The sequence below is a fragment of the Lagopus leucura genome, unplaced genomic scaffold (assembly GCF_019238085.1).
Source record: "Lagopus leucura isolate 7727_CA_CO unplaced genomic scaffold, USGS_WTPT01 Super-Scaffold_100012, whole genome shotgun sequence".
Taxonomy (NCBI): domain Eukaryota; kingdom Metazoa; phylum Chordata; class Aves; order Galliformes; family Phasianidae; genus Lagopus; species Lagopus leucura.
Genome location: NW_024962267.1, coordinates 20,161,851 through 20,263,057, shown reverse-complemented (window position 1 = coordinate 20,263,057; position 101,207 = coordinate 20,161,851). Strand labels below are relative to the sequence as shown.

At 42.9% G+C, this 101,207-nt stretch overlaps 2 protein-coding genes across 5 annotated transcripts; both read right to left on the bottom strand.

Moving 5' to 3' along the window:
- Positions 1–20,163: 20,163 nt before the first annotated feature.
- Positions 20,164–57,794, bottom strand: TRAF3IP1 (TRAF3 interacting protein 1). 2 transcript variants are annotated; one of them, XM_042874964.1, is made up of 15 exons: positions 57,632–57,794; positions 57,257–57,325; positions 53,737–53,898; positions 52,790–52,930; positions 52,179–52,649; positions 51,493–51,570; positions 44,110–44,185; positions 38,932–39,030; positions 36,339–36,429; positions 35,240–35,326; positions 34,610–34,733; positions 34,426–34,462; positions 33,742–33,818; positions 22,584–22,807; positions 20,164–20,401 (listed from the first exon to the last, which is right to left on the bottom strand). In XM_042874964.1, exons 1-15 carry the CDS (start codon positions 57,752–57,754, stop codon positions 20,236–20,238), a joined length of 2,025 nt encoding a protein of 674 aa, XP_042730898.1. In that variant the 5' UTR covers positions 57,755–57,794; the 3' UTR covers positions 20,164–20,235. The 2 variants fall into 2 exon arrangements, with proteins under 2 accessions (XP_042730898.1, XP_042730897.1); XM_042874963.1 differs by lacking the exon at positions 51,493–51,570 and having other exon boundaries at positions 57,632–57,793.
- An 8,348-nt stretch (positions 57,795–66,142) lies between these two features.
- Positions 66,143–99,331, bottom strand: USP40 (ubiquitin specific peptidase 40). 3 transcript variants are annotated; one of them, XM_042875059.1, is made up of 32 exons: positions 99,106–99,331; positions 95,615–95,831; positions 95,079–95,146; positions 93,735–93,848; positions 93,026–93,190; positions 92,457–92,603; positions 90,351–90,494; positions 89,293–89,421; positions 88,609–88,710; positions 88,149–88,256; positions 86,830–87,151; positions 86,029–86,110; positions 85,259–85,430; positions 84,343–84,427; positions 83,545–83,615; positions 82,129–82,445; positions 81,131–81,257; positions 80,380–80,437; positions 79,553–79,606; positions 78,331–78,419; positions 77,565–77,651; positions 77,053–77,089; positions 75,732–75,796; positions 75,173–75,247; positions 74,188–74,314; positions 73,014–73,108; positions 71,702–71,820; positions 71,271–71,336; positions 70,805–71,015; positions 70,035–70,130; positions 68,783–68,877; positions 66,143–68,407 (listed from the first exon to the last, which is right to left on the bottom strand). In XM_042875059.1, the coding sequence occupies exons 2-32, from the start codon at positions 95,811–95,813 to the stop codon at positions 68,299–68,301; spliced, it is 3,735 nt and encodes a 1,244-aa protein (XP_042730993.1). In that variant the 5' UTR covers positions 95,814–95,831; positions 99,106–99,331; the 3' UTR covers positions 66,143–68,298. The 3 variants fall into 3 exon arrangements, with proteins under 3 accessions (XP_042730993.1, XP_042730992.1, XP_042730994.1); XM_042875058.1 differs by lacking the exon at positions 90,351–90,494 and having other exon boundaries at positions 99,106–99,178; XM_042875060.1 differs by lacking the exons at positions 81,131–81,257; positions 83,545–83,615; positions 84,343–84,427; ... (11 more) ...; positions 95,615–95,831; positions 99,106–99,331 and having other exon boundaries at positions 82,129–82,214.
- Positions 99,332–101,207: the final 1,876 nt, after the last annotated feature.

Sequence of the window (101,207 nt, the reverse complement as noted above, 5' to 3'; positions counted from 1 at the left end):
AAGTCAAGTTGCCCTGGTGATAAATGCATCTGTGGGGAAGGGAGGGGGGAAATCCCCTCTTTCCCTCTTTTTGCAGAGCTCAACAGTTTTCTGTGGTGTTTATGTAGTTTCTGTAGTGGACATGAAGATGTATATTAATAAGTGGCTGCAACAGAAACCAGCAATGAGAAATGAGAGGAGATCTTAATTATAGCATCCAGGATTGCCATTAGGATTGGAGCTGTAATCACAAAGAAGTCATCAGGTGGGTTACTTGGTGCCTGCTAAGCTCCTGGAATGAATTTATAGAAGTGCAGAAAGCTAATAGTGCTGTGCATCTGTCTTAACATACATTAATATGACTGTCTTCATGGAGAAGACCAATGCATAAGCTGTATTTTTATGCATTTTGACCTTCCATCAGGTGCTTGGGGCAGGCATGCTGGTGGGTATCATTACTCTGATCAGGCCATCAGCAGCAGCAACTGCAGGCCACATCTGAGCAGGAGATGGCAGGTGGAAACACCAACATCACCATTTGCTGGGAGAAATTGCCATCTAGAGCCTTCCTCTGACGGTAGATGTGGGAATACCCAAAGGAGAAACAGGCACCTCCTTCACCTCAGTCAAGAAACAAAACACCTCCTTGCAGGCAGATTAGAAAATAACATAAAATCTGTTGAGGACAAGTTTCCATTGACAGCAAAGAGCTGCTGAGAAATGAGTCACGCAGGAACAACTCAGTTAAACTTCCCACACTCTCACTAGGGACTCTGAAAACAAAAGTACTCTGATTTTGATAGGAAAATCAAACTAGAAATCTTTTTTTCTTCTTTTTTCTTTTTTTTTCTCCTCTTCTTTGTCCTTTGGAAAACTTCTTTCATGACTGTGTAGCAGAAGTACCTGAAAGAAAAGCAAGAGCAGGAAGAAAGCCACTCTAAGAGATGGGGGAACAGAAAATTTCATTTCTAATGCCCAGCACATGTGCAAAACACTTCTCTGCAGCTTTCCCCACGTCACTGGGAGCTGAACCTTCCCCTTGCTTTGGCTCAAATGTGACCAGACTTAATCCCCATACAGAGGAAAAAAGAGCCCATGCTGCAATTTTGCTGGGAATGGGAATATTTGTCCTTCACTTTGCTGAAAGCATTGAAAATGTAGGTAAGCTCCTAGGCAAAAAAAGTCAAAAGTTTGTTCAAAGTTACAGTTAGTCCATTGGTTTCACCCACTCTTTTGGTAGACTGGAATTTGCTGTGCTGCTTCCATCCTCAGCTGAATAGAGAAACTGCCCTAATTGAAATATTTGGTAGTTTTGCAGAACTAAAAAGAGGAGAGCCTAACATGAAAGAAATTTATTGATAGCCATCAAACATTTCATCATGAGCAAACTAGGAAGCGAGTCTAACTGAAAGCAGCAAGACCAGCTCTTTTCAAAGCAAGGCTGTAGTTGAACAAGTTGAGGACAGTGTAAGTAGGAGGAAAGCAGGATACGCCACTAATACAATGCAGGTTTCCCACTCCTGCCCCTCACTACATGACCTCAGGCAAGTCACTGATGCTCCCCGAGCAACCATCTCCCTCTGAATATGAAAATGGAGATTTCCAAACTCGCTCGTGGCTTTGATCGAAGGTTTCTCAGGCAAAGAAAATGGTTTGTTCTGTGAGTGACCGCCAGCAGAGCCGAAGAGAATAGGAATCACCCTGAACTACTGGCATTTGAATGCACCTGGCTTTTCTGCATCGGTTCGTCTAAATGGCAATTGGCCAAGCTTTTATTATTTACTGCATGGAAAGATGCAGAACGTCTCAAAGCAGGGACTGTCTCCTGACACAAAGAGAGATCGTACTTCATATCTGTTGGCTGAAACTCTGACTTGCAGCCTGAAGTGTTTGAACTTGTCTGGAGACAGCTGACAGCTTTACTGAGGAGCCTTATGGCACTGGTGTTGGTGGCTCAGGAAATGTCCAAGCACGGGTATTTTATGGGTGCTGCAGGGCGTTCAGTGACATCAGCACAGCCAAACTCAGCCCTCCAAATGTGAGGCTTCGGGAGAGGTGGACAGGATATAAGCAGGAGGTGTTTTCTGGCCTTCCCTATTGATGAGTGATGGCTCCTGTGGCCTATCCTTCCAACATTCTCCAGCCTACTGCGGAGGAGGGCCTACCTCTGCTCAAGAGATGGACATCCAAAGAAGAGGGATGGCTTTGTGATATAGACCTTCTCTATAAGGTTGTCTTGACAGCTAGAACTGAAGTGTGCTAGTGGGATGGAGCCTATAAAACAGCCTGGGCTGAGCTGAGGAGAAGCCACAGCAGGAAAACAGCAAAACATCCTTTTCTCTGAGCAGCTCATGCCATCGTCGAGGAACTCTGAGACATTTCAGGCAGTTGCAAAATCACAGAATCATAGAATGGCCTGGGTTGAAAAGGACCTCAAAGATCATCTAGTTCCAAGCCCCCTGCTATGTGCAGGGCTGCCAACCAGTAGGCATGACCTAGGGCTGAAGGTTCAGCAGCCAGTGACTTAGAATGCAGACCCTGTCTAAAATGAGGTTTGCTGCCAGCACTGGAGAACAAACTTGTGGGACGCTGATAACATGTAGGATGTGAGGAAACATCATCAAGGAGGGTCTTAGATTGGATATCGGGAAGAAATTCTTCATGGAAAAAGTAGTCAGGCATTGGAAAAGGCTGCCCAGGGAGTCCCCATCCCTGGAGTCATTTAAGAGATGTATGGACATGATGCTTAGGAGCGTGGCTTATTGGTGGGCTGGGTAGCGTTCGGTGATGGCTGGACTTGGTGATCTTAAGGCTCTTTTGCAACCTGAATAATTCTGTCAGTGATAAATGGCTCCCCATGTCCACTGTGGCAGCGTCTACACCTCTAACCTCACCACAGCATCCAGGAACAGGCCAGGGTGTTGGGTTGTGAAGGTAGAAAAGTTCTGGCAAAAGCTGGAAAATGCCATAACTTAAAGACAAGCGCGGGACTGGGCAAAAAATAGGAGAGTTTCATAATGTGCTCACATAAACAGATGAATTAAGCCTGCTCTCCAGACAGTTCTAGCCATATCTGCCTTGCGAGTGCTTGACTTTCGCACCTTAACACCGTGCTCTCGGCATGCTTTTTTTTCCCTCTGTGTTGTATATAGAAAATACAGCCGCCCGCCCAACTCCGGCTCCGAAGTAAAAGAATCCCCGTGTTGAGTGAGTGCAGGCGCTCACCGGCTGACACAGCATCCCCGTGCAATCACAAGGGTCTCTTTATGGAGCAGCTCTGCGGGCACACGGGGCCGAGGCCAGCCTAACCAAATCAGCGGAGAAAAATAAACATCCTTGTCTTGGAAGTGCCTAGCACAATTTCATTAAGCCAGACGATGCCTGGGAAGGAGCCGGATGTATATTTATTGAATTGAGTCCTAGGAGAATAAAAGGGAAAAAGAAGCCTCTGGCTGTTACGGTGAGAGGGATTTAGGGAAACTAAACAAAGCAAGAGCAACCCCCTGCTCCACTCGCAACACTAAAAAAAGAAACTACAAAGTCATTCTTAGATGTAATTTCCGCAGAGGGTAATGCGAACATGCTGCGGTTTTAAAACAATTAAATGAAGAAAGGTGTCTTTTGGAAAGAGGGGCATAAGAATTACGAGCGTGTTTCTGACCAGCGCCATTCCTGCGTGTTTTACCGTACGCTCTGGACACGGGCCCACCTCCGAGGTAGAGCATGAACATAAAACATTTCCCCAGTTGTTTTCCCCACTCCCATGCAGTGATGCTGCACAGCTCCAAAGTGGCTCCCGGGCAGCGCTCCCTGGCCCAGCTTTGGCTGGTGGTGGCAGGGAGAGGCAGCTCAGGGCTAATTAGAAAATGAAAATGGACTCTCAGCTCCTATCCTTCCCGGGGAAGAGGTTTCTATTGCAAGGCACTTCAGATCAGTCTCTGTTCATTTTTGCTGTGCTCCTTTTGTCTCTTTCTGGTTTTTGTTGTTTTGCTTTTTTCCCCAACTGGAAGGAGCTCTGGGGAGGCTATTTAAAATGCCTCAGCTACCAAAACTGGGCTTCCAGTAAAGAAAGCACATTGGCTGTTCTGATAATCCTTCTTACAGTGTCTCCTTCTCTAGGCTTAACAGTGATGCAACATTTCTTCTAACAAATGACCCCAAGTTCTTACCTGGCCCTTTGCAAAGGGGTCCAGCACTGGTGATGCATGAGAAACATCTCTCTGCTCCGACTGAGAAAGACACAGAACGCAGCCATTCCTGCCTGAAAGACATGGAAATGCTTTGTAGGGGATCAGGACAGCAATATAGCAAATACAAAACATTTTACAGGTGCCACTCTACTCTACGACTTCTAGCTTGTATTGCTAGTAGGAAAGGATGAAGGTTGAAACTAAGTAATGGAAGAATTGCCCCATCCCTGGCGACATTCAAGGCCAGGCTGGATGGGGCTCTGAGCACCTGATGCAGCTGTAGATGTCTCTGTTCATTGCATGGTAGTTGAACCAGATGGCCTTTAAAGGTCCTTTCCAACTCAAATTGACACTATAAGAAAAAATAAAAGGTATCCAACCAGGTATAGCAAAGCAAGAGATGACCTAGACAGAAGAGCAGAGTAGCAGCTGGGACGTTCCTTTGCACTGCACCAATTCCCTCCAGCAGATGAGGCCAGCTGAATTGCTCCCCAAAATGGCAGAGCAATGATCCTGCATCAGCAAGGGCTATGGGAGATGACAGGTAACCCCACAAGATGCCAAAACATGAAAAGCATCTCTAAGCCATCCAGCTACTTGCGCCTGATTTGAGTACCATCAGCATCCCTTCCTCAGGTCAGCAGCGTCGTGTTATAAAGCCCTGCTGGTGGGAGTAATGGCAAGGGAGGCAGAGTAGCTGTGCTGGACTGGGGCACGGGGGCAAGCTAATTATTATCCTTAATTATCTAGGTGCACTGAGCAGCAGCAACGCTCCCTCTCAGAGTGGAGATGGATCACTACAAACCTCTTCAGTGGTCATTCCCCAAAGCTCCAAGTCAAACTGTAACAGAATGCAGAGTGTTAGAGTTTAATACTTTTTCAAGAAAATGAAAGAAAAAAAAAAGGAGCTAAAAACAGAGAAAAGGGCATGAAAAACAAATGAAAACAAACTCACCAACACCCAGTTACTACCAGAATCTAAAGGGCATGGAATCTGATACCTATTGCCTTTATCAGGTCAGGGTGTGACAAGGAAAAGAAGCAGATTGTGGCAGACTTTCAAAGCCTTGCTAACAGTGCAGACAACTGCAAAGCTGAGTACTCCACTCTCAGCCGTATTAAAGGCTATTTTCATAACCATAAACTAAGAGAACAATGTCTCATTTTATAATTAATACATATTGTTATTAATAGATTTAAACAAAGCTGGCTTTCATTCCTTTATTTAGTGGTGCATTTGGTGAAGCACTTAAAGGGGGCCACTCCAGTGTACACATATAGCTGTTTTAATTACATCCTGTGAATTTATTTTTCCAGGGAGAAATACTTCTCAGGGAAAATGTCTATAAAAGTAACTTTAGAAGCAATGTAATTTTGTGTGTGTTTCCTATAGGAAATCTGTTTAGTTTAAGTCCCAGGTTCTAACACTCTCTTTCATGCAGCAGTGCGACCTGAAGAATGCTGCTGACAGCTGTATTAAATCCTTGTATCTCTTCTGAAATGAAATTGCTGATGGATTTGTGAAGTCATATCTTGATGGGACTTTGCCTTCTCCTGCTCGATGGGGTTTTGCTTGCAGGATGACTCCTCCACAGCCCCCCAGGAAGGAGGCAGCCTACATAAATGGGCACTTCAGGTGTTGATTTATGTGCCCACGTTTGGTGTTGCATTTGCAAGTTATATTTACCATCATTTCTTTAACCAAGGACAGCCCCACTGGATCTTAACTTCAGTTTCCCACATACAAGAAGAAAAACTTTATGGATTTCACAGCCATCAAAGTGAGAATTCCCAGGGAACAGATCCTCCAGGAAAGCCTTTGGTCAGGCTTGTGAGTTTCTTTCTTTCCCCTCGGAAGTGACAGAGACAGCTGGAAACTCCAGCACACAGCCCCTTTCTCACCCTTAAACTCATTTCTGGGACTTGCAAGTATCATTTCACTTTCTAACTTCATCCTGATCTTCAGGAGTTAGCAGTTAGCAAGGTTTCATTCCTTGGCCAAGGGAAAGCCTGTTCTTTCCCCGAGGACCCGGAGGCCAGTTCTACAGCAAAGGGGATGCGCTAGGAGTCGTGACAGTGACATGCAACATGTAATTAGGCTCAAGTTAAATGAGAGAAGAGGCAGTTGTCCTTTCCAGACTCTGGGCTGCAGAAGAGTGACCAGTTATACGGCTGGAAACTTGCTCCAGGTTTGTGCGTTGTCCTCAAAGAAAAGTTTATGAGGTTGAAAGTTTCTGATGTTAAGAGTTGCCTTAATAAGTGATAGACTTTCAGCTTACAGGAAGACAGTATCATTTGAGATCATCACATTCCACAGCATCTTTTGTCCTAATTATCTTAGGCTGACTGGCTTCTGGCTTGAAATTGACCACAGCTTACATAGAATCACCAAGGTTGGAAAAGACCTCCAAGATCACCCAGCACAATCGTCCACCTACCACCAATATTTCCTACTAAACCATGTCCCTCAGTTCAACATCCAAACATTTCTTGAGCACCCACAGGGATGGTGATGCCACCACCTCCCTGGGCAGCCCATTCCAGCACCTGACCACTCTTTTCAGAGGTTAAATTTTTCCTCATGTCCCACCTGAATCTTCCCCTGGCACCAATTGAGGCCAAACATGCTGTGCTGACAGATCCTGTATCAGAAATGTCCTCTTCCTTTTCCTTTCCATCATTAGACAAAGAGAAGTAAACGCAGTGTGGATTGCTGAAAGCAGATTTTGATCAGTGCTGTGTACTTCCGCTCCCACTGCTGTCAGGTTTCATCCATCTCAAAAATTACATCCTTTCAGAGCACAGGGGGAAAGAGTTGGTGTCATTTTAGATGTAGGAAAAATTCAGTGAAGTACAGAAAAATTAGCTTTCCCACGAGCAGGTAAGGCAGATCAGCTTTGCCTGCTTTAAAAACCTGTCCTGGTTACTTACGCCTTGTGGTGACATGTAATTTTCACTGCTCACTTGAGACAGTGCATTAGCAGTACCACAAATGAGTCTGTAAGGACCATTTTTTAACTTCAGTAAAAGGAGTCTATCGATGCCACAACATGTGGAATGGCATTTCATTCTGCCAAGTACACTTAAGAAACATTCAGAAAGTGCTGTAGGCGAGTAACACAGGGAGGGAAAGACAGTCTCATAAGAAAGCAAATCTCCAACTGACAAAGTCATTATTAGCCCCTGTTAATTCTTTACTATTATTATTTATCTCTGTTTGCATCATTGCTCCACTGCTGCAAACAGTGTACAAAGATGATGTACAAAGCCATTTAAACCAAGCAATGGAAAGGAGGTGGCCTGCCTCAAACTGAAAGAGATCCACTGCTGAACTGGAGAGGAAGCCAATGTAGTGAATGCTATTGCGTTCCCATGCCAGCACTCTTCTTGCTTTGATCTGTAAGTCTTTGGCAGGACTTGATGTCTGATCTAAATTTATCTGGATTTTGGACCAACCTGTATGGAGCTGTGTAATCCAACAGCTCTAAGGCTGCATGTAAAAAAAAAGGCTCATCTATGCATACTTAGCTCTGAGAAAATCTGGATGGTGGACTGAAGTCATCTTGAAAGGCTCTGAACCTTACACATCAGGTGCTGAAGTCATGGCTATGACCAGGAAGTACTGACTCACCTAATTAACTACTAAAATCCAAAGAGAGTGGAAGAGACTCTGTTGAATGGATAAAATGGAGAACAGGAAGACTAGCAGTTCCTACACACTTTCCAGTTGGATTGCTTTGAAGGAAAAAGCCAAGATGAGAGCCAAGGCAAGAATAAATGGCATGGAGCTCTCTGGAGTCCCCTCTCTGGAAGCAAGGCCAAAGGCTGGAACAGTGCATCCTGTCCCCTCGCAGCACGATTCACACTGACATATCATGCTCATGCTTTCTGGGAAAGCTTTTATTTTTCTTCGTAGACTCGGTTTGGGTTGGAAGGGACCTTAAAGCCCACCCAGCCCTAACCCCTGCGATGGGCAAGGACACCTCCTACGGGCCAGGCTGCCCAAAGTCCCATCCAGCCTGGCCTTGAGCACTGCCAGAGATGGGGCAGACACAGCTTCTCCAGGTAGGCTGTGCCAGGGCCTCACCATCCTCACTTCACCATTTCACCAGGCTTGGACACACAAAGAGGAAGGCTGACTGGTTCAACAGTTACTTGCCCAACAGGTGATGTGCCACTGTTGCCTGGAATGAGAGGTGCTGCTCTGATACCAGGTGGCAGAATAAGGTCCTGCTTGGAGAGGCTGGTGAGGAGACCTCAAGACTCATCCTGCTTTGAAGGGACAGAAGACAAAGTTGTAGGGCTCAAAGCACAGTCATAGGGTCCTGCACTTCTGTGGAGGATATCTGAAGAAAGGATAAGACAACAGGACAAATTCAGATTATTTTTATCTCACGAGTGCATAGAAAAACAACTTACTTCAGGAAAAAGGCAAACTTAAACTTCTTTCGTACTGATGAAAACAACTGTCCAGGTTTGGCTTCGATGAGCATCATGTTCATTTATGAATTTTTTCATGATTTGGCTTTCCAAACTCTTTTTCCACTGCTACACAGCAAAACAATCTGTAATTTGGTAACCCTGTCTGTACACAAGGTCTGGTGGAAGCCCTTGCAAGGCTCTCATGGAGCACACTGTCATTCCAGGAAGATGCCAGCACACTATTCTGTACCAAAGTGAGGTGCACACAGCCGGCACTGAGGTTGCAACTCTCTGCCTTGGTTGAAGTCCTCATTACTGCTTTCCACGCACCAAAGGGTTTGGACAACTGGTGAAGTCTCCGTGGTTGGTTCTATCTTCCTCTGGCAGTGGAAAAAGAGCTTAAGGCCTTATCTCCTATCACCCAGGTCTCACCTCCAGCCTCTGGCTTGCCTTTCCTTCACTTTGTCCCTGGGCAATAACCACCCTGTGTCAGCCCTGGGAGTTAGGTCATTTCCTTCCTCCCTTCTCTCCAAGGGGTTTTAATTAGCAATGCCATTGTATTCCTTAATTTGACTGTATTTCTGTCTTCTAGTTTAAGCCCTCCCCTTCCCACTCTTTTTTTTTCCCCCTCATGTTATGAGCCTTTTAAGACACAGCTGTAAAACTCTGCAGACCATATATCATAACACTTCATAATCACACTTACATTTTAGTAACACGACAGCAATCAGCTCATTCCTGGCGACCTGGCGAGCCTGAAAGCACTGCACCAACACACATTAATAACGGAGCTGGGAGCAAAGTGTGGGGCTGGAGCCCCACTGCCCCTGGCTGCTGTGCCCTCCGAAAGGACCTCACCGAGACAAAGCTGAGCTCAGGGGAGTCAGGCATAAATGGGGATGGCCTTCATTTCTGCTAGGACATGTGAAGAACGGATAGAGCAATAGACAGTCTCCCAGTATAGACTATGGAGTCAAGCATCCTTTGGAACATACACACACAGAGGCATGTTCATCTGAAGAGAAAGGAGCTTTCACTCACATAACATTTCACTAATTGAATTTTCTTATTTATTTTAGGTGAATCTGTCCAGAAGACGTGCTCCTGAGGTGCTGGGCTCCAGTAGGAACTTGGTTCATAGTAAAGAGGACAGTGAGAGCCTCACGTTGTGCTTGGAAACCATTCAGTCAACTACTATGCAGACCAAGAATAGAACAGACAGGGCTCCTCTCAGTATTTCCACCCTCAGCAATACGTCCACCACTTCTCCCGGCAAAAGGCACTGTGATTTTGGCTCTTGCTCTTTGTCTACCCTTCAGCGTGCTGAAACACAGTGCTTATATGTTTTTCTTCCTGGCTGCACGTTTAAAGCCCCGATCCAACGCTGAGGAGATCGCAAAGCACTTGCCACTGACTTTGGATCAGGTGCTGCATGTAAAATTTGTCCCAGCCAGACGTCGGTCACTAGGGTGTAGTTTTTGAGACTGAGTTTATATACTGAAGCCTGGGCCTGGACTTGGCTCCCTTGCTGACCTTTCAGAAAGCCTCTTCTCATTTTGCTTGGCGTCTTTACTGGTTCTTGAGTCGCCTGTGGGTTTGGTAGTGGTTCAGGTTACTTGCTGATGGCCTGTTCTTCTACCTCGGCCTTTCAAGAAGAGTTCAATTCAGGATTTATAACAGGTTTTTGGTAGCACCTTCTGTACTTCAATCTGTAAAACCATTTCAGTTTAACCACCTGTTTTCACACGCTTATAATTTCACAAAGCATCCACCTTTTGGGATAAATTTTTCCATGCTTCAGCTCTTGCCCAAGGCACTATTATTTCTTTAAATAAAATTCCAAAAGTTAAAAAAAAAAAAAAAAAAAAAAAGTTTGATCCAAATCCATTCCACATTTTTTCTGCTTGGCCTGAGGCAAGCAACTTTCCCCATTAAAAAATAAAAAAATAAAAAATTCTAACCACATTTCTTCATGTTGAGCTTGAAGGACAAAGCAAAGCTTGGGAGCTGCTGCAAGCACTCTTAGAAGACAACTGACCATCCTTTCCAGGCCTTGCCTGACATCTACTGCAGCCTGTGGGAGCTTTTCTATCAAAATGGTCTTTTGGGCAAGCTTGCAACTACACCACTGCAGGAGTTTCAAATCCAGCCCATAAGAAGTCAGTAGGAGCCTTTCCAGTGACTTCAGCTATCTGAGCAGCTGTGGTTCAAAGGGTTGATGGGGACTCTGGGAGAAGCCAGCACAGCTTGTAAAATACATGCCAAGTTTTATTTTAGTTTTCACTCCCTGCTCTTCAGGATGTCTTAGGAAATGAAATGCAAAAAAATAACATCAGGGCAATACTCGTGCTGTAAGATCAAGCAGTCAAAGTAATCAGGAAATTGTTTAAAAAAACCTTGCTTTGCTCCAGAAATGTTGTCTCAGCTTTGCTGAGCCATTTCTGTTTTCCCCAGTGTTAAAGGTAACATATCACTTGTCTTATTTGAATCTGTCTTCATTTCTATTACCAGAGCACTCCGGTTCCAAGCTGCCTCTGGGGCCTCAGACATGGCAAAGAGAACAGTCCCAATCCCAAAGCTGCCTCCAAATTATTGCTCCTTCTGTCCTGTGAAGGCTTTCCAGGAGAGCTGTCTCGCTCATCGCCTCCACAGATGAATTTCTGGTGGCACAAGACTCTTCTAATTTTGAGCCCTGGCTTGGAAGCCCAGATGTCCAGCCTGCAGCTGCAAGAAGATAGGAGAAAGGGGCATGGGAGAAAAGGAGATCTGTTACCACCGTTGTATATGAGGAACGGAGAGGCTGAGGCTGGGACACAGAGATGGGCTATATGTAAGGCTCCTGAGCCTCAGCCCAACCTGCCTGACCATCTCTCCTTCAACTGCGAGGCTCTCTGGGGCACTCTGCCTTCTGGCTAACTGCAAACGCTGCACTCAACAATTAGTAAGCAGCTTAGCCAGTCTGCTAGATGATGCCTTGAGTCCTGTGACTCAACAGCAGTTTTCCACCATCTCCTTTTCAAGCAGCTTTGCTATTTTGATGCCTTTTCTGTTGTGCAAGGCTGGGGTCATTGAACAGCCTCCAACCTAGAGCCACTTCAGGATTTCCTCCTTTGAGTCCAGTGGTAAGACTCCCTTTCAAATTCTGAGATTTTGCTTGCCTGCTTTTTGGATTTTAGCAGAACTGTTTATCTGCCCGGCCAGACAAAACCCAGTGTCATGTCCAACACCTTCTTTCTTTTTTTTTCCTTTATTACAGCAAAAAAAGCCTCAAGGCTTCTAAGGCAATGACCTACACAGGAATGAGAGCCAATGACATACAAATGTATGTGTCAGTGCTGATTAATGCCTGCTTTTGAGCCTGGAAACACACTTGGAGTGTCTGTTTCCATCTCCCAAAGCTTTGGAGAAGGCAGCTCAGAAGAGGACACTTGTTAAAGAGCTGCAGCAGTATGACAATCTCACAGTGGTCTTTACCACCTGGAAACTTCAGCACAAGAAACAGGACTGTCACTGAGCTGTTGAATCAGAAGTTGAGCTTCTTGTCCAACAAAAATGCCTGCTTGCCCTTGTGGCTTTCCCAGTTATGTCTGCAGCTTCAACAATGAGAAAGGGTGTCAAAAAGAGAGCCAAGCTCCAGGAGACAGCCAGAGCAAATACTGTAAGTATACAGAGTTATGGGTGTCCAAAGTAAGGGAGGCAGAGACAGCAGGAATGCAACTTAAATATTGGACACGAGAAAGGGTGCTTTGCACTTGCACAAAACACCTAAGGACCAATTTTCTGAGCAGGCTATGAGAGCGAGCTGGAAGCGAACGCCAGCAGCCAGCAGACACCTCCCACAACCCACCTCTCAGCAAATTTCATCCTTAATGGGACACTGAAATCCGCACTTAATAACCCAACGCTTGCCAAAGTCAGTGTGGCCTTTTAACAGTGTGATGAAGCCTCCCACTCCCCCTGGCTGTTTCTGCACAAGTGCCAGCAGGTGGCTGGGACCTGGCTCCGCATGGCCACAAAGCCATCCAGTTGCAGGGCTTGGATGGCAGCAGACATGGAGGCCGAGGCCTGCAGAGGAGGTTCATGCTCCTTTCCTTTTTGGGCTGCTGTCTCCCCACCATGGCCCCGCATTGGAGGCAGCTGGATGCTTTTGGGTGATCCTGTTGCGCTCCAGTTGCTCTCCTCAGTTGCATACTGCGAGCCCGCAAGCCCCGTGCAAATACAGCACATGATACTTGAGAAAGTGACATTTTAACGTAATAACACATTTAACACGCGTTCCCACACAGCTTCTGATCGCTCCTACCAGCAGATATAAAACACAGCACAATAGAACAGTATTTAGCTGCAAGAGACCCTGGTCTCTCACCCTCCGCTTGGCTCCTAAAGACAAGTATCCTATTAACATGGGTTTTGAGTTTACAGCCCTCGGTCTAACAGAGTTAAACATAAAACCAGCCCTTTCTTGACACTTCTGTGGACAGGAATGAAAAGCTGAGACCCAGGGAGCACTAAAACTGGAGGAGAACACCACTCCTTCCTCCCTGATCAGCACAGGCCTACATGCAAACCACAGCCACTGTGTGGGGCCGTGAATTCCTCCTGGCTGCGAGGCTGCCCTCAGGCACAAGCCGCTCCTCAGCCGAGCTGCCCCTGCAGCTACCAGGACCCCACAGGATGCTGAGGCCACCCAGAGGGCATCCCTGCTCTCCTCTGCCTTCTCCCATGCCATTTGAGTGTGGCCACAGCCGTAATGCTGAAAACCTGCTGCTGTCAAAAAATCCTGCCTGGCTCTTTTCTGCTCAGCCACTTCACTGCATCCAGGTTGCTCGGGATCAGGCACTTAAAATGTCAGTCTCTTGGTGCAGCTGTCCCTTTGCCTGTCAGGATCCTTTTGTTTGGACTAGTGAAGGCCCAGCATGCTGAGATAGAGAGGTACTTTTGTTCAGTTCCTGCCTTGCCAGGAGCAACAAGAAGCATGAATAAAACTCTGAGCGTGACCAGAAAAAATAAACCTTCCTGCTACATCAAGCTGCACAGCCTGGAAAGGGCTGTGCATCTTTGGCCAAGCTAAACAATAGCTATCCCTCCTTGCAGCCCTCTTCTCCTCCCTTCTCTGAGAGTAACATTCATGGAAGAGAATGGCCTGCAAGAAGTGAGCACAGGAGAGTAAAACTTGCAGACGACAGGAAGAAAATCCCTCCTGCAAGAATTGCAGAGCAAAGACCAAACACAACTGGGTTGTACAGTGAAATATAACACAAGACTTCTTGAAAGAAAGACAACTTCCACATCAGCTGCCAAAGAATTCCAGATCTTTACTAGCAAATAAAAAGGGAGCAACATTTTTTCTTTCCTGCCCTCTCTATCCTTCTCCCAAACCTCAGTGCACAAAGAGGCAGGCATGAGTCATAAGAAACCTAAGAATCACAGAGTGGCTTGGGTTGGAAGGGACCTCAATGATCATCAAGCTCCAACCCCCCTGCCGCATGCAGGGCCACCAACCTCCATATCTAATACTACACCAGGCTGCTCAGAGCCCCATCCAACCTGGCCTTGAACAACTTGAGTAGTGTGGATGTGCTCGTTGTGCTAAGCAGTAAGCTGGTCAGCATAGGGTTATGGGTGGCCATGAACCAAAGTGGCTATAAAAACAATGCCAGGAGAAATGAGATCTCAGTTTGCTCCAGTAGAGGCTGGAGTTAGATATGCCTGTGGAGAGCTTCCCAATCTCACCCTTGCCCATAGCTTTACAGTTTTCCTAAAGGCAAAGCCATCATTTATCAGTATGTCTTGGGACTTTCCCAAGTCCCACGGTCTTGGGAGTGACAAAGTCTTGAGGTGACAAGGTCTTCAGCTATTTCCGACATGTTGGCATAAAGTTAAAATGCTCAATTGTAACAGTTATTTTCAGGTCAATATATATGTGAAACCTTAGACATTTCTTATCAGAGCAGCTCTTTCCTTTCTTTCCCATCTCTGCTTACAGCAGCTACATTAAAGTGAAGCATTACTGTGATGGTCAGTGGACCAACTTGAGTTGCTGCAGAGAGAAGCATCTCAAGCTCTCTTGCTACTACTGTCTCTGCAGAAAAATAAATAAGGAAATAAAGAACAGTGCAAACGGTTAAAGGGTTCTTGTCTGCCCACAGGAGAGTGTGAGGAGGACTCCCAGCATGGCTGCTCACTCACAAGCTGTCAGAGTCGCTTCTGGTTCTTACCTGTCCCTGTGCTCCACGCACTGATGCTGACTCAGGACTTACCTCAGGTTGATTCCAGCTTCTGGCTTTGTAACGTGCGCTGCAAATACCACCGAGATTATTTAAATTGGACAGGTAGACTTCCTTTCTCTCCAGCATAAAGCCAGAGCCGCTCTGAATCTCCTGCTCAAAGCAACTGTTTCTTATCCAAACAGCTCCTCCTTCGCAGACAGCTCTGCTCTGCACTGTGTATCCCCAGCTCCTCCCAAGCACAGCCGACTCTTGGTCTCCAGCACCAGCAGACACTGTTCCAAAAACAGAGAAACCTGAAAGCACAGAAGAAATTAAGCACCTCTAATCCAACGTAAAGCTTCTAGCCAGAAAGTCGTCCCTGTGGCTAGGCTGCCAGCCCAGGAATTGAGAGATACTGTGCAGCTCCTTCACGCTGCTTGCCTTTACCATTTCCCATCCATTTCCTTTTAGACCAAGTCAGCCTTCTGAAACAGAAAGAGCTCTGTTAAAATATGCCTTTTTCCATTAAATTCATAAAAGTCCTTCCCATTTGTATCTGGTTGACTGGAAGTGGCTCTTCTGTCAGATGGCAGAAGCTCAGGAAGGTGAGTGCACTGGCCCTGGCTTCCCCACTTCTCACCTCGAAGAGAAATAATCAGCTCAACTATTACTGCTACTCAATGGCTCTGCTAAAGGCCCGAGATGTGTAAGCATTCCCCAAAGGTTTCTTTTGGACAAAGACACTGGAACTGTGAGTGTGAGGAAAGCTGCTCTGCATCAGCCTACCGTGAGGCTGAGAGATCCTTAAGAAGCCACATCTGGGCTCTCAACCTCAACAGCAAGTGGTGGCTTTGGAAAAGTCGTGACAGAAGCGCTTGAGGGAGGGCCACCATGCAGAGGGGCTCCCCTACAGAGCCCAGCACCAGAATTTGCTGCTGAACTGACTTCAACCAGGGGGAAAACTCTACAGTACCAACAGGCCCCACGCATTCGTTTTCTTCCTGATGCTCCTCGACTGCTGCCACAATCCAAACAAACACCAAAAAGGGGAAACGACCTGGGCGGGAGAACCCTGCCTCGCAGGGACAGGCACACACTCCCCATGTCTGAACACACATTTCACTGTGTATACAAAACCGAGAGCCTCAGTGGCCTAAAATAGAACCTAAAGCACGCATGTGACCTGTAAAAGCAGCCAACAAAATCAGTTTTTCAGCCCATTCCCGGGCACACAACAAAGTCAAGTCTGTGGGACACGGTGCGACATAAATTAACGCTAACCCGTGCAACCTCTGCTTCACAAGTCATAAATCTGAAGTGGAAGCTCTCTCTCTTTTCTTCTTGGTAAGCATTTCACTTCTGTGGCCGTCGGATGCAATTCGAGGCCTGGCTGCCATCGACTCAGCTTGGGATTTGGGCAGTAGGGGGAGGAAACCAATCCTTTTTTTCATCGCGTTAAATTAAACTATAAACTACACCTTTTAATTCCTTCTAATTAAATTTCTCGCTGGAAAACGGATATGTTATTTCTTTCGTATTTTCTCACCAAACAGGGCAGGAAATGTGTTAGAAGAGGAGTGCCTTGGCCAGGTGGGCAGCTCTCTGGGCACCGTGGGGGGCTTCCTGAGAGCTGGAGATCGCTCCATGTCCAGCAGCAACCCAATCCACTAGGAATACTAGATGCACTCACCTTCGCACTTGCTGAGGAGAAATAAAAGCACTGATTCTTTCTAATTTTTGCAGTGAAGCTGCTTAGGAGCTAATTTTCAATTAGCTTTCAGTGGGCTGCATCCCCTCAATCACTTACAGGTTGGCTGATTTCACAAATGCCAGGCTTTGCTCTACAGACACGGGATACCAGAGCTTTGCAATTCTAATGCATTTAAAAGTAATTGGCATTTTTCCCTCTTATGTTTCAAGATATGCTCAAGGGAAGTAAGCCAAGAGGCAAGAGAGCATCTTTGAGGCCTCACAACTGTTCTGACTTCATGGAGGAAGAAATCCTATACAGCAAATTGCAGCAAGGAGACAGCTGAAAGAAAGAGCATGCTATGGAGGAAGCAACAACGTGTCCCTCTCTCAGTCCTCCCGGCTTAGCAAGCACTCTGTGCCAAAAGGAGTTTCCATCTGGTCTTCAGATCTGCAGCATGGCAACACAGCACTGCTGAGCCAAACCAGAGGTAGCTATAGCAAGATCAGGCAAGCAGGTCAATGGAGAAAAACCCAAATCTGACTCAGGGATGTGTGCTCCACAGCTCCATTGGAGATGGGGTATCCTACATTACACACAAGTGAGCAGAAATTCCAGACTTCCAAGCTGAATAACAACACTGCTGGTGTTCCTTTTTCCCAGGTTGGTGAGGATAATGAGACGTGAGCAATGGTAGCACTGTCTTCCTGAATCAGCAGGCAGCCTGAAGTTCACATTTGGAAACAGTCAAACCACTGAGCATTTACCACAAAGCCTGAAACACAAGCATTTGAGTGCCAGATCTGGCAAGAGCCATTCATTTGCAAAACTTAATTACACATCTGTGTACTTCCAAGCAGGACAGTATGCCAGCAGAGCCAAAACTAGACTGAAATTCTGCCACTGATCAAGCAGGTTGAGTTAGAGAAACTGCACTTGGAAAGTGCCAATGAGGACTGACATTTTTGGGGGAAAAGGAGCATGCAAAGTCTGCTATCCAGAGCATCTACCTTCATGCTGGGTGAGAAACCACAGGGCCTTTAGTGGATGGAAGAGGTGTTCCTGTAGCTAAAGTGCAGAGTTTAAGACTGAAGGACTCCTAGTTCATGAGTGAGACAAATCACATGTAAGTTCTGACACCAATAACCCCACCTGCAGTGCACTATAAACACGGAGTGGATCCAGAGGAGGGCCATGAGGATGATGAGAGGGCTAAAGCATCTCTGCTGTGGAGACAGGCTGAGGGAGCTGGGCTTGTTGTTCAGCCAAGAGAAGACCTCACTGCAGCCTTCCAGTAGGGTCCAGCTAACAGCTGAACCTTTCTGGCTGAGAAACACTTCCCAATCCTAAAAACCGGAAGGGTTGGCAGCCACCTCCTGACCCACACAAGAGAGAGGAATGTTAGGCATGTCATGAAGTACAAGTCCTGCTTCCCAGACCTGTCAGGCTCCATTAGCTCTAAAGGGGCCTAACAGTGTAGGGGTTTTTTAAATCCCAAACCACTGCACTAGCAAAGTCTCCCTTGCTAATGAACCACCCACAGTTGAAAAGCAAGCTCAAGGCATAGGCAGTGTAGCATGTGCAAGAATCACAAGCAGCTATGCAGACACATATCCATATCTATTCTCACATTGTCTCCCTTCCCCTTCACGAAGCACAGATGTTTATTTGAGCTACAAAGCCCAAAGCACAGACCTCAGAACTGGAAGTCATCAGTGGTCAAGAAACTCTCCACGTCAAGACTGCGTGGGGCTGGACACAGCCTCGTCACACCACTGCAGTCCCAGCACTGCTAAGGCAATGTTTATCCTGCATGGAGAAACTGCATCACCAGTCCTGAGCCCTGGGGTTTGTGTGGGCATCATGAACACCTTTGGCTGTGATCAGACCTGAAAGACAGCGGACAGGCTCCAAACTTGGGTGATAATCAATGCACAGTTGCTGGAGGTGGCAACAAAAAGCTCCCAGCAGGAGTCTTGCTCTTCTGGCCTCTACATAGAATAGGATCACAGAATCCTTAGAGTTGGAAGGGACCTTTGAGGACTATCCAGTCCATCTCCCCTGCAGTGCACAAGGACACCACAGCCAGATCAGGGTGCCCAGGGCCTGATCCAGCCTCGCCTTGAAAGTCTCCAGGGGCAGGGCATCAACCACAACACTGGGCAATCTGTTCCAGTTACATCTAACCTCAATCTCCTCTCTCTCAAACCATTTCCCCTTGTTCTATCACCACAGACCCCACTAAAGAGTCTGTCTCCTTTTTCACTGTAGAGATACTGCTTCACCAAATTAAAAATTGAGATGGCAATTCAAAAGCATAGAGCACAGCGCTGTGTACTGTTCAGAAAGGGACAGACACTTCACATACTCTCTCACAGTTTCCTGCTTGCTCTCCAATCTGACCAAAACCTCATGCAGCAAAGCATCCTGCCCTTACAGTGACCAAAGCTAGGATGCAACTCCTAGGTGCAGTATGCTGTTGATTACTTTGAGCTTAGAAAATGAGTCACTTTTCATCACCAAAGCACTGAATTCCTGTCACAGTCCAAGTTCTGGGGCAGACTACCACTAGGTGTAACCACAGGTGATTACCTAGGAAGGAAAATAAAATCTTCCCCACTAACTTACTTAAACAAACACGTAAAACCCTTTAAAACATTCATATTTGAGTATTAAATACTCACATTATTTGGTGGTTATCCTTTTGGTAGATTTTTTTGAGGCCCAGATATCAATAAGAAAGGAAAAAAAACAACCCAGAACTAGTTTTGCCAACAAAAGAAGGAAAAAGAGGACACTGCCACTTCATACATGATCCAAACAACATGGGAGTGGATGTACTCACACACTGTAAAAATCTTAAGGGAACAGCCTTGCAGGGGACCAAAGCATTCTGTGCTCAGGGCAGTGTCATATAGTTGTGTCTATGCTAACACACTTTGCAGATTTAGGAATAAGGAAAAACTACAAACAAGAGGTCATTAGGAAAACAGTACAGACACCTGCAGTTAAACAAAAAAAAAAAACAAAACAGAGGAATTATTATTCACGTACAAAAAGTTGCAGGAACATGCATTTGGGAGGAAACAGGTACTTAAATTAATCCTTTCCAAATGAACGCACACAATAAAAATGGCATTAACACCTGTGCAGATAAAGTACTTCTGCTCCCTGACACGGTGATGCTTGTATTGCATTTTCAGTCCTTCCTAATAAGATTCCTGATAGCTCTGAAAACACGACATCATCTCTGTAACGATGCAAGGAACTGCAAGTGACACAAGGCTTTATCTCTTGGTCTTGTGGCATCCTTTTGTAGCTTACTTTGCAAGATTCAGGAATCCCCTGACCTGCTCACGACAGCATGTTGAAAAGTAACCTCAGTGGACACGAAGGGAGGAAGGAGATGCATAGAGAACTGGCTCAGAAACAGTGCTCAACAGGCCATGGAGGGAAAGAGGGGCAGTGAAAACCTGGCAAGTGAGTAACAGCAGTTCACATTTAAACAAACAAGTTATTTTAATAGCTCTGCACCTTGAGCATTCAAATGGACATAATTTTATCCACAGTAATATCAACACCTAAAGATCAATGGTATTTTATATAACTCTTAGGCTCCCAGTCCCTAGCCACTTTACATCCCAACAAGGCATATCTTCACTTTTCTCCACTATTTGGTAAGAATTTTTATTTGGTAGGAATATCAGTCTATCAGTCCCAAGGCTTTTTTTTGTCCCTCCCTTCTTCACCTTCTTGAAGACAGGTTTATGCTAAGTACCATCCTCCGGATTTTGTCCTCATTCTTTAAAACATTAGCTTTAACAGCACGAATCTTGTCTTGCTGATCTTCAATCAGCTGGTCCAGCTCAGCCAGTTCAGCTTTTAGTGGTTCTACAGCACTGTCCGTGATGCTGAAAGAGACACAAAGTGTTGTGTTATCGGAAACATGATGCTGCTTCAGGTTTCTTAAGCCTCCAAGAACGTGCATTCAATACTTAAAAGTTTGCATAGAATTTGAGCTGTGCTCACCCCTCCTGAAAGAATGTTTAGGATGGGAAGCACAAAGACAAAGCTAACACCACAGAGAAGAACACTGTTCAGGAAAAAACACCCCACAGTTCAACAGCAAACAATAATCTCTTGTCTAACCAAGCTTTTCTGTTAAAATCTCTGTGCTATGCAGTTATTCTGCTCCACCATGAGTGTGTGTCAAGCACTTCTTTTACTTACCAGCCAAGAGCTGCAAGTGCCTGGCTCAGGGACAAAGTGGGACTTGGTTGTGTAGGACAGAGCATAAGAACAACACCCACTTTTTACTGGGGCTCCTGTATCTTACCATGATGCACATGGCAAAGCCATCCCTCCAGGCCTCGCAACAGGCTTCAAAGGAGAGAGAGGCACATTGCAGAGGAACAAATACAATTGCTGTGGGGGCTGATGGCCTGATACCAGCTATTTCCTACAATGAGCCGGCAGCACAGCACTGCCTGCCAGCAGCACCAAGCTGCAGCAAGTAGACATCTAAGAGGTAAGGTACAAGAAAACTGGCCCCTCAATAACTGCTGGCAAGGGCAGGCAATCCCACAAGAACAGGAAATGTAATAAACAGGAACTAGATGCTAATAACACCACTAGCACATTGATATATCTGAAGGGAATGGGACTGTTTGGCTCTAAAACCAGCGTGCCCCTTTCCATAATGCTTAGCAGCCAGGGAGCTGATGGACAGAACTAGCCTGCTGCCATTCTGAATTACCCAGTCACTGTGAGGACTCACCAGCTAAAGTCTGCATCTCATAATTATTTAGATTTCTCCTCCTTTCTACACCACTGGCATAAATCACAAAAAATATCACTAGAAATTCTAACATTTCCCTAATGGGATCCTTCAATTGTCTTTCACAGAAGCAAAAAAAAAAAAAACAAACCAAACAACAAAAACACAAAAATGCATCCAAATTCCACTACATATGGGAAGCATTCCCTTCTTCATGTCAGATACTGTGTAATTCTTCCCTGAAGGCTCTGACAAGCCGTAGCACTACACTGATCTGATGAGGATCTCACAGCAATCCCTGCTAAGTGCTGTAATATGTTGCAGCAGTGAAAGGGAGCTGAGTGGCTCTGCTGGAGTGATGCTGGTTTGCTCCCTGTGCCTGGGGAAAGGCAAGCAGATCAGTGCCTCAGTTTCTCCAGCTGTAAAATAAAGCCCAGTGCCATTTCCTTTCTCTTTGCAGAGGTACTGCATTCTAAGCCCAACCACAGTTTAAGAAGGTGCTATGTAAGTGCAAGGAATTAACATCATTAAGCTTTATATGTGAACCCAAATCCTAATTCCTACCCCAGCCCCACTAAGCCAGCAGCTGTAAAACTTCCAACAATTAACACACTGCTACCTACCCAGATAAAACTCAGCTAAAAATACCACTCAGTGGCATACTTGCTTCTGCAGGAATTAAATTCATGGAGCAGCAAAGTTACCTACATTGGAATCCATGAAGATAAAAATCAATCTTCAGTATCTGAGATCACTTTTAAGATCAGATTACATGGCATTGGGATGGTACTTCTGTTTGCAAGGAGAATAAAAAGACATACTAGTGAGGCAAGTAAGGCTGAAGCATCCCTTCCTTGGCTTGACCTCCATGGGGATATTACCTTCATTCTCCTGGCTTTCTGATGTTAGTTTCAAACCATGCACAGACAACAGCTGTTACTGACACTGCTGCAGAACACACATATTTCAGTGGCACAAAGAAAGCAGTTTGTGATTTAGGAACTCAGATCCTACCAGGACTACCAACCTGTTCCTCCCCATTGCTCCACATGTATTCGTGATAAGAAAAAATAAAGCAGAACGTTAAACCTTCCCATCTCATCTCAACATGTGCATAGCTGCTGCCGTGTACATCGCATGACATGAGCTGGAAAGATTTTAACACTTCAAAAAACAATTCTGACTGCAAAGAAAATTCCCCGAAGCACAGCAGAGACTGATGCTAAATTTGCATTTTGTAGTGAATGAAACTCTCCCCTCTGCTAGAAACAGATCTGTCTCGAGAGATAAAGCAGACTTTCCCTGACCACGCTCACCTCTGCTCTTTCTGCAGAGCTTCTGCATGCTGTCTGTTCTCATGCCGCCACATCTGCAACTCGTTCTTCATGGCATCCATGTCTTCTTGAACGTAGTCCATGATCCTGCCAAGCGTAAAGGCACTGCGGCACAGAGTCTGAATAGAGTCCCGAAACTTCTCCATTTCTTTGGCTACCAACTCTCTCTCTTTCTTCCTCGCTGCTTCTGATACAAAAGGCTTCTCCTGACAGAAAGGATGGATAAGGAGAAAAGCATCAAGACGAGGAAAAACGTTTGTTGTACACAAGGTGTCAAACAAAGAATGCTTTAGACACTGCTAGCCACGAGGAGAAATCTTTACATAGTGTTCACAGTTTGAAATGAAAGGGAGAAGAATGAAGCAACTGTTTAGAATCAGGTGAGCAGAATGAGAATCATATCCAAGCCACCACTGCTAAGGAGAATTGCTACAAAACTACAATAACGTTGGCAATATTCAATTGCTTTTCAGATCAGGAACTCTCCAAATTAAACCCAGTATTTGATTCCATAAATGACCTCATTATCCTGATGTTCTCATCAAGATCTTTCCCAGAGCAGTGGGTGCAAAGGGAGTATTGGAGGGAGACCTCCTACTCGTTCTGCCATGTTTTACTTCAGTGTGTTTCTATATATTGAATGGAAAATGGCTTAACGTGGCACCATTAAACACAACCTCACATAATAATGACACCACTTTTGTTATCAACCTGCTGCTGGCACTGGCTGCCAACTGAGACAGGGAAGGTTTAGGTTGGATATGAGGAGGAAGTTTTTCCCCCAGAGGGTGGTGAGGCACTGGAACAGGTTGCCCAAGGAGGCTGTGGATGCCCCATCCCTGCAGGCATTCAAGGCCAGGCTGGATGTGGCTCTGGGCAGCCTGGGCTGCTGGTTGGTGACCCTGCACATAGCAGGGGTTTGAAACTAGATGAGCATTGTGGGCCTTTTCAACCCAGGCCATTCTATGATTCTATCATCCAATGATTCTATGTCCACCCCATAAATCACACATCCATCTGCCCATCCTCTCCCTGCATGCTCCAGCTGTGTACTCTACGGGGCACAGCTGGACTGCCCCTGCATCACTCCAGTGCCTGGCACAAGGACATTGTGGATTGGTGTTTACTCAATATTGCTGCAAATCCCAACCCACCACACTGAAAAAAGGTCACGTTCAACTCCAGAGGGTAATGATTATAGCCTCTGAACTGAGATTATGGTCTCTGTGAAAAGCTGGAGAAGCAGAAGCATCCCTTCTCATGATGTTCTGCACCAAAAGCATCCATCGGAGCTGCTCAACACAAAATTTTGCTGCTGCCTGGGAGCTGCACCGGATGCTCCATAGCCACCTTCCAGTGCAGTTCTCCAAATCGCTCCCTTTGAGATACTCCTCTCTCACCTCTGGCTGTATCTGAAGTCTCTGCTCCTAATGCTGGCCCTAGTCACAGCATTTCACGCCACACAGCTAAAATAAATGGCAGTTACTCCATACCTTGAATTTAACAGTATTTGTAAAACCACGCAGGCTGCAGGTGTGCCCTCAGTCAACTGCACTACTCAAAACTAATCTGGTCCTGTGCACACTTCCCTCATGTGCAGCCTGCAGACCCTGTGCTCAGCTTACTGAAGCCTCCCAGCTTACTGCAAGTTTAACACAGGGAAAGTGCATGCTAAAACAGCAAAGTCACCAAGAGCAAAATGATGCCATAAACAGAGCCAAATGACCACATTACTAACACTTCCTAATGACTTTATTCCAGCAAAGGCCTTCCTGGAAACAATAACTGCCATTAAAGAGAAGCCCGCTGTTTCTTCTCCCCCAGGTAAAACAAGCAGATTTTTCTTTCTTTCCAAGAGACCTGAATGTCTAATTCCCAACCTGAGTTTTCTTTCAGACACACAAAGCTGTACATTAAGTTTACTTCAAGTCATTTCAGTCATCTAACTTGTGCCAGAAAACTAGAAGGGTCTTTCTTTCACCCCAACCATAGGATAACCACCTTCTAAGCACAGTTCCTAGCAGCTCTATAAGCACAGAGCTGACAGCATGCTTGTGCCTTGCTAGGACACCATGCCTACCATGCTGTCCCTTACTGCCCTCCTACCTAACTGCCTGCCTTCCTGTGTGAGCTGCAGGCTGTTTGTTCAGCTGTGTTTGGAGGCAGCAGGGACCACTGCCAAACACATTTCAGCAGCCCTCTGCTTACTGATGAACTCAGATATATATTATTCTAGAAAAATACTTCTAAAGATTTGAAGGCTGAGATTTACTTGCGTCTGATGCTTGCGTTTTACCACACACGCAGCACATGGAAACTGCAGGGCTTCTGAGTTTACTGTGATTTTATAATGTTGAAGTTGTTTAATAAGGAACTGGCCTGAAGTGACAACTGCTGGTGAACTCGTGGCCTTTGCTTCCTAAGTCAATTCGTGAGTGCTGGCTAAGCTGTTAAAAATAACACTCATCTTAATTCCTTCTCACTCGACCCGTGCCTCTCTCACAGAAGCAGGTGTTTCATTATGCTGCATTACATAAAACTCGTTGTTCTGTCACTTCCCACAGCCATCCGTGTGCTTGCTGTCCCTCACAGCACACAGATGAAAGCACTGGTTTTTGACTCATTTAATGCTGAGAGCTGGTGAGCACCCACCTTCAGAGCACAGCCACGCAGGGTTGAGGGGATATTTCAGTCTCTTCCTTAGCAAACCTCTAAACACAACACCAACAGCATCCCAGTTGGCTCTGTCAGACTCCTTTTCCTTTATGCCTTGTCCCTGAAGGCACAGATCACAGGGCACCTTTCCTTGGGCAGGGTGTACATTGAACACTGGTAAGACTTTCTTTCCTGGAAATATTTTGTTTCCTCCTTACCTTGTAACAGTATATGGAATGGATCTGCACCCTCACACACTGCACGCTCTCTATTGTAGCTCATTTTTTCCAGACAAGTTCTTGCTACACGTGCTTCCCCAAAGCCACAGAGAAGGCTGAGTCTATGGGACCCTATTTTCCACATCAAACCGGGAGGTTATCTATAAAGAAAACTGGAGCTGGAACAACCCAAGCCCACCAAAAAAACCCCACCTTCAGTTCAAAAGCATGGCAGAGCTGTTTGTTATTCAAGAGCTTCCTAGGAAGAAGTTCTGCTGCCCTGTTTTCCACCCTATGTGCAACAAACCTTCCCTCTTTCCTTCCCCTGTTCCTAAGCAGTTTCAAGTGTCCAAATACACAAGTGCTAGAAGTCTATTAAATACTATTCAGTCTTTAGAAGGCACATCAGCAGGGTGGTTAGAAAACTCTGCAACTCTGAGACACAAAACCACACGATACAAGCGATGTAGGAACACACAAAAGTATTTTGGTGTGTCCTCCTTTCAAGGAAGAGCACTTAACCTCCAAGCTCCCAAAAACCTCCCCAACACCTGAGGGCACAGTAACTCACCTGGCATACCACCATTAGCTTGAGGAGGGACAGATGATGATCAATCCTTTCTTTCTTTTCACACTACACTTGGCGCAGCCTACAGACAGCTGAAGTACTCAAGCTGCACCAGATATCACTGATTAAAGGCAGTTAGGGGGGGGAAAAATCAAGCTCCGTGCTGTCTGTTCTGTTTAATAGTTACAGTTATGGGTTAAAATCTGCACAGGTCACCCCTGAAATTACTAAGAATTATGGCAGATGGTTTATTACAACAAGCAACGTGGGTGGTTGGAGTCCTGAATGCCACCTTTGCTCATTCTGCACAAACACGTAACAGGATATATTCAGCTTTAAGAAAAATGCCAGAATCAGAATTGTTCCAGCCTATTTAATTAGGTCACACACCTCAATGAACTCTCCTTTCACAAAAGCCCAAGAATCAATAAATTATCTCCGTGTAAAAAGACTGTATCACTTCTGTAGGCCCAACACGCTTCCTTTCCTTCATGTTTTTCGTAAGGCACCAAGATAAATGTTTATTTTGGATTCCTGGGAAACAGTCTGCCTTTCCCATTACCTCAACCTGAACGGAACACAGCGTGGACTCAAATGCAGGGACCGAAGAAATTAAAAAGCAGAAATTTTCTCCTTAAACGATGAAGGGAAAATTATCAACAGGGTGCCAGAAACAGCCAGAATGTTACCTGTCTTGAATTTAGCCTCGTTAAAGCAATTAGCACAAATGTGGATCCTTCACAAGACATTCACTTCCAGCATCCGTGCTGCTGAGGGTATGGGAAATGCCTGGCATCCATGGAGTTAAAGAGGTGGCATGGCTTCCCCCCACTCACCCTGCTTGAAAAATTCACTTCCAGGAACAGCATTTGATTACTTTTATATAGCTTCTCCTTTGTTTCCATTCTTTAAATTAACAGTTTTTAAATATGAAACAAATTACAACAAGCATCCATCAAGCAGTTAATAGTTTCTACAGCCCCTTTTAACTATTGTATTATGTCCCATTATGGAAACAGACCCCAGTAATCATAGTTTTATGGAGCTATACCATTTCCCTTCCACCTCTTACTACAGTTAGGATAGGACAGAAACTTCATTTTGGACAAGTAATTTTGATACATTCAATGCAAAAATAACAGCGTGGGCTTTTTTACTGTACAAAATATTTTTTGATCATAAAGGGTGTTTTCTTTTCCTGGTTTTTACAGAGCCTGCATTTTAAGTATATGGTAACTATCCACTAGGGATCACTGTAAGAAAGTCCTCCACAGTAACAGAGGGGAAAACAGTAAATGTTAAATCATTTCAAATGAACAGGATGCTTTTTCTGCTTATGCCAGGTATCGAGTTCAGCAGCAGGCCAAGGCAGCAGAGACACCATGTTCTGTACCATTAGACTTACCAGAGTCTGACCTGTTTCAGAGCTGCAAGACACAAAAAATAGGATGGAATTTTCAGACGTATGTAAACGTCCCACCTCAGCTCCTTGAGCTGCCTCGCCTTGCTGCAGAGAAGTCAGTTTGCTATTCACCATGCTGAGCAGAATCCTACGTGTCTGACCACACACACACCAAGATACAACTCCAGTATCAGCTCATCTGAAACGGCACACTGGGTGCCAGTCCTGCCCTGCTTTCCCTCTCTGCTCACTCTGTGGGTCCGTGGTTTTCTCTGTTGAAACAGCAGCCCCTTTTCCATTCAGAATGAATTGTAACACGTGTTCCTTGAGTTAGCCAACTGCTTTCACACCAGACTATGGCCCAGCAGAATGTCTCGGCCAGATCCACTGATAACCTTCTTGAAATGTATGAACATCACCTGTAGCTCTCCTACAACAGCTGCTAGCACAGCATCCTTTCCTGGGGATGGAAAGCACAGCTGTCTCACTGCACTTCTACATATACTTTCTGTTTAACACATCCATCTGCTGTCTCTTTTTTTATTTATATATATATCCACAGGAGCAAACATTTTGTGTAGTATGCAGAGGCCACTGCACAGCAGCCATTATACCAAGAATATCACAAGAGTGACAAAAGTTCCATTCCTACCTTCACTGCTTGTAAGACAATTAATTGAGGACCACTTTTTTTTTTCTTTTTTTTTTTTTTCCTCCTGGTAATAAGCAGGGAAACTCAAGCATTAATTACTCAGTTCAAACTCCAGCAACACCTGACCACCAGCAAACTGCATGGTACAGTTCTGGTACGTTTCTCCCTGCACCTTTACTCCATAACCATTCAGCTAATGTCACATCACCATAGCCAGAGCTGTTAGACAAAGACAAAAGCCCTTGTGCAGGTAATTCCTATCAAATCTCACTCTCAGCACTTCTTACAACATGTGACCTCATTGCAGCCTTCAGTACCTAAAGGTAGTCTATAAACAGGAGGGGAATCAACTCTTTGAAAGGGTAGATAACAGCAGGACAAAGGGAAATCATAGAATCATAGAATCATAGAATCACTAAGGTTGGAAAAGACCTAAAAGATCACCCAGTCCAACCGTTCACCTATTCCCAATAGCTCCTACTAAACCATGTCCCTCAACACAACATCCAGTCTTTCCTTGAACACCCCCAGGGTCGGTGATTCCACCACCTCCCTGGGCAGTCCATTCCAGTGCCTGACCACCCTTTCTGAAAAGTAATACTTCCTCATGTCCAGCCTGAATCTCCCCTGGCGTAGCTTGGTTTGAAATGGTTTGAAGTTGAGGGAGGGAAGTCTGAGGTTGGATGCCAGGGGGAAGTTCTTTGCTACGAGAGTGGTGAGGTGCTGGAACAGCTGCCCAGAGAGGCTGTGGATGCCCCATCCATCCCTGGAGGTGTTCAAGGCTGGGTTGGATGGGGCCCTTGGCAGCCTGGGCTGCTATGAAATGTGGAGGTTGGTGGTCCTGCATTTTACAGAGGGGTTGAAGATTCATGATCCTTGAGGTCCCTTCCAACCTGTGCCATTCTGTGATTCTGTGACCTGGTAGGATGCTGAGAAACTGTGAGCCCCTTTGAAACACTGGCATGATGGGAGATATGAATACAAATGGTTAACTAAACGTCACATTACTGCCTGCACTCATTGGATGTGGACACAGTGCTGTGCAGCTGGTGGGTTAACGCACAAAATCAATGACCTGAAGAACTCTGAACAAACAGAATCAGCATTGATTGTATTTGCTCTGAGCTTAGAAGTACCTAATTGATTTACAGCACTTGTAATTGAAGTTAATATTATCCAGGTGCTAAGCTATTTTAATATCACTTGTTCCTAGCACAAACCTCGAATCTGTTTCTTCTCCAAAGCCTATATTTGGGAAAGATGGGAATTCTGTGATCCCACTTGCTTCAACTATTTAATAACCTGCCTACGCTTTCCACACATCAAATAAATGAAGTGGAATACAAAACGTACCATCTGTTTCTTTCTCTGTTTAACGTAAGAGGATTAGAATCTAAACAAATACATTTAGGAAGTCTTTTTAGGAATTTGTTAGGCTGAACACAGCTAATCAAGGCAGCAGAAACCTTGTGTATTTCCAGACTGACCTTTTTGTTTGACCTGAAAATTGTGTATATTATTTTAAGTTTCTGCACATGCAAAACCTACATGATGAAAGTCCCTGTCTTTCTTGATTTTCTTGTCTTTTTCTTTATTAAAACTTCTTAAAAAGCACAATGAAGGTTTCAGGCAAATGCTTTTAACACAAACAATACTCTTCTGCAATCAGCAGTTACAAGTAAAGGTATGGAACATCCCCAGGAGCCCACGAGTGCTACGTTTCCATTAAGTATTACTTCATCAGCTTCTGCTAATTTCTAATTGATTAATCCACAGTAATTCAGGTAGAGCCACCGATCAGGTAATTGCTGCATTAGATGCTGTAAAGCATCAGCCAAAAGATCCCTTGCTCAGATTATCTCCACTTCCCTCTTCATCTTCTGGCAGAAAGACACGGCTTTAAGGAGTAGTGAACATAGCTGAGAGAATATTTCATTTATTTTACATGCATTGAATGGTTTAATAAAACCAGGGCAGACAAACATTCTCACTGACAGACACACAGGTATAATTTCCCAAGGAATTATTCTTTCAAATTTTCGCTGGACTTGTGATTATCTTACTCCAAAATACAAGAATCACATTTTACTCCCCATTGCAAAACACGTTTTGGAATACTGTTGCATGCTGATGGAGAAGATATTTCTCCTGGAGAGTTTGATGGAAAACCAATTAAATGAAAGAGCTGAGAGGCTGGGGAGAAACAGTCAGGTCTCAGACTGATGCTGCTCCCAGCAGACTGCACAGCCAGACCTGGCACAAAACCCACAGCTATTTAACACAACATGTTGGCCAGCACTCACAGAGCCATTCTCACAGTCCCATCGACAGAACAGGACTTGGTTACACTTGCAAGCAGAGAGCACTCGGCGGGAATAAACCGCCTGAAACTATTCTTTCTTTTTAATTACTTTTGCTGCATCTTCCCAATGAGATCCCACGGACCAGTCACTCTTCTTTCCCAAACTGCTGGTCTGGGGTCTCATGTGAGGTGTGCCTCTGTATGGGAACTGTTGAGTCACGGCCTGAACCTCTGACTGATCACCTGAGGCGAGCCATGAGTCAGCCAGAGGAGCACAGGTGAAGGCAATTCACCTGTGGAGCCTGGCTCCATCTCTCCCAGACCTACTTAAGAGCTGGCTACCAGTGGAGAAGGATCTCTTCTGGAGATCTGCTCTGCTGGAGTTTTTTTTTGTAAGTGAGCCCAGGATAGGGGTAAGCTTTCTTACCTCTCTTTTTTTTTGTTTAGTCTCTTTTTGTTACCATTATCTGCTTTGCCTAACTCTCTTGTTTATTTTGTATTTATAGTATCTTAATATTCATTGATTATACAGCCTGTCTGTCAGAAGAATTCAGCAGTCTCTCAAGCTCATGTTTTTTGGGCTTCATCTGTCAAGTCCCAGTCACTATCTCTGAACACTTTTAATCATCTTTTCCATTGAGTTTTTGCTTTGCTGTCAGGAAAACTGTGCTTCTCCTCTCTGTATCACAACAGCTTCAGCTTATAATGGTGGATAGCGATAGGGAAAGGGGGAATGGTTTTAAACTGAGACAGGGGAGGTTTAGGTTGGATATTAGGAGGCAGTTTTTCACCCAGAGGGTGGTGAGGCACTGGAACAGGTTGCCCAAGGAGGCTGTGGATGCCCCATCCCTGCAGGCATTCAAGGCCAGGCTGGATGTGGCTCTGGGCAGCCTGGGCTGCTGGTTGGTGACCTGCACACAGCAGGGGTTTGAAACTAGATGAGCATTGTGGTCCTTTTCAACCCAGGCCATCCTGTGATTTAATTTGAAAAGCAGTAGCAGCAAGAAGACTCCATGCAGCAGCAGCAGCCAGCTGCTTGGATATAGAACAGATGATATTCAGGAGTTTACTGCTGCGTGCAAATTTTCACGTGATGGAAGTCAGCAGGTTTGCTTTTCCAGAATTAGTTGTCCATTATCAGTGCTGCTAACGCAGATCAGTGCTTCAAAAGAAGCAACAAAAGGCAAACAAGGACAGAATGAGTGTTTTAGAGACTGAAAATAGGCAGTGGGACTAAACATTGATTGTACAAAGACACAGAGGCCGATATGCATTTAAAAAGAATTGAAGGGGTTAAAAGGGAATTGTTTTATTTAGTGAGCTACATGTATTCAGGGCAGAAAAAGGAAAAAAAGGGAAAACTTAGTACAATTCCCAGAGGAAACTTCCAGAACATGAAACCCATGAGGTTTTGTAAATGCTCCCCATTGTTCCTTTCTGTGCCAAGTGTTCACTTGACAGGACACAATACAGCACAATATAGCCTGCAATACAATTATGTACTGGCAGAAAAAAAGTCTAATTCGACTGCTACTGCCATTCCAAAACTTAGCCTGGAGATTGATGATTGAACAGCACCACCTAGTTATAAAACTAGGAACAGGAACAGCTGTATCTCTTGTTCTCACAACTGCCAGCTCAACACACACTCCAGTAATGAGCTTTAGAGCTACTGCATAAACAGAGCAATATTATCTCTAACTCCTCCCTTTCTCCAAACAGCTCTATAAAGGCAGAACTTACTAGAAATAGCCAAGAGCATTTAAATGATCACTACGTAGGCAATACAAGGTGCACCTTCATAATAAATAGTTTGTAATTCAATTCAGCAAGCTGGAAAAAGCTGTATTTACTCAAAATGGGTTATGAGCAGAAAATGAAGGCTTTCCCATTGCAAGAATTATTTTTCTTCTTTAATCTCAGACCATGCAATACATGAAAGGAATTTTTGGTCTGCCAAGCAGGCCTGGATCTCAGGCAACCCCAAACCTGAGATAGGAAGGTGCTCCCCCATCCACCTTCCTCATTTCCTCCATGTGCTGAGGAAGGAGCAAAAAGGCTGGTCTGCATGACACTATAACTCACTACCACTAAAGCATTTGGGAGTGTCCCTATTTAAGAGACTTGTTGATTTCACCCTCCCAAAAATCACAATCCTAACAAGTTGTGTCATTTTTGCTGCAGATTGCCAGAAATGATTATGAAAGCATACAAGTTCTAGATAAAAATCCTTTTTTTTAAAAAAAAAAAGTCTACTGTCTATCATGAGTTTTAGTCCTTCAGGGACTTGTTTTTTCCAGCTGTGCACTTTACTCATAACCTATCACAATGTCATAACTTGTTGCCAAGAACTACATTCATTAAAGTAACAGGAGGCCAAAAAGTGGTCTATGTTTCAAAAGTTTCTCCCAGTTTCAGAAAGGTATTTGAAAGAGTTTTGTTAAAAGCTTAGTTCTTAAGATCTGAGTTGCAGCACCTAATAAAAGTGCAGAATGCCACACTACATCTATCCCTAATACTGAGTAAATGTAAGAAGAGAGATGCAGGTAGAACTGAAGATTTAAGAGCACGTGAAAAGCACCTGCCTCTCCAAAATGCTGTGTACCTGTTTGTATCTTTGTAAAAGCACTCTGAACTGCACTCCTTATCTAAAATGTTCCCAAAGGGCCAATGATCCAAAGTGTTCTGCCTTTTGTGCCTTCTCGCAACATGAGATGTGCGAGGCTAAAAGAGCAAGAGCTGCCCAGTGATGGAAGGAATACATGAATATCAGGGAGCTTCAACGTTTTGCTTCTGGTTTGTGATTGCTCCTAGAATCTCTCTAGACCTCCCTCTCTCCCATTTCCCTATCCCAATTTGGGATGGGGAAATGAAATCACTTTCTCAATTCAGTCTAGAAAGCTCAAGTATGCTGGATTTTGCTAAGATAACATCTGGTGATATGGAAATACTTACTGTGCATGGTTAACTGCAGAGATCCCTACTTTTTACAGGTAATGACTGATGGTTGATAGGACCAGAGGACAATTAAGATTGAAACAATAATTATGCAGCCACATAAATGTAGAGTGTGTCCTATTGCATCTATGGCAAGGCTGAAATCGGACTGTTCTGGAAAACAAACAGGCTAAAGAAGACTACTAAATGCTGTATAAAGCTAAAAGCACAAGAAAGAAAGCACAACACAGAGAACATAGAGGCCTGAAGGACTCATGCAGGTAAGTATAACGTACAAAGGAGGAGTTTGATCAAAAAATGGGAAAAAAAAAACCTAAAGGAGAAGAAAAGGTCATGATTACAATATTTAATGGTCATAATTTCTTGCAGGCCATTTCTATCTTACCTTCTCTGTTGTCTTTGATGATTTTTGTGATGCTTCATAATCCTTTTTTGTTTCTAGGATTCTTTTTACAAGTCCACCTGGATAAAATGAGGATATGTCTCAGCACTGTTGTTAGAAAAATATTATTCTAAACATTCCAGACAATAACATCAAAACCAACATGAACAGTGTTCCATTATATTTCAGTTACTGAGATACAAGATATTTTAAATCTATTTTTCCAGTGTCTTATCTCCATACACATGTGTATACACAGATAGCAATTTGTTAGTAATTTTTTGACACAGAGAACTAAGCCCACCTAAATAATATGCAATGTGGCCATAATGGACGGAAGGCCCTGAATCAGATATCTGAGGTCACAAGCATAAACACTGTTAAGAACCAGACCATCCATTTGCCTAAGAGGCTTCTTATAACTTGCCTTGACCTGCCAACCCCTTCACCTATCTCAGAGAGACGTACAGTAGGTATTTGACATCAGCTGTAAATCCCAATGCTCAACTGTGCAAGACTTCATTTGAGAAATATTTGCCTTTTTCTTGCAGAGTTGCAAGAAGGTTCTGCTCCCTCAAGAGGTACTTTGCTGCTGTATTCCTCATTTTAAGTGCTTAGCTCTAGGTTTAAATGTGTTGTTTTACTCTATATCTATATGCATACAAATATATACAAAAGCAAACATACCATGCTTTTCATCCTCCTCCAGATCCACTTCTGGTTCCTACACGTGCAGGGAGAGAGCTTTAGTTGCAAATATTTGGCATTGCTATGATACAAAACTATTCAACAGCGTGTCCAGCTAGAAGCTACTTAAGCAAGCAAGTTACAAAGGGTGGGAAAGGTTCTATAATTTGTAACATTAACAGACCATTTCCAGCTCTGGCATTTTGGGCACTGGCAAGGCTGCCTCCACCACAAACTGGTCATCATCATCATCATCAGAAGCCTGCTGGTCTGTGATCACATTTGAGAATGCTTTACTACTACCGTTCCTGAAAGAGATAAAACAAACATGGAAACCTATTAGGTCCCATTCTGATCCATTCCATCACCTCCTTCCATAAAACAAAGCAGCACACCAAATTCCTTCACTGCCATTACTTCTGGATACACTGCTTTAGTGCTTGGCACTCATTTGATATCACCTGCAAGACATTTTGGCCATAAATTCAAGGGGCTGTTTCAGCCTTTTCTGTGCACGAGATACACTGCATGCCTTACAGATCTCTTCTTCTGGTAGTTAAGATTAAATGTCCTGGGTTTATCGGTTTCAAAGTGGCAAAAAAAATTAAGTTGCATCTACCTTTGAACTTCCTGATGTGGCCACCAACTGTAACTTCCAAGTCATACACTGGATTTGCAGAAAGGCTCAAGTTTTCCTGCCCAAACCAACTAGCCTGATGATATTCACTCGCATGGGGTGCACATAAAATCTTAAAATAGTGTAAAATAGTATAAGAACTAGCAACATCTTTTCTGCATCTCCCACACTCCTCACCTTTCTGGAAGCAAGGCCTCCGTGCTCTCTTGGCGTTTTACTACTCGGGGTGGTGCTGGCCTTGCACTGCTAGGACGGGGAATACGTCTGCAAGAAAAAAGACTTCTCACCTATATTGTAGAAGGAAGCTCACGTGTCCCCCAAAGGAGCAGACGTGCATATCCAGATGAATCTAGTAACTCTGCCAATGCATAAAACCAATGTAACATCCCCATTGTACAGTCCTATATTGCAATGCCTTCTGTCCTGTGAGGAGTCTGGGAAAACCTAGCAAGTGTGACCTTCAACAAGAATAATATCATTTTTGGGTAAAACCAACTCTTAGTTTGTCTCACTAAAAAATAATCTGGATACAGCAAAAGGAATAAATGTATTTCCATAAGTGATACATTTACAGTAGCCTTCTTCTGGGCAAAGAAAAGGTAAACTGGGATTTGAAAGGCAAGTTCATCTCACCCATAACACCACACTTCTGAAGTGCTTGTGATGCAATAGACTCAAGAGACTCCTCACAGATCACTTTTAATTTAGTAAGATTACATCAAAGCACTCTTTGGATTAAGAACGTACATTCAAGATTCAAAGTTTTCTTCATAGAAGGAAATCAACTAAAATGAACCATACATGGGATAATATTCATTATTGAGTGCCACAGGCACAAACTGCCCAACGTTCCCTTGCTATTTCCCAATTGACAGTTGTAATGCTATAATGGGCTGGAAAGTACTGTGATAATAGCAGGGTGGCAAAGTGTTTGGCTGCAGCAAATGAGAACAAGCTCAAACACAGCAGCCACATGCAAAAATGAAGGAAAAGAGCTGCTTTGAAAGGCCTTAAAAACACAGGGATCTCCAGCAAGAGATGCCCTCACCTCCACTGCTAACCCTTAAATGAGATCTGGGAAGGGGTGGATCTGGGCTTCACCCCTTCCAGTCACTCAGGTACACTGCATCCATCTGAGCTCCTCTGGGTTGGCCCTGCTTTCCATCAGGTGCTCAATCACTGCTTCAGGCCATGACTCAGCATTTCCACTGCAACTGTATTACCTCCAGACACCATTCTGTGCTTCAGTCAGACAGAATAAAGAACAGGAACAAACCTTTGGATAGCCTGAGGTGGAAGATCATTGGCTACTTCACCATTTTCAGATACTTCAGGCTTTTCAGGATCAAGGTTCTCTGCTTCTTCTTCTATTCAATGAAAAAAAAGTGTAATAGTGTCATACCTGTCATGTTGGCAATGCAAATCTAATTCTTTACAACAGTATTTCAAGCCTTATCAGCACTATACTTTAATGTGTTAATGAAATGCATTGTATTACAAACTAAATACAACTCTATAAGCTTTATATATCCAAGGTCTCGGCTGATTTCTGCTCTCCCTGCATCTTGACATCTGTCACACACGTTGCTTACAAGATAGAAAGGAGAATTCCACCCTCCCTGTTCATCACTGCCCCAGTTACCCGCTGCTGTAGGGAAGGTTCTGTGGATCGCTTTAACTTTTGTTATGAGCAGAACCCACAAATACAAGTAATGGGAGGGAAAAAACATTGTGTGCAGGCATTAAGAAAATGGAAACTATAGGTTTTATTGAAGTGGTTGTTGCAGTAATTACCTGTAACATATTGCAAGAAATTCCCCATAGGATCTGCTTATTTTCAAGTTAAAAAAAAAAAAAGTAACAGTTTATGACCACTTTATGCTGTTGGGTTTCTCTCCCCTTTGGAAAGCACTTAACCTGAATTACAAAGCACTTTCATAGATTGCTTTTTGGTATTCTTTCAACTACAAACTACCTGAATAAAGTCTACCCAAAGCATGCAAACACAACCAAATTACAGTTTTTTTTGTTTCTTTTTTTAATCTTTAGTATATAGCATAAGAGAAAAAAAAAAAAAAACTCACTAAATTGCAGAAGTGCTTTATTTATTAAAAAGCACTGTTTTATTTCTAAGAGAAGTTTTTAGCTATCCCTGGTATATTCAGTGCTGGTCTTCTGTCACTACAAAGTCACTGGCAAATTCATCTGGAAATACTAAACACATTGGTTTTTCAGAAAAGTCACAAAGTTCTCTTGCTGAGAACTACTGCCAATGCCAGGAGAGCAGGGACAAACACAAGTGACTGTTTCCAGCAACCCACACTTGAGTGCTAAAGGCGGTAGGGTGGAATTTCTCCCAGTTGTGTAAGGTCACACAAATATATTGGCTGACTTTCTACATTTCCTTGGACTACACAGCTATGAGGCCCTGAAGGCCACGGGTGGAGTGGGAAACAGCCTTTGATATCCCACACACAAAGCAACCACTGTAACCATTCTACGATATGAGGAATCCCAATTGGTATGACACTGCCATTGGTGCCACTCAACTATCCCACCTTGGGGCAGATGAGGAGTGACATGCTGAAATAATTGGTTAAACATAACCTGAAATACATTCAAGACACAGCAATAGGAGCTATGAACATGCCAGGGATATTCAGAGTTTTCAAGAGCTACTGTAACTAGCTTTTGATCTTTAGGGAAAGAAGGAATATAGGGAAGACTCCAAGAGGGCTCCATAAATAAGGATAAATCAACATAATGAGCAGCAATTACTAAACTATCCCAACACCCTGTGTTAACACGGTCTGGTCAGATCTGCTGTTATCTCAGCCCGTCAAGCCCCACGTTGGTCACTGGTTTGACTGTTGTGGTTTAACCTGGCAGGCAGCCCAGCACCACAAAGTCTCATTCCCTCAAAGTAGAACTCATGGGTAGAGATAAAACTATTTATCAAGACAGAGAAAAGGAAAAGGATAATAGTTATTGCATATATATGTGAATGTATATCACCAGTGATGCACAAGCAATTGCTCACCACCCTCAACTGATATCCCAGGTAGCCCACAAGCAGGGGAAGAAAACCAGATGAACTCCCATCCCTTTCAAACTCGTTCTGCACAATGTCATGTGGCCTGGAATATCCCTTTGGCCAGTTTAAGTCAGCTGTCCTAACTCTGTTCCCTCCCAACTCCTCAGGCCTTTTGCTGCAAACGGCCTTGGCTCTGCACAACATGCTTAACTATAAACATCAGTGTGTTATCAACACAGTTTTTTTCCTAGAACCAAAACACAGCATCATAGCAGGCAATCTTGAAGGAAACTGTCCCAGCTGAAACTAAGACAGTGGCATCAACTCCCCCAACTTGTTCATGTGTCTGGATCTGGAGCGAATAAAACCACAGTTTTTTGCTTCACTCTCAGTTCTTCTTCCTACATTTTGCTTCTCTGATGCCACGTATGCTGTATCTGGATACAAATATCTCATTAACAGTGCATGTCTAGGGAGCCATATACAACTTTTTATTTTATTTTTATTTTTTTTAAGGGAGAAATAAGAAGGCAGAGATGGAATTTGCCTCAAAATTCCTCCAAAACACAAACACCAAGTGACACTTCCAAACACCTGCACAAAAAGGCAACATGCAGTTACACAGAACAAGTCACCAAGGGATTCAGGAGCATTTTCCCTGGGACAGTGTGAGCATCGGCCATGGAAACTTGTCCTCTTCTCCCCTTCCTTACCTTTATGCAAGAATTCCTTACCTTTATCCTTCCTTACCTTCAAGCAACTGCACGGATTCAAGGCTGACCGCACAGCACTCAAGTTAGCCTTTCCAAGGCAGCCAAGCTCTTATTCCACCTACCTTTCTGTTTTACTACAAGTCCTGGTTCAGCTTTCTCCTGCAGTTTAGCAGCACTGTCCTCTGAAATCCCATCTGCCACACTCTTCATTTCTACCGTTTCTATAACAGAAGTTGATAATTAAATGATACAATTACAATTTTAAATTAAAAAAAACCCCACCATGCTAAATGCCTGTTACATTTAATGTATCTTTAACAGCTACCTTAGGTTCACAAGCCATCTTGAGTGCAAATAAATAACATTTAAAGTTCACAAATACTTTTTAAAAGATCTACTGACTGAACTCCTTATATTACTGCAAACTAAGGCAATTTCTTCAATTCAGAAGTGAGTTAGAGATATTATTTATAAGCCTCAAAGCTAGTAAGACAATATTTAACAAATAAAGCCTAAGTAAGTACTAAAATACACAATATTGTTAGTGTGCCACTTGGAATGCACTTTGGTTTGTTCCAAAAGGGAAGGGTTTTCCTGTAAAAGCATTTCATACTGAAGCCATAAAAAAGTTTCAAGTAAGAAAAGCTTATTTTCAGTACATGAACCCCACAACTTGAACACTGGAAGAAGAAAGCTGAGGTTTTGAAGTACACTGATTCTTAAATTCTGTGACAGAGGGCAAAGAGAGACAAAGGAGAAACAATTCAGCACCATTTGTATATAATTCCTGAAAACAAAACTCAGCATTAAGAACAAACCAACAAAGCAAACAAAAAAACCCCACAATCCTACTTTTGCAGTTTGTCAGATTATACATCCTGTTGGTTTTGCCATATGAAAAGTACACACACACACAGCCTTAACCTCACTTGCAATGTGTTCAGTTTTTACATTCCTCAAAATACAGCAGGAGCAGAAATAGGAAGACACAGAAAGATATGGAAGAGATCTGCAGACACAGAAAGAAAGGTAAAGAAAGGTCCTGAAAATAATGGACAAGAATTGAATTGAGTGCTTCTGCAAATTGAGTGACTGTAATATAAATGTAAAGAACAGATCCACGGAGTTCCTATGCTGTGGCGACCAAATTTCCACCACCACAACAAATCAGCAGTTTGGAATGCTCAGGAGAAGATTTAGCAGATATAAACCCAACTAACACTAGAGGTTGAAGTGTCCAACGCTTGCAGAACAAGAGATGAAATTGCTGCATGCAGCGTAAAGCTGCAGCTCTCAGGACCAATAGCAGGGGATCTCCCATCCACCTTTGCCATCGGGGGTGTCCATAAGTTACACAGTCCACTCCAGCAGCAATGTTAGAATCTTAGAATTGTGAAGGTTGGAAAAAGACCTCCAACACCATAAAAACCAACCACCAAGCCATCGCCACCATGCCCACCCACGGAATTATAGTTGATTTCTGTTAGCTTTGAGGATTTTGACACTGTAGCCCTCTCCTTTCATTTACCATTGCTGACAAAAGCCAGGATGAAGAGCTACTTAACAAAACTTTGAAAAAGGCATTTAAAAAGCTCATCACCAATCCATACAGCTGTGCTACAAGGTACCCACAAGGTCTGAACCTTTGCTGAAAAACCATACCAAGGGTAGAAAGTGCTTCACTCCATCATAAAGGAAAGGTTTCATTTATAGAATTTAATGACATAATCCTGTAATGACATAATCCTATGTACTAAAATGATTACTAGGTCATCCATTGCTAAAGATACTCCACCAGAGAAAAACAGCTACCAGCAGTATGGGTACTGCCTATCAGAGACAGAGATTGGGCCAGACAGATGACTAATGGCATTTCCCAGGGAAATTCATACATTAGTTTTTGACAGTTTCCAATTATCCAGACAATTAGATCAGACTGACACGGCAAGCATTGCTTTCCCTTTCCTGGCTCTTACTATAGAGGTCAACTCTATGTGGTCTTGTGCAAAGCATTTGATGCTACCCCACACAAAATCCTTGTCTTTAACTCAGCAAGACCTGGATTTGGTGAATGGAGCAGTCAGTGGGTGAGGAATTGGTTGGATGGTTGCACTCAAAAAGAGTTGCACTGAACCCTTTCATGGCCTGCCAACGTGTTATTCCCCAAATTAGTTCTTTTTACTGTCTCAACGAGAAGTCCCAGATTGCTTCCCTCCTGCATGTGCAACACCATACCCCTGAGAGACCAGTACATGTGTCATGGACTGCAGACCAAGAGCTCTTCCACCCCATCCAGAAAATGGGTTTGCAATAAATTATGCTGGTTTTCACCTCATTCTCTTCTGCAACATTAATCCTCATTATAGAAGCAGGTTTTAATATTCAGGTGCAAGTTTGTGGGCAGTTCTCTTCCAACACACACACATTTGTGTGAACGCACGCACACACAGTGCATCACCTCCATGAAAGAAGGGTTAATTATTTTCAAAGCAACTGTAAGTTTAAAAAAGTACATTCAATTTACAGATCAACTTCTAAATTAGAAAAAATATCATGTGAAACCGGTTTTGCTGCAAGGCATGTTGGAACTATGAAAGTAATTATGGTATGAGTAATAGTAACTATAGAAAAATAAAACCCTTTTGCTTCAATGCCACTATTAATTTGTTTTTAATATACAGAAGTGAGCAAATGCTGTTATAACTTGGTTTCATTACCAGGAGAGAAAACATACCTGTAATTGCTTAACTACTCCTTCATTTACCACTTAGTTTTGTTTTTCATAATAGCTGAATTTGCATTCACCAGTTCAGCCTTGACACAAACTCCTTTCTGTTCTACTGCTGCACATTTATTTGTCTCCATTTAATGTTAGAAAATACAGAAAGGTCTGAACATCATCATCAGTTGCTGCAGACAACAACATACTGCAGGCTTCAGTACACCTACAGAAGGTTTTACTACCCTCAGGATTCCATCTTGGGGCATTTAGGAGCCTTGTTTACTTACTGTAACTCTCTCACATTAGGGAAAAAAAGGGTATAACATAGGTAACCTTGAGTGCACTGGTCTGCTGCATCATGAAAAGAGTATTTTAAAATACTGAATTTGAAGCCAAAACAGTGGATAAAAGGTAAAACATATTTATCAGAATAATGGCTGCTGATTTTCAAGATTGGATGATCCCATAAAACGTGCCATGTCTGGTCACTGTAGTTTAGGACCTGTCCGGGCTATAAGGCAAATATTCAAATTTATTTTTTTTAAATAAAAATTCTCAATAAAGTGGTAGGGCCAGCTGTTGATCACTATGAAATAAAATAAAGCTTCATTTAATGGAATCCAGATTATATTTTTCAGCAACAAAATTAATAAAACCTCACAGCCTATAAGTAAATGAGACGTGATGTAAAATCTTCAATAAGCACTAACGTGACTTAAGCTCCAAAATGAAAGGGTTGTTTATATCATACAATCATAAAATCTATCCTGTTGGATCCCCAAATCCAACCCCAGCCCACCCCACCATGCCCACTGCCCACATCCCTCAGTGCCACATCTACGCTGTTCTGAAACACCTCCTGAGATGGTGACTCCAGTTCCCCAGGCAGCCTGTTCCAAAGCATTATAATTCTTTCTGAGAGACACTTTTTCTTAATATCCAACCTGAACCTCTCCTGGAGCAACTTAAAGCCATTACCTCTTGTTCTATCACTGCTACCTGGGAGCAGAGGCTGCAGCACTGTACACCAGACAGAGGTGACAGCCACAAATTCAGCATGGACAACTCTTATGTGGGCACAAGATGGGCCTCTAACAGCTTCTCATTTCCTGCTGATAATCTGTGGGTAACAAATAAATACCTGGCCTTCCTTCCTCAGTGCTCCCAGCAGAAATGCCACAGAGTTTGGCTCATGATTTCTGGCTAGGCTACTAAGGAAGATGATCTGGGATACAGATTCAGTGCTGACGATATCTAGAGAACCTGCCCTGCTCAGACTCAAGCCACAAGGTCCTAGCCTGACATAAGTGCAGGTGCAACGCAGCATCACAGAACTGTAGGGGTTGGAAGGGACCATCAAGTCCAGCCCCGCTGCTAAAGCAGGCTCCCTACAGCAGGTCACACAGGTAGGCATTGACTGACTGCTGACCACACACAGTTGATCACAGCTGTAATGACACTGTTGGAAGCCAAAGACCTACAAACACACAGGGTTGCTTCAAAACCCTCTAATCAAAGGGGCTACAAGCCAGGAGTTTTGGTGAACAACTCCTTTTCATCTGCTCTCCAGGTTACACCTGGACTACGACAAGTGTCTCCAGTTATGTAAATCATTATAAAAGGTTTTGCTAGTCTCAAATTCAACCAACCATCTTTTTGATTAAAAAAACCCAGAAAATTGAACACAAATGTGGACTGTTTAATGTATTGCTTACCAAATGAATACCCAGGGAAATTCCTTGTTGCACTGGGCATTAATGAGTCAGTCTCACAGAACATGGCTTTTTTTCCCCGTCTTTTTTATGGCAAATGTAATCTTTTCATTTACAATCCCACAATTCCTAAAGAAATCCAATACCCAAGGCCTTCAAATCCTTGAGAAAGGATTAAAAAAATTGAACAGATAAATCTAGGAAGTACACACTTCCCAAACATTAGTAAGTGATGAAGTTAAATATCTCAGGGTTAGCATTTGTATAATTAATACCTATAGGAAAGCATATCTTGCATCATAAATGTCTTTAATCTTACTAAAACGCCACATCTTGAATCTTATTTAAACTAAAACACTGTGCTGAATATTGATCTGGTCAAAGTATTTGAGGAACTTTCATGTGTTCCTTTTTGTACAGTAATGTGCAACATTTAATCATTTGAGATACACTACCTACTTACCCTCACTAACAGAAATGAGACAAAAACTAAGTCTCTTAAAGTTTTTGAAGTCATTTGTGTCTAATTTTGCCAGATTATGAAGCAAAGAAACAGTTTCTGTGAAACTAATAGACAAAGAAATAGTTTTAGACCAATCATGAAGTCCATTCAGAAAGAAAACTGTAATTATCATGAGAAGCTGAATTTACATCTGCAGTTTTGCATCACGAATGAAACCAAACTGAATTAAGTACCGCTCTCCAGGTACCAAACCTATGCAGAACATCCCACTGGATTCATAAATGCAAACTGGGTAAAAAACAAGCACTCAAAATAATAAGCAAGGATGTTTAGGATTTTATTCTGTTCCAGGATAACAACCCTCCAGCATATTTAATAGAAAAAATATCATCCTGCTGGTTACCTTCTCCTCTGGGTTTGGCGCGTTGCCTTGATCCTTTTGTTGAAGGCTGCCTTGATATTCCTGCAGGACTTTCACTCTTAAAAAAAAAAAAAAAACAAAGAGGAAAAAAAAAAAAAAAAGCACAAATCTATATGTCTTCACATAAAAAAAATTCATATATTCAAAATTAAATTTGAATTACATGTGTTGATTTTTTTGGTCTACATTTATTATACATTAAAAAATACTTACAAAACCGATGCACACACAGGAAAAATACCTAGAATCTATTTTCCTCAGAAGAGTTTGCAGATGTTTTTGCTGGATGTGTGGTTGCTATCTTTTTTTTTTTTTTTAATGAACTTGAAATATGATCATATTTCACTACTGTAAAGGCAACTTCCAAAGGTGATCTAAGCACATCCACAGCAGAGTTCTTGCAAAACGTGCAGTGCATGTGCAAAGCCATAACTGGTCTAGGAATAGAATGCTTTGCTACTAGTGGGCTATCCCAAGGGTTAAGATTAATCTCAGAGTCCCCTCCATGTTTCAGCCACACTGCACACACAGTTTCTCTTCCATTTCCTGGGAAGTGTTTTGAATTTCCTTCTGAAACAGAAGTAGACACTAAAAAATTCTGGCACTAGACACACACAGTCCTTAAGTCAAACATGGATAAACTGAGACATGGGTCCTATCAGAAAGGCCATCGAAGAAGCAGTGGGTGATGTGAAGGTACAGCTGGAACAGAAAGGGTGATGATAGCAATCCATAAGTGAAAAAGTTAAAACTGAAGGAAAAATCAGGACTTTTTATGAGGACTCTGTCCTAAGCCCACAAGCAATTCAAAGAGGCCAGGAAATGAAGGCAGGAAAGCACACAAAAGCATGATTACTTTGTTTTCTCTGGATACAGCTTTCACTGCCTGAAGTTAAGAACAGCTGACTGGCAATACTTCCTGCAAAGGCCCTGTGTTAAGCATCCAGTGGCCATATGCCTCCAGGGAAAGGGCAAGATGTAAAGGAGAGCTCCTGCTGGCCCTGTACAGCTTGTGGGTACAGATGGGGGCAGAACGGAGGCCCTGCATCCCCTTATGCCCCAGTCTTGGGCAGCAGAAGGTCTGAAGGCAGGCACGACTGCCACTCATGCAGGCAGAACAACCTCAGCACTGGCAGAGAAGGCTTCTGGTTACACACAGACTAAAGGATGCAGCCAGCAAGGGAATATGGCCCAGCAGGTGCTCACAGCTTCTCACCCCTCACATTACTGCCCCAGTAACTAGCCAGCCAGCTCTGCCTTTGTGAGGCCCATCAGAAGGACTGCACCCAAACCTGGGCCCCCAGCACAAGGAGGATGAGGAGCTGTTGGAGCAGGTCTGGAGGAGGGCCGTGAAGACGATCAGCACTTCACACGATTTTCTCCTTATTTTGCAATTTGTGTGAAATAATAACTCACAAAGTTTGCAAGCGAGAGTTACTTGCTAACTCCACAAATAATGCCCACATTCACAACATAAATGAGAATTACAGCTTCCTCCATTTCTCTGTTAACACTGTATTCCACAGACTCCTTTCACAAGATGCTGACGCGTTTCAAACAAATCAAAGACAGAAGGTCAAACTGCACAGTGTGGTTCATCTCAGTTACTACCGCTTTTCACAGTGACAAGGGGCAAAAGTTGAGCTCCTCACAGTCTGGTTCTACAGACCTGCAAGCTGCATCTGGTACACTCACCATTTAGCTGCAATTTGGGTGATGTAATTATTAGCACAGGTGGGGAAGGAGCTGAGAGTAGGTGCTGAGGCTTCTAGAGGAGCAGATTCAGTCATTTATTTATGTCAGGTAGTGACTGCAAAGGCTGCTTAACACTTCTGTAGTGCCAGATGTGCACGCTGGCAACAGGTGCAAAGTAAAACACTAACATTTAATCACTATGGTAGCATACAAATACATAAAGCCCACGATATTTATGACTTGAGTCTTTCCAAAGGGAGATAAAATAGGTCCTACTTCTTCCTACAAATTCCAAAGCTCCAAAACTTTGAAAAGCAGTAAGTGAAGTCATTAAAAAGTAATCTTACACTTCATTTCATACCATACAGAAAGAAAATTATTTAAGTGGGATCCTAGATGGATGTACACGCTTCCCAGTTTTGAGTAATTACGTTCCTATTTGGAGAGGAGTAGTCTCCTATAAACCATCCAATTGGCTGTTTTATTGTTAATCTATTTAAATAGGCTGATTTTCACTCTGAGACATCAGAAAATAATGATTTGTAATGTTTCAGCTGGTCAAGAAGAACATGGTCTGAAAGGAAATCCTGCCAAACTGTTAATTCCCCTTTCCTTCCATGCAATAATCGACCTCCACATTCACAAAAGGATCTCATAAACAGATTCTGTCAGTAACTTTTATACAGGGACCTTCCAGCTCCATGTGCTCTGATTTTGTGAGCAGAACTTACTGACAGTCCCACTAATGACTGGTACTGAATATGAGCAGCAGGCAGCACACACAGGAGGTCAGACTTTTCTCCTCTATTATAGCCATGCTGTTTGCTTTATGGCTGTATGCACACAGCAGTAGTTGAACAGTTTCTTCCCTCCTAACTAATTCCGGGCAAAGAATCATAGAGCTTGGAAAAGACCTCTAAGATCAGCTAGCCCAACTGCCAACACATCATCTCCGTGCCCACTTGCTTCCATACATCTCCTCCTGCCATGGCCACTCCATACATCAGCAGTCATGGGGAGAAAAGCCACTCCCACCCAAGCAAGGGAGGTGAACAGCTCACCATATAAACCACTGTGAATTCCTTCCTCTAACTCATCAGGTCCACTGAGAGTTCACCAACAATAATTACTACTGTGAATAGGAATCTAACTCAATCCTCTGTCTGTTGTGGATGACTTTGCTAATTAGATCCATGGTGGAGGAGCTATATTTACATGTGTACTGTCAGTAACACATACATAGATGTAACAATAAAACAATATTACATGTATAAACCCAAGGAGGCTGTGGATGCCCCATCCCTGCAGGCATTCAAGGCCAGGCTGGATGTGGCTCTGGGCAGCCTGGGCTGCTGGTTGGTGACCTGCACACAGCAGGGGGTTGGAACTGGATGAGCACTGTGCTCCTTTGCAACCCAAGCCATTCTGTGAAACACAATTTCTGTTTTTGTGTAACATGAATACTGTCACATAAATACAGCTCAGTTCTAAGGCTCGAAGACTTTCATTGCTCTTTTCCTTGAACTGCTTGTATTTCTTGCATCTATTCCTAAATAGCCATTGTTATTAATAGGCATAATTTATTAGTGTGTAACAGCAACGTGGAAAGATCCATTTGACTGAGTGGCAATGACACTAGGATTATACTGATCAATTACCTTTTCTTGAGAGATGCTCAGAAGATGATGGTCTATTGCTGTCAGTTTCTGTTAATTAAAACCCCTCAAACACAGAGTTATTAGGAAAAAAATAGCTATTTCTTACAACATAAATGTGAACGCTGGACTTCTATTATGTGAGTCAACTATGACAAACAGCATTCCAGCTCACAGCACTGGAACAAAATTATCTAAGCCATGTTTAGGAGATTTCCATGGAACAATTCTTTCTGCTGCTTCAAGGGCAGTTATGTCATTTTTCATTTAGTATAGATGAGTTCCAACAGAAGTTCATTAGATAGGACTTTAGAGGCTGATTCAAACGTCCCATTCCAGAGCAATATGGTTTGTACAGCAAAAATAAAGGTCGTTACAGAAGTGGCCAGAAGTTACAGGATATTACAAAAAGCTTCAGCCAAAAGTTTCAGCAGCCATCTGTAAAATGGAAGAGACTTTTCCAATGTGTTTTGCCATAGGGCTAAATGACATACCTGCTCTGCAGACACTTTCATATGAGCAGCACCATACACTCAGAAGATCTACAGCTCGAATCACCTCTTGTCAAAAGACAAAGTTGTTTTATTATTAGTAGTAGTATTTTGTAGCATGACAGATTGAGCTTCTAAGTGTCTGTTCCAAACAAAGTTTCCACCTGAGCTGGACTGAGTGAACAGAACACAACCTGGCTTGCTCTGATCAGAAACAACGTGGTGTGCAACAGCCTTCAATCAGAAAGGAGTCTCCTGACTGCCACGTGTTGGCCAAATGTTTCTCCTTAATTCCTACTTATATTTGCTTTTTTTGTTGTTCCAGAAAATTATAGATACCCACGTGGTGGCTATAACATGCCTGGTAACATACAGGTTCTTCGGTTCAAGAAAAAATACATGAAAAAAAAAAATCAAGCTGTGAAAATTGAAATAGTATTTTAAGGCTGGCCTCAGAAAATTAGCAGCAAGAAAATGAAAATTTTGATGAATAATGAGAGAATCTTATCTAGGTTCCTGATCTCAAAGGAGCCATACCAATGACTAAACTTTATATGGTAACTTTGCTGTACGAGGACAATATTAAAAAACCCAAAGGAATTTGAATGCAGCACAGAATCCACTTAGTCTGAAATTCCATGGACATCTCAAACTGAATAAAAGTCCCCACTTCTCCCAGTTCTCCCACACCATTATGCTGCAAAGCAGGCAGCACGTCTGATGAAAGCACCTATGTGAAACATGGTGGAAACAAGACAAAAAATCAAGTGGAAAACAAGAAGCACGTTGCAATGTAAAGGCAGGGAAGATTATGCTTGGGAAGAAAGAGAAGCTGTGACTAGGAACGTGATGGCAGAGAGAAGGACTAGAGGCCAACAGCATGCTGGGCTGCATCAAGAGAAGGGTGGCAGCAGGGAAGGGAGGGGGTTGTCCCCATCTGCACTGCCCTTGTGAGGCCCCAGCTGGAGTACTGCATCCAAGCCTGGGGGTCCCAACATGAGAAAGACATGGAGCTGTTGGAGTGGGCCCAGAGCAGGGCACTGAAGGTGATCAGAGAGCTGGAGCATCTCTCCTATGAAGAAAGGTTGAGAAAGTTGGGCTTGTTCAGCCTGGGAAAAGAGAAGGCTCTGGGGAGACCTCACTGCCTTCCAGTACTTAAAGGGAGCTTATGAACAGGAGAGGGACCAACTTTTTACATGGTCTAATAGTGATAAGAGGGGATGGCTGTAAACTAAAAGAGAGGAAATTTAGGTTAAATGTAGGGAAGAAGATCTTTACTCAGAAGGTGGTGTGGCACTGGCACAGGCTGCCCAGAAAGCTGTGGGTGCCCTACCTCTGGAGGATTCGAGACCAGTTTGGATGGAGCTCTGAGCATCCTGAGCTGGTGGCTGACAACCCTGCCTGTGGCAGGGGATTGGAACTGGATGGTCATTAAGGTCCCTTCTAACTTCAGTCATTCTATGGCTCTATAGTAAGCCAGTGCTGTGTAACTGAACCCAACAGGAACAAACCAGAGATCAGTCCTTGGGGCAGAAGAAAGCAGGCAACACATCAGGCAGTGGCATATCAGACACAGCTTGGAAGGGGGTTGCTTTAACTTGTTTCACTTGCTGCGTATTTTTAAAAAGCTGAGAAATAGATGCTTAAGATATACTCATGCAGCACACACTACCAAATAATACAATCAAATACTCCTTGTAGGCATAAATACAAAAATGGTTTCCTCTGTTTTTAATACATTTGTTTCACATGACTGAAATGGTACCACAGCAGTTTAAATCAGGGTAAATCCCTGGATATGAAGGCATTATCCTGCTGTGAAACTACTGGGAGGAAAGTAAGATCAACCCCAGTCCATCAAGGTGCACTTCTCAACTATCTCACGATGCAGTTTTCTCTAAATCACTTTACACAGCTATCCCAGCTCTCCAGCTTTAAAAGATTCATTGGGAGCCTTTTCATACCATTCCTCCCTTCCACAGTCCTAGTAAAGCGACCATTTGTCACGCACTGCTCTAAAGTGTCTGTTTTCAACACCTAAAAGCAAAGCAGTGCCTGCTGTTACGCAAGCAAGTAAAGGAAAAGCATGTTATCTAGATTTAAGGTAGTAAACCAACATGCCTTGGAATCACTCCCAAAAGCACTTAAGACGGGAAATGAAACTTTACTGCCCTAGCATATTATAGTGGTGCCCAAGAGCACTACGATAGTTTGGGATGAGGCTCAGAATTTCCATTAGAGACCCAATTTGCAGGAAGTTTAACTTGGCCAAGAACGTTTGCTTCAGGCTAAAAACTATTTTATAAGCTCTCCCTCCAAGTGCCAATAATTTAAAAACTTTGGTTGGATTTCAGTCAAAGAACAGCTATAAATTTGTCATCTCATGTAGAAGACACGATGATGTCAGTGGCCCACAGACTTCCAACAGAGACTCCTGCTGGACTTGGGATGCTGCCTATTTCTTTCTAGCATGAACTACTTCAGGCTAATTTATTGAAGGCTCATTTTTAAACATTTAGCCATATGGGTCCTTAATTCCCCAAATTGCCTCAGGTCATCAAGAAGCAGCAGATGCAGACACAAAGCTATCTCAAACAACAGCTACCGTTCAGAAGCAGTCAGCAAGTTCCTATTCCACCCTACCATCATCCAGCTGCAAAACACAGGCTGCAACGAAAGACTGGATTTATTCTCCATTCAACACAGCAACTGCTATTAAAACACCTGTCCTAAATCCTAGCAGCTGGCATGGTGCTGTGGCTTGGATTTAGGGTAAGAACAATGTTGATAACACACCAATTGTTGCTAACGAGTGCTTACACTCAGCCAGGAACTTTTCAGCTTCTTGAGCTGGCTGGCAACAAGGAACTGGGGTGCACAAAGAGATGGGAGGGGACAAAACCAGGACAGCTCACCTAAGCTGGCCAGAAGGATATCCCATACATACGGCATCATCGTGAGATGGCCAGGACTCCATTGCTGGGCATCAGTCAGCTGGTGGTGAACAAATGAGTTTTACGCTGTTGGTTGGTTTGTTTTTCTTTTCTTTGTGTGTTTCCTTTTTTCCTTTTCTTTTTTTGTCTTATTAAACACTCTTTATCTCAACCCCCACGTTTTTGCACTTTTAACTTTCTCAGTTCTCTCCTCCAGCCCACTGCTGGGGGAGCAAATGAGCAGCTGGATCGTGCTGAGCTGCCTGATCAAACAAACAAATAGCAGCATTCCAGGAAAGACTGGAGAGGAAAAAAAGGAGAAACCTTTGAACAAATAAACATTTTTCTGAAGTAGTCAACAGATCAAGAAATAGAACTAGAAGTCTGGAAACTGAAACAAACTGAGTAGGCTTTTTTCGTCCAAGCTATAAGAAATTTAAAAACAAGCAAAAACCAGACAACCTATTTTAGAGCCCTAAAACTTGGCATCTCCTTAACTTTCAATCTTAATTTCCTTAATGCAGATTTCCAAACCATTCTAAAATGGAACACTTTCAAAATCTGCCTTCCCAGATCTTCTATATCATTAACCTCATCATCTGGCTGGCACTTACTGGCTTTAGTTGGCCTCTGCAGTTTTCCAAGTTTGGATTCCTCAGAATCGAAAGACTAAAAGGAAATATTTGTTTTAGATTCTACGTGCTGAGCCTGAAATATATGAAGTGGGAAATGAGCGTACCGTGGAACTGGGCGCGTTACAACAGCATTCTTAGCCACCTACCTGCTTTCCTCAACCTGCCTGGCTCTCCTGGAAGCCTAACAGAGCAAGAATCACTGCTCAACTGATCCCTCTATGGAAGAAGTAAGCTCAAGAGTGAGACAAGCAACCAGCAATGGATGAAAGAAACTCTCTTTAACCCCCACCTTTCCCAAGAGCTAAGGCTGAAGCAACAGCATGCATTACTGGCAAGATGCATGACAAAGATAAATTTCAACAACTGCTGCCACTCCACTCTATCAAACTGAATCTAACGCGATGAGGAGAATTCAAACAAGCACAGTTCAGAAAATAAACTGCTTAACAGACGTTCAGGAAGCACAGTCAGATGAGTCTGATTGCTCACAGACAGGAAGGTGCACACACAACCTCTGCCACATCCTTAACAGATTAAATCCATACACAAAAAAAAAACAACAACTTTCACTTTGGGAAAGCAAGCGCTGTTATACAAAGTGCTTAACAGAAGAGCACTGCTCTGAAATAAGATTTCAGTTACCTTTTTCTCTGCTTTATCCTTTCCGTGCTCTTGTACATGCTCTCCATCTCTCCCTCTGTCTCTCTGTCTGTCCCTTTCACGGTCTTTTCCCTTCTCTCTGTCCTTCTCTCGTTCTCTCTCCCTGGTCTTATCTTTGTCTCTTCCTTTCAGTCTGTCTGTTTCTCTTCCTCCTTCATTTTTTTTCTCCCTTTCCTGTACTTTATTCCATTCAATGTTATCTTCTCGTTCTACGTCTCTTTTTCCCTTGCTTTTTTCTGTTTCTCTTCCCTGCTTGGTTGTTCTGCTTTTGTTTCTTTCCCTTTCTTGTTTTTCTCCTTCCTTAAAGTTGTCCCTTTCAGAGTCTTTGTGCCTCTCCTCATTATCCTTCTGTTTTTCACTTTCCTTTTCTCTTTCTTCGCTCTCTTTGACATCTCCTTTGGATTTTCTGTCTCTGCTCGAACTTCTGTCTTTAATGTCAGTATCTCCTCTTCCCTAAAAGAAATTAAAAAGTAATCAGTTTCAATACATGTCATCTCTATCACGTCGTTACTCTCTACATGTAACATGCCCACTGAGAGGAATTAAAAAAACAATAATCACTGGTAGCCACTGTACCCGACAAAGTTTCCTACCTCTTTATCCCTACGGCTTTTTTGCTCTTCTGTTTTGGTCTCCCTGCTTTCTGTATCTCGAGGTTTACTGGATGGAGGTTTTCCTTTAGCATCAGCTCTTTCCCCAGCTAAGATCTTTTTTACAGCAACATCACTGGACAGCTGCAAGAAACAGAAAAATTTCCTGAACGGAGCTACTTTATTAAATATCTCCCTTCTTCCAAACTCTGTAGTCAATGTGACTCTTTTCTTTCTTCTGAAATGCAGCTTACATTTCTGCTCTTCTAAATTAAACATCTCTTTGCAACTCTTGCAATAATTTCATTATGCATATTAGGCTTATATAAACAGATGGTGCTTTTTATCTGCTGTAGCAAAATTAGGTATCAAGCTAGTTAGAACCCAAACCTTTTCCACAATGCACATCCAGCTTATGTTTCACAGTAAAGACACAGAGCTAATAACCTTGGTTTGAATGGATAGAGTTCAGCCTTTGGTTATTACAACGCTCTACAAAGCTGTGCCATCAATCTCAGCCCATTTCAGCTCCTCCTTCCCCATCTCAAGCAATTAGTAAGGAAGAAGAGTGTCTCATTCAGTTAACTAAAAGGAAATAACAGCAGTGTAAATGATCAGATTACTGGACAAAGATTACCCAGACAGAACCTTCACACAGTTTGTGAATACTGTAGTATTTCACTGTTAAAGGCACAGATTCTTCTCACCCATCACTTCACAGGTTTTTTACACAGACTTCTAGAATGCGTTTGTGTGGGGACCTGGCTCAAACTCTGCTATGAACCACATTCTATACATCTGTTATTACAGTGGTATCCCAAGGCAGTATATCTTCTGTAATTCAAAATAGCTAATGAGTGTCAAACTGTTACAAATGAGCTTTGATAATATATAACACAGGTACGTATCTCTGTAATGATGTAGATGAAATGTATGTGGTGATGTCATACCTTATTTAAGCAACACTTCCCAATGGCTTGCAGAAACTCATTTGTTTTCTCAGGTTCGTGTCCAGCCACAACACGTGCTGGTTTTACTGACAGTGGCTCTCCCGTTACCATTACAACAGCATCGATGGCCTTCTGAAGGAAGCTGATTTTGGCATCTTTATCCTAAAAAAAACAACAATTCAGAAATAACCACGAGATTCTAAAATAACTCAAGGTTAGGAAACCTCTGACAGGAGGGATAACTGCAACTGCACAACTGGAGCAGCTGAACCACGGCTCACAAGCAAGCGTTGCCAGGGCTGTCAGGAGCAAAGGCCCAGCTGCACTTGCTGAGACAAAGCACCAGGATCTGTCCTGCTCTGAACATCTCCCAGAACAGATGTGAAGGGCTTACATATTGATATACTGTAGAAACCAGACTGAACAGTGAGTCAAGGAGACATAAGAAGGATGGTGGTGAAAGGGACACGGGCACATATGTTATCTTCACGGTTACCAGGGGTGATTTGGTTTTATAACTATACTTTACAAACTGCTTTCCCTAAGCATCCTTCAGCAAAGATGATGGCTTTGGGTGACTATACAGAATCATTTAAACAGCTGATTTGGCACTGACTGACTGGCTGCCTTGGGAGCAACAGACCCAGTACGAACCTGGATCTAATCTGACAGACATACCAACAGAAAGGAAAGCAACAGAAGCCTGTAACTCCTCAGCTGAGCAAGGCCAGTACTCCTTCTAAAGGCCATCTGTAGCATTATCTACTCGTGTGGCAATGGAGCTTTGCAGTGATGTCTCAAGTCCCAGAGCTGCTCCATAAACAAGAACAAATGCGTGGGAAGGCAGGCTCTGGAGTCAGGGTTCTTCCCTTCTTCAGCTCTTCCAAACAGATTAAAACAAACAACTGCCACACAGCTAGGATTTCCAGATTGTCTCCATTTACATCACGACCACTTCGCCCTCACCAGTGCTCCCTGCATTCAAAAACTAAAAACAAACCAAAAAGAAAAAAAGGAAGGAAATGCTGCAACCTCCTTCTATTAAAACAGTTGTCCATCCTCTGAAGGACAGATGCAATCTATTAACTCAGGGAAGGAAGCAGGACAGTCCTAATACAAATGTTTTCAAACAGAAGTGATTCAAAAGTTCCTCCTAGGTGAATCAATTTCAGTAGTTATGTTGTCAGTGTTTTCTGTCCAAACAAGAAATTTTCATTATCTACTTGAGTCAGTAAATAAAGTTCTATTGGAATAGAAACAAACATCTGAAACAGTGCTGAGAGCTTTACAGAACACACAGCAAAAGTTACATTCTGTCGAGCACATAATCGTACACTCATAGAATCATAGGATGGCTTGGATTGGAAGGGACCTCGAGGATCATGAAGCTTCCACCTCCTGCCAGAGGCAGGGCCACCAACCTCCAGATCTGGTACCACATCAGGCTGCCCAGGGCCCCATCCAACCTGATTCATGTATGCATAATATAAAGCTGATGGGAAAGCCTAACAGCCCAATATTCAGTTTTTCCATTTCTAAGAGAACAATGTTATATTAGCCCCAAGGCGACAAACCTTCCTGATAAACATGAAGATAACAACACCTTCCAGTGCAGTTGGCAGCAAGAAGTGTATTTGTTTCAGAACAGTCCCAAAGTTCAAGAAAACTCCTACTTATGCACTCAGATCCCTTTCTATCTCTGTGACATGAATTGCTTTGCATGCACACAGCACAACTCACTGAGGTGCAGCTGCATGCTCTGCCAGTTTGATGCAGTTCATGGCTAATTCCAGCCCAGGAAAACTGCTTTTTGGATCCACAAATAAAATGGACAGTGTGCTCTGAATGAGAGACCACGTGCTAAGCAACTTTTCACAGCACCTACCCACATGCCTCAACACTGAAAGGATAAACAAAATCAATCAATCCGTTGTAGAATTCATTCAGATTTTAGTTTTCACAGCAGCAGTTAGAACAGTAACAGAAATAAGAGCAAGGCCAATAATCAGCCTTGGGAATTGCATAAACCATCCGTTTAACTAGCTGTGTAGATGGCAAGCCAATAGTTTTAGTTGCTATGTTAAACAATCACCAGTGGGTGTAGCTGTTTAACTAGCAACACACAACATGCATTATTTGCATGAATAAGTGACAAGTTTTAAGCCTTGTTGGTATTGGGAGAAGGCAGCATGCATTGCTTAGCAAAGAGGCAGCACTAGAATGTAAGCAAACAGCCTAAAGTCACCCTTGCACTTAAGAAAAGCATTTTCACCAATAGCACTGAACTCATCTTCCATTACTCAGCCATTCATAATGGCTGTAGTAATGGCAATAAGACTATTCTATAACACACATAACAGAAGAATGCATTATTAAGCAATAATATTTTCTGTACATGTGCATAAAGCACACATATATACATGGGTTTGTTCAGCTTGGAGAAGGCACCAGGGAGATATTCAAGCAGCGTTCTGATATTTGAAGGGAGCAGGGAGACCAACTTCACTCACAGTCTGATAATGACAGGACCAGGAGGAATGGCTTTAAACTAAAAGAGGGAAAATCTAGCTTATATGTTAAGGGGAAATGTTTGTTCAGAGAGCAGTGAGGCTGCCTAGGGAAGCTATGGATGCTCCATCCCTATCAGTGCTCAAAGCCAGGCTGGATGGGGCTTTGGGCAACGTGGTCTGTGGGAGCCGTCCCTGCCCATAGCAGGGTGGGGATTTGGGGTCCCGTCCAACCCAAAACATTCTGATACACCTCTACATACACCTATGTTTGGGTGGTAATTTTTCAAAGAAATAAATATAAAAACACACATTCTACCAAAAGACCACCACACCCTGTAATACAACAGCATCTTGAAAATCTAGATCTACTCGTAAATCAGACCTTATTGTTTTGTGACAAGTACAGAAGTAGTTGTTTAATCACGATAGCTTGTGTCCACAGCCTTAGCTACATACATAGATGCAATCTATAGGCATCCACAAACAGATTGGATAAGCCTGGAGAAGGTTCCAGGGAGGTCTGCTAGCAGCTTTTCAACATCTAAAGGGGGGGGGGGTATAAGGAAGAAGGGCACAAACTCCTTAGCAGGATCTGTTGTGATAGGACAAGGGGAAACAGTTTCAAACTACAACAGGAGAGATTTAGTTGGGTCCAAGAAAAAAGTTTTTTACTGTGAAGCACTGGCACAGGTTGCCCAGGGAGGGGGTGGATGCCCCATCCCGGAGACATGCAAGGTCAGGCAGAATGGGCTCTGAGCCCCTGATGGAACTGTAGGTGTCCCTGTTCACTGCAGGGGAGCTGGACAACACGGCTTCTAAGGGTTCCTTCCAAATCTAACAATCCCGATTCTGTGCACTGCAAAACCAACAGGCAAAACCTCCTACTATTTCTACACAACATCCAAATGAAGCAATGGAAGCGGAACACAGAAAAGACCATAAGTGCCTTGCCGCACATTTCAGAGACCATTTTTATTCAGGCTGAATAAATAAGGAAGCTTCTTACCCACCTTGACATTATCTGATTTCAATTCAAAATCCGTGTAAAGCCCTTTCATGAAGCCTGTCACTCTGATCACCTTGAGAAGAGAAGGAAAGGACCGAGTTAAGGGCGCTTGGAGGCTACTGCAGAACAGCGTTTGGCAGCAACAGACCATGCGTTATTATTGATAACAATACTAAAGCAGAACGCCGCTGTCATCCCATGACACTCCAAGCCCCCCCACCCACGAGGGGTTACACCCCCAGCCGCCAGGGGGCGCCCTCAGTGATGGGGCGCCCTCGCCACGCAAGGGGCAGCCGGCGAGGGGGTTGGAGGGGGGGGGGAGGGAGGCCCTGTTGCCTAGCAACAGCAGAGCGGGCCCGCAGGCCGGTCCCCGGCCCACCTCGGTGATCACGTCGTGCAGGTAGCGGAAGGGCGGCTTACTCAGCAGCCGATCCGTCAAGGGCGGCTTGCGGATCACTTGTCCCAAGCACTCCTGCGTCCGTCGTACCACCGACTCGTTCATAGCGACGGCGGGGCCGGCGCCGCGGCCGCCGCCGCCGCCGCCGGCTGTGAGCATTCCCAGCCTGCCCCGCGGCGCAGCGCGCCTCGCTGCGCATGCTCGGAGCCGCAGAACGCGGTTGCTAGGCAACCTTAGGCCCTAGCAACAGGCATCGCCGCCATCTTAGGCGCTTAGGTCTCAGAGCGATCTGTGGAGATACGGCGTGGTTTTAAACTGATAAATGAGAAGGGAGAACTGGCATGGAGAAGGCTGAGGTTCTCCACAAGTCCTTTGCCTCCCCCAGCTCTCACATCGGTGAACCTCGGGCAAATCCCTCTGACGGTGAGAGCAGAGCGAGTGAGAGGCCGCCTCACGAGGCTGAATGTGTGCAAGTCCACAAGGCAGGACTACATGCATCCCAGGGTCCTGAGGGAACTGGCTGATGTGGTTGCTAGTCTGATGTTATATCTGAAAAATCATGGCTGTGAGTCCCTGGGGACTGGAAAAAAATTGAAACATTACTTCCGTTTTCAAGAAAGGAAGACCTGGGGAACTGCAGCTTCCCTCTGTGCCTGTGAAGATCATGGAGTGGATCCTCTTGCAAGAGGTGTTAGGGCACATGAGAGATGAGGTGTTGATCCAGTGTAGCCTCACCAAGAGCAGTTTGTGCCTCAGCGACCTGGTGTGCTTCCAAGATGGAGTGAAGGCATCAGTGAACCAAGGAGATGCAACCGGTCAGGTTGTCCACGACTGGGACTTGTGCAAGGTCTTTGACATGGTCCCATATCACATCCTTATCTCTAAGTTGGAGCAATATGGATTTGATATGGATTTGAAGGAATTTGGGACTATTCAATTTGGGACAAGAAGTTGGTTGGAAGGTCACAGCCAGAGGATTGTGGTCAATGGCTCTATGTCCAGGTGGAGGCTAGTGACAAATCCTGTCCCCGAGGGGTCTGTCTTGGGACCAGTGCTCTTCATCTTTATCAGTGATGTAAATGATAGGATTCAGTGCACCCTCAACAAGTTTGCAGATGATACCAAGCTGAGTGGTGCAATTGATCTGACAGAAGGGAGAGATGCCATCCTGGATGGACTTGAAATGAGGGTCAGCAAGGCCAAGTGCAAGGTGTTGCGCTTGGGTTGGGGCACTGCAGATATATATACAGACTGGGAGAAGAGCTCATTGAGAAGCAGCCCCAGAGAGAAAGAGTTATCCCTATCTCTGAATTGGACAGAGACAGTTTTGAAGGGTGCGCTGTTTGGTGGTTAAGGTAGCAAGGGAGAATATGTTTATTCAGGAACAAAGTGCTCTTTATATATATATATATATATATGCACTATATATAGTGCTCTTTAACATCTTTATGTGCTCTTTAACATCTTTATTAATGACATCGATGAGGGAATTGAGTGCACCCTCAGCAAGTTTGCTGACGACACCAAGCTGAGTGGTGCGGTTGATACGGTGGAAGGAAGGGATGCCATTCAGAGGGACCTCGACAGGCTGGAGGGCTGGGCTCGGGTGAACCTGATGAGGTTCAACACGGCAAAGTGCAAGGTTTTGCATTTGGGCCGGAAGAACCGCAGGCACCTGTACAGGCTGGGAGGAGCGGTCCTTGAGAGCAGCTCGGCAGAGAAGGACCTGGGGGTCCTGATGGACGAGAGACTGAACATGAGCCAGCAGTGCGCTCTGGCAGCTCGAAAGGCAAATGGGATCCTGGGCTCCATCAGGAGAGGGGTGGTCAGCAGGGACAGGGAGGTGATTGTCCCTCTCTACTCGGCTCTTGTGAGGCCCCATCTGGAGTCCTGTGTCCAGGTGTGGAGCCCTCAGTACAAGAAAGACATAGAGATTTTGGAAAGGGTCCAGAGGAGGGCGACTAAGATGATCAGGGGGCTGGAGCACCTCCCCTATGAGGACAGGCTGAGGGAGTTGGGCTTGTTCAGCCTGGAGAAGAGAAGGCTGCGGGGTGACCTCATTGCAGCCTATCAATACCTGAAGGGAACCTACACCCAGGAGGGGAGTAAACTCTTCAAAAGGGCTGACAACAGCAGGACTAGGGGAAATGGATCCAAGTTGAAGGAGGGAAGATTTAGGTTGGATGTTAGGGGGAAGTTCTTTACTAGGAGAGTGGTTAGGCCCTGGAACGGGCTGCCCAGGGAGGTTGTGGATGCCCCGTCCTTGGACGTGTTCAAGGCCAGGTTGGACGGGGTCCTGGGCAACCTGATCTGAATGTGTATGTTTGGTGGCCCTGCTAGGCAGGGGGGTTGGAACTACATGATCCTTGGGGTCCCTTCCAGCCCGGGTGATTCTATGATTCTATGATTCTATGAAAGTGCAGGGTCAAGGAGAAAGTGAGCTACTCAAGAACAGTCTAATGGTTTTAAGTATTAGTGACCCAAGGAAAAAAGGAAAATATGTTGCTTCACACGCCAGTGAAAACTCATCTTTCTGTGCAGGTGCTATTACAAAGTAGAAGCATAGTGCTGGAACTGGAAAGGTGTAGTAGCTTGCTAAGCAGATAAAATCCAAGATGTGTGTGTGTTCTTTCCCAGATGTTTCAGAATAGCTGGACAATCTGGGAAAGAGTCTCTGCAATGAGCCCTAGATGTATCTCATCCCATACAGCCTGTCAAACCCCACAGTTATATTAATAACTATCAAACAAACAACGAAGCACTAGTGCTAAGTTAATAATGTCTTTTGGTGATTTTTTTTTTTTATTGTTCTTTAAATAAAGTAGAACAGAAAAGTGATGAATCGGAGAGAAGCCAACTTCAGAATTCTCTGATCCCACATCACGCTCTTATCAAAGCCAGTACAAGGATATAACGGAAAGACACAGCATCTCCCACACCTGCAGGTGAGAGACATTGCTGTCTGCCCACCAGGTAGCATGCTACATACTCCCCTTTGTCCTAGACACATTACAGTCCTTATCAAAAAGCAAAAAGTTGGCTATTCTCCAGTGTTCATGCAAACAAATACCAGTTGTTTGGAATGTTTGGAATCCTAAGAAAGAAAATACTGCTTTTCTGCTTGGCCAGCCATGACAAAGAAGGTTTGAAATCGAAACTTTGATAGAAGTGCACACAGTTGCTGTGCGTTGTGATTGCCTACCCATTTCTTAACCCAAATCTGCAACCCACCTGATCTGCTAAAGCAGCATTTGTGCTTCTTACCTTGGTCGTAAATGGAATTGTTACAAGATCTCCCATTCCAGCTGCAGATGCCAAATAAAGCAAAGTACATGCTGAGTAAGAAAGATGAATCGGGTTTAGGAACAAGAAGAGGCACATTGCAGAACAGATGTATCTGGTATTAGTTTGTGCAGGGGAAAGAGGTTGTTCTGCAGAGGTGGACAGCTTCCACACTGACAGACTAATTGCACTCAGGCTCCTGAGAACAGGTAGTTCAGGAGGAGGAAGTTGCATGGAAGCAATTTGTCTCTTCCGCCAGCCTGACACACTCAGAAATTGATGAGGTTCCCAGACAGGCTGTGACTACAGGATCTTGTAATCCTGGGAAGAAGAAAAGGTATTGACAGCTTCTACATCCAAGGGCATCAGAAGAAGTCTCACAGGAAACGAGAAGACTGGGAAGAAGCTGCTCTAGGGAAGAGGGTTGTTTATTTTGGAATCGTATGGTTTATCTGGACTTCTGCCACCAGCTGCATGAAGCGTCTGTAATGCCTGAGAATGAACCTTGAGGGTTTTGTTCAGCTTGACCTTCGGCATGCACGATTTGCTGGAGAGGTGGTACCCCAAGGAAGCACAGCTCAATTAACTGAGGAATCAAAAGCTGGCAACGCACAAAGACTCCACGAGTCCCTGTGGTACTTTAAAAAGTATCCTAACACTGCAAAACAGATAGCTTGAGATTTAGTCTGGAGACGCAGTCCTTTTGAGGACCTTGCACTAGAATTATTATTTGAGGCTGACCAAGTTGAGACCTGGTCACGCATGGCAAAAAAGGGAGTATGTTAAGACTCAGTAAACCCAGCACAGACACAGAGATGGCCTGTGGAAGCCATAGGATTGCTTACACTTCCTTATACTGCTGCGTTAAGAATCTCAGACTCCCAAATCTGACTCTCAGACTCCCAGAATCTCAGTGCTCCCAAAGATGTCAGTAAGAAATTCAGCTGGCCGTATAGTATCAAGAAGGGACAATTCAGCTTGTCAAATGGCTTGAGGAAGGATTCACAGACCTCTAACATGTGCAGCGCCTTAAGTAAGGGCAGACAGCAGAACAGAGGTTCTCCTGTCCAAATCTTTGTGCAGTCTCTTGAAGATAAGAGTTCAAAATGTCTTTGCTGCATAGTTCTGGTTTTGCCTTTTAGAGAGGTGGAGAAGATCCCACTGTTTTTGCTGCACCACACTGATGGCCTGCAATATCTTCTTAACGTATGGGGAGCTGGTGTTCCCATTTCCTAACAACTGAATATTGCTGAAGTTAAACACATCCAGACGTGGTATCTGGGAATCAGAAATCCTCGTAGATTTTGCTGGTGACTCTATGACATATATTTGCAGGTCTCTCAGTTTTAAGTCTTTTTGAAAAGGCAACTGGAAATCAAACAGTTTGCAGTTGTGCAGAATTCTAAAACAAGTGGGGGTTTCTCCAAAGTTCTCCATGGGAAGGAGTTGGGAAGTTTACCCTAAAATCAGTCTCTGAAGCAGAAACAAACCTGCACGCAGTATCCCTCACCCTGACATCGGGAACAGCAACCAAACCAAGTCCACTGAAAAACAGATGTGGAGACAAGAGCATTTGTTTGGGAAACAGCCCTCCTCTGAACATTCTCTCAAACTCTTTAATTCCTTCTCTTTTAAGCAGCTGTGAGTTTGTTTGCTTTTTAAATTACTACCACCCCTCAAAGTCACGTTTTGCCTTTTGAGCTACTACTCAGGGTAGAATTTGGACCAGCAATCTCACACATCTCAGATTCCTGTCAACTCTTGAAATTACTCCCAGCCTATCAGGTAAATAAACATCAAATGTGGAGTTCGAACCACTGTGATGACAGTTTGCTTCTGAATGCCAGCAGGAAATGGTGAGACACAAAACCACTCTCAAGTCGTGGCCCTCAGTGTGGATGTCTTGATCTGAAAGAGAAGGCTGCAAGGAGACTTCAATGACAGCCTTGCAGTGTTTAGGAGACTGTAAAAAGGAGGGAATCAACTTTTTACTTGCCATGGGACATGTGGGTAGGGCTTCCATCTCTAGAGGCTCTGCTGCCCTGCCTCTGCCATCCAGCAGCCACCTCACTGCCTGCTTGAGGTGACCCAAAAACGCTGTGACTTAGGAGTGCTGGCTGTAGAGAGCAAGGAGGCGAATTGCCTTTGGGAGTTATTTTTTCAGGTATGAAAGTAACAAGCCTTAAACACTTTTTGTGTAACTAGATAGAGATAAATCCCTCCTGCCATTTTCAATCATTTCAGTACAGATTGCGCGCAGAACTTTTTAAGATACTTTGTTTTTCTTATCTTTACCTGCCTAGGATATTTAATGGAGGCTCTATTCAGAGCTCTAGCAGAGGTTTGGTTTGTCCAGTTTGGTCTATTGACCAAAACCCAATAGGAAGACCCAATAAGACTCAAACCACAATAAGAAGCCTGCCAGTTGCAGCTAGTTTGCTCCATTGAGCGTTAATGGCAAGGCTTGTTTGCTTTCTTTGCTAAATCAAATAAAATGAATTTTGCAATTAATCGCCATATATTAAACATTCAGGCATGTTTTATCAGCAGAAATAGTTCCTTCTCAGTCTGTTGAAGCAGTGGCCTCACATGGTTGCAATTATCATGTGGTTCTGTTCTAGCTGCCCTGCCATAATTAGAATTGAAAGCAGTAACTTTGATGAGAGCTGATTCTCAACAGTGTCCCTTCATTCTCTGGGTGCACACACACCCCTTCTTCTGCACAATTCAACTTCCCTATGTAACTTATATCCAGATGTCACACAGTACCCCTCTGGTTCAAGAAAACGTGTAATATTTACACCTTTCACCAGCTCCCTATTTCCTGTAATCCTCTGCCTCAGTCTATCACTGTGCTGTAAGCTGCTGGTGGTGGAAACACTGCGTGAAGTCCAGGCTGTGCTCCTGAACTTGCTTTGTGACATTCCATGTCTGATAAGTGAACTGGAGGGAGCAGAAAACCACTGGTGATGTATGTGAGTGTATGTGCAACCTTCCACACCTGGGACTGGGCTCACTGGCTCAGCAAAAACGAGAGAACAGAAGAAAAATCAAAGTGGAGAAAGGATCTCTCTTTTCCCATCTCTTGTAGTGACTACAGCCCTTCCTTTTGCACTGAGGAGGCCATGAAGATCCTGGATCAGCTCTAATGAGGGATGGTAAAACAAGAGCTTGGCCTTATTTTCCTCGTTGGCTCATTTGTACCCATTTATAGTCTGAGATCAGTGGCTGCATGCCTTTGTGTTACCAGGCAGAAGCAGGAGCCCACAGCTGCCTTTCACAGGTAAGATTTCTATCATGGCTAAGAGCAGCATTGTGCTCAAAAGGAGAGAAGCCCTCACACCACGTGCTTGGGAACATCCTCCTTCTCCTGGGGTTTTCTTTGGGTTATGCAGGTGTGCAGTTTGTGGGATGTGAGTACACGTGGCTCCAGCTGCCCATTCAGAACCCATACTGAGCAGTAAATTAAAAGCATTCTCAGCAGGCTGTGCAGATGACATTGAGTGCAGACATATGAAGAACGTCCAGCATGATCAAAACACAGGTAATCCTCAATTCTGGGAATGCACAGAACAAAGCAGTGCTGCAGCACGATGCTCGGGCTGCACGTTGTGCTTTGTAAGCAGTGTTTACCTGTATGGTACAGATGCTGAACAAGACTTTGGTGGGAGCTCACCTTCTGAGAGATAAGCACCTTTTAGGATCCAGTCTCACCCTGCTCTCCAAATCTTTTCTAGCTCGCTGCCCTATTAGCCACACTGGTAAGAGCTTACAAGCCACAAAGAACTCCTGGTCAAATTACAGGAAATCATTTCCTTCCTTGACTTCAACATCCATAACAAAAGTAGAGGGAGAGAGGGGTAGGCTATGGCCTTGTGCAGTGCCTCACTTTTCCCTCCTTCACTGGACATAAGCGCAGTCAGCTGAGCACAGCACAAAGAGCACAGCCCCTCTGTGTGGGTCAGATCTCAGGGTGTGTTGTCTGTTCAACTGCTCCTGTGCCTCCAGCATTACCTTCTCACCGATCTGCTTCCTTGGTTTGTGACTGTTTGCATCTTCCTGCTTGGTTGCTATTGCCCCTGGCAACATAAATATGATCCTGGGGCTACTCAGTGGCTCAACTGGCAGCAAGGCTTCCATACACACACTTATCGGTACAGAAAGTAACCACAGTTAATACCCAGACTTCCAAGAACATCTTAGGCAGAGGAACCCCAATTATTATTATTGCAGAGTACTTGTATGGCAACCAGAACTGCAGTTGGACACCCAAAACCACTTCCATCTCTTTTCAAAGGAGGACAGCTTCATTCCAGTGGTGGAAATGAACAGCCACACCTGAATACACTGCTATGGCCTGCGCTCAGCTGAATGACAGACACTGCCCAAGGGCAGAGGAAAGGCCCATCACCAGCTGTGACCTGTAACTGTACAAAGTTAAGCTTATCATCAAACTGCCACGAACAAACGGGACGATTCTTCTGAGCCACCACACCAGGCTCATCCATACAGGTGCTTCAGAAGTGGATTTTCTTCATAAAGTTACTGCTGAGAGTCTGATGCCTCAAGGTGAACTTTCCACCCACAGAAAGGCAAATCAATGCCATTTTAAAAGGCCACCCTGCAGAACTGTTTGCCATTATTTGCTACTGCCTCACATCACAAATGCTGAGCTGCTAAATTCTGCTGTTTTTTCCTCTCAAGATCCTTCTATGCCAGTTTGAGCTGATCTAAGCAGCAAATATGGGAACAGGATACATGCTTACAAACCAGAAGATGTTTTGATCTGTAAGTAAAACAGGCACTTCACTGATTTTTTTTAAACCATCTCAGGTTTATATAAAGCAAACATGGGTAGAGGACGGCTGCTAAGAGACTTTTGGGAAATACTGGATCTATTTCTGTAGTAAAATCTGCTCCCAGCACTTTATGAACATCAAATAAGTCCAGGACAAGCATCTTCTGGGAAAAAAAAGAGTTGAATATTTACGAAAGGCTGCAATACAGTAATGATAAAGATCCCTGACAAGGCCTCCATCCTTTGCATTCGCCAGCACGCAGAGCTGTTCTGCCCATTCACTACTGACCACGTTTTGGTCAGCAAAAACAACAACAGTTCAACTGCTGGCTTTCTAAATAAGTCCCTTTGTGACCTTTCTTCCTTCTTGGTGTTTGTATCACTGAAACAAAAAGAGTCAAGTCAAACAGACATCTGTAAGTCACTCTTTATTTTGCAAAGATCACTTGAAAAATAAAGATGGAAGTTTTTCCAGGCTTTGGAATATAACCATCACAAAGCACGGAATCACAAAAACTCCATTTTTGAAAGGTGTTCCCTTTCCCCACCCCCTTTTCAATTAACTCTTCCATTGTGGAGCAATCCACAACAGTTTTAAGGAAAACAAATGTGCATTTTGAGCCAACGTTAGAAATAACTCAAGATTGGTTCAGTGCAGGAGCTGCTACATCACACTTCAACAAAGGCACATACTAGGATTCCCACGTCCATACTTTGTAACCCCTATCTGACTTTCTCCAAAGCTCACATCTTCAAGAGCAGATCAGAGTTATTACAAAGCAGTCAGGTTAAGCTCAAAACAGCTGTCCAGCGTGGAACTGGAGGAGTTAAAGTGACAGCAAAGTAGGTGCAGTGCAATGGAACAGCCTGCAGACAAAACGCTTTCTCCTTTACCTTTGTAATCAGCATAGTCATAATTTCTTGTAAACCTGGCTCAGAAGAATGCTTGTTGATACAGAAGAAGGCTCTGCAAAGTAAGTTAGGGCAAGCAAGCAGAGCTGGAAAGGAAATAAAATGGCTGCTCTCATCTCAATCAGAAACAAGAAATCTATCAAAACAAGGATTTCAAGATTTGAGTACAGCATACCTACAACCAGAAATGAGGGGGAAAGTTAAAATTAAAATAGCTCCTGGGTGGAAACAGCCTAAGAAAGCCCAGAAGCATCTGCTGAATTTCAAAGATACCTAAGAAAAATGAAGACTAATGCATGTGGTTTTGACTTCTTTTGCTTGCTTTTGTTCATAACTAAGAACATCAGTTTTTGTCTTTAAATTGTCCTCAATACCAGAATCCTGTTAATCTACAAAAAGTAAATCAGAAGACCTTCTCACATTAGCCCAAATTTTAGCAGCCTGCTGTTTTGGCAACTTCTTCAAAATCCTTTCCACACAGATAACAGATCAAGCACAGCAGTGTCCCCAGATGAACTGCATTTGTTCGCTCATTATCACAGTTTTAATTAAGGATACTTCAGGATGTGTTCAGTAGTTACATTTGAACACTGCTTTGCTCATCTCAAAACAGCTTTCCAGACATTTGTGCAGTTCAGCAAGGCTTCATAGAGTCTCATGGCAGATTTCATTCAAACAGCAATTTGCACAGGTTTCCAGCAGTGCAAGGCAAGCACACCACACACCACGAGCCCTCCACTACTGCGTGGAAAGGCTTCTGTTAACCTTCCACTATTCCACCTTCACCTCATCATTGAAAATATGCTTAGAATTTGATTACAACCAATTAACCCCATTAAGAATTCTGGTGAGTTTGTCAGCACTAGTTGTACTCAACAAACATTCTGAACCTGATGAGAAATTGGGTAACGAATACGCACATGCAGTGGGGAAACACAGCCTAAGTACTGTGAGCACTACAGTTTATCTCAAGGTGCTGAAACATCTGCTCTTGACAAACCCTGATTCCCAGCCCCAGGGGTAAGAGAGGCAGGTCTCCCATCAGCTACGAGGTCCATTCTTACGAGCACTTAGTAAATGTTTCACTTCAATATTTAAGAACCTTTGACACTGAGTTCAGCTGCCAGTTGGCTGCATACGTCCCATTCTGTGACAGAGGCTGTAAATCAACGGTGTGACACCAAGAAAAGTTACCACAGATTTGTGTTTAGATATAAAGAGACAAAAGTAAATTCTGGTATCGTTAGTAATCTCAATGATCAGGGAAGAAAAAGTAACTTCTAGAAAGAGACATCTAAGACTGCACTCAAAAATGCAGCTAACTTTGTGGTGATGGTGCATCAGCATCTGACAAAAGAAGCATTTAAGGTGGTTACAAAACAGTCATCGAAAGGTAATACAATATATTAGTTGGTTTTCTCATGGATAAAGTGCATTTACCTAGCCTGAGAATAAGTACCACGTCGATTAAGGGATGCTGAAGCACTTCCTCAGAGAGATTAGAAGCAGATCACAGTTATCCCAAATCTTATATCCAGTTTATCTCGGTGATTCCTGATGACTCTCTGAGCACAAGCATCCCTCTTGCTGGTCCAGTTGAGGCACTCACATGTGGCACACTGGTGCTATGTTCTGCTCAGCAAATCATCTCCAGGTGCTATCTGAAAACTCCCACGTTGATGGAAAGAGCCACTTCTGGTTTACGTTGCTTAACATTCAGTTTTTCCTCAGATACAACATGGGCCTGGGAGCGTTCAGCTTGCTGACTATTAAAAGAAAAAAGATGTCTGAAACTAGTATTGAACCTTAGCTGCAAGAGCATCAGCCACCCGGGCTGGAATCTGGCTTCTACTACAGTGTAAGAACAACACTGAGCTCCCACTTACAGCCTACAAGGGGACACCACAGCAGTGCAGCAGTTTTTCATCTCCTGAGGCAGTGCCAAACTTCCCAGCGTGTTGCAAGACAAAAAAAATGCTCAAGGCAGGCATGTGGCACTTAAAGGCACAAGTCTGAGTTATATGAGCACTTTGCTCTTGGCACTGCCAGAACTGTGCACGCAGCAGCAGTCTGCTAGCAGTGCCCCAGAAGTTCTCCAGTTTTTGGATTTTGAAAGAGGAATAAATGTAAACAGGCAATACCTTTTCTTTTTCTCTAATGCAAGCTGCCTTTGCTTCTGTTTTCCAACATCATCTCTCACTGTGCTGAAGTCCTTACTGTCATCAAGGAGAAGATTCTGTTATCAAAAGGGATTCAGAGAATTAGCTTATTTCCATCTGCCAAAACTACTTCCCACATGATGTTCTGTTTAAGAAATTAATTTTCAGTCCATTTCTTCTAATTTTACAATGACTTATAGTTAAATGCAGACAACTTAAAAAGGCAAGACAACCAAAATTTTTCAGCTCCTTCTCTGGTTTTGTATTTAACAATGAGTTGCATTTTTCTCAGTAACCTAATGCATCAGCATAGAACACCACACTGCCAGTGAAATGCTTTAAAATCCAGAAGTATTTTCTTTTGGATATCTCCTAAATAAGTTTTATTGCCAATTCAGAGCTCAATATCCTGCAGCTTTATTCTTTTTTTTAAATCTATTCATAGATTGGCAATATTGATTTTGAAAATGGATTTCAATTTAGAATTTGTTTTGTTCAGTGGCCACTGCTCTCGAATTTTATTCTGAGTTGGAAGAAAAACCCAATTGATAAAATAAGGGCAAGAAAAATCCAGTTTCTTGTGGATAATGCTCAAATACAAAGCAGAATAGGAGGAGGAACGGCTGCTTATGAGGGTGGATAGTATAGGACAAAGGGGAATGGTTTTAAACTGAGACAGGGAGGTTTAGGTTGGATATGAGGAGGAAGTTTTTCAGCCAGAGGGTGGTGATGCACTGAAACAGGTTGCCCAAGGAGGCTGTGGATGCCCCATCCCTGCAGGCATCCAAGGCCAGGCTGGATGTGGCTCTGGGCAGCCTGGGCTGCTGGTTGGTGACCTGCACACAGCAGGGGGTTGGAGCTGGGTGAGCATTGTGCTCCTTTGCAACCCAGGCCATTCTGTGATTCTTGCACTCAAGAAAGCACTGCAGGAGAACCTGTGAAGCAATGCCCTCTAGTGCCAGTAACAGGATATAAGGGGAGAAGCATGAAGCTTCCAAATTGACTTCAAAAGAACAGGAGGAAAAAGAAAAAAAAAAACCCCACAAAGAAAAACCAAAATGTATCAGTAGCAACGAATTTTCCCTCTCCACAGAGCATTCTGTCAGATTCACACCCCAGCCCTTTCACACAGATGTAGCAGGATCCAGGAAAGCCAGAAAGAGATTTGTTCACTGCAGAGGTGAAGATTTCCAAGCCCAACACTTGTACAAAAATTAAAGTCAAGTTAATTTACCTTTACCCCGATGACATCTCCATCTTTCAGGTGATAAGGGGCTGACTGTAAACTCTCCTGTTTTTTCTTCCGTTTTCTCTTTGAAATTTGCTGGGTCTGAATAAAATCAAAGCAGAACACATGGCTGATTTCAGAAATCTGCTTACACTGATTTTCGTGGGCAGTTTCTAAGGGTGGAGGGTCCCCACTGACTATTCTTCAAAGCCTTACAGTCATGCAAATCAATTATCCATTCTGCTTTCTGTAGCTCCCCTGAGAAACAAAAACATCCTCATCTTTCCCACACCTCCTCTTGCAGTTCACCTCCATAAAGCTCAGTAAATGACACTGATCAGCAGTGACCCTCAGCCACAGGATCTCCTGCACAGCACAGAGAAGCAACGCTCTCACTGTGTTACTTCTGCAGATGTCTGTCACTTCCACTGTATAACTGCAACAGACTGAAATATTTGGGCAAATTATACACGTTCTCTTCATACACAAGGAAATACAGGAAAAGCCACTATGAAAAGAGTGGCTTGTGTTGTGCCAGCCAGGTGAAAATCTGCTGTCTCGTGGGGCAATCAACAATCACACCATCTTCACTGTGATCTCACGAAGACCTAAACTAATTCTTGCAGAAGCAAACCACCTCCACCAGATTCACCTCACAGATCATGTTGAAGGGATTTGGGGCTGTGCATTCAAACTTGCATGTTGAAGAACTGCAGCACAAACCAACGTGTACATTTCTCAACACAGCTGTTGCATTCTGTCACTCCAGATCTTACCCAGCCAGATATTGGCAGCCACTCAAATTTTTCAGGGAAGTATTTGGCTATTTCAATTTTATCTACAGGGAGACAATAGTGAGAAGCCACTCTTTGCCTCAGTGCCCAGGTAGTGCATTCTTTGGAGATGTTCCACACCAAATCCACGGAGTTGTAGTAGTCCCTTTCCCCTGGTATGCCCATCTGTACTCGAAGCAGCAATTCATGTGGGCTGTCATCAGAAAGAGAAAAATAAACCACCCTTGTGAACCTTGCACTTGGAATCCAGAATTCCTTGTTATCACCCCAACCCACCCTCCTTTGTTTTTAAACAACAGCTCTATGGGAGGAAAATAAAGATAGGCTCCAAAGTATTCCTGCATAGAGACATCTGTTATAGTGACAGAGCATTGAAGGAACAAGCTACTAGATTAAAGTCTCATCTCAACTGCATAGCAGTAACAAATAAATATCTTCAAGCACTTACCCCAAGTTCTCTTCTTTCTGCAAAGGTTCTATGCAGATTTCCACTCTGGCACCGAGCTTATATTCACTGAAAATAAAAGGATGACACACATGTACTCTAAATTCACAAATAGAAAAATCATAGTTCCAGTCAAGGAGATCTGTGCTGAACTGAAAAACTAAAGCAAGACACTGTAGCAACAAAAAGCTTGAAAAAGTACCAAAATTACATTTAAAAACACTTAAGGTTTAGCATAATAAACATGCTATGAGCTGCTTATGCTCCTGCCTCCCCATTCTACAGCATTTGAGTTGACAGAAGTGCTTGTCAAAATGAAATCATCAGAAAAGGGTTTTATTGGACTGAACTGATTCATTTCTCCGCCAATCCATCACACAATCCAACCATCAGCCTGTTGCAACGCTGCTTGAGTGTTTCAGTACAAAACCTACCTGAGTTGCTGCTTGTTGTGTCGTAGCAGCCTGCCTGGGCGCCTGTTTTCCACCGTCCAGGCTCTGAGGAATGTGGGCAGTGGGATAACGTGCTCTGGGCACTGTGCTAAGGTCAGAGCCTGAAAAACCAAAACAGTTCTTCAATAATTTTAGAGGCCAGTCTGCTTGGAAAACAATGAAAGAAAAAGGACTGATTCTCATTGCTAGTCTGAAGCAATTAGAAACAGGGCAAGGCATTTAGATTTATTCCAGTTAGACACTCGCAAATAGTGAGTCTGACCAACAGATCTGCTTTCCAACCTCACAGTGAGTCGGACTTCACTCCCTCCCAACATTTCTAAATTTACCATCAGTTTCTTAACTATTCGATTTCTTTTTTTAACCAAAGTTTGTATCATTGGGAGGAAATGAGGCTGGAAGAATTGCTAGCAAAACCTCCAGCCAAGTGCTGGAAAAGCTCCTTTCAAATCATACTGAGCACACAATACTGTTTCCAAGCTAAGGCACATCTTGTTCATGAGATGCAAATCCAGCAGTTTGGATGAGACTGTGAAAATGAAGTTGTACCCAATATTGATACAACAAATATGGAAAGTATTGGTATCAGCATCAGAAGAATCCTTTCCCACACTGTGAAGTAGAGCAACCCACCAGCTAACCAACAGAAGAGCTTTGTGATAGTTTTCTTTGTAATTATTCTCTATTAAGCTGTTTTATTTTCTTTTGCTGGGTTTTGCTGGTTTGTTTTTGTTGTTATTGTTGCTTTAAGTGCATTCAATTCATAGTTTTCTGGTTAAAAAAAAAGAAAGCACCAAAAGGCACCTTAGTTTCTGGCTGAAGAAACTAAGCTGTACTTTCCTGAGTGACAAACGTGACTTTCTGTGCATCAAAAGCAACTCTTTATTCATTAGGTTCAACATACAAAAACACGCAAAGAACCAATACGAGAACAATGTGGAAATGGAGAGTGGCTCTGTAGGAAGTGCTTGTATGTGTGTGCTTGTCATGAATAATTTTTACATTGTGAAATAAAAATACTGCTGCAAGCCAAAGTTCCAGATGAAGTACAAGAAGGCGTTTGCAGCTCAGGACACATGACAGGTAGAATGGCAACTGCAGGGAACATACTGAGGAATTATCTGAGCTACATGCTCAAGCTGCCTCTTGGTACTTACCACCGAACATGGCATATAAGCAAATGCCATATCAGAACATACTGGAGACAAGGGAAAAGGAAATAAGAAATATGTATTAATATAGCTCAATGAATCACTGTGTCGCTGTGCATTTCCAACACAGGAGAGCATCTAACCTGCATCTTCAGATCTTCCAAGGAAGATTCGCCTGCTATTTCTGTAATGCCAGCATAGCACAGATCCAGGTCTGCTTGGATGCGTTGTGGTGAATCTTCGGATGGGGGCAAGAGGAGAAGAGGGAGAAAGAAAGAGACAATAGAAAAACGAGTGACTTCATGCGTTTTCCTAAGAGATAACTCACCTGTAGGTGAGATTTCACTTAGAGACTTAGATATTTGAAGGTACTTTAAGAAACCCTAACGTACAATTTATAAAATACACTGCTAGCTGCCAAATAGGAAGAACTCTAGATGAATTCTACACTGTAAAATTAAGACCAGTTACTCAAACTCATAATTATGATTAATTAGCAGCCATGACTCTGAAGTGGAAACTGCTCTTACCTACACTACCAAAACAAACATGGGAAAAAACCAAATTCTGAAAAAAATTAACGAGAAAAGGAGAGAAATGGAAAAAAAATCCAAACCAAAACAACCAAATTTCTCTGCAGCACAGCTCAGTAGTGAAGGGAGAGCTTTATTTTTCCTGCAGAATGGAAAATTGTTTGTTTTTCCTTTTCCAATTTGCAGGTTTCCCCAATTGCGTTTTGTCTTCCTTCTCTACCCCTTACTTGATTTTCCTCCTCAAGCTGTTGGTTTTGTTGTTGGTTTTTTTTTTGTTTGTTTGTTTGATCCTTAGAAGAAAAAAAAACCCTACAGAATACTGAGTATGATGTCTGCTATTCAATGTAAGGTTTACTTATCATTCATCCTACACCTTCTCCAAAAGCAATGTACCCTGATGAGTTAAATGTGACATTAAGAGTGTGACATTTGAAGCCAATCTCCTGCACTGTCCTTGAGTTGGTGCCTTGTAATACAGCCACTGACTTAAATGTGGGGAAGGAATTTGTTTTGCTGGCAGGTAAACAGCCTGGACTGGTAAACAGAAAATTATTCTTGACCAAATACAGCCATGAAACAGGAACAGTTTCAGCCTAATAAAAAAAAAAAATGATGTCTGCCTGCTAAGTGGTTTCTTTCACCACAAACCTACTGAAACTCATGCAGTTGCTCACAGGCCTCAGGAGCATTTTAAAACTTTAGAATAAAAGTAAGGTTTGGACTGAAAGCCCTCAGTGCTATCACAGGCAACACAATTCCTTTTTAAAAAACTAAGCAAGCTCACCTCCTGCAGGAGAAACTTGCAAAGCATCCATCTTGCAGGTCATCCCATTCACCTGGTCTCGCGCCTTCTCTTCACGTTTCGTTTGACTCGAAAACTTCAACCACCAAATAGGAATTTTCAAGAAACCCTGAGAAATGAACACAAAGTGCCAGATAGCCTACGTGTCCTCAAATCACCTCAAATCACAGGGTCATGAAGATTGGAAAAGACGACCCACATCACCGAGTCCAACCATCAGCCCAACTCTGAGCTTTTGTAAAGGCACGGGCATCCTTTATACACATAATACTTGGTGATAAAGTCTAGCCTCATGTCACATATTATCACCACCCTGCTCTGCCATCTTGGCATCTACTGTTACAGATTCAATGGAGTGACACTTGTCTGGAGATGTGGACATAGATACAACCTTGCCAGAGGAAGCTGGATTCATTCAACAGCAGTGCTGGCATCTCTGCTGCCTGCCCAGAGCTCCCTGCAGCCTTTTAGCATTCTGTTCCAACTTCCTGCTAACAGCCTGTAGCACAGAAACTTTACCTGACCACTTCTGACTGGAGTTTCCCAGCAGGGTCCTCCAATTTCAAACACAACCCTCAGCACAAAACCTGACATAAACAGTTACTTTTTAAAAAAGAAAATAACATTTTGTGAGGAAATAGTAGTGTAAGATTTGTGTCTTCACAAGAACCTTGCATGCCAGAAATACAGATTTCCTCTGGATCTGTCAACACTGACACACTCCTAAGCAAAGAAGGTGAAACAAGCAAAACTTTTACTACAGGAATTGAGAGAGTATAGACAGACAAGGAACATTGTAAGTGTTCATTTAAATAAAAAACAGTTACATATATTTACCATTATTCATTATCTTTGACTAAAAATATCACAGCTGAAAAATTCTGAAATAATCCGAAGAAGAAATTACTTCCATGCTCAAGTTTCCAGATTGCCAGCTGACTAAAGAACGCAATCACCCTACTTTTACCTTCGGTGGAAGCTTTCCTTCAGTTACAACCAAAGTATCTCCTCTGCAAACATTAAGTTCCTTCAGAGTAGCATTCTGCAGGAAGAGAAAGCACAGTGTCCTTGTGAGCCTGTATGCTCTTATGCTTTGCTTCCTAAAGCATGATTTATTTAATTTTGGTGCCATGCATGCAAAATGCTCAAGGTGTTTTACTTTTCTGCATTCACTACAAGGAGCCAACTTTGCAACAGGACCCGGCTATTATTACTTCTATAGCAGCCTGCTGTCCTGTTGAGCTCCTTCACACCTCTTAGCAATTAACACCTCATTTCTTGCTTGTACATACAAGCACCCTCAGATCCCAGACCTTAGGTCAATGGAGCTTACTAACAGTCCCTGAAAACGGGAGGCAGTGCATAAGTTTCCCATTTCAATCTGTGGTTCTGGCTTCATACAGTCTCGGGAAGTAACACAGCACACCAAAACACCAGTCAGACTTCCTCCTCAGGAAAAATCTCCACAGGAAAAGTGGAATAAATAAGGTATTATACGAGTCAAGTCAAAACTAAGATCCTCTTACTTCCTGACTTAAAGCTTCTCCTGCTTCAAAGCACCAGTCCATCCTTCTCAAGTGCCAGCTGTCACCTACAAACAACAGAAATAACCCCACGGAAAACTAATGAGTCAATAGCAGTATTTCAAGGGAAAAGAAGAAAAAAAAGAGCACAGGAAACCCCACAGCAGAAATTGTTCAGGCTGTTTTGCTTCTTTGTGCGTTTTAAAACACCACTCTGATAAACAGAACCAAGTGCCGCCTTCACACCCCACCCCACACCCTAAAAACACCCTTTTGTTGTTCAGGCTTAGAAGATATAAAGGTAATTCCTCACCTCCCTACATTTCCTTTCTCTAACTCATGAAAATACTCCTTATTCTTTTCAGGGTACATTTCTGACTTTCCTAACTAAACAAAAGCTCACCAATCACTTCTGTGGAGAAAAGGAGTACTGTGGGATCAATTGAAGTCTGACATTTCTATGAGAGCAGCCAGATTGCAAATCTCTACACACAGCCAAATTTAATTTCTCAAAAATGGCCATTGAAAAGAAAGCAACGAAAACAGGACCATTGTTTCTTGGCAGTAAAACTACACCACAGGGAAAGAAAGGTTAAGTTTATATTTTCAAGACATCATTATCTACTCCACTCACGTGTACATGTGCACAAGAGCAAAATCCTTCATTTTCTCTTGGACTGCTCAGCGTGTATTCTGACAGTAACATGTTTCAGGAGTACACTTATGTTTATGGTGTATGGTTCAATTTGCAGCCATTACCATAAGATGTTCAGCATTCAGTGAGTGCTTGCTACTGAAGCTGGGAGAAACTGCCACTCCAAGACCCCATCAGCATCAACAGGAGGATGTACAACCAGGAAATCCACACGTGATGCTGCTGCTGTCTCTCTTCCTTAAACCTCATGCAAAAGTTCAGTGACAAGAATTCCTACCATCAGATTCCAAAGCAACGTCCAAACCGTGATCTCATTTTATTAACTTCTTTTTGCCAAGTGACCTAAGGATGTCTTTTTCCTGAAGAAGTTAATCTCACACAATGGCTGCAATAGAAAACAGCCAAACACCTCCACCTGCACCCAAATGAGCAGCCCAGAAAATGTGGGCTTTGCTTTATCTCAATTAAATATAAAGCTGGAAACTCCACTGTCAAGTTTTTATCAGAGAAAAACCTGTAAGTTTGTAATTGTTTCATCCCCCCTCCTCACATTTCAGTGACACACAAGTGACCATAGCGAACTTATTATCTTTAACATAGCAAAAGCTGTCTTACAGTTATGGAAATGCCTTAAAATAGGTCGTTAGGTAACAATATAGTACAACTAACCTGATAATCCAGATTTTTCCAGCATTAAATTTAGACACTAAAAAAAAAAAGTGTTGAGACTTGTAGTGCATAGAAAATAAAGTTTTCAGCAAATCAGCACTAGCATTTTCTAACATAAAACACATCCAGAGTGATTAATTCCTGTTCAACTCCTACACTTGCATAGGCACAGAGTAGCTGAGCTACATATTAAACCTTTTAAGATGACTATCTAATTTCCAGCCTGCATACATCCTATCATCCTTTACAAATCACGCTAATACTGTCCTTGACTGATGGAGGATACAAAGTCCTACTGCTCGTTGGCATCTCCTTGGATTTTTCTGTTTTAACTGTGAAGTATTACTTGGTGAAAGTTAAAGGCAATCTTCCCCATTGGTCTTTCAGAGCTGAAACGCTGCCCTTGACTTTGTGCCTTAGCTGAAGTGACTCGTGGGCACGAAGCAAAGTTCCCTATGAGCAGCAGACCTGACACAAGCATGAAAAAAGCTTTGAAGAGAATCTGGACTTACTTCTTTCACAGAGGCAGTCTCTTCCACAACGATTTCCATCTCAGGGCTCGTACAGTGCTCACGTTCAATAAGAAAATATAAAAAGAGCTAAAAATGCAAGCATAAACTGTTCAGAACACACTGAAGTACAGAAACAGTGTGAAACGGCTCTCCCTACTGCATGCTGTATCAGCTATCACATGCCAGCCATGGGTCAAACAGCACTGAAGCTACTTTTGGCTACAGCAAACAATCTAGAGGAGCACATGCAATTGAGTTATGGCCATCAGGTGAGCTTCATAAACCAGATATGCACGCGCTGAGCACGCTGCAAATGAAAGAGTAGCCTGCTAGCTGTCTTTTGACACTTTGATCTTTAGACCTTCAGAAATATACATGGTGTTTTTCCCTCCTCCATATTGTAATACTCAGATATAAAACTTAGCATCTCCCCCCTTTCTTTTTTTTTTCCACTCTATGCTCTTTAGAGAAGTTTATAAGCATCAGAAGATGGACCACTGCAAACAGACTAATGACAAGTGATTTACTGTGAGTCAAATGAGCCATATTAACTGTTGACATTTATGTTCTTGGCCTTATGCAACTGAGCTAAGTGGTGCAAACTTTCTTGCCAGTACATAAATTCAGCAAGCATTTCCTCCCCCCCCCCAGTGATTACAACTACAACCATTCTAAAGATGAGAAGAGGACCACGTGAAATACTGGCAAATGTAAACAAAGCACAAAAGCAAATTCTAGACTCTTTTCAGTCACTGCTCTGTTATACCTGAGTGGAAGTTGGAGCTTTTCCATGACACAGCCCCAGCAAGCTTCCCATTTTCAGTTCTGCCTCCTTGACAGTATAATCTTCAGGCACTTCAGGAAGAGGAAAATAAGGAAATCATCATAAAGTGCTGCTTAGTGAGAATATCCATTCACTCTGCTCTTTAGACAAAGATAAAAATGTTCAGTGAATTTAGACAACTTATTTTTCTGTGTTCACACTAAATCCATAAGCCTTCTGTGACTAGAGTATATCTGTATAAAGGTTCCTCCCCAACCACCTCTTGATATACAGTGAGTGACAGAAGAATTTAGACTGAAATGGACATCTGCAGGTTACCTGGCCCAAACCTATGCCCAAACCTTGCTCTCCTGGTAGTACTTAGCTAACAAAATGTATTAGAAAAACAGAAATACGGAAAATATTTACCAGCAAACACAAAGCTGATCCACTCAATTTCTTATTGCTCCCCCAACAATGAGAAAAGCAATGCTGGGGCTTCTATTCTGTTGAACACAGACCCTCAGGAACTCAGTTATACAGCAACAAGGATACTACGTGCTCATCTAAATCAAAGACTACGTTGTGGCACGAAGATGGTCCTCCACTCTCACAAAAGCAGAAGTCCAAGCATTACTGTGTTTGACACACCACAGACACAAGCTGTTTTTCTCACAGTGAACAGGAGCATAACAGTGCTTCCTCCACCACCACAGTACTCAAGTCCACTGCTCCAGCTGCACTGAAATCCAGTACCCCAACCCCAACCATCACTACTCTAACAAATGCACGTAGTCCATTTTGTTTCAAGAAACAGAAAATCATGGAACAAGGACTCTGATTCCTGAATGTCCACGAAGCTGCTCTGTAACGGATCTGTTCTCTGATCTGTTAGCTATGACTCACACCAGATCATTAATAAACTTGGCAGTTTATAAAACAAGCACAGAGAACAGAAGTTTGTTAATTCCCAAAGCCTTGAAGAATAAGGCCAGTGGTCAATAAACAACAGCAGGTATGCTGACAGGTGCTGCTCACTGTGCACGAAAGTAATAAAAGCAAGTTGAATATTTAACTCCAAGTTGTTTATTGGTACTGCTGGTAAACAGTAAAACTGGAGAAGAGAAAACAACGGCTATGGTTAAGTTCGGAAAGTAATAGAGGGAAACTTCATGTCTCCCAGCTTAAGCTATGGAATTACACCAAAATAAGTGTACAGATTTACCTGGAGAGAGAAGTTTCCCATTTCTGCCAACAGGTCTAAGACAGCTTTCACTTGCTGCAACAGAAAGGGGTGGGGAAGAGAGGTAGGAGTGTTAAGCAATTAAAATCATTGTAAATTTGGCTCAGAGGTTCAGACAGATAACATATTTAAGATAACAGCAAGTTTAACTTGGAGGACTCTGGATGGAGATATTACATCAGCAGGAGTTAGATTTCTAGGGACTTGACATGATTACTCCTATCAAATAGCTTCTGGGAAATTAAAATCTATTTTTGTCAAGACATGCACTGTTTTTGTTTGTTTGTTTGTTTTTAAAGCTTGGGAAAAGAATTATTTTACATAGAATCATGAGAATTTTAAATCTTTGGCACCCTCTCATCTTTCCAAAAAGTCTAGTAATCACTTCACAGCACTGCATTTGCTGTTTTAAGCTGTCTGACAGAAAAAGGAAGAATGCAGTTAATGATAAGGCTTAGAGGGGATCTTAGCAATGTCTAGAAATACCTGAAGAGTGTAAAAAGTACAGAGCCAGGCTCCTGTCAGAGGTGCCCAGTGCCAGGACCAGAGGCACTGGGCACAGACTGGAGCACAGGAGGTTCCTTATGCCCATCAGGCAGCACTTGTGTGCTGTGCAGGAAGCTGAGCACTGACACAGGTTGACCAAAGAGGCCGTGGGATCTCCTCCCTGGAGGTTTCCAGAGCCACCTGGACACGATGCTGGGCACCCTGCTGGAGAAGGGCTTGGGCCCCTGCCAACCCCAGCCATACTGTGAGTCTGTGAAATTTCAGCATGACCAGATTTTTAAGTAAACCTGTTTAACACTTACCCAGCTCCTCCTGTAGCTGTAGCTCCTGTATTGCTTTCATTTTGATATCTGACATCACCTAAAAGAAAGCAACATTAACACTTCCCAACAAAAAAGCCAGTTACACATCTGCTATTCAAATGCCAGTTCACAAAATGACTGACTTCAGAGTTACATTCTTACTCCTGCTAACGTTACACACAGCTAAAAATACATTTCTTATTAATATTAATACATAAAAATGATACCTGTACATCTATTATATGCAACATACTCAAGGAAAAGCATCTTAGAAACAGAATTCCAAGGAAAAGAAAACAATCTTTAGATTTTCCTATTTATGAAACAAAGTAACATTTTGAAAATGCTTAGCTTACACTTGGTACTAAGCAGGACTTCATTGTGTAACAGGCAATAATCTAAAAGCAGAAAAGGTACCGAGGAAACTATTTCTTGGGAAAGACAGAATTTTTTTCCTTATCCTGCATTGAAAGGAAATAATATCTTTCTCCTCTTGGGATTTGTTTACTGGCACGGTTTCATGGTTTCATGGCATGGTTTCATGCTTATAGGATGGTCCAAAAAGACTAACACACCAACTGTGCAGCTTTCAGTTACTAGTGCTGTGCTGGTGCAAGCTTCAGGCTACTGTCTCACAGAGAAACATCAGCTCAAATGCTAACTCCAATCCTTAGTAACTGGCCCACCTTCTCTGGCAAAAACTTATCAAGGCAACACCCAGTGTTACACACTGGACGATCAGACTTCTTACTGTTTCAATTGTGGCAGTAATTTTAACGTGTTTCTCCTCATCATCCCTTCCACAGAAGTTTTTCACCTGGAGCCAGCTGATGTCGTATGTAAAAGCAGTCAAGTTACCACTTGAAATATTCACCAAGCTGTAAAAGCGAGCAGTGCAAAGGTGGTCAAAGACAGGAAAACTGTATCTTATCTGGGCTAGATTGATAAATACCAAAGCTCTTAACTAAATCAACAATGCCAAGGTCACTAACAGTGGCAGCTTCAGGTACAATCCAGGCACCATTAGGCTCCCTGTTAAATTCACCTGAAAAAACTGGTTTGGTAACTGTCTTTCAATGGAAACTGAGCTTCTGATGGCAATTAAGAATCCAATTCACTTTGTGAGACGATTTAAACCTTCTGGAAAAATACTAATAAAGGAGGCTAAGTCATAACTAAAATTTGAGACTTTGTCTGTGGATCTGCTACTACACAGAAACAGCTTGTTTTTTTTCCTGTCACTGATTTAGGTTCAGTGTTTCAGAACTGTTTCAAGTAGAAAGTCAGAATTTATCTAACTAGCACACATACACATCTCTCAAAACAGAAGCCTTAGGACTATAAACTCGGAAGGGAAACGAGAGCAGAAATTGCTCTTGGCAACTTGAGATTCAACGAGGAGGTTCAACAGAGCTGCATACTCTTCTGATACAGCTCAGTTCTCTCATTCCATCAAGTTTCATGTGTCAGCACAATTTGTTCTCATTAGACCTTTCCCTTCATAAATGTAAATCAAAGGATGCGACTGCATCTGCATGTTAAAAAATACCTAATGGTTGCGAAGTGTCTGACCTCAAAAATGTAAGATTATATTAACTTGAATCTAGAATGTCTCAAAATGCCTGCTTGATTCACAAAACAGACATATTTACACACATATGTACACACACATACACCTGGTATTTTAACTGAACAGATTTTGCCACAGCTGCCTTTCTGTTTAATCATACCCACAATCAAAATGGTTACCTTTGGTCATGGCTGTCCAAGATTAATACCGAACATCCATCTGTCAGACCAACGGTTTTGACTGTTTCCTTCATATGTTCTTCAAGAAGAACCTCCCAGTTCTTGGCTTCTTTATGTCCTGAGTCATTCTTTAAGATTATTCCTCCTGCTGGTGCCAATGCTCTGCGCAGATCGCCCAGTTTTGTGCTGCATGGAAAAACGTGCTGCGATTCTGTGAAATGCTGACCCCTCCCTCCTTCGTTATGCTCCACTAAACGAAGAACGTTTAAGAGAACAGGTTGATGATCAGGGCCTGCCATCACCTTCACACCACCAACCTGAAGAAAGGAATGCAGTGTTTACACAGTGATTGATAATACACTCCATTGTAAACAGAAAAGATTATACACTGATAAGAGACAACAGTAAAATTTCTGGAACAGGGTGGATCCTCTCACAGCATTAGGAATAAACCAGTTTTGACCGAATGCCTTCTGAACAGAACCAGAGTAACTCAAAGGTACAAGGAAATGAAAGTGTAATGTAAGGTGTGTTCGAGTCTGTATGTGCAGTAAAAACACTGATAGCTAACTGTGAAAGCAGACGACACAACATCCATCAAATTAAGAGCAGTGAAATTTAGCCCTGCGGGATATTAAAAGGAAGAATAATAACGTGACTGAGGCTGTTCAGAAGAGTTACATTTTGAAATCTGGCCTTCCTGATCTTCAACCCAGGTCAAGGTTGTAACTCCTTGCCATAAAGACTCTGACTGTGTAGGAAGCTGGAGCATTGAAGACCTTACCTAAAGATCAGGCAAGAGCAGAACAACTCTGTCACCTGGAGGGAGTTTGTTGGCTTTTCTTTGCTTCTTTTTGATAAGTCAGTAAATAAATGCATACTTTCACAAGTCTTTTTGAAGCAATGTTTTCTCCACAATAGATACAGAGGGCAGACTTGTACTGTGTCAACACAATCACTTAGGAAAGTATTTGAAATTTAAGTAAGGGTCTAAAAATTAAAGGGATGATTAAACATCAAAAATGAGCGTAGTACTTCAGGGAGATCAAACAAACACGGGTGAACAATTCACCATAGGGCAGAAGTTTCTGTTATCACATTGCTATCAGCCCATCTTCTTCCAAGAGGCACCAGGTCTTCTCAGAACATACTCCAGCATAAAATGGCAGTGCATTCAGACACCTATGAACTGACCGTACCATCATCCGCACTGCATAACTCTAACATCATACAGAAGGGAACAGTGACAAACTGTGAAGGTGTCATCTTCTAGATGGGGCTAAGTGGTGGCCCCAAATGTTAGCATATCAGCAGCACATCTGCAAAACAGACCAAAGCTTCTAAAAACACATCTGGGAATTTGCAGCTTATTTCTTTAGAACTGACAAAGGGAAAGGATATTCGGTTCTTTTTTACCTCCTTCCCATTCCACACAAAAATGTCTGCTCCATCCGCCAGCCCAAAGCAGTCCAGTGTCAGCTCATCTCCTAAAAAGAGGAAATTGTCAAGCTATTCAGCCCCAAAACAGATGTGCAGGGTCAGCTGTAAGCTGATAAATGCTGCATATTTTACTGTCTGAAGTCTGTAATTATAAAAGTTACTGTGTGATCAGAATTTACAGGGGGTAAGTCAGGGTTTACTCATGTAGGAAGAGCAACATCACGTACACATCCTCTTAGTGAAGATGGCCACAGCACAGGGGTTTCAATTCAATTTCCCTTGCAAACCGAGGCTCACATTAACATTTGACAAAGCTGCTTGGTGAGGGTTATCTAGGTGCAATTTCACAGTCAATCTATACACTTAGTTACTACATATTCCACGTGTACTCCTCAAAACATTGTAAACTTACTGTTATTTTAAGAACTGTACTAAGATTTGAAAGAATATCAATGGTGCCTCTGTATTTTGATGTCAGTATCTTTCAAAGCTGGGTTACATTCTGGTAGTACCCTGTTTTCTGAAACAGACAATAAATACCCAATGACTGGATAGACTTTTAAGGACTAACACCTGAAGTTGCATAGCAACGTAAAGCTGGAGACAGAGCAGATTATTTTAAAATATTAATTAATATTAATTAATGTATTCTTCAGGCAAGTACTTTCCTTTACAGAATTCAGAATACAGAATGTGCTCCTCCCAAACATTTGGCATTTTAAATCTGCAGCGTGCACACAAATCACACTGAGCTCTTGTATGTGGTAGCCTTACCATCAAGTGCCTGATAAAGGTGCAGCCCTGCTGGTAAAGGTTTAGCACTACTGAGAACCATGTCTCCTTCCCAAGATTTCATCATCTAATTGGTAAGAATAGAAAAGATAAAGTTATAAGACTTGAGTAAGCAACTACTCAAACCACTCAGAATTATAACTTTGCCAAAAGCTGTCAGAGGCTAACAAGCTCACTTTCACAATTAACAGCTTATAGTTATTTCCTTCAACAAGACCAGTGGCACAGAAAGCACACAAGATTATTTAGGACCTGTGCTTTCAGACTAGTCACCATGTAGACTAACATGGTTTCAACTGGATACCAACCAAAGGCTGTAACCTGTAAGCAAACTGTTTCCAGAGAGCAAGTTAGCTTTGTTTGAGATGTAGACAGAAAACCTTTCATGAAATGTCACATTCCTTTAACACAGTAGAGTACAACTGCAGACATTACAATCCATAGCTGAGTTAAATTTGTCATTGTTTCCTCTTATTTTCTCTTAAACTACTCTAAATATTCCCTATGAAGACAAATCCTCGAAAATGCAAGTACCAGTCTGCCCACAAACTGGAGTTACTCTTCACATTCCAGAGTTCTGCAAAGTAACAATTCTTAGAACCAAAGAATCACAAGGGGACCTCTAAGATCTAGTCCAACCATTCTTGCCCAATTATAAGCCTTATAAGTGAATTATTTGAAGTCTACTTAACTAAAGCTTCACCAATCAGTCAATGACTTTTAAAATACTTGAAGGGCTGACCTCAAACCAATGTTTCCTCTTGTGAAAATTCAAATAGTTCTCAGCCTACCACACATACTGAGGAAAATTTCTGATTGAAATAAAAGTAGTGCCACAAATACACGAATGCTGTTGGAGCCCAAGTAAAAATAAGTGTTTGTATAATAGAGCAAATACCTGGAAAATTGATCGTCGAAGGTCTCCTAGAGTTTTTCTTCTGTCAACAGTCAGATCTAGAACGCTCTCTTTCCAACTACGTGAAGGATGCAAGGCCCCATTGTGAAATTTATAACATGTGCCCAAATGGAGATGTAAATCAATGCTATTGTTTGCTGAGTCATACTCCGCTCTTGGAAGAATAACAGCAGAAAAAAAAAGTGATGAATTGACCACTGCCAAATGGCTGAACTATTTCAGAGATGCTTCTGGGCAGCTGTCGTGCAATTGATACCCTCAATTCAACGTCACATTCCCCACCCACCCCCATCATCAAGGAATATGCAAAAAGCTGCTCGAAGATTTTGATGATTTATTTTGTGTACAATCCTCCACTTGCACAGAACACATTGTTGAAGGGCTCATTCCTACACCTTGCTTTGACCTTCCTGAACAAGATGACAAAGTTTATCTTTAGGGACGTGGAGATGGTAAGCTTTCTTTTTCCAAGCTGTTACAGATAAACATTCTCAAAACACAAAACAAGAGGAATTTTGTGGGAACTGTCAGACATCTATGCCTTCCTCCTTTGTAACTGCATCCAGTTCCATTAGCAAGAAGAAGGGGGACAAGTAAAAGACAAAGTTCGTAGTCCTTAACATCTATGATTCTGAATCATTTTAGAGGCTGACTCTATATCTGTTCTATGAGTTTCTTTCATTTTAAATCACTTCTGAGATATGTAGATGAAGAATGCTGTTGAAAAGGTTTGTACAGTTACATTAATATACCTCTTTTTTTGCAGCTCCATGTTAGCAGCATTCATTTCATTCAGAAGGTGTTCGGGAATTTGGTACCTTGGATTTCCTCGAGCTGCAACAAATAATATAATCTAGTTTGGCTTCGGCTCAAAAATGTGTTTTGGTAACAAGGAAAGCGAGATGAGATGTTACAACAGTAATCATTGAAAGCCTGATGCAATAACACTGAGCCTCTCATAATAGACAAAATTAATTTACAATAATCAGAACAAGAGCTTTTACGTCTTCTATGCTTACATCTGTCTTTCCCTAAGGGAAACTGATAAGTGATTGAATTTTTATTTCTTTCAGTAGGACAAGTTAGAATCATAGAGTCACAAAATCCTTTGAGTTGGACAGGATCCTTCAAGGTCACAGAGTCCAACTCCCCTGCAATGAACATCTAGAGCACACTGCTGGCTCATGCCCAGCTGCCATCCACCAGGACCCCCAGGTCCTTTTTGCCAGGACTGTGTTCCACCTTTACATCCTCCAGCTTGTTCTGGAGCGGGGCTGCCACAACCCAGGTGCAAGACCTTGCACCTCTGCTACTATTTATGAAGCATATTAGAAAAAGTTCAGTGTCAGCTACAGCCAATTAACTGTTCACAATCTCCTTGGAGATTACTTTCTTGTACCTTGAGTTAACTCTTTTCTTCAATTAGCTCTAGAAGACATCTGCATCCCCGATACTCAGGCAAAGGACAGAAATGCCCAACTGCCTTCACCCTTCTGAAAATCTCAATATCAATGAAGGAAGCCCCTCAGAACGTAAAGAGGAATTCTGTGTACCTTCAGGAGGCCTTTTCAACTGAGACTTGCGGTAGAACAGCATGTAGGCACTCTCTTTACCCTGAAATTGTTTCTCAATATCCTCCTCTTTGATGGGCTGGACTTTTGAATCATTCAGATCAAACCAATGGCAACCAGCAGAACTCTCTCCTAGCCTTAGAGGTGCTTTTTCTGAGTTCCATAGGATACCATTCTCCTGAGGATGGCTTCGGAAATCTTGTCCTTGAAAATCCAACTTAAATGGGAGCTTGTATTTTTCCTTTAAACCAACTTTATTTTCATCAGGACTGAACTGAAATATCTGGGGATGATTCTGCAAATACTAATAATAAAAGCAAGGACAAGGTGCAGTAACAACATTTTAGTAACTCAATGTTAAATGTAACATTGCATCAGCTGATTGCATAAGCACAGTGACCCAATTTGTCCTCAAATTCATACATGCAACCCACTCACTCCAGCTGATTTCTCAATAGGTATTTTCTGTTTTCAAATACATAAGAAAAAAATTAGAGAACCATACGTACACAACTCCCTCAGGAAAAAAAGGGAAGAAACATAAAGAGAGAAATACAGCCAGACAAAAGTTCTAGGTCACCTGTGGTAATGCTCACAACAGCACTCAAACTTGGAGATTGTTAATACTGGGAGCTCAGAACTTGTTTCTATACATTCCTACAGAGGCCAGAAAAAGGGCTCTCTGTGGAAGATCCACATTAGATCTCACAAATAATTTAAATTTACTTGCAATCTCTATTGTAAGTCTTCTTAAAAAACAGCAGCATGATTTTTCCACATATCTGTAACATAAATGCATAAGCATTTTCCTTAAAGTGCAAGAAAATGAAGTAGTAACTAATTAGACTAACACTTCAAATGAAGTCTTTGTTTAACGTAATGGATGTACCCTAACCAACCAAAAAGTGCCTCTTTTTCCAAAACCCATTTCTGGTCTGACTTCAAAGCAGCACTGTATTTCTTCTTTAATTCTCATCACTGTTTCTATGGCCAAGTGGCAGTACTGCTCTTGCAGGTTTACCCACAGACACAAGTGAGACAATATTTAGTACCCAAAGCTGACTCTTTTTTAGGCCAAAAATAAACAGTATAGATGGAAAAAAGCTTTCAGGCTGATAAGCTGTTGAGCATCCTGTTTGTGTTTCCCAGACCATTAATTTGGCTCACAAACAAATCTCTTACACACGCATTCACTTTCTAGTCCAAGTGCCAGTATTTTCAATTGCCATCCTACTGATTCTTCAATAGAAACATAAGGTTACCTTCATAGTAAAAAAGAAAGTAACAGACAGACATGTTACCTTTCGTAATGCTCCGTACTGTTTTCGGTATTTCTTGTTCCAGGACACCTTTATTTTCTCCAAGAACTTCTGCCCTAATTGATCCACAGGAATTTGCTTACATTCTTCCTACAGAGAAATTAAAAACTAAGATGATGAAGGTTACAGATGTCAAGGAAACAACACAAAGAAAGCAATTCTCGAGTGATTAAGTCATGGATACTTGTTAACAAGTCAGAGTAGCATCACATTCTGCAACACCTTAAGAAGCAATTTACAAAATACTAAAAAAAAAAAAAGTCCTTTTTTGTATGAGTTGCAACGATTCATCCTAAAATTGGGCTATATTATGAGCTTTACATGCTTCACAATAAGCTTGGAAGAGTTCTGTACTGTTAAGCCTGCCTCTTGCACATTTCAGCCCCTCCTCCTGGGTTCCCTAACATCAAAATTGAAGCAATGAACTCTTTACATACCATACCTCTGATAAAATCCCTTTCAACACTGCCAATGGATTTTCTGTTTCTTTGGCATTTTCATTCTCTCTTGAAGGCTTATCTTCAGTCAGCCTATCCTCATCTTCCTGTGTAAGAAAAATAGTACATTCACAAGCACTGACTTCAAACGCTGCTGGCAGTTTTCCAGCCTGTACTGAGATTTGCATACGCAGTTTAGCACTGTAAACCAATCCTCCAGATGCATATTTCAGAGCAAGCTGTGCATAATGTTTTAGAAAGGACTGTTCTGCAGTCTCTTTACACAGATATCTGGATGCCACATGAAAATACCCAGTTCCTCACGTATCAAACACATGGCAAAGATTCAGTCACACTGCCACAACAGCTGAAGCAGCTTGCAGGCAGCTCACTGCAGTGCATTCGCACCCGCTGTCTGATTCTGCCCACCAGCCTCACAACAGGCAGCAAGAGTCCAACAGCCAGCTACTGTGAGAGAAAGCAGATCAAAAAGCTACAATTTGCTACAAAATCCTAACAGCTTCCAACCTGCAGAGACAGCGTGAGGGCAAACACTAACCTTCTCAATCAAATGCCTCACTAAAATATGAATTAGCTTGGATGCCCATTTCATTCTCTAGCTCTTAACACTTTTCTGAAATATAAGAGACAAGCAAGGAAAAAAAAAACCCACAATATTTAGCACTTACTTGTAATTGCCAGTTTCCTAATTCATCCACATCTCTGATATAAACATGATAGTGTCCTCCATAGCAGCCACCTTTATGTATAATAACAGAGAAGAGCTCATACATGTACTCTGAATCATCCATTTCAGTCTTCAAAAAGAAAAATAATAACAATAATAATATATATCAGCAAGTTTTTCACACAAGGATGCTTCTACACCACCAGCATAGCTTCAGATATCTCTGTATGCCTTTGCATGTGCCAAGACTGAAGGGGCTTTTCAGTGTTGCAGAACACAAGTGTGGACAAAAGTGATTCTGAGTAACATTGAAATATTTCAATATTAAAATAATGAAATCTTGATGCAAATAATAGAACTCAACCTGATGTTTGTAACCAACTTATTTTGTTTTTCTCCAGCCTTTTAAACAAACACTTAACAAACCAACTGAAAAAAGGCATCCCCAAATACAAACCCTGAGCTGGCATTGCAACATTTCAGCTAGAAAAAAAAAAAAACAAACCCAAAACCCTCTTCAAGGAGAGTGCATCCCTTAAGCATGTTCTTCACATACTTCAAGGAACAAAAGCTGGCATCAGGCAATGGAACATCAGGTTGGAAAACTGAGTTATGCACCAGAATAGATGTACAGTAATTCAAAGAGAAATTAGGAAAACGGAGTAACTGAAAAACATTTGTAGCTGGTTTTATATATGACAACACACACACACACGTATGTAAGTCACCAGACAAAGTCAATACAAACGTAGATTTAATTTTCTTTCAAGCAAATGTCAGATTAAGTTTTAGGTGGTTATTAAACTCTCCCACCTTGTACAGCAACAAGGTATTTCTCTCACTCTGTTAGAAAGTGATCTTTTGGAAACATTTTTGCTAAAGCATTGAACTAAGGACACAGGAGAAGCCCACAAAGTTTCCTTATCATCTGACTTTGAATAAATTAGTACAATTAGTCCCCTACAATTCTGTGAAATGCAGAATTAAAGATACCTTGACCTAAAAATATCAGTTCTCTGCTGAGCGTATAGAAACTTCAACAAATATAACAGTACAAACCTGCTCACAAAAAGGCCTCAGATTAATCTGCATAGGGAAGGTATAGCAACTAGTTTCCTTGTATCGTTCACACTTCTCAAAGTCAAAGTTAAATCTCAGGAGAGAGATGGTGAGAAAGGGAGGCAACTTATGTAGTTTAGCTGACTGTAACATGACAAAAAAAAAGTTATAAGCACATTGTTACACAGAATAACCTTGCTATGGTCAATTCTATGACTCTATTTTCGTCACAAGGAGGCAGACAAGACTGGTATTTATGTATTTTTACTACATAAGTAAAGCAATCAAGATCCTTCCCTTACATTGCAGTCCACACCCTCAACGATCACCAGTCCCATACTTAATCCTGCTATGAAAATGAAGGAGCACACCGCTGAAAAATCAAGACAGCAATTTTCATCTGCTGTGACTACTGGACTGCTTCTGAATTCAATAGAAATGGTCTAAAATACATCACCAGAAGATCTCACAGTGGCACATTGCTTAACATTTGCCAGATTGATTGAAGAAAACAGCCTTGACTAAGATCAATGGCCTGTGATGAGGTTGTGTCTGATGTATCCTGGAAGACTACAGGCACCCACAGAACAATCAAGCAAGCGTTCAAATCTCTCTTCACCTTATTTTATTTACAGTGGTGGGAAACTTTAGGCAGGAAAGCCAAACAGCTCATTTTAGAAAGGCAGAATCACAGCATCGTTTAGATTGGATCCTTAAGATCACCAAATCCAACCATTCACCTAACACCTAATTCACTGAGATCAAACAACAAGGTGTGTAAGCACAGCAGAAACACTGGTGCAAAAGCAGGGTTCTTCAAAAGAGGGTAGGAAATAACATGCAAAGACCCAGAGAATACTGAAGAAATGGAGGAGAGGTGTTGCTAGGTATGGGTCACAGTGCATGGCTCTGTCAGCATGACTCAGCAGTTACCTCAGTCTCCGCACGCAACCACGATCATGCACACTGCATGTGCTACACTGTGGCCCCAGTCGTGCTGCCAATCCATAGTTAAGCAACTTCACGTTCCAAGTTCCAAGTTCCCCTTGTCTTGAGTGAACGATCAAATTTCAAAGGTAGCCAACTGTTATCTCGCACTCCCCTTTGAACTCAGGGAAACTGAACTCAAACATTTATAACCAAGCGACGTGAGGCACTGACAAAACTTCCTGAAGTCCTTTAAGGTACTGATTAACTGTGACCTGAACTTGCGTCTGCACCTTTTCCTTTCCACATTAAATATGATGCAAGGTTTGCTCATCCTGATGCCGGACAGTCACCAGAGCAGGACGAAGAGCTTCGTTGTTGTGGAGAAGGGACAACAAGTCAAAGGCAAAGTGCATTATCAGCTGTTTATGTCTGCTTTGCCTTTACAGCCTTTTAGCAAGAGTAAGAGGAAAGACAGGACCCCCAGTGGAGCCCAGAGCTGGAAGCCACCAGCTTAGCATGTGGCTTAGGTTGCTGAGAGAAGACATGACATGGTGGTGCTTATAGCAGAAGTAAGCTGACAGATGGGAAAGACACAGGTGTAGGCTGTGAAAACATACACAGCCATTGCCATAGACACTGGAAAACCTGAGTAGTTACTTCCATGTTACCCACTTAAAGGCTCTAGCACACTGCAGCAGACTTTTTCAGTCTGTTAACACATCACTGCAAGCTGTTCAACATCAGAGAAACAATGCAGTACCTAAATCAAGAGACCCCATTTCCCTGCCCATAGCAGGGAGTTGCTTATTATGTTTCTCTGCCACGGGTGCTCTTCAGGTAAGAATTTCCAGATAGTTTATCTCCTTCTTTTCTTTGGGTTCTAGCATGTCTTTCAGCCTATGCTCTGAAATGCCCACAGCCAGGTGCAGTAGAAGCATGTGAATGCAGCAGTATTCTCATAACTACATGCTGTCCCACTCATCATTACTTAAAGACTGCAACAACATTCAAGTCAGGAAATGGATCACACAAGCTGCTGAGATTTAAAATGCAAGTCCAATTTTGGCATGCTCTTGTAACGTTTTTTTATTTTGGGGCCAGAGGGTAGGCACAGCAATGTAAGTGAAGTCTCAAAACATTAGCAAATCAAACACTGACAATGACTCGACGCATTACCTTTGATGCCTCAACCAGTTTATCACAGGCTCCACATCGATACAAGTTTTCATTTTCAAAGTATTCCTCTTCCACATACATGTTCCACAGGGCCTCCTCCAAACCAGCTACACCTTTTACTGCCACTGTTAGGTCTAAAAAATCTTCCTATGCAGAAGTACAACAACAGCAACAAAAAAAGAGATAGTAAGTAGTTTACAAGAGCAGTAAAGCAACATAAAGATGTTTTACTGTTGTTACCCCACTGTTAAGCTGTCTGATAACTACATATACAGGCAGGGCAGAACTTACCAACTCAGATGTAATAATGCTTGCTGATTTTTTTATTTTTTTATTTTTTTTTAAGCTCATGAGTCACATCACAATACACATGGCTTAGAAAATTCCAGCTAAGATTTAGCAACTGTCAGTCATGCACAATTTCCACACACCTGCAAGCCTGCAGTGCCCTAACCAATATCTAGACCCACTATAACCACCAGTGATGCTGCAGAAAGATGTCATCTGGATTTTTTTTTGGACAGAGCAAGGGGAACAGAAACCTAACACGGAAAATCCTCCAGCATTACCTGTCGCTCACTGATGTTCTTGCATTCCTTACAAACAATCTGGTTGACAACAGTCCCGTGGTACAATCGATTAATAAGGTCGTGACCTGAAGTTCCCACAAGGGAAGTCTCCAAAGCACTGAACAGAATCCGATTCAGTTCCTGCACATCATGCTGCCTCATTTCCTGCACAACAAAAAACAAACTTAAAGAAATAAACTTTGTGCCATTTGCTTTATCTATTGCTTAAAAACAACTTAAACTATGCATGCCAGAAACCTGTCTCAATGGTTACCCATATATTTGCCACTTTGAGAAAAATGTATTAGTAGTAGTTATTCTTAATTCAGTCATGCTTTCTGAAGTAGTTAAAAGTGCATAAAATATAACACGAGACATAGTTTCACCTGTGTAGATCTCCACTAAGCTCCACGATGCATTACACAGAGAACAGAAACTTAAGTAACTACAGACAAGTAGCCAAATTACTGTTGAAAAAGCATTCCTGCAAAAACAATGGTACAGCCACTCAAAATGTATTTAAAGGAACAATTTTCTCTTGCTGCTGACTGGAAACAAGTAACACATGGTGCATGTGAAGATAAAGACACAACAGCACAGAAGAAAAGCTGGCCCAATTAATCGCTATCTCCACAGCTTGAAATATTTTAAGCTAGTTTTTTAAATGCCAGACTTCAGTATCAGTGGTGCCACAGGTGCTGACTTGTACCTCATTGCTGTTCCAACCAAAGCTCTCAGTAAGGTCTGTTGTAGATGCAGCCTGCTGATCTAAGAGCAGGAGCTGGGCAAATAACCGTTGAAGCTGTAATGGAATTATCCGAACCTGGGTATAAAAGAAGCAAAATATATCTTTAAATCAACAATTGAAATAAACTTATGGAATTTAGTCAAAATAAACAGAACAGAACCTCTAACAGACCACCATTAACGATCGCTTTCATAACTCGACTCTCATCAGAACATCAGATCCCAAACATACACAACCCCCCTCCATATTCAGTACAGTCATGGAACATGAGCTTTGTGATAAAGCAAGACTGCATGGATTTAAATAAAACCACCACCAGAGCACAAAAGGACAACTTCCCTACTTTTCATAACCCTGAAATCTAAGAACGCAGTTACAACTGCTACTCCTTGTTCAGGAAAAGGACAGATGATGAGGTGAAAGGAGAAGGATCAATGTCAATAATCAGCTATCAGCTGCCTATTTTTATCTTTGATTTACAAAGCAATTAATATTTCCAAGCAATTAACTGTGATATGTCAACCCAAAGGCTAAAGAATGAAACTGAAGCAGTTTAGCAGACCTGCTGAAGTAGTCAATTTTAGTAAGCACTTCTAAAATAAATACGAAATTGCAGTCCCATAATGTTTTTAGTATAGGTGGGCTGTTAAACCTGCAGAATCTCAATGCGGTCACCCGGTCTGCACACATTTTGTTTCTATTTTTATTTTTTTGACTGGTGGCAAATCAGTCAGAGCACTGTAGTTTTAGTTACAGCAGAGAAAAACAAAAAGGCTCTGAACAAACTTTGGGATCATTTCTGCTTCCACTGAAGAACCTTTACTACCAAACCCGGTGGAAACAGGTTCAACACCTTACTTTTGAAGGAAAAGCTGATAGTACTTCAGGGAGAGTATGAACAGGAAGGGAAACAGCTGTTCATGAGGATGGACATAGTGATAGGACAAGGGGGAATGGTTTTAAACTGAGACAGGGAGGTTTAGGTTGGATATGAGGAGGAAGTTCTTCAGCCAGAGGGTGGTGAGGCACTGGAACAGGTTGCCCTGCTCTGGGCAGCCTGGGCTGCTGGTTGGTGGCCCTGCACACAGCAGGGGGTGGGAGCTGGATGAGCATTGTGCTCCTTTTCAACCCAGGCCATTCTGTGATCCAATGATACTGAAAACTTTCATCTGTGTGCAAAAAGGATTTCAATCAACCAGCCTTTCAGTATCAAAGCTCAGCTTTCATTCACCCTCATGAAGATATTGTTTCAAACCATACAGAACAACACTGAACAGTGACAAAATAGAAGATGATCTTAAATACTTTTGCATCTGGTTTGCTGATATCATCCAGAGTCCCAAGCTCTTCAGGTCCTAGAGAGAACAGTGCCTCTGTAATTGTAAAGAAAAATGACTCATTAAGGAAAAAAGGTAATGCTTTTTCTTTGAGGATGTTACAATTGTCACATTTTGTCAAAAAGTCATGCAACATCTCAACATCATTCATCATTAGACATGGTTCAAGCACATGGAAGCATGGGATGTTTAGATAGCGAAATACTTTTTTCTTCCATGAACTGTAATGGTTGCACTCCAAAATAAATGGCATGCTATGTAGAGCAATAGCCTCACTTGTTTTCACAAGCAGTAGGTGTTTAAGATACAATGTGTACAACATTTCTATTTCGTGTGACAATACTAATTTTAGAGACCAAAAGCTGGCTATTCTGTAATAACTCACTTCAATTCAACTGAAATAAACTGTTTATGCTCGCAGCATTTCTTTAATAAACAATCAGAAATGCAAGTCGCTACAAAATATCAATGGAGATTACTTTAAGAAGGTTCTGAACACAGTACCTCTGAATTCTGGCGTGAAAAGCAGAGTCTGCAGAAGGGAATTGAGGTAGCAGGTCCCACCTTGGTTTTTGATACCACTAAGATTGGTGAAATCCCTGGGAGCTGGAGGCTCAGAATCTTTGGGCTTTGATTTCTTCCCTTTTCCATAATGATTGTTTGAAATAAAGGAAAAATCCTCTTCAAATAAGTCCCCAAACATCGTGAAAACAAAACAGTCCTTTGAAAACACAGAATAATCTGTTTACTATGAAAAATGCAGTTGAATCCACCCTTCTCAAGCCCTCAAAGATCCTCTGGCCTTCTCTTCAACTGTAGAATTTGTTTATGCCTTTAAAAAAAAATCTTATTTTGTTATTCTAAAAATGAACATCAAATGCATACAGAAACACACATTAGTGTAACAAAAAAGGGCAAATTAGAAGCTTTCATCTCAGCATGCTTTTAACTAGAATCAACTTTGTCAGATTTCACTCTTGCATCAGCACAAATGTGTATGCCAAAATCAACAGATCATTCTAAACATCTATTATTTACTAGTTTTTTAGGTACTTCTTGCAGGAAATGCATGCAAGGTCCCCAAAATTAGTGAATATACCTGCACTGTGTTTCTCAATACACCCACATACACATAGAATCTGTTTCCAGCTAGCTCAGATGGAAACAGTGCAATACATGGGCAAAAATACAGCAATGCTTTAGCAAAATATTTTCTTTGCTTCCACATATTGTGCAACCCAGAAACTCTGTCAAAAAAAACACTTACATTTTTGAGGGTTTTTTTCAGTCTTTTTGGTAGCCCTATGACCTTTCCCTGCATAACAAGATCCCTCACTTCAATCCCTTTTGTTTTGTACTTGCCACTCCCTAGTTTCTCTTACTGTGCTGCAAATGTTTGTTTTAGAAACGAATAACCCACGAATTATACTGAAGCACTGAATAATCATTCCTAATCTACCTTAATCCTACTTGCAATTTTATGGTTCTTTATCACGTTAATCCAAAAGTGTGGATGCCCCCTCCCTGCAGGCATTCAAGGCCAGGCTGGATGTGGCTCTGAGCAGCCTGGTCTGCTGGTGGGTGACCCTGCACATCACAGGGGGTTGGAACCGGATGAGCATTGTGGTTCTTTTCAACGCAGGCCATTCTAGGATTCTATGATCCATTCTTACAACTGAGTGAGTCCTCCATCTTCTATTACCCTTATAAAGTTCCAGAGGTGTGCAAACCATGGGTTGCTATAGCTAAATAAGCATTGTTTGGCTCTTGTTCAAGCGCTGCGCAATCATCTTAGAAATGCTTAGTTTTGTTGTTCTTGTGGTTTTTTTATATCACGCCAATCATGCCAGTACTCTGCTGTACATTCACTTCAAACTCAGACACTATGCACATAGTTTACACACGAATTTACCTACAATCAGCATTATCAGCTACTGCATCCTTCTGCTTCTCAGTAGCTTGAAGACTTGCAAACTTCACTAACGGTGCTCATTTTTATTGCTATGTATCAGCAGATATCACAAGAAAAAATACCCACTTCAAAATTCACTTTCTTTTTTTTTTTTTGGCCAACAGATTACTGATGCTGAACCCCAAAAGAGCCCTAGAAAAAAGAGAAACTACATCTTACTCCCTTCTGTGAGGGTTCATCTTCAATTTCCTATCTTTTACTCAACTATTCAATCAAGCAAAAACTTTCTTCTTCTCCTGTGCCAGCTTACTTTCCTAGAGAGCCTTCAGTGGCAAACCTTACTGAATATCTTTTTAAATGCCAATAGTCCTGAGCTCCCCACTCAACCAGCTGCTAGTTCTTCAAGTATCTGACAAATCTCTTTTTATAAAATCACATAGAATCATAGAATGTCTGTGTTGAAAAGGACCACAATGACCAACTAGTTTCAACCCCCCTGCTATGTGCAGGGTTGCCAACCAGCAGACCAGGCTGCCCAGAGCCACATCCAGCCTGGCCTTGAATGCCTCCAGGATGGGGCATCCACAACCTCATCATTACATTAAATAATTTTAGTCCTTTTGCCTATTTTTTATGCAAAAGGCTATGCTCTGAGAAGATGACTATGAAGCAGAAGTTTACTCTTATTCATGACACTTCTTTATCACTTTATACAATGCATAAGCATCTTAAAACTCCTTCAAAAATGAAATCATGCAGTTGGAATAATGAACACACACACAGGATAAATCTTTTTTCAATGCCTTTTTCTACTCTGAATGCAGCTCTAAAACCTTTATCTCACCTCCCCTGCTTCAAACATGATTGATAAGTTGAGCACCCTTCAAAAGCTCTCAGCCTTCATCTATTTTACAGTGGGTGTGTCAATGTTTACCATTTAACCAGACAAGGATTATGATTCATACTGTTCTCATGTGAACACATACTTTGATCCTAATAGGCTTGCTCACCATAAAAGCACGCACACTTGGGAAGCACTGCTGACTTGAGCACCCCTCACCACTCCAGAGAAGCAGGTAAGTGGGACAATACCAAACTTTCCTTCACTCCTTGCTTCCAGACCCTCAAAGCATTACTGTGTCTTAGCTTCAGCTGGGAAGGAATTGTTTTCTTCAAAGTGCCTAGCACTATGCTTTGTTTTGGTTCTGGGAGATAAACAATACTGGTAATACGCTGATGTTTATAGCAGCTGTTAAGCAGCACTGTAGAGAGCCAAGGCCATCTGCAGCAAAGGGCCCAAGGAGCCGAGAGGGAACAGAATTAGGACAGCTGACTTAAACTGACCAGAGCAATATTCCATATCACACGGCATCAAGCAAAAGGTGTTCTGAAGGAGGAGAGAGCTCATCTCTCTCTCTCTTCCACTGCTCAGGGGCTAGCTGGGCATTTCCCAGGGGGTGGTGAGCAATTGCTTGTGCACTACTTGTAATATAAATTCATATGTATATATATACACATATATATAGTCGTAATTATTATCCTTCTCCTTTTCTCTATCTTGGTAAATAATTATCTCAGCCTATGTGCTCTACTTTGGTTGTGTCGCCGCCCCCCCCCCCCCCCCCCCTTCCCCCCCATCCCACTGGGAAGGACGGAAGCGAGAGCAAGGCTGCGCGGTGCTGAGCCACCTGCTGGCTTAAACCACAACATGCTGCCAGCACTTTCCTTCCCTTAAAAGTCATAAAATACGGATTAGAAACGTAAAATCACAGCACAGCTTCGACTGGAAGGGACCTTACGGCCCATCTAGTTCCAGCCAGGTGGGGCACGGGGCTGCTTGCCAACAAAAATGGTTGCCCATCCCCCATCCTTCAACGCCTCATGGCACCCAGAGCTTCACCTGGCAGCGCCTCATCACTCAAAGAGTCAATAATTTCCTCCCAATATGCAATCCAGATTAATTAAACTCTTTCAGTTTAAATCCACTCCCCCTTGTCCTGTCCCTACCGGGCCACGTGAAGCCACTCCCCCTCCTGCCTGTAAGCTCCCTTCGAAAGAAACGAGACGCCCCCCCACCACTCACCTCACCTCCGCCGCCAGCCTCCCACCTCTCCTCAGCCGCCTCTTCCCCTCGCGGGCTGCACCCCCGCCCAACACCCGGCTCCACCCCGCCAGGCAACTGCGGCAGCGCTCCACTCTCCGCTCGGCCTTGTCTCGGTTCCGGCCGGGAAAAGGCCGGATCCGCACCGCTCAGAGCAAGCAGACAGCCCAAAGCCGCCGCCTCTCTGTCGCCGCTGCCGCCATTTTTGTTTTGGCGCGACGCAAAGTGCGCTGAGGGGCCGGGCCTGCCGGGCCTGCTGGGGGATGGAGTCCGCCGTGCCGTGGCAGCTCTGTGCCTATGGCCCTACGTCGTGCTGTGCCTTACCAGCACAGCCCCAAGGTCCTCCGTAGAGAATCTCAGAAGGGCTGAGGTTGGAAGGGACCTTAAAGTCCATCCAGTTCCAACCCCTCTGCTCAGGCTGCCCTTGAATGCCTCCAGGGATGGGGCACCACAGCAGCCTGTACCAGTGCATTACTGCCCTCAAAGAAACGATTCCTGCCTGATATCTAACCTAAATTTATCCTCTCTTAATTTAAAGCAATTCCCTCTTGTCCTATCACTCAAAAGGGTGCATCTTCAGATGAAAGACAGTTCCTCCTTCATCATGCCCCAACTATGTCCTTTCCCACTCAAGCCTGAAGTTCCTAACTGTCTCCTTGTGTGGATAAATCAGTTTCAGAAGAAACCAGTTGTTATCCAGCGCTGCCTTGAGCCCAGAAAAGATTAACTCATACATAAACCCTTGCCAGATAATCCAGCAAAATAAGTGAGGCCTTGGCAAACTGGCAGATGCATGGAAGCTCTTCTATAGTACTGATTAACTTCCCTTATCCTCAGTTTGACTCTGCACCCTTTACCTTCCCTATTAGCACTGTTGCAAGTTTGAATTTTCCAATCGTCATGCTGCAAGCTGAGAGTCAATAGTGGAAGCCTAAAAGAGGGCAGGGCATTTCCCTGGTAGAACACAAGCTGCTCTCTGCTCTTTAGCTAAAAGTTAGCTCTGATAACTGGGCACGCATGTGAGTCTTTTTTGTGAGACCTTTACACATATTAGGTATACCATGTTATATCTGATTCTACTTGATATCTATATTGGTGAAGAGTTTTCAGCTGCATAACAGAAGTTTCATGGCCGTTTCCTAGACTGTGAAAAAAACTGCATCACTCCTTGGAAGTAAGATGCTGGACTTCAAATACACAGATCTCTGCTGCAGATGCCAGACTACTCTCTAAATCTCCCATCTTAGTGCTACATTGTAGGCTGCAGGGATATTCCCTTCCTGGTAGCCCAGAAGACTTTGTCAATCTCACTTTAGTCAGTAACACAACATCCTCCTGTTCTGTTTTCAGAGAAATTCTCTGAACATCTGTGTATCCAACCATCATCTAATGTCTTGAGGCTCTTTTCATTTGTTATTGTACTGTGTGAACTCTTTAACTCTTTTCACCAAACTTGCCTTCCTTTACCCTGACCAGGACACAACAGTGATCAAGAGAAATGCTTTAAGAAAACTAATTGGGATGTAAAGGAGCTAGTTCTTCACTGAGCACTGCAGAACTCCAGTGAGTCAACACAGTGAAGGGTCAATATATTCGGCATTACAAGTAACTGAAAAAAAAAAAAAAAAAAAAAAAAAAAAAAAAAAAAGGAACAACAACACTCACCCACAAATCAGCACAGATCACAGGAGTAAAACATTAACTGGAATATAAACAAAAAACAGCACAGCTCAGCAAATACATCCAATCACAACCTGTGAAAGCATATTCAAGCTAGAGCCTGCAGTAGGAGACAGTTTTGCAGTCAGTGCTCTGTCCACAGGACAATGACGCTGCGGCTTTGCTATCCACTTGCTGCCGGGATTTTTATCCTCCTCGTTCCTGGCCTCTCTGAAGGAGGGAAACTCCTGGTGGTGCCCATGTTTGGAAGCCACTGGCTAAGCCTGAGGGAAGTAGCTCATGAGGTTGCTAAGAGAGGACATGAAGTGGTGGTGCTTAAACCAGAAGTAACCTGGAATATGGATGACAAACGGGGACACGCATATACTGTGAAAATATACCCAGTGTCCACCAAGTTAGAAGAT

Bases quoted from the DNA above. Each gene is read 5' to 3' on its own strand.
- USP40 (XM_042875059.1), bottom strand. From the start codon at position 95,813: ATGTTTGGGGACTTATTTGAAGAGGATTTTTCCTTTATTTCAAACAAT. The intron at 82,446-83,544 runs GTAAAAAAGAAC...TCCTTTCTTCAG, and splicing joins TTGTGTGGAATGGGAAGGAG to GTTGGTGGTGTGAAGGTGAT. The intron at 80,438-81,130 runs GTAAGAAGTCTG...GCTTTCTTTTAG, and splicing joins TTACTGCCACAATTGAAACA to GTGATGTCAGATATCAAAAT.
- TRAF3IP1 (XM_042874964.1), bottom strand. From the start codon at position 57,754: ATGAACGAGTCGGTGGTACGACGGACGCAGGAGTGCTTGGGACAAGTG. The intron at 57,326-57,631 runs GTGGGCCGGGGA...TCTCTTCTCAAG, and splicing joins TGCACGACGTGATCACCGAG to GTGATCAGAGTGACAGGCTT. The intron at 53,899-57,256 runs GTGGGTAAGAAG...TGTTTTTTTTAG, and splicing joins TGAAATCAGATAATGTCAAG to GATAAAGATGCCAAAATCAG.